Here is a 144,179-nt window from a genome sequence, read left to right as displayed (position 1 = left end):
ATGGACACGTGCAAAAAAAAAAATATCAGGGGACTTTCAGCCAACACTGCAGTAAAGGTGTGGTTGCAAGGTAAATAAGTGAAATGTGACGGCATTACGAAGACTATTTATGAACTTGCGCCGACACAACCTGCTCGTGCGAAACACGATTGATCAAAACAGCGTGCCAACCAATCACCCCAATAATAGAAACAACTTTAAGATACTTTGGTAAATGATTTGAACTTCATCTCATCGTCCGATCACTGATTAAAACACAAAAGCGATGTGAGTGAGATATGGTGTCCCGCAGGGCTCAGCACTCGGATCGTCACTCTTGTCACTTCACAGGGTTCCACTGGGGTCCCTCATTAGGAGACATCATGTTAACGTCCACTCGAACGCAGACGACATCCAGTTAAACCTTCTTCTAGATCAAATGAAGTTTCTCCGATGTTGTCTTTAATTAGTGGTGTTAGTGAATTAAAGGAGTGGAAGGATGAGAACGACTTGTCTTTAAACACCGATAAGTCAGAGATGTTAATTACTGGGGCCGGCGCGGTGCCGCATACTGCCTCGCAGGAAGGAGATCCGGGTTCGCCTTCCGGGTTCTTCCTGCGTGGAGCTTGCATGTCCTCCCCGTGTCTGCATGGCTTTCCTCTTACAGTCCAAAGACATGCAGGTGAGGTGCATTGGCGATCCTAAATTGTCCCTGGTGTGTGTGTGTGTGTGCCCTGTGGTGGGCTGGCACCCTGCCTGGGGTTTTTTTCCTGCCTTGCACCCTGTGCTTGCTGGGATTGGCTCCTGCAGACCCCTGGGACCTGGGAATGACTGACTGGCTGTTAATTATTGGAGGGAGTGACTCTGATCGCAACAATATTTAGTCATCATTGAACTCAGTTGGAATCGCCATTAATGTTACTGAATCAGCTCTTTGGTCTAAGAGTTCTCTTTGACTCTAGCATGACATTTAAAGCGCACATTACAAAGTTGTCCAAATCAGGTTTCTTCCATCTTAAAAATGTTGGGAAATTCAGGCATTTTGTGAGTGAACAGGATTCTGAGAATTTAATTCCTGCATTTATCTCTAGTAGGATTGACTACTGCAATGCGGTGTTCACTGGCTGTTCAAACTGTTCTTTATTCAGCCTCCAGTTACTCCAAATTGCGGCTGCAAGAATTATTACAAGAACAAGAAAATACGAACACATAACTCCAGTTCTTAAATCCTTACACTGGCTCCCAGTTAAGTTTAGGGCAGATTTCAAAATCCTCCTTTTAACATATAAAGCATTAAATGGCCGAGGTCTGACTTACTTGTTTGAACTTATCATGACTTACAAACCTGAGCGCACATTAAGATCTCAAGATGCCAGTCTGCTTAGGATTCCCAGAATTAATGAAGCAACAGGGCCCCTAAACCGTGGAGTGGTCTGCATGCTACTATAAGAGATGCCCCTTCAGTCTCAGCTTTTAAATCCCGGCTGAAGACTCACGACTTCAGTTTAGCATATCTTGACTAGAGCTGCTGATTAACTGTACCGACTGCATCTCTGTTGTTAGTCATTAGCACTAAAACATAAGTCACACGATCGCTATAATTTGTTACTCACCCTCACCTATTCTGTTTCTCTTCTCAGTACTCAAATGTGGCACTTGGTGCCACTGCCTACCTGCCAAGTTGTATTGCCTGCCCAAGGTAAAGTCATCTCTGACTCTGGAGGATCACAGGAATTGGAATAACTTGCAATGAGTCTTTACAGCGCTCTGGAGGAATTTTGGCCCACTCATCTTTGCAGAATTGTTGTAATTCAGCTTTATTTGAGGGTTTTCTAGCATGAACCGCCTTTTAAGGTCATGCAGGTCATAGCATCTCAATTGGATTCAGGTCAGGACTTTGACTAGGCCACTCCAAAGTCTTCATTTTGTTTTTCTTCAGCCATTCAGAGGTGGATTTGCTGGTGTGTTTTGGGTCATTGTCCTGTTGCAGCACCCAAGATCGCTTCAGCTTGAGTTGACGAACAGATGGCGGACATTCTCCTTCAGGATTTTTGGTAGACAGTAGAATTCATGGTTCCATCTATCACAGCAAGCCTTCCAGGTCCTGAAGCAGCAAAACAACCCCAGACCATCACACTACCACCACCATATTTTACTGTTGGTATGATGTTCTTTTCTGAAATGCTGTGTTCCTTTTATGCCAGATGACATTTGCCTTCCAAAAGTTCAACTTTTGTCTCATCAGTCCACAAGGTATTTTCCCAAAAGTCTTGGCAATCATTGAGATGTTTCTTAGCAAAATTGAGACGAGCCCTAATGTTCTTTTGCTTAACAGTGGTTTCGCGCTTTGGAAATCTGCCATGCAGGCCGCTTTTGCCCAGTCTCTTTCTTATGGTGGAGTCGTGAACACTGACCTTAATTGAGGCAAGTGAGGCCTGCAGTTCTTTAGACGTTGTCCTGGGGTCTTTGTGACCTCTCGGATGAGTCATCTCTGCGCCTTGGGGTAATTTTGGTCGGCCGCCACTCCTGGGAAGGTTCACCACTGTTCCATGTTTTTGCCATTTGTGGATAATGGCTCTCACTGTGGTTCGCTGGAGTCCCAAAGCTTTAGAAATGGCTTTATAACCTTTACCAGACTGATAGATCTCAATTACTTCTGTTCTCATTTGTTCCTGAATTTCTTTGGATCTTGGCATGATGTCTAGCTTTTGAGGTGCTTTTGGTCTACTTCTCTGTGTCAGGCAGCTCCTATTGAAGTGATTTCTTGAGTAATCAGGCCTGGGGTGGCTACGGAAATTGAACTCAGGTGTGATACACCACAGTTAGGTTATTTTTAACAAGGGGCAATTACTTTTTCACACAGGGCCATGTAGGTTTGGATTTTTTCTCCCTAAATAATAAAACCATCATTTAAAACTGCATTTTGTGTTTACTTGTGTTATATTTGACTAATGGTTAAATGTGTTTGATGATAGATAGATAGATAGATAGATATGATAAGATAAGATAGATAGATAGATAGATAGATGTAGATAGATAGATAGATACTTTATAAATTCCCATACTCCAGCAGCAGTATACTGATAATAAACAATATTAAATTAAAGAGTGATAACAATGTATGCATAACAGACAATAACTTTGTATAATGTTAACGTTTACCCCCCAGGTGGAATTGAACAGTCACATAGTGTGGGGTCTCCTCAGTCTGTCAGTGGAGCAGGACGGTGACAGCAGTCTGTCGCTGAAGCTGCTCCTCTGTCTGGAGATGATCCTGTTCAGTGGATGCAGTGGATTCTCCATGATTGACAGTTGCCTGATCAGTGCCCGTCGCTCTGCCACGGATGTCAAACTGTCCAGCACTGTGCTTACAATAGAGCCTGCCTTCCTCACCAGTTTGTCCCTCTTCTTTATGCTGCCTCCCCAGCACACCACTGCGTAGAAGAGGACGCTCGCCACAACTGTCTGATAGAACATCTGCAGCTTCTTATTGCAGATGTTGAAGGACGCCAGTCTTCTAATGAAGTCTAGTCGGCTCTGTCCTCTCTTACACAGATCATCAGTATTGGCAGTCCAGTCCAGTTTATCATCCAGCTGCACTCCCAGGTATTTATAGGTCTGTACCCTCAGCACAGTCACCTCTGATGATCATGGGGTCCATGAGGGGCCTGGTCCTCCTTGGTTTTGCTGGTGTTCAGTTGTAGGTGGTTTGAGTTGCACCATTTAACAAAGTCCTTGATTAGGTTCCTATACTCCTGCTCACTCCTGATGAAGCCCACCATAGCAGATAGGTAGGGGGTCCTTTCATCAGATTGGCCCAGCGCTGATTCAGCCAATAGGGGGAGGCAGCTTGATGGCCGTGGTCTCCAGGACTGTGAACTAACCTGAATTGTATTATGGGATATCATCTACTCTTGAATTCTGCTCTTCGGCTTCTTGTAATATTTCTATTGTACTGTTGTATTGTATTGAGGATTACGCGGGTTTCTCTTCTGTGTATTGTGTTGTATTGACCCCCGTTTTGTTTGATACCCACTGCCCACCCAAAGGGGTCTCCCATTGAACTGCCTTTCCCAAGATGTCTTCCATTTTTTCCCTACAAGGGATTTTTTGCCTTCTTAGAGAGTCAAGGCTGGGGGGCTGTCAAATGGCAGGGCCTGTTAAAGCCCATTGCGCCACTCCTTGTGTGATTTTGGGCTCTACAGAAATAAATTGCATTGTATTGAATTGTATGTGTGGTTAACTCCATCAGTTTGGTGGGATGACGTGATTTTTCTCCACACTCTTAAAAATGGGGTTTCCTTCACAGGTTTCTCTTGGGCTGTGCGGTTCCTCATTGAGCCCCCCACTTGATAAAAGGACCCTTTCATTCCTGGTGGGGCTCTTTGCATTTGAAGTTGCTTCTTTGGACTTTCAGAAGGCCCCTGATATGTGGACCCACCAGAAATGGTTCCTGTGTGGTGGGCGACCAAGCAGGATATGGACAGAGCGAGAGGGGTGTGAGCGAGAGCCCCCTACAGTCAGGGACCCCCAGGTGTCTCACAGATCTGTGACCATCTGTCCATGTGGTTATGTAGAGATGATCCAGATCATTTAAGATTCCTTCATGTGTTGTTCCCACATGGCCTACACGGTGTGTCCGTAGACTCTTTGGGGGTCACGCTGGAAATCAGCGAAGGGGCAGAAAGACCGAACTTGGACTTTTACTGCTGATAGCAACACTCAGATATTGACAGAGGAGAGGAGCAGAGTGGACCAGTGGTCACTCCATCAAGTTCACGTGATTAGCTAAACATAATGGCGCCTGCGTTCTTCCTCGTAGGGCCGTGGCTGGACAAGCAGACGTTTCGTTCCACAGCTTTACACGTGAAGTTGGTTCTTTGGGCCATGAAAAGCCTCCTAATTTGTGGACAAAACAGAAATTGTGATTAGGAGGACACAACAGACAAAGACCTAAAGGTGAGGTGAGCCTGTGGGTTCAACACACAACTTGGAGGAAAACGTGACCTGAAAAATTGATTTTGTGTAACGTCAGAGGTCAGTTCACCCAACACGGTTTTCAGAGTTTTGATGACTCGACTTGTGCTCAGATAGTGGGAGAGCACTGAGATCTTCAGGCTTTGCTCAACACTAAGGCACCTTCTATATTTTGGAACCGATTTGATTCTTAAGCTCTTTTCTCTACGTGTCTTCATAAACGTCACTGGACTGAAGCTATCAAGGCCACCTCTGACTTGAAAACACAAACCTTTAATGTTCTTCATGGTGACGATGACCGGCGCTGCCACACTCAGACAAAAGAAAGAACAAATGGGGAGGTTCACCTTATAATGTCATTTAAGGCAGCCTCAGCGGCATGACTTCCTACATTTGCATAAAATGTCACATTAGCATATAAAGACCCGCCCCTTTTTGTGCAGCTGGAGGAACACCGAAGCCTTTTATTAAAACGTGTCTTCACTCTTATGGTACGCCCTACATCAGTGACCCCCAAACTCGGCCCTGGGGACCCCCTGTGGCTTGCAGGTGTTTGTTTCAAGCAGATTCACAAATCATCGATCATAACTGGCCTCATGTGATCAGCTGGGCCTTTATTCTCTTGTCTTGTCTTCTTCTTCTTCTTCTGCGTTCTTTGATTTTTACATCTTGAAGACGATTACAAAGATTTCTGTTATTCCTGTAGCTTTCAACGCTTCACTCTTTCTTGTTGTTTTCCTGAAATTTGGCCCCATTTCTGTGTTGTTTGCTCCCTTTATTGTTCCCTAGCAATGACAATTAAAACAAGCAGAGCGGACACCGGGCAGATGACACGAATGACGAAAGGCGACAACTCCTTCAGCATCAGACCCCCTAATTAGTATATAAAGGGTTAAATAAGTAGAAGACCTGGAAAAGCAGAATGAAAATCAGGATGAAGATCTTCATAAAACGAACCCACAGACCAGATTGGTACACTTTAAGACACATTTACTGAACTTCGTTTGGTCACTTGATCTCAAAACACAGCAACTGGGAAACAACAGCTGACTTCACTGGGCTAGGAGTCTATTTGAAAACAGACATTAGGCACAGGGGGTCCCCAGCATTGAGTTTGGGAACCGCTGCATGTCGTCACAAAAGCATCCCTCCTCTTCTTCATCATCTTCACCAATGGGATGCAGGAGAGGAGGCAGCTGGAGGACTTGGAGAATGTTGAACATCAGCAAAACCAAGGAACTGCTAATTGACTGTCACCGCACCCAAGACCCTCGGCACCCAGTGCCGTCTTAACGCATGGGCACGCTGGGCGGTTACCCGGGCCCACGAGCATAGGGGCTCCATGTGTGTGTGTGTGACCTGCAGAGTGGTGGTGTAGGTAGGGGCCCCAGCGCACTGCTTTGTCAGGGGTCCTATAAGGCTGTTAAGACGGCCCTGTCTACACCCGGCCACCCTGGGGGTCCACATCAATGACAGCCTGGACTCGTCTCAGAACACAGAGGAACAACAGAACAGAGGGCAGAGTGGCATCTTCTTCCAAAGGAAACCATGTCACCTTACTGTGGGAAGTGACATTATTCACATCTTGTACAACCAGTGGGGTGTGCTGGGCTGGTAACATCACCTCAAGGGAGGACCACCGAATTAACAGGCTAATTAACAGGACAGGCTCAGCGATTGGATACACTCAGGACCCCCTAGAGGTCATAGTGGAGGAGAGGATGAAGACGAAACTGAGTGAAAATCTGAACAACGCTGCACAGCCCCTCTGTGACACATCAATACCGAAGACTTCCAGCCAAAGAATCACTCAGCAGACGTGGTCAAGAAATGCGACTGGGGGTCCTTCAAACCAACTTCATCCAGAGCCTCACTGAGACTCTCAAGTCAGGGGGGCTTTCTACCTCCATCGTCATTCTGGTGTGCGTTCAGAACAAAGTGTGTGCATCTCTTTATCTGTCTAAATACTCACTGCTGATGGTCTATTTTTTATATAGCGCCTTTCACATCTATCTACTCATTTTAAATTCTATCTATTATATAGTGCCTTTCCTCTGTCTATCTAATCCTACCTACTATACTAATATTAAATTCTATCTAATCCTACCTTCTAAAATTAAATTCTCGTTTACATAGCGCCTTTCACATCTATTTATCTATCTGTCATATAGTGCTTTTCATGCATCTGTCCATCTATCTCTCTCTTATATAGTGCCTTTCCTCTCTAATCATTTAAAGAGCTTCTGTAAAAGCCAAGGTCCCACCGGTGGCAGGTAAAGCTCTAGCCATCTTCAGCATGGCAGTTTCCTCTAAGAGTGCTCAGAAGGTGTTATCATTGAAGTTGATCCATTTATCTTACACCGCAGCACAAGCACCTTTGCACATCTTTACAGTGAATTGTGTAACCCGTACGACACACATGGTCACATTAAATGTGCGTATTTAATTTTCTCCATAGTTTTGTGGGCTCCACATTAAGCTCTTGGTAACTCCATTTGTTCAGCTCTCCGATTCTCTTAAACAAACTTCAAGTGTCGGTTGGACTTCAGCTCACCCTGATTAATTAGTATGGCGGAGCTGTAATGGTTTCATTGTTTAAATACGGCCAACACGTCATGTTTTTCAGTGAATGGAGAAGGGCAGTGGAGGAGAGAGGACTGAAGATAGCAATAGCAAGAACAAGAGAAAGAAGACAGAATGTCGACGGTTTAACAATGACCAGGATTCAGAAGTGAGCCTGCAGGGAGAGCCGATGAAAAGTGGAGTGGAGACGTTTAAATATGGAAGATCCCCAAAGTGGAGAATTAGAAGTAGAGATAACCCCACAGAGTCCAGTCTGAAAGGAACAATTGGAAGAAGGTATCAGGAGTGCTGGGTGATTGAAAAATTAAGGAAAATGTTAAAGGTGAGTTTTCTAAGACTAGGAGTGATGTACGGAGCTGAGACATGGGCAGCAAAAAGAGCAAAGTAGGAGAAACAATTGGATGGGGCAGAAATGAGAAGGTTGAGATGGATGTGTGGAGTTACAGAAAAAGACAGAATAAGAATTGAGACAATCAGAGGTATAACAAAAGTAGGAGAGAAAGGACAGGAACAGAAGCGGAGGTGGTAAGGACATGTGATGAGGAGAGACAATGAAGGTGTGATGGACATGAAAGTCCAGAGGAAGAGAAAGCGAGGGAGATCAAAGCAGAGGTGGACGGATAAAGTGAAAGAAGATCTGAAGGTAAAAGGACTCGACTGGTGAGGAGGTGCAGGACTCAGCGGAATGGAGAAGGTTGATCAAGAACAATATCAACTACACACAGAATTGGGAAAAGATGAAGAGGAAGACCACCTTTGTTTTCCTGAAGTCCAAAATGACCTCCTTGTCATCGATGACGTCCATTTAATTAAAATCAACTCCAAATGAGAATCGTGGCGCTCTTATCTGCGCTCTCCAGGACCAAATATCGAGCTACCTGCGTGTACGGCGAGTTGGGGTCTTGGGAGTTCAGGGCAAAGTCCTTCATTCAAAGACATGGATTTGCCACCCGCACGACAGTCTGGACGACTTGAACCCGTCGCCATTCGGAGCTCCGGCCCGTCACGTACACGCGCGTGAAGCCCTTTCAGGACTCGAAAGTTTGCACACGAGGACGGCTCACGTGTCGCGACATTTTCTTCAATGTTCGATGACTCGTATGCGACACACACGTGTCATAAATCTCTCTCTCTATCCACGAAGCTCCGTGCCGTCATTTCGTTTTCTCCCGATGCCCGTCACCGTAGCTCTCGTTCTATTCGATTCCTTTCCCGTTGCTCGCGGTTCTCCGTTAACACGTGACTTCCTGGTGTTTATTTCACGGTTTCTCGTAGGCTCGGCTCTCCAAAGGACCTTGTCGATGGTGCACGGCGTGAATGGCGCTGAAGAACTCGAAGCAACTCACTGCAGCTAATGTCAAGTAATTAAACACAACTGGAAGGAACGAAGACAACCGGGTGTATCCCCGTCCTAGGGCGCCAGCACGTGAAGGGTTATTCTAAGACCCTGGTCTTTATAAATTAAATTTATGGGATACGCACGCGCGTAAATACGGATGTTCAATATGCATTGTTTTATTAAGGCTGCCTTTACATCAATATTATTCAATAAGAACAATTTTCTGTATTTGAAAATCTAAACGGGCTCAACGTAGCGGCGAACTGGACGCGCGTCTTTAAAAGGCAGTCGGACCCCCCCACACATTCTCGAAATATTTTTGTTTAAAGAGTCGCTCCTTGATACTCGGCGCGCGTGCACTGCCAACAACGGAGGCGCGTCTTCCTCTTTCTTAACACGAACGAGCAGCACCACGTGATTAATTAGCTTTGGCCACGCCCATCGTGAAAACAAAAAAAATTGAAACATTTAAAGAGATGAGCGAAAAACTTGGACTGACTCCCCCCAGGTCAAAGGGGTCGGCCGTAGCTGCGAAAGCCACCGTGCAAGGAAATTACCGGAAAGCCAATCGGTAATACGAGGGGGGCAACGTGTTGAAGCTTTCTGTATCAACACCTCGATGGTGAGTTTAAGCCCAACCGAAAATGTTAACAAGTTTAGAAAGGACAAATCGTTTGTGTTAATACAATTTAAACCCCTTCATTTCCCGCCCGTGCTGGCGTACTGCCCGGGGTTTGTTTCCTGCCTTGCACCTTGTGTTGGCTGGGATTGGCTCCAGCAGACCCCCGTGACTCTGTAGTTAGGATATAGCGGGTTGGATGACAGATGGATGGATTCCCGCCCGTTTAAAGCAATCTGGAGCGCGGGGTCAGTCAGTAGTCACGTGTGAAGTTCGTATCTGAATTTTACAGGAGAACTCGTCACGGAGCTGCGCCCGGTCAATGGCCTTTCACAGTAACGTCGTGCCGTCCGTTTTTAGGCGACAAACTAGGACAAATCAAGACTCTCTATTATGTAGTGCCTTTCACATATCTATCTGTCTTTAGATGCTTCGTCGGGGACATGTATGCCGATCTCTTGTTTGGGATCCTGAAATACAAAATCGATTTTCCACGGTGGATTTTGTGCTGTTTGTATTTGTTAATCTCTGCCTTTTCATCTTCTAATGTTATTATGAAGAACAATTAGTCCGTTTTTTGATTAAATGTTTTGAGCTCGTGATACGCAAGTGCCGCCCTACACGTTAAATCAGTCCGAAGACCCAATAAAGAAAACAAAGTCCGTTATGTTACGGAGGAGACGCGTGTTCTTAACGACACCTGCTGTAATTCTTCAGAGTTCCCGCTCGTGATTGTTTTTTAAAATGTCATCCAGAGTGAAGCGCGCAAGGTGTTTGAATTTTGTTTTTATTTTACTTTGTGATCCTCGGGACCAAATTGTGTGGATTGATTCAAAAAATATATTTTTAAAACTTCACGTGTAAATATTCATGCAGTTTGGTTTAGTATTTTCAAAGTTTTTTTTTTTAAATACTTTTAAATGTAACTGTTTGAGCGGCACGGTGGTGCAGTGGTTAGCGCTGTGGTTAGGAGACACAGGTTTCGCTTCCCGGGTCCTCCCTGCGTGGAGTTTGTATGTTCTCTCCGTGTCTGTGTGGGTTTCCTCCCATAGTCCAAAGGCATGCAGGTTAGGTGCATTGGCGATCCTAACTTGCCCCTAGTGTGTGGTGGGTGTGTGTGCCCTGCGGTGGGCTGGCACCCTGCCCGGGGTTTGTTTCCTGCCTAGCGCCCTGTGTTGGCTGGGATTGGCTCCAGCAGAACCCCGTGACCCTGTAGTTAGGATATAGCGGGTTGGATGATGGATGAATGTAACTGTTTACTTTACAAAAGATCAATTTAATTGAAATATCTTCTAAATCTTGAATAATAACTCTTAGTAATTGATAAAGGGTATTCTGATTGACAATACTTATTTTAATTTACTCGGAAAGCAAAAAAAACAAAAAAAAAAAATTCAAGGATCAAGCATATTTTGGATGGATTAAATAATTTTTGCCTCCAGGCTGTCATGTCTGTGTTAGCAAATGCGTGCAAAAAAAATGTTTCCGAAACATCGCAGGTCCGCGGTGAGCACAGAGGAGTCCGGTCAGGTAGCGGCACTTCATGGAAAACTCGCAAGAGAGAATGCGCGCTAGGACGGCTTTATGAGCGCTCGATGTCCGCTGGAGCGCCCCCTAGGTGGTTCTGTCTTTTGCCATTAGGAATATACTCAACTGTAACTTTAATTTCAGTATTTCATTTTTTTAGCAGATCATTACAGAGTAGGAGTAATGTGTTGACATTTTTGTCGATTTATTTAAATTATTTTTATTTTCTACTGCTGTCACCGTCCTGCTCCACTGACAGACTGAGGAGACCCCACACTATGCGACTCTTCAATTCCACCCGGGGGGGTAAACGTTAACATTATATAAAGTTATTGTCTGTTATACCTGCATTGTTATCACTCATTAATTTAATGTTTTTTATCATTCTGCTGTTGCTGGAGTTGGGATTAATAAAGTATCTATCTAGCGGCTTTCATTTCAATAAAAAATACATTTGCATGGTTATTACGTTTTAATGTGTTTTGTCATAGCTCAAGCTACAAAAGAAATCGGCAATCCTTTAGTTTACGTACTTCACAAATTCCTTGATTACGCATTTACGGTTATGGAGGCCTCTTTGGGTCTTCATGAAACTCCCAAGGCATCGCTGAAGTGTTTCTTCATCTTTGTAAGGTGGCTGACCTTCACGTGGTGGGTGGTCTGAGGAGGACTGAGACACATTTTTCTTGAAGGCCTTCATATTCTTTTTTGCAGCATGTCAGTGTGCCACACAGCCCAGACATGAATGGCCCACCTGCCGATGTTTTAGATGTGTTATGAAGACCCCAAAGAAGCCTCCATGAAGGTCTTGTTGCTTAACAGTGAATAAGTAATCTGTGCATTTCTGTAGTACCTAAACTCTAAAGTGTCACCAGGGATTTGTATGAAATACGTGTGAACTGCTGGACTGCTACGCAGTAAAATGGATTTCAGGCATTGCTTACTTGAGCGATGGAGAGATGAAGCTTTCTTCATTTTTGTGTGCTAACCTCTCATTTAACTCCCCACATTTTCGTTCATTTCTGCTCTACTCCCCTAAACAAGCGGCTAACCCTTTGCATTGTGGGAAGGCCGGCTAGGTGTGCTGCGTGGACAGGCCTCACCCGCCTCTCCATTTGGATGTCCCTCCCTTCAGTCTCGGCTGCAGCTCGGCGCTACACACGTCACTTCAGGTGGCCTGGCCATATAAACTGTGTCACCTGCTGGAAAAGCCAAAGTCTGGAGTCCTTTACACTTCATATGAGTGAGGAAATCTCGACACCTTTAAAGCTGGTTGCCATTTTATGTAACAAGCGGCATAAATCATCAGGCCTTCAGTTTCTTACTTCGCAGATCAAATCACAATGATGTTTGAAATAGCATTTCACGTGGGGGTCTCCTTCCGCTGACAAACCTCGAGGTCTTTGTCTCTGTAGGTCCACGACTGCCAAAAAGTGGATAAAACTCGCCGAGCCCTCCAGCTCGCTAAGGGGGTTAGAAAACGTCATTCGATTCAGCAGACTCTCAATGTGGCACCAGACGCGGACCTCCGCTAATCATCATCTGCCCCGAATGTGTGTTAAGAGTTCAGGCTCAGTGTAGGAGTCCTCTTGATCAGGGGTCCACCTCACCTAAAATGAGGGTCTCAGGCACCGAGTCTGTCCTGCCGTTACTGGAAGTGACACAGAGACCTGAAGGGGGGACACACAAACACTCCTGGGGGGCCACTTGTCTCCAGCAGGGGGCATTTGCTCCTTTGGATTGTGCTCTTCATAGAAATGAACTTGAACCTGCAGGTGTGTTTCATGGATACCTTGGCAGAAATAATCAGATGAGAGAAAGACGATACCCATGGGTCTGTACGCACACTTGACTTCTTTGGCTGATGGTGGGTATCGTACAGTTGGTTACATTTCCTTTGGCATTTCCAATTGGACCACTGGCAGTGGTGTCAGAAGTGGGATTTGAACCCACAACGTCAGGGATTTGAAGGCCTACACCATTCTCTCTTAATAATGATAATATTATTTTATTTATCCTCTTTAATAAAACCCCTGTGTGCGTCCAGGTGTCCGTGTGTGTGTGTGTGTCTTTTGGTGAAGTGCGCATGCGCGAGGCTCGGTCGACTACGCACGACTGGCATCGTGGACGCACACACACTGGAAGCTGGGCACACAGTGAATGGCGTAGCCGCGGCCGCGCATGATAAGCAAATTAAGGACAGCATTGCTGGGGAGAGAGCTGATTGGGTAGTCGCGGCCGCACACATAAAATCCACTGCTGGGGAGACGCCACACCGACTGCCCCGTGCATGTTTACCAACTAACTATCTACTACCAACATGCCAACCAAACAAAAAAGGACACGTCAAGTAGGACAAAAGACACAGACACTCAAATCGTATTAAGCAACATCTCCTGGAAGAACAGTCAGCTCAGCAAGTAAACTTCAATTAAAGAAAGGCTGAAAGACAAAGAAAAATACGAACAAATAGATCGATTGTAAAAAAGAAAATGAGCGTCAGAATATTCCCCGTATTGATTTGGCTCCATCCTCTACTAATTGACCCTTTACCAATGTCCTGTTACATTAGCCTTGGCCATAACAATTAATAAAGCTCAGGGGCAAACCTTTTACTTGCCAGAGCCAGAATTCAGCCGCGGTCAGTTATACTGTATGAGGCATTATGAAGAGCTGGAAGTGTTACAGACATCGTAGATGATCCTGAACAAGAGTGGTTACAACAAGTGTTGTCTATAAGGAAATTGAATTGAAAGATCTCCTGAGGTAAAAAAAGAAAAACATCTTCTTCAGATATTGTGTCTTACAGATTGTTATAGACAGGGTGAGGAGCTCAGAGTAGAGCATCGAGAGGAGTCAGATGAGGTGGCTCGGGCATCTGATCAGGATGCCTCCTGGATGCCACCCTGGTGAGGTGTTCAGACACGTCCAACGGGAGGAGCCGCGAGAAAACCCAGGACACGCTGGAGGGACTATGTCTCCGGCTGGCCTGGGAACGCATGGGATTCTCCGGAAGAGCTGGAAGAAGTGGCGGGGAGGGAAGTCTGGGCATCTCTGCTTAAGCTGCTGCCCCTGCGACCCGACCTCGGATAAGCGGAAGAGGATGGATGGATGGATGGACAGATTGTTATAAAGTTTTACACTAAGGCAATATTAATGATACTTACTGTATTGTCATATACGTTTCTATTTTATTTTTAATATTATTTTACTTTAGGCTTCTTGCAAAAATATTTTTAAGAAAAAAATTAAGACAACAAACAGAATGAGATGAAGGTGCCTTGCCATTCAATATCGACTGTTCCTACTAATGTTTATGCACTACTGTTCTAGCGCCCGTTATTGTAACAGGCTTAATGTCTAGTATCTGTATATATTTAATATTATTTATATATATTAATAATAATAATCATTTAGAAATAAATAAATATTGTCACGCTTGGGTCACAGATTTGCACAGAGACACAGATGGTTGTAGAAAACCGGAATTTTATTCAAACACTGCAAACAAACATTTGTTTCTTTTTCAAAAGCATAAACGGGCTCCGTGACAAGTCAGATGACAGTTCCGCTAGGAGCAGGAAGAGATAAAAGCAAGCAAACAATTCTAAACGGCTTTTACGTTAGCAGAGCATCGCGCGAGGCTTGTATTACGCGTTATAGCGCAAGTGAGAAGGTAAGGAGCGATGTGAGGGTAGTCTGTGTTTCAGGGGTTGTGGTTTGCCCAGGGGCGTCAGAATCTTCATGGGGCGCGATCAGCCCTCCAGCTCACAATATATATATATATATATATATATATATATATATATATATATATATATATATATATATTACTTATATATGGACATAGGTGATGTGACAGAAGTATGTAGATGTTGTTCGGATTTTAACTATACGTCAGAGACTTGTAGATCGTCTAATTGGTGTTGCCTCACAATTAGAAGCGTATCCGTGAGAATTAAAACATTTGTTATTTGGTGAAAGTGAAATCCACATAAGCGAGCGGCAGAGACGCGAAGTGGTTGGGGCGCAGTGCAGGGAGCTAAGCCCCCTAGTATGTATATATGTATATTCTTTCACTGCCAGTATACAGTGCAGTTTAACTAATTATACGTACACATTCGGGCCGAAGAGAAGCCATTGGAGAAGTACAGTCATCGTCCAGTTCTTCAGTGGGAAGTGCTGAGGTCCAGGGCTCCAAAGGCATTGGGGTGCCCCTGGTGGTGACCATGGGCCCCTACAAGGTTGAGCTTCAAAGCTCTGTACCCGTGGCCCCCAAAGGCACCAGGGTGGGCACCCCCACATGGTCTGGGGGAGGCATAAGCCCTCCTCCGGCCCTCCTGGGCGACCCCAGCCATCTGTGACACTATCTATTTATCTATCTATCTGTGAGCTGTGAGGGGAGTTTGACACACAGGAGTCGAGAAGCTCAAACCACCAGCGAGGTTACAGTTAGGAGGACTTGGGTGAACAAAGAGCTGAATGTCAACAAGATGGAGACCCCCGGACTGCAATAAGAGGGAGTAACGACAAGCAGGAGGGGTCCGTTTGTTGCTCGTTTGTTTCGCTCATAGCTACGCTGGTGTAGTCCATTCACTAAGCCCAAAATGGAAATGTTTGGGTTTAGACATTTTATTTTCATATTTTAAGTCATCATATCGGGCATCACAGCCACCTGAATATTCTCGTTTTTTATATTAAATTTTATTTACCTAAATGTTCACCTTTCAAGGCCTTTGTCACTCTGGTCACCAAAAACAAAATCAAATGCCTAAACAACATCATAACCGTTTTTCATCTTCTAATTCCACGTCCTCTTTTTAAGTCCATACTGGACCAGCGCCCCCCTTTGCTCAGTCTACTCTGCTCAGATCCCCTCGGTCTTGTTTCTCCAGTTTCCCCAGGGCCTTCCATCTTTCCTTAGCACCTCTCCAGTACAGATTGACCACCTTAGGCCTGTCGTCCCCATGAGGAGGAAGGTCTGCTCGTGTGGAGGAGGGTGTGTGGTGGGACACAAAGCCACCGTCATGACCACACTGGCCTTTGTCACCTAAACTCCTGCTGTGCCCGGCCTCTCTCTTTCTCTCACCCTCTGTAAGCGGCAGCTCATTCCTGAAAGTCTGTAATGTTATCACAAAAAGGGGTGGGGCCTACATGGAAATCAACTACATTTATGCTAATATGGTGCTTTTTCCCACCAATAAAAACCCAAAGCAGCTCAAGTGTTTTGGAAAAATCTGCAGAAAAAAAAAAATCCCACCTGGCCCAATCCCCTACCCCCTCACTGCCCACTCCACCCCTCTGCCAAGAGAATATAAAAATAAATAAATCAGAGAAGTCACCTGATTTGGCGTGCATGGCACCCCAACACGACCGGTGATTCTGTGCCCATGAAATTCGTTTCATCTTTATAACCATAAATGAATCGAACAAAATGACGTCAATCGACGTGTGAAGCCACCTGAACCGCTCATTTTCGGCGAACTCGAGGCCGAGAAGGTGGGTAAGCAACACGTTTTTCTAAATCTTAACAGCATTTCTTTTTATGTGTAAAGTCAGTCTCAGGTAATTGGAAAATGGCACCGGAAACGATGTCTGTGCGTGGCACTGTAATCAGAATATCAGTTTAATGTCACTGTGCTCTGTGCAAATATTTTAAATCTGCTTTTCTCTTCTTTATACGGGCACAGCTGAGAGAGATTTAGTACAAAGGGGCTCAGCATTTAGAACTGCCAGGCCAATCAGAGGAGCAGATAGACAAAGGCAACTGGGTAACGTGAACTATTTCAGTGTGTTAGGGTCAGCTTGCCTCTCTTTGCCTTGTTTGGAATGGCATGATTTACCAAAGTGGGGGTCCTGCACATGGAGAAAGAGTATACAGCTTTGGCACATTGCCCGGCACACCTTTGAAGCCGACAGACGGATGGAAGACAACGTCACCCAATCCTGAAATGAAGTGACAAAAATGGCAGATTGTATACATCGAGCTCCCACTACCCGAAGGTCTTGTCATGGCTTCCTTCGTCTGTTATGCCGCGTAACCCGTCATTAAAGAAAGCCAAGTTATTTCTCATGTGATTTCTTACCGCCGCATCACTATGAGGGGGGTATTGCTTTTTTTATATCATATCTATATAGTTTCGGGTGATGTAACCTGCCGCAATTACAAAAGAACTCATTCCAACCAGTGAGCTAGCGCCCCCTAGAGGAAAACAGGCATGGAGAATGGCATCCATTCATGGTGCTGCTCTGTCAGTGAGACATTCTAATGGCACAGCCAATACCCACATGAGCCTGGCAGAGAAGAGGATGTGACACATGCCAGGTGTATTGTGACCAGAAAGGGAAAGTCAGGAGAGATGTGGCAAAGCATGAATGTGCAGCAGGCAGGGCCCTCTTAACATGTGGGCATGCTGGGCAGTTGCCCCCTCGGGCATAGGGGCCCCATGCTAATCTCTGTATGCTGTGACTTGTGGAGTGGTTGTGTGGGGTGGGGGGCCCAGTGCACTGCTTTGCCCCCCCTATTATGCTGCTAAGATTGCTCTGGCAGCAGCTAAGGGCTTCTGGGTATACCAGGCAATGGGCATCAGCTAGGAATTGTTCTTGAAACATAGAGGTGGGCAAGAAGAAAGAGGAGTTTGGTCAACTGTTTGGAGAAGATGAGTGAGTTATGGAAAAAGAATAAAGGAACACAAAGTTTTGGAAAAAGACCCGGAATGTCAGGTCTGATTGTTTGGTAGTGAAGGGGAGAGGGGTTTGAATGGGGGATGGTTTTGTGTGCTGGACCTTAAAAATAAATCTGTCTATTCTAGAAAAAAATCCTTCAACGTGGTGAGACTTTTTGGAAGAGAGATTCTCAAGTCACGCGAGATGAGACTTTGGCCATGAGATTTGTTCAAGTCCCGCCCTCCTCTCAAGCCACGCCCTCTCACTGCCCTCTCACCTCTCATTGGTGTGAATGCTTTTGTCATTACAGTTCATGAGCTCTCAGCTTTTATACATTTTAACGTTTTCCTCACTTTAAAGTTCCCAATTAAAGAAGACATTATCTCCAAATCTTATTAAAGACTTTCATCAACAGAAGAAATGAGTACACGGGCAGCGAGAAACGATGGAGTCAAACGAATTAACGTGAAATTGTTGATCGGTGACTCGTCAGATTAGTTAAATGCGTATACAATACAATACAATTTATTGTTGTATAGCCCAAAATCACACAAGAAGTGCCGCAATGGGCTTTAACAGACGTGCCTCTTGCCAGCCCCCCAGCCTCGACTCTCTAAGAAGACAAAGGAAAAATGGAAGAAACCTCAGGAAAGGCAATTCAGAGAGAGACCCCCTTATCAAGTAGGCTGGGTGTGCAGTGGGAATCAAAAGAAGGGGGTCCATACAATACAATACAATACAATACATAGAAAAGAACAAATCCTCAATACAGTATAAAAATAAAAATATTACAAGTGTGGAGCAGAATTTAACAGGAGATGATATCCCATAATATGATTTGGATTTGTTCAGAGTCCTGGAGACCTCATCCATCAAGCTGCCTCCCCTATTGGCCATTGCACAGCTGAAACAGCGCTGGGCCAGCCAATCCGATGAAAGGACCCCTTTACCTGACGATTCCAGTGGTCCTTCATCAGGGATGACTTTACCTTTGGCAGACAAAATAACTTGGCAGGTGGGTACCGAGTGGCACATTTGAGTACCGAGAAGAGAAACAGAATAGATGAGAGTGAGTAACAAATTCTAATTATCATATTACTTCTGTTTTAGTGCTAACGACAGTCTGCACAGTCAGTCAGCAGCTCTAGTCAGGGTGGGCTAAACTGAAGTCGTGAGACCGGAGGGGCGTCTCTCATTCTAGCAGGAAGACCACTCCACAGTTTAGGGGGTCGTGGAGCTAAAGGCTGAATAGACTCTGCTGAGACAGTTGGTGGTGATGGTGCGGGAGATGAAAACATCAACTTACAATATCACGAAGAATATCTACAACCGTTAACACCGTCTGGCCTTCCACCGCACGAATTACTGTTGACAGAAGGATGTATCGTAATGTAATTGTGTAATTGATGTCTGAGTGATGGGCTGTGCAATACGACAAGATTAGCTGGAATCGAACAATTCTGACATGGGCAGTTCTATGTTGTATTGATGTTTATGTAACAATTCCTGTGAAAATTAAAATCTGTTTAAATTGAATATCCGCATCCTCAATCACGAGCGGCAGAACCGCAAAGAGACTAATGGGTAGCGCTGGCACGGGGGTTGGCAAGCGAAGCGAGCAGGGGGCAAAGCCACCTAGTGTGTATGTTAAAGAAAAGAAAGAAAAAGAAAAGAGTTTACGAATGTATGTTAAACCTTAATACCTCATCACTTCGAGTTAAGCTAAGGCGACTTAGCAATGTATCCTGGGAATCATTTCTGACCAATAATACCTGACGTCCGTTGTACAAGAAATGGGCACTTGAAGCCCCAGACTCCGTTTAGCTATTTGGCCGACTCTTTAATCCAAAGCATCTTCTAACTTTTGAGACACAGCTGGTTCCACGTCCATTTTTCTGGATTCCCAGTGTCGCACGTTGGTGTCAGGAGTGGGATTTGAGTCCCCAGCCTCAGCGCAGGCACTTCAAAGCTTTAACCAGTAAGCCCCCCTGCTCACCTAAATGCCTGGTAAGTTTGAATCACACCCACATCACTTAGCTGGGTGACAGCAATGTACCCCCAAAATCAACTTCTAAGTGGTGAGGAGAACAAGAACAGAAACACAGCAAATGTAGAAGAACAAAAGAGACGAGTTTCAAAGAGATTGAGATATAATGAAATCATAAGAATGAAGCCCGGCCAGCAAGTGACCTTACAGAGCAAGGAGATGCACGGCCAAAAGTGACTGAACTGGACATGCGAAGGACGTCTTGGAGTGGCCACCGCAGCCAGACATTTCCATTAGTGCACAGTGTGGTGACGTCATTGCTGTCACTGTGGAGACTTCTGAAAGTCATTCATTAAGTCACAGCAGTTTGGTTTGGGTTGGAAGCCGATGACAGAGGGCCAGTGTGGTGTCTTAGGGGTTTCTGAGGGTCACGAGAGCAGTGAAGGTGACACTTCTTACCAGATGGCTTCCCCCACAATGATTGGTGACATCAGGATGTCCTTCTGCAGGTTCTGGAGGGCCACAGGTTTTTGTTCTGCCTCCTTCTTAATTAGACACCAATTACAGGAACAAAAACCTTTGGCTTCTTCAAATTCAAAACTCTTTGCTGCCTCATCGTTCCAAACCCACAATGAGTGCCGCACCTCAGGGGCCTCTCGTGATTGGTGCACATCTGTTTACTTGATGGTGGCTTGGTTAGGTTTTGTGATGAGCTGCCATTTTGTGGTTTTCTGCTCGTCACTTGTGATGGTCAGTTTTGTCACCTTGTCCTGTCACGATTGTCCCCACACAGTCCTTCAGACTGATGTTTACTCGATTATGATGGCCTTCTTTGGAAGTCACTTTGGATAAAAGCATCTGCAAGGCAAATAAATGCATGCTTCAAACGACCGCCATTGTCAGAGCAAACATATTCGTAATTGACAGGCAGGTCTGCTGTTCGTGTTGTCACCTTGTGGTGCCCTCATTCTGCCACTACACACATTTCCTAAGCCACCATGAAAACATTTTGTGGAGCAAAGCAGATCAAGTCTTTCTCAAGTCTTTTTTTTTTTCATTTTAAACATATAATTTGATTTCCATCTACTTTAATAACCTGTTTATTTTGAGGAAGGTGTCATGGAAGTTACAGGCCACCCCAGCAAGCATCGGGTGCAAAGCAGGAACAACTCTGGGCAGAATGCTAAAAAACATAACACTCTGGTAAGAGACTGGCATTGATAATAAAAACAGAGCATTTCTCACAAATCAAAGAGCTCTCCACCCTGGGGGGACCCGAACCCCTCATCTCCTTACTGTGAGGCCAAGTTACGTAGGCATCTGATGGCCTGCTTTGCATCTCGTTGATGTTTGGATGCTGGAAAGCAGAAACAAGTCAGGTTTGGAACTTTAAAAAGGACGTCCTGTAAAATGAAGACAAGTCAGGTCTGCTCCATCAGTAGCAGGAAAGGGTTAAGAATTAGGAAAGTGGCTGGAGGGGAAACTGCGGCCACCAAGGACCACCAGGACCTGACAGAAGGCAAGTAAAGCATTTGAAAAGGCTGAATCACTGGACCAGACTCCTGAAATTCAGGTGGGAAATGAGCCTCCATGGACAGGGGCAGCTCTGGCAAAAGTCGGACCCTTCAGGAAACTGCTGCTTGGTTTTGATGTCACTTAACATTACTTGAAATGTTTAAGGAAGACACGCAGCGTGCAGGGCTGAATACTGAGGGCTACGACAACTGAAGTATGGCGTGAAGAAAGGAGTCAGGAGACAAGTAGAGAGATAGATGTGAAAGGCACTGATAAATAGATAGATGTGTAAGGCACTATATGATAGATAGATAGATAGATAGATAGACTGACTGAAAGGCACTATATAATAGATAGATAGATAGATATGAAAGGCACTATATAATGATAGATGGAGTACTAAATGATAGATAGATAGACAGACAGATAGCGTAGTCAGCAGGATTAAATGATAGATAGATAGTTCAAAGGTTGCCTACTATGTTTTGAATGAAATACTCTCATTACAAAAATCACACAAAACCAAATGATTTTTTTTACTAAATTAGATATTTTTTCTATATATTTTATATTTATATGTTACATCATATGTTATAAATTCCACAAAATATCGGGAATATTTTGTAAAGAAAATACTTTAAATCAAAAAAGAAATCCCTCTTTTTACAAAAAAAGTTTACTATTATTTTATAAATATTACAGGGTAAATGCATTATTACTGCTGATTAATGAAAAAGAAAAAAAATAGGTATGGGGAAATTAAAAAGAAAAAAACTCAATTTTTACTATCTCAAATTCATATGTATTTTCTTCTTTTTCTTCTTAATAAAAAAATAATAATAACAACAATAATAATCTTAACAACAACAACAATAATAATGTTGTTATTGTTGTTGTTACAGAGACAGATTTCTGGGATATGCTAATCTAATATTCAGTGCCGCACTACCCACGCCAGACCTGCTGGGACCCAAAAGAGTAGGCAGCACTTTTCACTCTCACCGACAATGCCACAGATTTGTTTCCTTAATTTTTCTTTAATTTTTTAAATTGATTATTTATATTGTTATGTAAACGTTGTAGAATATCGTATGTAAAACTTTAGTGCTGAAATAAATTTAAAACAGCAACAACCCCACTAACAGCTTAGACGAAACTGACATGAATTGGCGACGTGAACGCGCATGGAAGCGCGCGAGTCCCGTCCAGGTTTGGTTCCCGGCGCGCTCCAGAGCTTCCCTGAAATTCGATGAAACAAACGCGTTAGAGTTCAGAATAATTAAAAATCGTTTATTGTATAACATGTTCCCATGAAGTATAGGAGTGGGCAGCAGGCAGGTATATTAACATCTCTCATACAAAAGGTAATGTTAATTATTCTTATCTTTTATAATTAGACATTTATACGGACATTTCACGATACCGCCCAAGCTTCATTTAATCTTCTGTGTGTTTTTATAATACTGTACTATCAGGCTGCAATATAAGGAGTACAGATTTTTTTATTTTGATGATGCTTTATTCATTATTACAAAACAATGCAATCATATAAATAATTAATATAAATTAAGCAATACATCTTATATTAAATATCAGACAAACGATCAAGTAAGGGGATTTTAACTAATTTACATAAACAATGTAACGTGTCAGTAATTCTTTTAGGTTTCTTCGTTTTAATATTTTGAATTGCTTTCACATAAGATTTCATTTTTATATTAAAATAGAATAATATTTAATGTGGAATGAATCAATTTCATTTTCTGGATCTGGCACCGCCCATATAAATATAAACCTCCAGTCCATATCTAAGAATGTAAATAACGAATCAAAAAGTCCTGAAAGACATCTCAATATTTAAAGAAATAAAAATGCTGCGGGTCCTCCAATCAAATCCTGTGCTGTGAACTCATCGATAAGACAAACGCGGCGTCGCCCACCTCATGCGATATCCCACCGGCGCGGTGGTCGGTCATATTGGCTTAACGGGGTGAGGAGTCTCGTGTGTCACGTCCTTGATTTTCATCTTCTTAGTAGGACTTGGCATTTTCTAAACATTTTGTCAACCTTCTTTTTATTTTGATCCCCAGTTTATCTGTGCCTGTTATAGGCTCTTCTTTTTATAAAAGTTATTTATTACTTTTGCCAGCCAAGATGATATGATGGATGTCAAATATTATTTGGAACAACAAACATGTGGAGAAGAACTGCGTTTACAATCGAAGTGTCCGAGACGTACAATTACAACTAAAGGTGCCAAAGCGGTTCTTCATGGCGATGCCACGGGAAAAACATCTTTGGCTCCCAAAAGGGCACCCATAGGAAGGTTCCAGAGAGATCCCTAATTTATTTTCTTTAGTTATTTATATTTTTTGGATCTCTAAGCGGTTCTATAAATAAGAATCAATAAATGGCGCCGGATCTGATTTTGAAAGGACTCTTACTGTAACACGCCGGCTAACTTGGAGTTCTCCTTATCTGTTATTATCCTGCCTACTACACTTTTTTGTCCACATTTTGAAAGCCCAAAGATTCGTTTTAAAAACGAGACGGTTATTTATCAAGCAATAGACAATTAGCCACATGTTCGTTAATGTTGAAAGATATCGAAATGAAAATGACAAAATCTGATATAAAACTGTCACTGAATGGAAGACGTAAAGTGGACCGAAAACAGAGAAAGTGAATCATTTGTAGCCGTCCGTATGTCGTTACTGCGGTGGACTGGCGCCCTGCCCGCGGTTTGTTTCCTGCCTTGCGCCCTGAGTTGTCTGGGATTGGCTCCAGCAGACCCCCGTGACCCTGCAGTTCGGATATAGCGGGTTGGATAATGGATGGATGGTTGCATGTCGTTAGAGTCGCGGTGTTCACACTCCCCGCGGCTAACTGGCCGCATTTACAAGCTCATCGAAATCCCCACGTTGCCGCCATTTGTTACTCGCTTCTTATCCGCTGCCCGCCGATTTACCAACAATAAATACACGAATAGAAAAGTAAAGCGCGACCCCGTCCGCCATATGCGGCCACTCGCTTCACTTGTAAGGGACAGTCCGACAGCGCAGATGTCACCGTCAGAGGAGCCTTCCGTGAAGTGTCCAGCCCGTGATGACAGCGGTGGTGACATGGAGAGCTGGTCGGGCACTGCTTGTTGTTTCAGCGCCGTTTGTCGTTTCGGAGGAGGAGGAGGAGGAGGCGGCGGGGCCACCGGGGGTCGAGCCTGCGCTCTCAGAGCCATCACGGGGAGGGGGAGGGTGACGTGAAGGGGACGCCCGTGGTGGGCGCGCATTTGTCGGTGTTCAGAGAGGTGCCGGTGTCTATTAACGGTCTGCATCACGGACTGAGTGAGTGTAAATGCGGATTGGCTCCTGTTTTCTGTTTGAGTTTATTTTTTTAATGCTTCGGCAGGCCTTGCTGTTATTATCGTCACGAGGGTTATTATCATTTTATGATTATAAACTCAGTGGCCATTTAGGACGCTACAGTCATTTTATGTCACAATCGAGCTTGTCAACGGTAAACGGATGCAAGCCACCATCGAGTTTTAGGAAGCCTGCTATTTCTGTATTTAAATACAGCTAAGTATTATATATAACGACTTCCTTTATTTTAAAATAAAAGGAATCTAATCGAAAAGAGCCTCCCATCAAGACACGTTCTCGAAGCCTTCACGATAATGAAGTTCCATTTTACGTGATGGGCTTGAACGGCCACACCGAATGGATGAGCCGAAGCCCCCCGTGTACTGCAGGCGGCCCCTTACCTGCTGAACGTCCTCAGCCCGTTACACCTTAAAGCTAAGAATTCCCGTTCTTGTTTCCATTTAACTGCTAACACGCAAATTCTTCTAAACGTCTCCCTTATTGAATGTTCTCCTCAACATAAACACAACGGCGAATAATTCGAAGGAAAGAAGAATGAATTCGGCACGAGAGCAGATAAAATACACCAATCGGCAGAGTTCCCTAAATGCGTATTAGGAAAACACGTGGCATCTGGGGACGCAATTCTTTCTAATGACCACAAATCGTCTTTCACTTTTGCTCTTTTCTTCCATTTCGGTTTAAACCGCTAACTGGTGTCCAGGAAGTCGCCGGCACTCAAATCCTCAACGCCTTCGTGGACGCGCCTGCCCGCCCGCCCGCGGCGCCGGTGGATTGTGGGATTTCGACGTCGGGGGTGCGAAGGTCGCCAGTGGAAAAAAATTAAAAATAAAAGTCCCCGATGAAGTCGCGTCTTCCGGGGGAGCGGAGCTCGTTGATACTTTCCACGTTTTGTCGTGATACGTGTGATTATTATAAAAGGCTTGTCCTCCTTTCACTCGAGTTTCAATCGTATTGCTAAAATATTTAATGACGCATTTTACCGTCTGAAAGGCTGCAGCTTCCACCATCCAGACAAACGAAATGCGCAGCACAAATAAAACAAACGCCGTCAAGTAATCGTCAGGTGTCAAAGAGACGCGGAAATCACCCGAAGGGCTCGGAGGACGTGACCGTTCGGCCTTAAATAAAACAGAATAGCCGTTCAAATAAAAACGTCGGTAATTATTATGGGACGAGTTTTGAAACGAATCTGACCGCATCTGGCTGCATGAAAAAAAAAAAAACAAACTAACGGTTCTACAGCCTGCCATGGAGGCCGGTGGGCTTCTACCAACGTCATGGTGGGCAAAGGAAGGCGCTGAAATGTGAAATGATGAAATTAATAAAGAGCAAGTGTGAATGGACTTTTTTAATAAAAAGAAAACGGAGCTTCCAGACATGTTTACATTTCACGTTTCTAGTTTAGTTTTGAAAAGATACACGCGAATTCTTATTGTTTATTTGCTGATTCGATTTTTATTCGTTTCACTTTTAATGCAAACGGAACTTATTTTAGATGCATTGACAACCCCTCTGCTCTCCTTCACACGGCGCTTACGGTGCTAGTCACGGTCTCACTTATATTACACACATTAAGTTAAAAACGAATTTGGAAATCTACAGGAGGATGCGAGGCCAGAGGACTGAGGAAAAAAAGAAAGAAAAAATTAAAGAAAAGAAAAACTGACATTGAGAGAAAAATAATAAATATAAAAACGACCACTTCGCGCGTATATGACGTCTGTTAACACGTGATATCAGCTACGCTAGAGTTGTGATGGGCGCTAAATAACAGAAACGTCAAAAATAAACTCAAAAAGCAGCAACCTGCCTGGCACCTCCTGTATGTGCGCAGAAAAATCCATTGTGCTTAAAGCGCAAGGCCATCTGGGTAGGCTGCCGCCACCTCCTTCGGATTTGAATTTTGAATTTCCAGTACATGTCGGCTCAGTAGCTTTCGATTACGAACAAAATCAGGGCTCGGGACCCGGTGTGCCGCGAGTAGTCTTAGAGATGACGAACAGCCACATAATCAGAGCACAGGTAATGTTCATGCCATGTATTCCTTCATGGTTGCACTTTTAATAGATTTGTATTTTTATTTGTTTCAATTATTTCATTTTCAACGTGAGTTTTATTTGTATTTTGTATTAGGACCAATATTAGGAGTCGTGTTTCACTGGTAATAGAAAAAAAAAATAGATTGATAGATGTGAAAGGCACTATATAATTTATCTATCTATGTTTACGGAGCATGGGAAAGGCGCTATATAAATTAAATGTATTATTAGTAGTAGTAGTATTTGAATAATAACAACATAATAAAACATAATAAATAATACATTTTTAAATAATAACAATAAATATAATAATAAAGAATACAAAATAATAATAACAGATACACATTGCACTTTGTCTCCATGTATCACATTTTAGAAAAACCTTTGGCCCCATCAGAGAGTTGTCTGTGTATGGCGTTATAAATCATTTTTATTTCAATGACCAGTCCCAAATTATGACATTTTCTGAGTTCATCTTCCATTTTGATTTCATAACAAAAAATATTTAGTTTTTTGAAACCACTGCCTCCAAACCTCCTCAGAACACCGTCAGCTTCAGCATATAAAACTGTTACATTTTTGCAATGTGCGGTAGTAAATGTGCATTGAGAGGGTGATTGTGAAAAAATACTTTAAATACTATAAATGGTATAAATCTAATTTATAATCTTTACAAATACAAACTAGGAATAGAGAGGGGAAGGCCATCGCACAAACACATCATGGAGCCTCGGTGTCTGCCAACATTCTTCAGAATATCTGACTCTTCAGTGGCGCTTTGCTGGGTTGTGTGGGTCCGTATTGCGTCACAAAGACCAATTTTATTCTCGGAGGGGTCTCTTTATATAAACTGTCGCTTCTTTGAGCTTCAGAAAGGTTCCCAACCTGTGGAAAAATCAGAAATCTTTAAAGTATAGTAGGCAGGACACTTACAGATCAAGAACATATAAAGACTCTTTTATACAATCAGGAACTCATTGGTATTTTTCAAATCCGTTATCTTCTAATTGTGTTTATTTTGAGACCTAAATAAATAAATTAAAATACTTAGGAACTTTCATGAGGATAGCTTTTTTTTTGGAGTCTAACATCATTCAACTATGGCACCTTTATTTTGAAGGGTCACGTGACGAACGTTTGGTAGATCATTGTGGTCTGCCATGAAATAAAGGACAATAATGGAGACCACCTAAACAGCTGCAAGTTGACATAGTGACGGGCGTACATAAGAACATAAAGCAAATGACAAACGAGAGGAGACCATTCAGTCCATCAAACCCGTTCGTTCAGCTGATTGCTGCGCACTCCCAAATAGCTCAACCAGATCTTTCGGAAAGGTTGTCGGTTTCTGCTTCAACGAGGCGATCGTGTTCGAGAAAAACTCTGTGGGTGGATTGAGTGCCATGCTGTGAAATGCGCACGTATTGTGGCTGCCAGTGTCCTACACGCTGCGGCACAGACAAATGGTCTCGGCGACTTTAAATCTTCTTCTTTATTTTCTGTTCTTTCGTGCGCTTATTTCTTTTATCGGAGTCCAGAAAGTTTATGTGCTCTCGACTTGATCCAATTCAGACTAATTATTTAGTGGAGGCACCGCCATTAGATCACACACCCCTTTACTTGTGCCCTTGTGCGACGTGACTCCAAGCTGGCCATGGACACGAACGAGTCAGCTGTAAAAAAGCCGACATGTCACTGGCAGTCACAATAATAATAATAATACATTTTAATTATGAAGGCGTTTAAGAAATACGGCTATTTTACTTCAATAATTAGACTACGTTTGCTTTAAATACACTGCAAACTTCTATTATTAAAATAAATACAACTTCACGTATTTAAAGTGCTATTAATTTTAGAATGACACAGAATATGCACGGAGTTACACGAATACATTTTGTAAAAATTCAATCATATTTTACATTTATTTGCTTAGCAGACATTTTTATCCAATTGCGATTTACAAAAGGGAGACTTTCTTGATTTCGAGAATTAGAACAGACCGCGGCAATGCAGTGCAGCAATAAACAAACAAACAAACAAATGAAAAACGTGCATTTACAGGTACACAGCAAGCGATTTTCACTTTTTTCCGTGTTTACATGTTTATTTCTTTTATTTATTCGTTTATTTCTTTGTTCGTCTCTCAAGAGCGTTTCTGCAAAGGCGGCACACAACTCTGACGTTTTATGTACGAACGTTTTATGAACAGCAGGTGTCTTCGGACGTTGTCGCTAATGTCTTATACGTTACTAGTACAACGAAATTAGCTTAAATTTAAATACTTGAACCTGCGACTCTGGGTGGCCTTCTCCAGAGGCTGTTGCAAATGTGTAGGAGACATGAAGGGTTGGGAGCAGGCGCTAATAGCGCACACCATGAAAATAAAAATTAATTGCAACGTGTATAAAGGAAAATAAATATCATCTTCAGCGTCACAGGCTTATAATAATAATAATAATAATAATAATAAACGTACTTAGACGTCCAGTACCCAGGTTTATTTTTTTGCCTTATTAGTTCCAGCAACTGTACTGAAAGCGGATTTGTAAAGTAACAGCAACAATAATAATAACTAACAATAATAATAATAATAATAATAATAAGCAACAACTTTAGCTACACGATCGAAAATCCTGCAAAAGCCCCGTCCGGGAAATCCCAGCACGTCAGAGATGGAAACAAACAAACCCCCGCTGTGTGACCAATCAGATCGAAAGCCTCTGCGGTGAGGGGCGGGGCTTGCCCAAGTTTCGTTCTGATGCCACGTTCGGCTCCATCTGAGATCTCCGGGTTCGTTTGCGTTGTCGGCTGTTGACTGAGAGGAATTGTGGACATCATCTGAAAAGGTGGGACTTGTTTGAAATGAAACTGACGCCGGCTTTTCGCGCACATTGGGTTGACATTTCTTATAAAAACCCATCGGCACATTGACGGTTATTCAAACCAACGTATCCCCCTGCATGTGGCTGCGGGTTTTTCGCGTTTTTTTTTTCTCATATTTGGACTAATGCCTTAATTAAGCAAGCCGTTATTTCCCATTTTCTGTGTTTTTCACAACCATCTAAATTACAAACTGGTTATGCTATGTTTTTACTAAATGAAGCGCATGAATGTATATGTGTTAGACAGTTAAGAATTCGTTATTTTTACTGTTTAAAATTTTTCTTCATATTCTGAGTATTTTGACAATAATTTCCCTAATAAGCACATAACAAATGTATTAAGACTGAAGTTGTTGCTCCTTTCAGAGCCATTTGTGCTGCTACCTGCACTGCTCAGCTTTAATAGTCGATTTTTAGATACAATCAGCAAAGCAAAATCCACAGAAAAACTGAATTAAAAGACAGTAAACATTTAAAGATGCAGAGAAAAATCCAAAAATGTCTTAATGTCTCTTAAGTGTAAATCTGACTCCAGTGCACTTTTCCAAAATGCAAAATAAAAGAAAAAACGGGCAGCTAATGTAACAATGAGATCAATTAAAGGTAACAACGACTGGCTGAATAAACCTGTTGAAACTCAAAGCTTCGGCCCCCCGGGGACACAACAGTGAGACCTTCTAATCCAAACGCTCATCATTTCCAGCTTCATTTATTAAACTCTACATTCAGTCCTGGCGTAGGCATTCGTGATTTCTGAAAACCGAGGACTCTTTGGTTCGATGAGGCTCAGTGGGGTTTGTGCCACAATCTCAATAATTAATCAGAAAAGGACAAGGACTGTATGGAGGGCTTTGAAGAACTACAGCAACGACCACCGATCGGATGAGAAAGAAAACAAAACAAAACAAATTATCAATCAATCAATAAACGTCATGTCTGCGTGCGTGTTAATTAAAACGAGTTGCGCCCCAATGTGTCTCGTGGTCTGCGCCATCGACACGCTCGCTCCAACCATAGACGGTGGTCCATGTGACGAATCTGCGTCAGGTCTGCACACTTTCATCTCGGTTATTTATTTATTTATTATTATTCAACCCAGTTTCATTCTCACCTCAAATTCAGATCGGTTAAACAGAGGCTTATAAACTGCTGCGCTGTGAGTTGTAGTTAAGTGTCAGCGTGCATCTGCGCGTGCGTACCACTGGGCTGCCGGTTACTTCACGTCTTACGTCAACACTCTTTAAAAAAAAGTGCTCGAGCTCCTTGACCTTTAGCTTGTGAGCCGCTCAACATGCACGCGCGCTGCCTTCAGTGCTTTGTGCTGTGCCCGCGGATGTGCGCGCCCACGACGGGCTTTTCCCCGCGTTCTGCTCGTCACCGCTCAGTTTACTCGATGATGCAAATGTGGCACTGCCACCGGCTGGTGTATTTGTAAACATGTCGCCTGCTAATATTTTATCTGCAAGCAGCGAAACTCTTTTTAGAGTAAAAACCATGTGACAAGTGGACGAGGCTTCGCCTTGCACATCTTTGTAAGCTGTAATAAGAATTGTTTTTTAATTCAGTCTTAGGGGTACTCCTGCGGTTGCTGGTGTTGCACACTTAAAAATAAAGGTGTCGGGATGGTTCTTCAGAGCCGTTTTTGGTTCCCATCCATATGTGAAGGTTCCAAACAGAACTTTTATGTGTTGATTTAGATCTGCGCATGCAGGTTCCACACAGCAAAAAGCCTTAAACAGATGGCAAGAGATTCGTGAAACTGCAATGGATCCGGATGCTTAAATGATTTTTAAAAGGTCCCCCGCTGCATCCCACCACACAGACCAGGCTAGGTAGCCTGCCATACATTAAATATTTCGTTTTTTCTCATCCCAAAGATCCTGTCCGAGACTGAAGTGGACCTTGAACAAGCACACGATGCAGGGCTGGCCCAATGTGGCCCTAAGAAGAAAACTATTATTGTCGGTGCTGATTATTCGCACACCTACTATAAATTTAACACACCCAGGAGAACTTTTATTAGTTGTTGTTACATTTTACCAACGTCAGCCTGGCATGTTTTCGTCCTTCTGTGGTTTTTAATTTTAAAAGGTATTAAACTCACTAAAGTGGTCTCGTGTTCAGGTGCGCTTTAGGTTTCCTAAGCCAGTCCTCAGGCTCCCCTTTGTGTCTTATCTTAACTCTCAGCCCACCTGCAGCAGCTCTTCAGTATTACTGATCGTAGAGGGGGCTCAGAGGGGAGCAAAAAGTTGGACACTCTGGGGGTCCCGACGGCTGGGGTGACAGTCCCCATTCAAAGAGACACGCGGCGCAGTGGTAAGCCGTAAACTGAGTGTGGCGTGCTGAGCAGCAACCAAATGAGCCGTCCATTTACTGTAAACGTGTTCACCACTTGAATTGCTTTTGATTAAAAAAAAAAAAATGTTCAACATGTAAAAGTGCAGAACAACTCAACTTCAAATGAAATCAAATAAGTTATTTTAAAAATAAAAAATGCAACCCAAAACAAAGACGGCATCAAATAAACTAAATAAATAACGATATAAAATGAAAAGATGAACCCGTAACAACATTACAATAACTGTTGAAGAATACAATATAAAGCCGAATAATTATGAAAACTGGGTACAGAAATTCGAAAGTAAAACTGAAGGCATTTACTTCTTTCCCATCCCATCGCCCCGCCATTCTTATTATTCCCCTCGATATTACACTTTCACCTTCGGAGCTCTGGTGGTAACGTCATTATGACGTCACTCTAAGAGCTCTGACGGCCAGCTTCATTGTTGGTGATGCAGCATAACATACAGCAGCGTTTCCCGAACTCGGCCCTGGTGGACCCCCTGTGGCTGCAGGTTTTTGTTCCAACCAGATTCTCAAACAGTGACAACACCTGATAGCACGGATCTCATTGAATTAGCTGGGATGTTGTTTTTCTTTTATTCGACATTCAGAAAAGCTTAGCAGCATGATTTTTACATTTACAAGATATTTAGAAATATTTCTGCTTTTGCTATAATGCTTAACTCTCTTTTGTTGATTTCATTATATTTTGCCCTTTCTCTGTGCAGTCCCCCTTCGTTGTATCTTATTAATGACAATTTAAAACGGGCAGATCAGACACCCAGGCAAACAGCACAGAATAATCAAAAGGCTGCAACTACTTTAGAGTCAGAGCCACTAATTAGTAAATAAAGGATCAATTAAACAGTTAGAAGACCTAGAAAAGTAGAATAAAATCAAGAGGAAAATACTGTTAAAAAGAAAGAAAAAAATACATTAGTCCTATATAACTGCTTGGTACATTTTAATATTTTTTTTTTAGCAACTTTAGTTTTCTAATTTTTATATTATTCCTTAAAATACAGAACTTGGGAAATATCAGTTTACTTAATTAGCCCAGGAGTTCAATTAAAAACACAATCTGGTTGGAAGAAAACCTGCAGCCACAGGGGGTCCCCAAGACCGAGTTTGGGAAACACTGATATAAAGAATAGAAAAATGAAAGACATAATTATAAAAAATAAATCAACATTAACATCGAATAAGAGTAAGGTTCAATGGCCAGGGGACAGAAAAACAAAAACTCCAGGCGGCTGGAGAAAAATAAAATCTGTAGGGATTCCAGACCATGAGACCCCCAGTCCCCTCTGGGCATTCTACCTAACATAAATGAAACAGTCCTCTTTGGATTTAGGGTTCTCACGGAAGGGCTTGATGATGATGATGGTCACGTAGACTTCTTCCTTTTAATCCGTCCATCATTGTTGGAGCATCATGAAGCTTTGAGTAGGTGGAGGTGGCGCAGGCCACCACCACAAAGAAACCGGAAAAAGAAACAGAAAGAGAGTAGGGGTCAGTACCGATTTTAGAGCCACCATGAATAGTTGTTATGATGAATTGAACATACAGAGTATCAGGATTAAGTTAAATTACGATTAAAATGAAGTTATTAAAAGGCCATGTTAAAGTAATGTGTTTTCAGCAGTGTTTTAAAGTGCTCTACTGTATCAGCCTGGGAATTCCTATTGGCAGGCTATTCCAGATTTTAGGTGCATAACAGCAGAAGGCCGCCTCACCACTTCTTTTAAGTTTTGTTCTTGGAATTCTAAGGAGACACTCATTTGAGGATCTGAGGTTACGATTTGGAATATAAGGTGTCAGACATTCCGATATATAAGATTATTTAAGGCTTTATAAACCATAAGCAGAATTTTAAAGTCAATTCTGAATGACACAGGTAACCAGTGTAGTGACATCAAAACTGGAGTGATGTGTTCGGATTTTCTTTTCCTAGTTAGGATTCTAGCAGCTGCATTCTGCACTAGTTGCAAGTGATTTATATCTTTTTTGGGTAGTCCTGAGAGGAGTGCGTTACAGTAATCTAGTCGACTGAAAACAAACGCGTGAACTAATTTCTCAGCATCTTTCAGTGATAAAGAGGTCTAACTTTACTTATGTTTCTTAAGTGAAAAATGCTGTCCTAATGATCTGATTAATATGTGATTTAAAATTCAGATTACAGTCAACAATCACCCCTAAGCTTTTTACCTCCGTCTTGACTTTTAATCCTAATGTATCCAGTTTATTTCTAATAGCCTCATTGTATCCATTATTGCTGATCACTAAAATTTCAGTTTTCTCTTTATTTAACTTGAGAAAATTACTATTCATCCATTCTGAGATACTAGTCAGACATTGTGTTAGTGAATCAATAGAATCGGGTCATCAGGTGCTATTGATAAGTACAGCTGTGTGTCATCAGCATAGCTGTGGTAGCTCACGTTGTGCCCTGAGATAATCTGACCTAACGGAAGCATGTAGATTGAGAATAACAGCGGACCCAGGATAGAGCCTTGTGGAACACCATATTGGATATCATGTGTCTTGAGTTGTAATTCCCACAACTAACAAAATATTTTCTCCCTGTCAGGTAGGATTCAAACCAATTTAAGACACTGCCAGAGAGGCCCACCCATTGACTAAGGCGATTTCTAAGAATGTTGTGATCAATGGTGTCAAATGCAGCACTCAGATCTAAGAGGATGAGAACAGATAAATGGCCTCTGTCTGCATTTACCCGCAAGTCATTTACTACTTTAACGAGTGCAGTTTCTGTGCTGTGATTTGTTCTAAAACCTGACTGAAATTTATCAAGAATAGCATGTTTATTTAGGTGGTCATTTAACTGCATAATGACTGCCTTCTCTAGAACTTTACTTAAGAAGGGCAGGTTAGAGATGGGTCTAAAATTTTCAAGAGCTGAGGGTCAAGATTATGTTTCTTAAGTAGGGGTTTAACTACAGCAGTCTTAAGACAGTCTGGGAAGACCCCAGTATCTAGTGACGAATTTACTATGTCAAGAACATTATCAATTAGCACGCCTGATACTTCTTTGAAAAACCTTGTTGGTATCGGGTCAAGGACGCAGGTGGAGGGTTTTAATTGAGATATTATTTTTGTAAATCAGGTAAATCTATCCTAGTGAAAGAGTTTAATTTGTTTATAACAGGATGTTGGGGTTTAGGGGATCCTTAGTGTTGGGGAGATATACTATGTTATTTCTAATATCATTAATTTTTGATTGAAAATACAGCGACAGCCTCACAGGTTTCACTGGAAGCACTTAGGAGGCATTCCTTTGAGCTACCTGGGTTTAGTAGGCGATCAATTGTTGAAAATAAGACTCTAGGATTACTAGCATTGTTATTTATAATATTAGAGAAATAGCAGCGTCTCTCAAGACGGACAGTGTTATTGTATTCTGTTATTTTGACTTTTAATATTTCATGGTGGATAGTAAGTTTAGTCTTCCTCCATTGACGCTCAGCTCTACGGCATGTTCTCTTTAAATCAGACACTCTTTGGGTCTTCCATGGTATACCAATGCTAGAAGATTTTTTCACTGTCTTTTCAGGTGCAACTATGTCAACAGCAGCTCTCACTTTAGAATTAAATCTTTCCACCTTACTATTTACATTGTCCTCGCTATTATAGCTGGCACTATAAACGGACTGATTGCTTAAAATGTTTGTAAGTTTTAAAGCTGCTGCGAATCAAAGAAGCGTTTTTAACAATATGCTTCTCATGAGTGTTTTTATCATTATTTCTATATTAAAAGTAGAAGAAAATGGTCTGATAGACCAATATCAATGATCTGTTTTATATCAACTTTCAGTCCTTTAGTAATCACTAAGTCTAATGTATGACCTGCTTTATGTGTAGGCTGATTTATGAGTTGTCTCAAATCAAAAGAATCCAGGAGGTTCATAAATTCTTTTACTTTTAGATCACACTGATTATCTATATGAAAATTAAAGTCGCCAACTATTAGGAGTGTGTCATAATTAGTAATTAAAATTGACATTAAGTCAGAGAATTCCTCAAAAAACGACGCGTTATATTTAGGAGGTCTATACACGGATAGTATTAGAACTTGAGAATCTCCATGAATAACAACGGCGAGATACTCAAAGGACTTGAACTTACCAAAACTGACATCTTTACTACAGCATACAGCATATGTTAAGAAACACTTATAATTCATATACGTTTATATTTGAATGTATTAATTGATGAACATTTCACACACGATGATTTTTCTGACGGTTTAGTGCCTTTTCAGATTTACTCCCATGGCTTTCCGCACCGCAGCAGCAGCACATTAAGCGCGTTGTTGCTGTTGCTATTTTTTCAGTGACGTGCGATTCCACTTGTCTCACACTTTACTGTATTAAAAATCAAATAGATCTTCATTGTACGCGGAATAGTATCTCTCTGAATGGATTAGTCTGAAGCTGGAATACTTCATAAATGCTACAGCATGTTTCTATTCACTCGATCACAATGTGACCCAAACCGAGCGAGTGTCTTGTCGCGTATCGTTACACCCCGAGTAGTGGCAGGGCCGCTGCCCCGGTTAGTTGACATGCCGTTCAAAACCGACGTATCTTTTGTAACATAATACAGATTTCAAAAATGATTTGAAACAAACTAAGACAGAAACACATTCCGAAATCACTGGAAAGTTGAAAAGCTCACCTAAAAGTATCACCAGTGAATGCCACCGGCTGTTTCTCGTTTATAGTGTAGTAGCATAGTAGCATGGTGAACACCACCATTCCAGAGGTGGACAGCAGGATCTTGCGCATCGTCAATGGCCTCCCAGGTCTCCAGACCTTACACCGCCTGCGATTTTTATCTATGGGGTACATTAAAGAAAGAGTGTTTGGTCCACCTATGCCTGCTAATCTTCCAGATCTGCGACATCGAATTGAGGAAACTGGGGATTCAGTAACTGGGGACCAGTTGACTTGTGTGGGACAAGAGATGTTCTACCGTTCTGATGTTTGTCACCCCACACATGGTGCCCATGTTGAGTGCACGCGACCTCAAACTTTCTCTATCCGGTGATGTGCAGAATGTGTATCTGGCTTACAGTTTGTTTGAAATAAATGTTTGAAATCTGCTCTTTGAATGGCCCCGCATATATAAACATACCTTTTGTTTTTGACTGAGCTGAATGGCGCCCTTTAGCAAGTGTTTACGGTGAAATGCTGACATTCGTCGTGTCACTTACCTTTATCTTGCTTCTTTTCTCATCTTCAGTTTTTTTCTTCTTCTTTCATTTCGTCCTTTTCTGTGACATCACTTTTTTTGCAGCTTTTCGACGCGGGGAGGACTGCAACCTTATAGTCTGACTGATCGCCATAATGTCATTTACAATGCGCGCTCACCATGGCCGGATTAAGACGAAATTGGGCCTGATGCTGCAGTGCAAAAAAAAGGCCTATTTTCTCTCGGCATTGGTGCATTCGACGCTCACCGTACATGCGCACTCAGACCGACCAAGGAGCCAATTGCTTGCAACACAACCAGCCAGCCTTTACTGAACATGATTAATAATAAGGACGTAGTATCGTAAGAACTCGAGACGAACATCAAACTATGTAACATCAACATTCAATAGCAATTGTCTGAAAAGTGCACATAATGCAGAACATCTAACAATAAAATACACAAAGTTTCGCAATTCTCTCACGAAACAGAGTAAGAAAAATGAATTTGCAGGGACATTGGGTCAAAATGACTCAGTTCAGGCTCTTGAGGGTAAAAATTTGCCCACGATTTCAATTTCATAATAGACCAGAATCCAGTCGAGGATTTTAAAAATTCTAAACATCCATGCCGGGCCCGCGGGCCGCCTTTTAGTTTTACCTTCACCGATAATCATTTAAATAGCCATCGATTTTTACTGTACAACTAACTTTCATGGTAAAACATTTACTACATGACACTTACCGAACAATAATAAAGTGGCACGATATTGCAAAAAACGCAGGTAAAACTGTTTAAAGTAAAATTGATAGCATTAACTTGAAATCTTCGGCTAACAATAAACACAACGACGTTATAGTTACGTCACAGCGCAAAGAACAATAGCAACTGTATAATAAGTAACGCTGTGTCTATAGGTGTCCGAAAGTCGGACTCCAAATTTCATTCTAAGAATTATTTTGAGGTTAATTTAGCAAAGGAAAACTGCTCAGCTTCCGGAAAATTCTGGTCTGTTTTCATCTGAGCCTATTTCAGGAATGAATGGGCCTAACGCTGCAGCATCAATGGCGCCCACCTTAATGCGGCCCTGGCGCTCACGCACACGATTCGTGACACCAGTTTAACATAACGTTGTGTTGTTTGTGTGATTACTGTAGACATACCACAAAATATTAACATGTCCCCTTAAGATTATAAAGTTCAATCTGTCATTATTCCCATTTCTTTGTCATACGGCCACACTGCTTCACTGCGGGGCGTAACACCGATTCGGATAAATCTCGCACGTTAAATCCGAGTGACACGGATCCATGCCAAGTACATGTCAAGATTTCTACATCACAGTTTATGTCGGACACCATGCAGAATTTCTATCTATTTAACATTTAAAATTCAGCTATTTTCCTATATATTCCGTGCATTGCATCATATACACTCTAAAAAGCAATTCAAGGGACCTCTAACCACCACTTAATCTAATGCATTATATTAGGTTAAAAATTCAAGTTCAATTAAACATTATTCAATATTTTAATTTGTAAACATTATTTAGTGAGTTGACGTGAAAGAATTATATTAGTACATACTTTAGCTTAGACTTGTAATCTAAACTCAAATTCCTTTTTTCATTTACTGAAAAGCAAAATTCAAGTTCGTCTAACCTAATATAACGTTATGGCTACTTCATTTCTCTGTTTCATGACTGGGCACGAAACTCCTCCCTCTTAACATGCTGTGACAAACCGTAACGCCATAGTGCTAGTGAAACAACACAGAGCAGATATCTGAATTACTGTCAAAGGTGAATACAGTAGTACTTAATTCCTCCTTCAGTAATCCTCCATTATTATTTGCGCAATGCTGACAGGACTAGTAACGTTACTTTACGTCTGTAGAGGTTAAGCTATGGAGTCAGGCAGGCTAACGTGATGGATGTCTAACTAACAATATGCAGATGAGCAGGTAAAAGCTAAGAGATAGAGGAGCCATTTCAAGCTAATCATTATTTACATTGCTCTAAGACAGCGGTTCTCAAACTTTCGTATTTCGTGCCCCTTTTCTACCTGAATAATTCTGCGCCCCCTGCATAATAAGACAGATGTGAATAACCCACGATACAACTAACAAAGGTATGACACTCGTGCGGTGTCGCGGTATCCTATCATTTTTACTTCCATAAGACTTGCTGCATGTGTTTAGCTAACGTCGATGAAATATTTGCAATTTATTTTTTTAAGTGCTTTAATAACTGTTTAAAATGCCTTGTGTGGTTTTTGGTACTAATTCTAATCCCAAAAACAAATAATAAATTATTTATTCGTATTTAATTATTTTTTTATGTAAAAATAATCTTTAAAAATCTCGTAATCTCGCGAGGACGCCGATGAAGTCAATCTGTGCAGATGAACGTATTTTCGTCCTACAAATATTATACCGCTGTTAGTTGTATCATGAAAATAACCCAAAAGGCAGTCAATTATTGAACTCAATTTTCCAGTATTGACTACGCCGCCAATGTGGTGCAGTACGTCGCGCCGCATTATCACCTGATCGATCTACTGGGACCCGAATGTTCACGACAGATACCGACCGATACGTGCCGAACTTTCTGGATTGAAAATACGCGACTATAACAGCAGCAGCAGCGGCGCCGCTCGTCATAGAAACAAACTTGAAATAGAAAAGGAGCTCCGAGTGTCTCGATATCTCGAATATCAAACCAGACCTGGACAGGCTGAGTACTTCAAAGCAGTCACATATTAGCCATTAGATAAATGTTTGATTTTAATTTGACTTATAATGCATTCGTTGTGATTATATGCTTGCAAATTTAAATTTGAAATAAAAATGTAAAAAATTAATTTTGATGTCTTGTTCATTTATTCGACGCCCCCCAGCTTTGCCCCTCACAGTTTGAGAACCGCTGCTCTAAGATATCATTTACTTATTTTGCATAACCGGCGGAAAGATCTTTAGTGCCGTCCATTTCACCCTCGTTTTCTCAACATTACTTTTTTCTGTTTGTGCCGCTAATGATTTCTCACGTGCGTTTAAGGATTTTAGACGAAATATTCCCTTACTGCATGTAAGCCTGATGGCATATTGAGAAGATACTTCATTAATTGTAATAATCTTTCTTTGACTTTACTTATTTTCCAGTTGTTAAGTTTAGTGTATACTCCGAAGATGTACAGCCATTTTTTTTTTAAATTGCTGTTTGTTATTTGAATTTTTGTGCCTTTTTTGCAACAATTCAAAGTAGCCATTTTAACCAGGATGCATGTAAAACTCACCGCCATCATCATATGTGTGTGCTTTGTCTCAACTGCATTGTAAAGTGCAATTCCTTTGCTTATAAAATCTGCAGGGGGGAAGGAATCAGTGCGATATTATAAATTGAGACCCATCAAGTTTGTCAGGGGGTTCGCAACGTCGCTCCTGGGGACCCCCTGTGGCTGCAGGTTTTTGTTCCCACCAGATTGAGTTTTTAATTGAACTCCTGGGCTGATTAAGTGAACTGATATTTCCCAAGTTCTGTGTTTAGGGAAGAAAATATTAATTAGAAAACTAAGTTTCATATATATATATATTATATATATATATATATATATATATATCTGCAGTGGGTTGGCACCCTGCCCAGGATTGGTTCCTGCCTTGTGCACTCTGTTGGCTGGGATTGGCTCCAGAAGACCCCCGTGACCCTGTGTTCAGATTCAGTGGGTTAGAAAATGGATGGATGGATATGTATATATATATACTATATATATATATATATATATATATATGTATATATATATATAAATGTACCAAGCAGTTATATAGGATGTAATAATGTATTTTGTTCTTTCTTTTTAACAGTATTTTCCTCTTGATTTTATTCTACTTTTCTAGGTCTTCTAACTGTTTAATTGATCCTTTATTTACTAATCAGTGGCTCTGACTCTAAAGTAGTTGCAGCCTTTGGATTATTCTGTGTTGTGTGCCAGCGCGTCTGATCTGCTCGTTTTAAGTTGTCATTATTAAGATACAATGAAGGGGGAAGAACTGCACAGAGAATGAAATCAACAAAAGAGAGATAAGCATTTAAATCTACAGCAAAAGTAGAAATATTTCTAAATGTCTTATAAATGTAAGAATCACGCGGCTGTGCTTTTCTGAATGTTGAATAAAAAAAAAACAAAATCCCAGCTAATTAAATGAGCTGAGTGCTATGAGGTGTTGTCACTGATTAGGCCACCGGGGGTCCCCAGGACCGAGTCTGACACCCCTGTTTAAAGGCTGAATTGCATAGAGCAGGCGTGTCGAAGTCCAGGCCTGGAGGGCTGCAATGGCGGCAGGTTTTCATTCTAACCATCGTCTTCATTAGTGACCAGTTTTTGCTGCTAATTAACTTCTTTTGCTTTCGTTTTAATTAACTTGTCTCAGGCCCCCTTAGTTGTCTCTTTTTTAATTAGCAGCCAAGCAATAATGAGACACAAAACGAGCCGCCACACGACCAGCTCACCTGTGCCCATCGCACAATATCTGAAAATAAAGAAAGTTGAAGGTCTCGGTAAAGTTGATCTCTCAGGTCGCCAAAACATTTTGACGAACAGAAAAATCCAACAGTTTTGGAAATGTCTGCTGTGGCAGAATGAGAGCGGCGACAGGCCACAAAATTAAATTAATTAATTAACAGCAAGAATCGGCTTCTCATTAATAGATTGGTTGGAGTTTGAAATCCCAGTTTAGCTGCTCATCACGTCTCATTTCTGTTTGACTGCCATTTCTTGAAGAAACGAATCAGTAATAGAGGGCTGAATCCTTAAAAACGGGGCTATTAAAATGAAGGGAAAAGGAGTCAATTAGGAGTGACAACTGATTAGGAAAAGGGTCCGAATGCAAAGCTGCAGCCACTGCGGCCCACCAGGCCCGGAGTTTGACCCCCCTGGCCGAGAGCTCTTTCTGTTTGTCCAGACCAGCGTTTCCCAGACTCAGTCCTGTGGCTGCAGATTGAGTTTTTAATTGAACTCCTGGGCTAATTAAGTGATGTGTTATTTCCCAAGTTCTGTGTTTAGGGAACAATACAGAAATTAGAAAACTAAGTTTGCTAAAAATATATATATATATATTAAAATGTAATGGCTCTAGTGTGTGCTTGGTGTGTTTGTGTGTGCCCTGCGGTGGGTTGGCACCCTGCCCGGGATTGGTTCCTGCCTTGTGCCCTGTGTTGGCTGGGATTGGCTCCAGCAGACCCCCGTGACCCTGAGTTCGGATTCAGCGGGTTGGAAAATGGATGGGTGGAGGTACCAAGCAGTTATATAGGAATGACGTATTGTTGTTCTTTTTAACAATATTTTCTTGATTTTCATTCTACGTTCTTGGTGTTCTGATTATTTAATTTACTAATCATTGGATGCTAAAGTACTTGCAGCCTTTGATTATTTATTTTGTGTTGTTTGCCAGCGTGTCTGCTCTACTCATTTTTAATTCTCATTAATAAGATACAACGAAGGGGAGAAAGGGCAAAGTAGAATGAAATCAACACAAGAGAGTTAAGCATTTAAATCAAATAGCAAAAGCAGAAATATTTCTAAATGTAAAAATCATGCGGCTGGACTTCTGAATGTAGAATAAAAGAAAAAAAAAATAGAATGCCAGCTAATTAAATGAGACGAGTGCTATGAGGTGTTGTCACCGATTAGGCCACCGGGGGTCCCCAGGACCGAGTTTGACACCCCTGGCCGAGAGGATTGCATATCTCAAAGTCATCAACAGAGAGAATAAGAGATTCTCACCAGAAAAGAACTCCTTTGTTTTATAATACATGCCATCAGAACGGTGTTTCATGAGTACTTTGAAGGTCTCCCTTACACAAGATTTAAATCATTTCCTACTCAGAAGATGAAGTAATGTCTTCCGAATGGGAACCTACTGGAAGCTGTCGCCTTCTTCCCTACTAAGCAGATATTCAATCGGCTCCACCACAGTAAAGTGTGCCTTAAAATACGCAGGCAGAAGATGGAGGGGTTGGTGTCACAAATCTCTGTCACTATGTCTGACATAATAGGCCAGGGGTCCTCAATCCCAGTCCTGGAGGGCCGCAGTGGCTGCAGGTTTTTGTTCTAACCTGGTTGCTTAATCAGACAGCCATTCTTGCCAATCATTTCATTTCATGGCCTTGTTAGTTGCTTTAACTCTGCCATGTCAGGTCATTCTCATATCCGAGATTTTCATCCCCTTTCTAATGATATCATCCAGATGAACTGAAGGCTAAAATGGACGAGTAATTCTCAGCACTTCCCTTTCTCTCTTCAGTTTCCTTCCAAGTATTTCAATAAGCCCAAAAGTGCATGATAAATACACACAGAGGTGGAAATGGTAACGCGCTAAATGGAGACATGCTGGTCTCTTTTGTCATTTGCATGTTATTGCTAATTAGGAGCAAATTAAAAACTGTTGTTTAAAACTAAAATATGCAACAAGGGTTCAAAATCTTAATGAGTGAGACACCGAAAGTGTTAATTGGCAATAAGTGCTTCTTATTTAGCAACTGAGTTGGAGCAAAAACCTGCAGTCACTGCGGCCCTCCAGGACCCCTGTAATTGACTCATCAATCTTACAATTGTGCCGCTTTGTGCCGCTCAGACAATGTCTTTAATGATACGACCTGATGCTGACTGAGAAATTAAATGGAATTCTTCAACAACCTCATCAGCACGTCTGCTGGATACGTTCAAAGTGCGAACCCTAACTACAGAGACGACTGTTTCATTTATGTGAGGTAGACTGGCCAGAGGGGACTGGGGGGTCTCAACAATAACAACATTTTTATTTTTTATTAATTTTATTACAATCCATGCATAGTAATCAAGTTTTTACAAAAGAAGAATTATGATAAGAACAGATCGATCTCCACCCCTGAGAGAGAGAACAAGCCAGAGCGTGTAAAATGTAAGGCTTGTAAACATACCTAAATTAATAAATTCTCTGTGCTTTATAAACTTATTTTAAAATATTACTGATGAGATCCTGCCATGTTTTGAAAAAGTCTGCACAGATCCTCTAACTGAGTATTTGATTTTTTCCAATTTTAAATAATATAACACATCAGTTTCCCACTGACTTAAGAGAGGAGAGTTTGGGTTCTTCCAGTTTATCAGAATAAGTCTGCGTGCCAACAGTGTAGTGAATGCAATCCCAGTTTGTTTGTCTTTCTCCACTTTAAGCCCCTCTGGAAGACCCCCAGACACAGCTGTTAGCGAGTTAGGAGGGATTGTGAGTCCAAGGCTGTCTGAGAGGTCATTAAGAATTTTTGTCCAACAACATTTATTTCTGTCGCACATTTTCATACACACAGTAACTCAAAGTGCTTTACATAATGAAGAAAAGAAAAATAAAAGACAAAATAAGAAATTAAAATAAATCAACATTAATAACATCGAATAAGAGTAAGGTCCAATGGTCAGGGGACAGAAAAACAAAAACTCCAGACGGCTGGAGAAAAAAAAATCTGCAGGGGTCCAGACCACGAGACCACCTGACCAGTCCCCTCTGGCCATTCTACCTCACATCAATGAAACAGTCCTCTTTGGATTTAGGGGTCTCACGGAAGGACTTGATGATGATGATGGTCACGTGGACTTCTGCCTTTTAATCCATCCATCATTGTTGGAGCCTCATGAAGCTTTGAGTCGGTGGAGGTGGCGCAGAAAAAGAAACAGAAGAGAGAGTTGGGGTGGTCTCGTGGTCTGGACCCCCTGCAGATTTTATTTTTTTCTCCAGCCGTCTGGAGTTTTTTTCTGTCCCCCCTGGCCATCAGACCTTACTCTATACTATGTTCATTAATGTTGACTTATTTTAATTTCTTATTTTGTCTTTTATTTTTCTTTTCTTCATTATGTAAAGCACTTTGAGCCACTGCGTGTATGAAAATGTGTTCTAGAAATAAATGTTGTTGTAGTTGTAGTTTTAGCAACAACAAAGCCCAATTTCTTTCAATCGGGTTTGGCAATTCTTTCACATTATCAGCTTGAAAATCTCCATTATCTGTGGTGGGCTGGCACCCTGTGTTGGCTCCAGCAGACCCCCGTGACCCTGTAGTTAGGATATAGCAGGCTGGATGATGGATGGCTGGACACTCACCCTTATCAGAATGTTCACCATCTTGATCAACAGAGTCCCTGTAATCCTCTGTATTAGCAGAACTTCCATTCTTTGAAGTCGTGCCGCGAGTGACGACTTCTGTGAGAGGGAAATGGCCCATCAAGGTTAGTTCTGAAATTGCAGTTTTTGGAAACACAGGTAACAGTCTCATGTTTTTTTTTAGATGTTCGTCAAGGCAGTGGTTCTCAATCTGTCGGGTGGACCCCCTAAACAAAAAGGGGGGCACGAAGATGTGAAAAAAAGAAAACAAGAATCAAAAATATGAACAAACATCTGTTGAAACCAAAAAAAATGATCTTCAATGACATTCTGATACTAGAACAATAAATCTAGAGTTAGATAAACGTCGATAAAAGGTAAGTAGGCATAATAAAACATCCATCTACATTTTAAAAAACTGTTAGGGGGGCACAAATAAAACTGTTATGAAAACTCGGGTGGCAAATACTTAAGGGTTGAGAGACGCTGGACCAGGGTGTTCACACAAACAAGTCTCTCTCTGTGAAGATTGTCTGGTTGTTGTAGGACAGGCAGGTGAAGGAGACATTTCCCTCACATTTAATCGTTTCCTGATTTGAATGATTTCTTGATAAACGTGACCTGAGACTTTTAAAGGAACAGAAACGACCAAAGTGAAGACGAGGCAGAGGTCGAGCGCTGTGATTAATTAGGGTGCCGCCGGTAATGTTTTGGAGGTTCCACATTTTGCAGTCCCACTGCATTAGCCAGCTTCAGAGGACTGAGAAATCACTTTACTGCACGTCACCTGATTTAAGTAGGAAAATAAAAACAGGAGGTTGACAAAGCAACACGTGACTTTAGGTGTTGATACTACAATATTTTTGCTAAACACTTTGGATGCTATGGTCTATACCAGCGTTCCTCAAACTCGCTCCTGGGGACCCCTGTGGCTGCAGCTTTTGTGCCAAGCCCAGATTCCTTAATCGGTGCACTTACACCTAAAGTAACACTTGTGCTTCACTTTAGTGATTTTGAGCCCTTATTGCTTCATTTTAATTTTAATTTAATTTTATTGCTTTTATTTGAATTGCTCCTTATTATCAATACCATGCAAATGACAAGAGAGAGCAGCATTTCTCCATTTAGCTTCTTTACATTTACGCCTGTGTGTATTTATCTGCACTATTGGGTTTAATGAAATACTTGGAAGGAAACTGAAGAGAGAAAGGGAAGTGCTGAGAATTACTCGTCCATTTTAGCCTTCAGTTCATCTGGATGATATCATTAGAAAGGGGATGAAAATCTCGGATATGAGAATGACCTGACATGGCAGAGTTAAAGCAACTAACAAGGCCATGAAATGAAGAGAAAAAAGTGAAGGACTGAGAATTACTCGTCCATTTTAGCCTTCAAATCATTTGCATGATAGAAAGGGAAAGAAAATCTAGGATATGGGGATGACCTGACATAGCAGAGTTCATTTAATTTCATAGCGTGTTAGTGCTTTATTGGCAAGAATTGCTTTCTAATTAAGCAACCAGGTCAGAACAAAAACCTGCAGCCACTGCGGCCCTCCAGGACTGGGATTGAGGACCCCTGGTGTATACCAGCGTTTCCCAAACTCGGTCCTGGGACCCCCTGTGGCTGCAGCTTTTTGTTCCAAGCAGATTCCCAATCGGTGCCAACACCTGATAGCACTGAGCTCACTTTTGCATTTATAAGACATTTAGAAATATTTCTGCTTTTGCTATAAATTGAAATGCTTATCTTTCTTTTCTTGATTTCATTCTCTGTGCAGTTCTTCCCCCTTCGTTGTATCTTATTAATGACAATTTAAAACGAGCAGAGCAGACGCGCTGGCACACAGCACAGAATAATCCAAAGGCTGCAACTACTTTAGAGTCAGAGCCACTGATTAGTAAATGAGGGATCAATTAAACAATTAGAAGACCTAGAAAAGTAGAATAAAATCAAGAGGAAAATACTGTTAAAAAGAAAGAACAAAATACATTATTACATCCTATATAACTGCTTGGTACATTTCAATATTTTTTTTTTTCAGTTTTTAAAATATTTTGTTCCCCAAACACAGAACTTGACAAATATCAGTTCACTTAATTAGCCCAGGAGTTCAATTAAAAACAGAAGCTGGTGGGAACAAAAACCTGCAGCCACAGGGGGTCCCCAGGAGCGACGTTGAGAGCCCCCTGTTCTAGAGCCAGGGCGTCAAACCCCAGACCTGGATGGCCGCAGTGGCGGCAGGTTTTCATTCTAACCCTCTTCTTAATTAGCGGCCAGTTTTTGCTGCTAATTAACTTCTTTTGCCTTCATTTTAATTGATGTGACTCAATCCTCTTAGTCGTCTCTTTTTTCTTAATTAGCAGCCCACCAATAATGAGACACAAAAGAAGTCGCCACCCGACCAGCTCACCGGTGCCCATCAGACAATATCTGAACATAAGGACAGGTGAAGGTGCCCCCAGTAAGGCTGAGGTCTCAGGTCACCAAAACATTTTCACAACATTCTTAGAAAAATCAACAGTTTTGAAAACCTCGGCCGTGGCACAATGAGAGCAGCGATGAGCCACGGAATCAAATAACGAGTTTCGTTAACAGCAAGAATTGGCTTCTCATTAACAGATTGGCTGGAGTGAAATCATCACATCACATCTCTGTTTGGCTGCCATTTAATGAAGAAACAAATCAATTCAGAGCACTGAATCTTGGAAAATAAGGCCATTAAAGTGAAGGGAAAAAAGGTAACTAGCAGTGACAACTGGTCAGTGATTAGGAAAAGGGCGAGAATGAAAACCTGCAGCCACTGCGGCCCACCAGGTCTGGGGTTCGACGCCCCTGCTCTAGAACTAGCAAGATGTGGTTTAGCTCACTGCCTGCTAACTTTAATTATGTGACAACTTGTTTGTGTAAAATTCAGATAAATGAAGAATTCACAAAAAAAAGAATAACCGCTGCAAGTCTTGAATCTACATTTATGGCCAGACTTGATGCTTGCACCTCCAAATGAATGGAAGTAGTCTCATCGAGGGGAGCAACTTCAGGATTAAGGATAAGGCACTGTGGTACCCAGCCGGGATGCCCCAGAAGACAGGAGGAGGGCGAGGGGGCGACCGCGGGTAAAGAGCTGGGAAGCTCGACCCTGTAGGGATCCGGGGTTACTGCCGGGGGACCCCAATACCTGGAAGACCCTGGACCTCAGCACTTCCGCCACACCAGGAAGTGCTGGGGAAGAGGCACAGGGACACCCGAGTGCTGGGGCACTTCCGCCACACTGGGGCGTGTCTGTGGGAGATTGCCGGGAACACACCTGGGCACACCTGGGTGCTTATTTAAAGAGGTGGACAAGAGTCGGGTGGAAGAAGAAAGAGAAGAAGCATTGTGTTGGCCTGGACTGAGGGGTATTGGGGCTCGTGAGCATTGACTTTTGTGAAAAGTAATGAAAAATAAACTGGGTGTGCTGGGTGACATGAGTGTGTCTGCCTGTCTGTACCCGGGGCAATGTTCACAGCACATTAAGAATCGGCGTCTAGAGGTATGAACACTAATCAGACTTGTCTGTCTTTGAAATTCAGCTTGCTGACTTGTCACCCTTTTGGATTAGTCATATTGGAATTTAATTTTATTCTTTTTACTCAATTAGAACAATGCAATTGAAGTACGGCGAGAGGTGGCCATTCGTTACCTGGTTGTCTGCCTTGGAGAAAAGGAGCAGGACCTCTTCAAGGAGTTTAATGTAAGTCATTTATCAGAGTGGAATCTACACTTGAATACACCGGGAACGAACCTGCTGTAGACGACTGTAATGGTTACTGAAAACCTGTGGCTATTAAAAAGAAAAAAAAGTTTGTTGTTTTCATACCTTTTGCTGTGATGAGCCTAAAGTAAGAGATGAGATTTTAAAAAGGAAATTGTTCTCTGTAGACCTCAACCAAAGGATTGAAAGTTGAAAGGAAGTTCTACTGTGGCACAAATAGTTGAAACATTCTCACTTTCCTAAGGAATGACACATTATAATGCTAGCGGAAAACTTAACACAATAGATGCAAGAAGACTTCATTAAATAATAAAAATAACCACAACAGCATTTTGCTAAATCCTGGCAATCGATCTGACCTTCTTTGTAACTGAGAAAAAAAAAATCTGAATGTATTGACTTAATGCTCAGTCCACACATAGTCAGGATTCTGATTGGGCTGCCAAACGACGTCTCTTCTTGTTGGTGGATTAATACCTGGCCGACTTTACCACTATGAAGATTCTAGTAAGCTTTACTGCTCTTGTAATCCTTCAGATTGGCACTTTGGACCCCAACAAACAACAAAAGCGAGTTACATTTGTCTCCATAGCTACTGTGTGATGGCAATGCTGCTCACTGCTCATGTAAGTAGATGTGTGTGGCTGTGTGTTGGGATGGTTAAATACCGTCAGCAGTAATAACACAATTCTGCTTTACTAAACCTCTTAATATACTTTTGCATTTGTTCTGTCAGATTATGGAAGAGTTTGAAGCAAACCTTGACAGCCAAGTATTGAACATCACCATCATCAAAGACCAGGATCTGAACACTGGAACCGTTGTGATCGAGGGAGACGAAATCCTGGATGGTATTGACGTCCCAAGGTGCTGTGCTGTGCTCTCAATCTGAGCTTCTCAAGGATCTCAAATGTTTCTTTGAACGAGATGCACTAAAAACAAGTGGAAAAGTAATGAATCTCGAGCACAGCATTTTCTAAGAAGACTTTTCTTTCAAACCACTGCCAAATCTTTTTAACCCGTGTTATTATTTAATCCATAATCAGCTGTTTCAATGGTCAACATTTTCAGGTTTTGTTTTAAATTTGTGTTGATTATGGCTTTGTAAGACTGTGTTCAGAGAATGCTGCTCTGTTGTCCAAGAATATTCTTAGATCAGAGTGTTGTGTGTCTGTACCTCAGGATCTTTGGAAGCACTTGGTATTTTGGTACATTTGTGAATTTCCCCTTGGGATTAATAAAGTATCTATCTATCTATTATATAGTGCCTTTCACTCTATCTATCTATCTATCTATCTAATTTTGCCAACTACTCTATCTATCTATCTATCTATCTATCTATCTATAATATAATATAGTATCTATCTATCTATCTATCTATTATATAGTGCCTTTCACATCTATCTATCTATCTATCTATAATATAATATAGTGCCTTTCTATCTATCTATCATTATATAGTGCCTTTCACATCTATCTGTCTATCTATCATTATATAGTGCCTTTCATATCTATCTATCTATCTATCTATCTATCTATCTATCTATCTATCTGTTAGACTAGGCTTACCCGCCTTTTAAGTTGACCACTTCTTAAGGCAATTCAATATGTAGATCAATTTGATATTTTATACAAACTCATTAATTTGGCTATATTGCATTTGAGCGGTATTACTTTAATACTCGTAGTTTCTGTTATTTTTGTGTTGAAATTTAAACTTTTTTTTTCTATATTGAGGTCGCCCTTTTGAACCCCCCTGATATTTACTACGCGGTGAGGCATTTGAACTCCATCAACATTAATTATTTCCAGAGACATCATTTTGTCTATTTTTCAAGCACATCGCGCACAAAAGCAAGGGAACGAAGGGAGCACCAGAACTCTGCTCACATCATGTCGCTTCGTACCGCAAACTGCAAGTAGTAAGTCTGTGATAAGCGAAATATCGCTACGCTTTCCACTCACGGGACAGAAGGACAATCCCGACCGCTTTTATATAGTAAGAAAGAAGAAGAAGATATCGCACAGTCTGGAGTAGAAAATCATCTTTTACCTGGAAAAACGAAACTACAAATCCCATCGTGCATTGCAAAATGGACGGGGCGTGTGTGAAACTCCGCGCCTGCGTAGCACTCACGGAACGGAAGGACAATCCTGACTGCTTTTATATAGAAGGATAGATAGATAGATGAAAGGCTCTATCTATCTATCTATCTATCTATCTATCTATCTATCTATCCTCATAGTGATGCTGTTATATTTTTCAAAATGTTTTTGCATCTTGCAATAGACGTCAGGTTTGACAAATCTGGCAATTGAATATTACATTGAGGCCTATATTTTTGCTGCTGTAGTCTGGCTATTTGTTAGTCAATGTTTTTGAACGACGTTGAAAAATGTAAAAATGCAACATTATATTTCCAATAAAGTAAATTTTGCAACACTTTCATTCTTTAAGTGGCTGTAGTTTTAATAATTTAATAAATAATTAAGCTTGATAAAGCTGAAAATTATAGGCTAAAAACACTAATTACACCAACTTCATTTTTTACATCATCACACCTTTAAAATATATTCATAATTAAGTATGAAGAGTCTTTAAAAATGTAACGTAAATTAGTTGGGGCAACTTAATTGTTATGTACAGTGAATTTAAAAAGTCCCGTGTATCCTATAACTTTTTAAGGTGATGGTGCTTAAAAGCAATTTAACATCTGAAGGAAAGACCTTTTCCAAACCTTTCCAGTGTTCTGGGTTGGTTCTACGTAATTTTAACCAGAAGGTGTAGTAACTTAAAAAGCTCGATGCAGAGCGTTGCATTCATTTTTTTTGTTGGCCTAAAACAGTTGTTTTTAGAGTGATAGGGGAATCGTGTTCGTCTGTGCCCTCCAAACTGTTTCCTCATTTTCTTTGATTCATTTTATTGCAATCATTCCATACAAATCAATCAGTTTTTACAAAAAGTAGGATCAAAAACAAGTTGACCTCTTAAGTAAAACTTAAGGCTTGTAAAGATACCTAAATTGATGAGTTTGATAAGCCAATAGAGATGAACGGAGAAGAAAAAGAACTACAGAAATAACTGCTTCCTCTGTGCTTTAAGAGCTTATTCTAAAATATTACTGATTAGATCCTGCCACGTTTTGAAAAAAGTCTGTACGGATCCTCTAACTGAGTATTTGATTTTTTCCAATTTCAAACAGTATAACACATCGGTTTGTCCTTCTCCACTTTAAACCCCTCTGGAAGACCCCCAAACACAGCTGTTAGTGGGTTAGGAGGGATGATTGTGAGTCCAAGGCTGTCTGAGAGGTCATTCAAAATGTTGGTCCAGAATGACGTTAATTTGGTGCCAGCCCAGAACGTGTGACCCAGTGAGGCTGGCACTAGTTTGCAGCGTTCGCAGGTTGGCTCTCGCCCTGGAAACATTTTAAAGAGTTTTAGTCGAGACAGATGTGCTCGATGTATAATTTTAAGTTGTATAATTGTATGCTTTGTGCATATGGAGCTCGAGTGAAGTCTCTGCATTGCTACTTTCCACTCCTTTTCTGATATATTGATTGAGAGATCTTTGAAAGGGAGGGATTGTAAAATGATTTTATATATTGTAGAGATGGAGTCTAAGTCCTTGAGATTGAGCAATATTTTTTTTCCAGCATGGACGAGGGTGCAAGATGAGGAAAATCTGGAAGGTTCTATTTAACAAAGTTCCTAATTTGAAGATAGTGAAAGAAATGTGCAGCTGGAATGTTAAAGTTGGAGCGTAATTGTTCATAACATGCAAAGATGTTGTCTATATAAAGATCTCTAAGTAATTTAATCCCAAATCTTTTCCACATATTAAAACTGCGTATGTTTGTGAGGGTTGAAAGAGGTCGTTCTCATGCAGAGGTGCCACAGATAGAAGTTTCTCCGTCTTAAAATGTTTCCTACATTGGTTCATATTCTGAGCGAGTGAAGCACAGTTGGGTTGTCAGTATATTGATGATAACGCGTGTTTATTGGAGCACAGAGCAGGGAATATAAAGAAGTTCTGCACGATTTGATTTCTATTGCATGCCAGGCCGGTGTCTGTTCATCTACTTGTGTTCAGGTTTTTATAGTTTGTATGTCTGCTGCCCAGTAATAAAACTGAAAGTCAGGTCAGCGTTTCTCAACCTTTAAGGATTTGCACCCCGAGTTTTCATAACAGTTTTAATTGCGCCCCACTAAGGTTTTTTGAAAGGAGCCCACTAATACCAATGTGTTCTTTTTTAATTAATGATATATGATAGATGCATATTTTATTATACCTACTTGACTTCTATCGACATTTATCTAACTCTATATTTATTTTTCTAGTATCAGAATGTAATTTAAGTTACGCGTCCTTCTCGCTCGCAGCTCTGTATCCCTCTGTGTGACCACCAAGTCATCCCCCCCGCCTGTGCTCCATAATGGAAAAACAAAAGAGAAAAGAAAGCTAACGAGTTGTGACTCAAATATTGTAATCCGCCTTTGATAAAGGGCTCGGCTAAATAACCGAATGGAAGAAACAAACGCTGCAGGTCAAAAAATGGACTCGACGCATTTTAATGCATGCATGAAGTGAAGTAGCTTTTCCATATAAAACTCTTTTAATTACCAATTACACTGCACAATAATATGTTCACAGTTACCGTACCGTTTTATTAGTTTGCAGGATTTTAAACGCAGTTCATTCTTGGAAATAATTGGAGCTACGAGCGTTTACAGTAAACCTCTCGAGGGGGAGCAATGCATCCTGGGAGCTCTGCAGCAAATACCCCAATTTAAAGGCCGACGTCCGTCACGGGGCAGCTCACCGGCAGGTCGGGTAACGCGCCCCTCGTCATACGTACACTGGTCGGCACTTTTCAGGACGTTTTCTACATTTTTGGCTGATTTTTGTATTTATATTTAAACAGTAGTGCAGGCTTTACATGTGACAAAGCCCCCTTTAGGACAAAGGGACAAATGGTGCATTGCCACCGCTGGAGGAGAAACTTCAAGTTGGCCCGTGAAAGTGACGGAGGTTTGGTGTGATTGTAGAAGATGATTTACAGAGACTTGTTTTTAATAAATTGACGGCCAGCCGACATCACAAACGAATTCTTCTTCCCAAGACACGAAAAAAATGTCAATTGGAAATCACAGAGCACGTCTGAGAGACAACACCTGGAAAGAAAGAAAGAAAGAAAGAAAGAAAGAAAGAAAGAAAGAAAGAAAGAAAGAAAGAAAGACAGGATCTTTACGTGCATTGATTTGTTTTTACAAACGGGATGAATTAAATTATTCGTGCTGTATTTGTCAGCGTACAGTATGCGAGTTTATTGCAGTCTTATACATTACAGGCTGTTCATCTGATTGTATTCAATTTAATTATTAAAAGCTCTTACACTGTGAGTGATTATTAAGACTTTAGTTCAGGTGCTGCCTCTGTTGCTCATTTCCTCCCAGACCGTAACAAAGGCGCCTTTTGATGGCCATGCCGCTTACAAAACATCAGTAATGCGACAATTCATCTCTGCTGGCTGCCATTTGACACGCTGCTCTGACGACTTACGGGTATGAAAGGTTCACAAGTGTCACCAAAGACACCTCTGACTGTTCCCAAGTGACTTCGTCTGTAGGCCGCACTGCTTTCCTGATGTGCCGTTAGTGTCACTTGTCATGAACATTAAAAGACACCAGCTCTGTTAAGGTCTTGGTAGATTCGAGCGAATGAGTGTCACGTACGTGAACCCAAGGTGTTGCCGTTTATTTCACACTACGTTACTGGTCCTATACTGGTGTGTACAGTGGCGTACTGTACTAAGTTACTCGTATTCTATTTGCACGTTCTTACTGCTCTTATTATACTTACTGGCGTGCACTTCTGCTGCGTTTAACTTACAGTAAACCCCACAGGTTCATTTTTACAGCATATTAGTAAGATAAATACAGTTGACTACACCAAAGATTAAGCTGTTCCTGAATGCATTGCTGGGACACTAACTCCGCTTTGGTCGTTGGAGACACCGCCCTGCCCTGCCCTGCCTGCCAGCTCTAAAATGTGTAGTTATTTATAGTGAGTACGCGTAGCGATGTACGTTTTGAAGCTGACAACATTTCACACATCTACGTTGCTCCAGACAGATTTGTCTCAACATTTGTTAAGATAAAATAAACCTGATGCGTTCTATCACGAGCCAAAGCCGGCAGACAGACAGCCCTGTGATCTTAACTGTACCTTCCTCCTCCTCCTCCTCCTCCTCCAACTAAGCGGCCACACGCGGGCACGTGACACGTGACCTGGAGCAGCCGGGCTAAGTGGGCGGAGACTTGGACTGAGATCGCGTCAGCCAACCAACTCGGTGAACTCACCACGACGTCATCCATCCAGCCATTGATTATCCAACCCGCTATATCCTAACTACAGGGTCACGGGGGTCTGCCGGAGCCAATCCCAGCCAACACTGGGCGCAAGGCAGGAAACAAACCCCGGCCAGGGCACCAGCCCACCGCAGGGCACACACACCAGGGACAATTTAGAAACCACAACGACATTTCTTTTTTAAATCAACGCGTTAATGAAGTGGAGTTCAAGTTGCTTACAGCAGTATATTGACGTTAAATTATTATTATTATTATTTTCATCACTACGTCACACAACTTTTTTAAATACTGTTTGCAATTCGGAAAGTTGAACAAAATGATTACATTTGTATTTTTGTACTCTGCACATCATGAATTTATTGAAATTGTGGCTAAACGTCCCTTATTTTTGTATTTATTTTTGATCTAATATTCTTGATCATTTTGTAAACATGTCTATGGTTTAACGTAGCACTGAATGATTACGTTTCGTTTAATGTTTTCATTCCTCTTCTCTGTGAGGAGTTTGCTCCGTTAATTGTGTGCTGACGATTACCAATGAGCAGTAGAGACACGGGTGCAGGCAACACACCGAATGCTAAAGCGACTTCACGGAGTGTCTGCTCGTTGAGTCAAAGTGACACTGACGCCCCTAAAAAAAAAACTGCCAAAGTGGTCTTTTACAGCGGAGCCACAGCAGGGGGGCCGTTTTGGGTCTTTAAAGAACCATCCACATGAAGGTTCCAGAAAGATCCTTTATAGAGATCATGAATATCCATGAATAGCACGTTTGTCAAACACCAATGGCCTTCTGAGTGTAAAAAACGTGCAGACAAGAGGAGTGTCCTCAACATTAAAAAAATCTTCTTTATTTCCCACATTTTAAGAGCCTTTTCAATGCCCAAAACACCAAATTTCATATACAATATAAAGCCCCCGTCCCAGAATGAAATGGTGCTTTGTCAGATGTCAAGGAGCCACACAACCCAGTAAAGCGACACTTTAGAACCATTAAGAGTGGAGGCCATCGCTTCAACTCAGAGCTCAGTGTGGCAGGCGTGGAGGAAAAATTAAAGGAATAAACTCTGGAAACGGGCGACTTAAACAGGCTATGGCAGAGGAAAGGTAAGCTTGTAATGTTTTTGAATAAATAAATAAATAAATACATACAAAAATATTTCAGGATTCACGGTACAAAAAGGGACAATTAAGGACAGCTCACTAAATAATGACGTCAACTTAAAGAAAAAAATGACGTACTGACTCATTGACTGAAAATGTGCAACCATGCTGGTCAGTCAAGAAAAGACGTTGGAACTAATCTAATCTAATTTAGAATATTTCATTCTCAAAATGTGCTCAAAGCAGGGAAAACCCCAGGATGGGGTGCCAGTCCATCTCACCACAGGAAAACCCACCAAACACGCGAGGAGAATGTGCAATCTAATATAATATACAATACAATACAATACAATGTATTTTTGTGTCGCCCAAAATCACACCGGAAGTGCCGCAATGGGCTTTAACAGACCCTGCCTCTTGACAGCCCCCTGACTCTCTAAGAAGACAAAGAAAAACTCGCAAAAAACCCTTGTAGGGAAAAAATGGAAGAAACCTCAGGAAAGAAGTTCAAAGAGAGAGACCCCTTTACCAGGTAGGTCGGGCGTGCAGTGGGTGTCAAAAGAAGGGGGGTCCAAACAATACAATACAACACACAGAACAGAACAAATCCTCAATACAGTATAAAAATGAAAACTTTACAAGTACGGAGCAGAATTTAACAGTAGCTGATATCCCATAATATGATTTGGATTTGTTTATAGAGTCCTGGAGACCTCAGCCATCAAGCTGCCTCTCCCTATTGGCCATTCCACAGCTGAAACAGCGCTGGGTCAGCCAATCCGACGAAAGGACCCTTCTACCCGATGATTCCCGCGATCCTCCGTCAGAGATGACTTTAACTTTGGCAGGCTGAACAACTTGGCAGGTGGGCTGTGGCACATTTGAGTACTGAAAAGATATATAATATAATATAATATAATAATAGGGCGGCACGGTGGCGCAGTGGTAGCGCTGCTGCCTCGCAGTTAGGAGACCCGGTTCCCCTCCTCCCTGCATGTTCTCCCCGTGTCTGCGTGGGTTTCCTCCGGGCACTCCGGTTTCCTCCCACAATCCAAAGACATGCAGGTCAGGTGGATTGGCGATTCTAAATTGGCCCTAGTGTGTGCTTGGTGTGTGGGTGTGTTTGTGTGTGTCCTGCGGTGGGTTGGCACCCTGCCCAGGATTGGTTCCTGCCTTGTGCCCTGTGTTGGCTGGGATTGGCTCCAGCAGACCCCCGTGACCCTATTCGGATTCAGCGGGTTAGAAAATGGATGGATATAATATAATATAAACCTTGAAGACCAAGTCACGCGTATTCCCCTTTGCTGAACGTGACAGGTTGGCAGATCAAAACTCAAATCAGAAAGCAGCGCCACTGCTGCACTAACATTATCGTCGTCTCTAATTAATTATTTAAACGATTTTCTCTCTTTCGAGATCACGAACTTCAGTATTTCATGACGTTTACAAAATCCATTTCACGATCCCGCTGTTCCTATTACCGGACGCCGGGGTCCTGCCCAGAAGCGCGGCTCGCAAGGCAGGACTGGGAGAAATCCCTGCAGACAATCAGACTCGGAGAAGTGACACCAGTGTCATGTTTTAAACGTCTGATGCCCTTATGTGCAGAGAACACCGGCTGGAAATGATAAAAAGTGAAATGTTGGAAGTGTGAAGATGAGGCCTTTTTAAGCCATTGGTTAAATTTCTTTCAGTCAGCACCGCACGAGGGCCACGAACACAAGCGAGAACTGCAAATGCCGACCGCTCTCCATGTCCGAAGCCCCCCGTGTTAAGGGGGCGCCTCTGGCTATGGCAGCGGTGTTCTCTGAACGGAATGCCGAATTTCAAGATACAATTAAAATCAGCGAGTCCTTCAGTGAGACTACACACAATGGCAGTGCATTACGACAACAACGAATTATTCTTTTGATATCGGAATTGCTAGAATAACGTTTTTGGAGGAATATTAAACGGTGTCATTTCCATGCATTCTTTCTCTAAACCCGCAAACCCACCATATGTGCTTATGTCTATTTAATATTTTATTTTTATTTCCATTTCGCATTAGCGGACTAATCTGCCATGGTAAGTTACAATACTCCATCTTCTTGGTCAAAGGGGTGAGTCCCTAAGTTGCTCCGCGGGTACGTCTGTCTGACGCTTTCTCGTTTCATTTCCATGGCCTTTTGTCAAAGTGGCAGCTTACGCGGTGCTGCCCGGCCGAGGACTTGACGACCCCATTGTCCGACTTTGCTGACCGGCTCGGTGACCCCAGCAGACGCGTGTCCTCCTCCGGTTGAACTCTCGTTGCTTTTCGAATTCTGAGTTCACATTTTGACCCAATGTTCTCCCCGTGTCTGCGTGGGTTTCCTCCCACAATCCAAAGACACGCAGGTTAGGTGGATTGGCGATTCTAAATTGGCCCCAGTGTGTGTGTCCTGTGGTGGGTTGGCACCCTGCCCAGGATTGGTTCCTGCCTTGTGTCCTGTGTTGGCTGGGATTGGCCCCAGCAGACCCCCGTGACCCTGTGTTCGGATTCAGCGGGTTAGAAGATGGATGGATGGATATTGACCCAAAGTCCGTGTGGCCCCCTAGTGGCTAATGCGTTATGAGAACACGCAGGCAGCAGCTTGAATTGGAGAGTACAGCACATAGAAATAGAACAGAAAAGCAGGAATAAAAGATTACAAGACAGAAATGGCCGAAGCTTAATTGCTGACCCAGAGCTTAAAAAAACAAAAAAAAGCAAACCAACTTCTTCTAAACCTCATCACGTCTCAGTGTGAATTACTAATACTCACCGTGAGTCTGCATGTGTATGGAATAAAAACGACGAGACCACCAAACGACACTGTACATTAGGATTAGCACGGGGGCTGGAGGTGACCCCCCTAAAGAAAATGTCACGGCGACATTGCCTCTTTGTCTGCCCACAAAATACAAACAGCATGGCTGAATAAAAGCATCCCAAATGAACAAAAAGACATAAAAAGAGCACAACACAGGAGGGTCCTTTGGAACTGTCCGAGGCAGCAGGAGGACGGCACTCGGTTGCTTTGTGTTAACATCTCATGAAAGGAGCGAAAGAAAATGGTGTCAAGGCCAGGTGTTGGAGATTGTAGCCCACTCATCGAAGCGCACACGAGGCACTCCTGATCAACTTGTAATTGTTTGAAAAATTCTTTTTCTAATTATTGCATGGCATTTTTCCTACTTTTGGTAGGTAGGACATGTAAAACTTACTTTTAATAAAAGTTACATCTAATGGTGTGTAAGAGCAGGACAACGTGATACACTAAAGATGTCTGAACTCTGGCAGTCTGAGAACTGAGACTGAACATTAGAACAACGTGGACGAGAACATTCAGCCCAACAAAGCTCACCAGTCCCATCCACGTAATTCTTACAAAACAACAGTACTGGAATACTCAGCAGTCGAGGTCCCAAAAGTTTTACAGCCCACCACACTCCTTGGTCGCTCATTCCAAGTGTCTGTGCTTCTTTGTGTAAAGAAAAATCTCCTAATGTGTGTGTGTGAAATTTCCCCTTCAGAAGTTATCATGATGTGTCCCCGTGTTCTTGAGGACCTCGTTTTAAAGTCACCATCTTGATTCACTTCATCATTTTAAACACTTCACTCAGGTCTCCTCCACTTCATCTCCTTAAGGCGCAGCTCTTTTAATCTTTCCTCATAACTCATCACCTGTAGCCCCCCATAACCAGCCTAGTCTCTCTTTTCTGGACCTTCTCTAGTGCTGTTATGTCTTTATGGAGACTAAAACTTCACCAGGACTCCAGATGAGGCCTCACCAGTGTGTTATAAAGCTGAGCAGAGCCTCCTGTGACTTGCACTCCACACATCAAGGCGCTATATAACCTGACAGTCTGTTAGCCTTCATGGATTCTGAACACCATTTGGCACTTGATAGTGACAAGTCCACTTTGACTCATAAATTCTTATAAGGCGGTGTGGCAGACGGCTGGGGATCCTATCCAACTGGGACGCCTAGACAGTCCACGAGACGGACAATACCTTCCCTGGGCCACGAGAGGGCAGCCACCCTGGTCTGCTTGGGGGCCACTGGAACAGAGCTGAGAAGCTCATCCCTATGGGAGGACATAGCCACCACCAGGGGGTGCCCGGACGTTGCTGGAACCCTGGATGGCAGCACTTCCGCCACACCAGGAAGTGCTGCCGGAAGAAATCCCAGGGGCACCCACACCACACCAGGAAGTGTCATTGGACACAGCACCTGGAGCCCTTCCGGGTAATTATAAAAGGCGCTATATAACCTGACATCCTGTTAGCCTTCTTAATGGCTTCTGAACACTGTCTGCCAGTTGATAGTCCACCATGATTCCTAAATCCTCCTCATAAGGTGGACTCTCGATTTTCCGACCGCCCATTGTGTTTTCAAACCTCACATTTACTTCTAACATGTAACTCTTTACATTTACTGACATTAACAAATCTGCCCAAGCCTGTCTGCCCTCCAAGTCCTTCTATAATGGATTACAAATGATCTGCCAATCCACTTATCTTGGTATCATCTGCAGACTTCACCAGCTTGTTCCTTATATTCCTATCTAAATCATTTATATTTATTAAAAATAGCAACGGCCCCAGCACTGCCCCCTGCTGGTCACCGTTTAATACCAGCCAGTTCTGATGAGGTTCCTCAAACCATCACCCTCTGCTTCCTGTGCCAGTTCTGCCCCCGTTTACACCCCACACCCTGACCTGCCACTTCTCTATGTTTGATGCCCACCCTCTCGTGTGGCACCTCATCAAATGCTTTCTGAAAGTCCAGATCAATAATCTCATCTGCTCCTCTCTGGTCGTCTCCTTTTGTATCTCCTCATAGAATTCCAGCCTGTTAGTAAAACACGACCTCCCTCTTCTGAGCCCACGCTGACTGTCCTGTCCTTGCCAGGTGTTGCTCCATCTTTTCCTTTAATAATTCCTTCCATTAATGTTCCTGTGATGCATGTCAGGCTTACTGGCCTGTACTTTACTTGCATCAGTTTGATCATCATTTTTATACAACACAATAATATTTGTCAGTTGACTTTTTAAAAATGTGTATCAAGGTTTTTTTTTAATCTGCACTCACTAACATCCATACCAGACCTCATCTGGCCCTGGTGATTTGTTAGACTTCAGCCTATTTAATCCTCACAGCTCTTCTCCCGCTACAGTTTCCAGATCATTCAGTACGTCCTTAGTAAACTCTTACAAATGAAGTTTCCGTAATGGCACTTTACGGCTCTTTACTGGATTGTGGGGCTCCTCGTAGACCCATCGCTTGACAAAGCACAGATTTATTCCGGGAAGGGTCTTTGCATATGAAGTTGGTTCTTTGTACTTTGAAAAACTTCCTGTAGAAAAATAAAACCTTTAATGTTTGGTAGGTAGATTACCCGGAAGGAGACTAACAAATTAAGAAGTCCTGAACTTAGTCTACGTTATTGTAGGCAGCAAGAGTCCTTTTAAAATCAGGAGCCAATGGTTTTTCACAAATCTGTTAACATCTGTTCATGGTTATGTACTGAATGGAGCCTTTTACAAAACTAAATAAATGAAGGGTCTTTCTGGGAACTTCATGTGGTGGGAACCAAAAATGATTTGCCTATAGCAGGGGTCCTCAATCACGGTTCTGCAGGTTTTTGCTCCAGCCCAAAATTTAATAAGAAGCTCTTATTGTTCCAGTTACACTTCTGCTTCACTTTAGTGGTCTCGCTCGTTAAGATTTTGAACCCTTATTCCTTATTTTAGTCTTAAACAGCCTTATCCTTGGTTTTTAATTGCTCCTAATTAGCCATAACATGCATATGACAAAAGAGACCAGCATGTCTCCATTTAGCTTATTTCCATTTACACCTGTGAGTATTTATCAAGCACTGTTTGGTTTAATTAAATACTTGGAAGGAAAGTGAAGAGAAAAAAAGTGAAGGATTGAGAACGACTCCTTCGTTTGAGCCTTCAAATCATTTGGATGATATCCTTAGAAAAGGGAAGAAAATCTAGGATTTGAGAATGACCTGACATGGCAGAGTTAAAGCACAAATATCCATCCATCCATTATCCAACCTGCTATATCCTAAATACAGGGTCACGGGGGTCTGCTAGAGCCAGTCCCAGCCAACACAGGGCGCAAGGCAGGAAACAAACCCCGGGCAGGATGCCAGCCCACCACAGGGCACACACACACACCCACACACTAGGGACAATGTAGGATCGCCAATGCACCTGACCTGCATGTCTTTGGACTGTGGGAGGAAACCCATGCAGACAATATGCAAACTCCACGCAGGGAGGAAACGGGAAGCGAACCCGGGCACTACCCATGCACCACATCTCCATGCCGTCCATCAAAAACAAGCCATGAAATGAAATTATTGGCAAGATTTCCTTTCTAATTAAGCAACTGGGTTAGAACAAAAACCTGCAGCCACTGTGGCCCTCCAGGACTCTGATTAAGTACCCCTGACCTATGGCAGGGCTCTGAAGAAGGACTCTGCCACCTTTATTTTGCAGAGTGCCATCCCTTTAGCCGCTAGGAGATTATCTACTTCTTCAGTAAAGTGCAAGTTTAGCTCATCTGCTCTTTCACTGTCTGTATTTTTAATCCCCCTTTACTGTTCATGGTGCACATCACCTCCCCCTTGTCTGCTCTTTATTAAACTATTGTAAGGTGCTCTTTGGCTCATCTTTTGCCTTGTCTGCTATATTCCTCTCCTTGATGGTTGCTCGCATACTCCCTACAGTCTTAATACGGCTCTTGTTCTTTTGTTTTCTTCCCATTGGGACAGGGTGGTCCCTGAACCAACGCGGTGTAGTAAATGCCAGCTATGCCTTCGGGAAGGTTCTTTGCAGGAGGGTCGAGCAAACCCATCTGAGATTTAAACAAGAGAGTCAGACAAGAGGACTGAGAGACGGTGTCGGGGGTCTCAGGGGGTCGGCTTGTCTTGAATTAACAAGATGGGGACGCTTGAGGAGAGCGCTCACTTGCGTCGGCTGCCAGTTTTACTTTTTGCGGCCGTTCACTTCAGCAGCAGCGGAGGAGGTGACGTGGAGAGCCGGTGGTGGTGCTGCTGCTGCCCATTTGCTTGTTCTCATTAACACAACGAGGCACTGCGTCGATGCTCGTTACAACAGGACTTTTTAAATTCTTAAAGCGCAGCGCTTTTAAATTTGTACCTGCAGTCCACAAAGTGACAAGACCGAAAACGACACATCTCGGTGAGTCGCCGATTCGGAAAGAAATGGAAAAAGTGCGGCAAAGACTGCAAGCCGCTGTCAGAATATACCACGTCAAAAACTGCAGGGGCGACAGGCACTACGTGATAAAGCAGAATAAAGAAGTCTGGAGTTAAAATGATATTTGTATAATAAAGTATCAGATGATTTAATATTGAAACTATTCGATGAATCAAATGTCTTTCAGCTCTGCTTCGCGTCTACGTTTTTGGTTCCAAAAGAAACTGAAGCCCCCACGAAAGTTGGAACAGTCCCGGAAAAAAAAAGTTAGAAAAATCTATAGCCGCCAGAAAGTCCTCACATTCGATACGCGAGAGTGACATGTGTCCGCTTCTGTCTCCCTGTTTTGATGGAGTGAGAGGCAAATCGCGTCTTCTCTCCGGGGCAGCACCTTACGCGCCGTGTTTACCAACAAGCCGCTGTTGCTGCGGCGCCAGGCGCGCAGACTTCACTTCCGGGTCGTTGTCAAGGCGACGGTCCAAACTCAGAAGGGTTACCATTAGCAAAGCAAGACAGAGCAGAGCAGGAGAGCTGAGCAGGAGAGCAGCGGGCGGCAGGGCAGGCGCGCGTTTGGGACTCTTCAGGACCTCCGTACCAGCCGACAGAAACGATGAGCCAGCGACAAGTACTTCAAGGTACCGCCGGCCGAGCCGCGTTCATCCCTCAGTTCATCAGTTCAGGTTCCAGCCGAGTTCGAGCTGATGGGCGCTGAGCTGATGGCTTACGAGCGTTGCCAGGCAGCGCTGCTGTTACACAAACCTGCGCGTGGAATTAGAACAGTACTGTACTGTATAACTGTACTGCACTAGAATAAGGTGTGAAGGTAGAGATGTAACAAGTTAAGCGAGCCGGATTACTCTTTGTCTATATAAAGATAAAAGCAGTGCTCGTTAAGAGACTCGAGACAGCATCAAATATTGGTGCGTCCAGACTGTAACATGGGAGACTTTTACAAAGGGACTGCGGTATAAAGGAGCAGGTGAATGGACAGTAAAGGAGGAGGGTAAAACGTAGAAAAACACTTTTAAAAAATGCAACCCCTCACGTATGAGTGTTGAAGCCACACTTCGTTTTAATTTAGGGAGTTCATCTCCTTTAATGACCTCTTGGGCACGGCCATCAGCAGTGTGTCTGTCTGCAGAGAGAGTGTCGACCTTGTTGAGAGGTTTACTTACCTCGGCAGTGACATTCATGTGACTCTTCCTATGAAGTCAGAAGACGGATTGGGAGAGCATGGCAGGGTCATAAAGGGGTGTGTGGCGCTCCTGATATCTCTGCAGACAGACGAAGGTCCAAGTCTTTAGAGTCCTGGTGCTTCCTGCCTTGCTATATGGTTGTGAGACATGGACGCTGGACTGGAAGACTGGACTCCTTTGGTATTGTGGCTCTCTGGAAAATCCCGCTGGTTTGACTTCGTGTTGCTCACGGGGTCCTGAATGAGGCACATGACCTGCATTGTGAGGGAACATCAGTTAACAGAACAGCACCTGTGTGGCGCGTTTCCCCGAGGGTGATCTGGCTCATAAGATCGTCATTGTTGGGGACCCAAGTGGCAGGACCAGGCCAAGGGGTCGCTCACATAACACCTGGCTGTGGCAGATACAGGGTCATTTCCAGAGGGTGGGACTGCCTGGGGGGGTTGCAAACTGGGATCCCGAGTTGTTTCGTCATGTAGTGAGTGCGGCACCTCACTGTACCAGTGCAGGCTCCCCAACTTAACTTGACTTGATCTCCTTAAAGCACAGAAACTATCAAGCTGGGTGAGGTTGTAGATGACACTACACTCGGAACAGTTGAGAGCCCAGCACCACCACACTCATGGCAGAGGGATTTATTGTAAGTAAGTAGAAAACATGTTTGATTTGAATACACAATGGGGGGGTCTGAAACTTGAAAAGACCCCTTAGGAGGAGGACCTGGGAGTCACAGTGGACTGGTCACTCAACACCTCTAGGCAGTGATTGGAAGCCATTGAGAAATCTAATAGTGTGTTAGGTTGTGCAGCGGCCCCCAGTGTTGGAGTACAAGTCATGGGTGGTTATGCTTAAACTGTGTAACACACTAAGGAGGCCTCACCAGGAGTGCTACGTACAGTTTTGGTCTCCATGTTATGTAGTTGTCACACGTGAGGAAATGGATAACTTCCCAGCAGTTCGGGACAACTAAGGAGATGCTAAGTGACTTGGAAAATTCTAGTGGGAGAAGTGCTGCTGGGATTAGATAGGCTAAAATCTACCAAATTCTCCAACACCGCATAACATTTAACAAAGAGTCCTTAAGGAGGTGAGTGAGTGTGGATATCAACCCTTGACTTGCATTTTTTGAACGTCACTTAACACTAGAGAAATGGGCAGAGGAGGAAAGTCAAAGTGACTATCAGAGTCCAGCACAGGGCCATCTTACCAGCATCACGAGCCCCTGGGCAAAGCAGTGCGCTGGGGCCCAAAACAGAAACATTCCTAGGCATCAGAAACATTGTGAGCCCCTATGTTCCTGGGGACCCCTGGCTAGTGCCCATTGTGCCAGTACATTAAGATGTCCTGGTCCAGCAGGATCACAAAATAAAATCAATAAATACAGGAGGAAGTGACCTAAAATAACTCGAGACTGAGATATTAAAAGCCTCGGTAGGAAGATCTGGAGATGCACATCAGCCGAGTGAAACCCAACGTGACCTTAGAACAGACCGTAAGCCATCTGGCTGGCATTTCACAGGTTGGCACTGTTTGTTTAAAACTGAGTGTTGTGTAGTTTCACACCTTGTGCTGTGGGGAATGGACGTGTGCAAATACATAGAGACGCAACACCGGCATCATCGAAGTATATAAATGATTTCTCTCTGTCTGGCTCTATTGGGAGCATTTGGTGTTCACGTTTACGATGTGCCGTCTGTTGGAATATTTCTTGTAAAAATACATTGCACTTTTCATTCCAACGGATGGTGCATTACAGACATTGCCACTGTGACTCTGATCATAAATGACATGTAACTGAGGCAACAGACCAGCTGGCACTGTAACTTCAGGAAGGAAAGTAAAAAGAGAAAAAAGTGTAGGATTTAAACAAGAAGGAGTGCTAATTTAACCTTCTGGTGATCTGCCCTCATTAACGTATCAAAGTGAGAACAGAAGTACAGGAAGTCCAATTCCATTAACACACATTGGGGCTCTCCCAGGACCCGAGTTTGAGACTCCCGTAGTCTGACTGTGTGAGAGCCAATGGGATTCCTGCTTCTTCTTTCAGCCATTTTTTATGTCCTATCATTTTTTTTTTCATTTTTAATTTCCTTCATTAAGCTATAGGACCGTTTATGCGCCATCTGCTGGAATGAACAACATTGTATGTTTTGTATCAGTAACTGTGAGAGACGCGAGACGCCTTGCAAATGCAACCCTGAGTGAGCTTGTGATGAGTGGCATTGCAGGCACAGCGGGGTGCAGTTGCACTTTGTTGAATTCCAGTGAGTTGGATGTTGATTCTGCGCTTCGATTTAAGCGTTAGACCAGTCGCTCATGGTTTATTTCTGCCAGGGGGTGTGCCATAATGTACAATATAAAAAAGTTTTAATACAATATACTGTCATTTCATATTGTGATGTATTCATTTTTATATTATGATGTGATAATCTACACTCTCAAACATGCTTGATAGTGCTGGACTACTCACACCATTAACTCTTAATTGAGTACAGAGGACCACGGTGGGATGGCAGCCACTTCAACATGGTGGCGTCAGCAGGCGCCATGAGTTGGAGCACAAGCTGCTCTCATTTTGAAGCCAGGCAATGGTGGTGTTTTATGTTTAAAAGTTAGAAAAGTAGTTTAGAAGAACAGGCGATTGAGCCCACCGCTCAGCATCGCCATGTGCACCCAACATGATGCGCCTACTCGAGTACCTACTTCAGTGTGTCTTCTAACCTGGTCCACGTGGGTTTCACCCCGTTGCAGTTGTGTTCTTATAATTTTCTCTGCCGTCTCTTTTACAGTGTTTGAACAGTACCAGAAGGCCAGAACTCAGTTTGTGCAGACCATTGCTGAACTCGCTACACGGCCGCAAAACATCGAAACTCTACAAAATGCAGGTAAGAAGCTACTGGTCATTAAACACCCGCCTGGTCCTTCACAGGTTCTGGAAGCATTGGTTTGTTGACGGAGAGGAGAACTGCTACTGTGTCGGCTTCCATTGGTTGGCTTGCAGATGTTCAGTCCAGTTGAGTCCATTTTAGTCCTTTGTGGTCTCCTAGCCAAAGACTGTCACTCGGCCGCCATTCAGCAGGGTGCCTCTTCCTGGTGTGTTTATTTGACTGATTGGCAATCTGTGTGACGTACACATTGAGACACTTCAGGTGCTGCCTAACAAAATTGGGTTGCCATCGAGGGTGGGAGACATTTTGATGCCCTTTTAGTAGTAAATCATATTTCTTCAATGCAGGGGTCTCAGCTCCTCTCACTTAAGTCCTTCTGTTGATTCAGAACCATCATCCACCTCTCCTTTACTTCCTTCTTCACCTCCAAAGTCCCCAGGCTCCAAACGTTACCTTTGACCCCTCTTTCATCCTTCTTTCCTGTAAACTCCATTGACATTCCTGACTCCCCACCTGTACACTGGACCTGTTCCTTCATATCTCCTCCAGTCCATCTCTCCCTCCTTGATCTTCTATTTGTCTTTTCTTTTTAGTGCCTCGCTGACCTCTCGTATCTTCCCTACTGACTTCAAGAAGTCTCATTGATCACAGTTCTTGAGAAAGCCTCTCCCAGTCTTCTCAATCTGCCACTGAGAATGACCATCCTGTCCCAGACACTTGAATAGTCGCTTTTCCACTGCATAGTACGGCACAGCACGGTTCAGTACAGCTCACCTTGGTTCGGCTCAGTTCGGCTCGGTTTGCGTTTCCACCGCAGTTTAGTACCGCTTTAGAGTGGGCGGGATTATTCACGTGTCGTTAGAGTTGCGCCGCCACTACTGCCGTGACACCGTGGAACTTTTACAACAACACGCAGACAACGACAACACTTTAGCTCGACGACGCGCAAGGGTAAGCATCTAAAAAAAGCACATCACTTATCCTTCTTGACCTTTTTTCAGCTTTTGACTACCTGCTTATCTCTTCCCTCGATAAACTCAGAATCTGTGGTTCTGTTTTGGACTTGTCCAGGTCCTACCCTTCCTGACCACACATTTTGTCGCTTCTGGCCTTGTACTCTCCACAGGTGTGCCTTGAGGATCGGTGTTGGGTCTACTACTCTTTTCTCTCTACTTCTGTTCTTTAGGTAATGTTATTTCCTCTCACGGCTCCTTCTCCTGTCTCCTCTATGGTGATAATGCAGAGATCTTCCTCCCATTTCCCTCTTACAACCCACAGGTATCCGCCCAGATCTCCAGCTGTCTCATCATGGATGGACGATCATCACCTTAAACCTCACCTTTCACATTTCCTTTACTTGTCTTGTGATTCTCCTTCCTCAAATTTTTCTCTAAGCATTTCAATTGAAGATGCCACCCTTTCGCCATTAGTCATGGTCAGGAATCATGACTTCACTCTGGACTCCCCACTTTCATTCATCATACGTATTTTTTCAATAACCCAATCCTGTTTTTTGTTTCTTCATAACGTTCAGTTGATTTGACCCTTCGTCACTTATTATGCCACACAACCCCTTATCCAGGCATTGGTTCTTCTTCTGCTCGACTATTGCAACTCTCCCCTGGTGACACTTCCTTCAGCTGACATCAGACCTCTTCAGCTCGTCCTGCCTGACTGCTCTTCTCTGTTGCTCATTTCACTCTTACTACTCTTCTTCCTCAGTCTCCCTAACTGGCTTCCTGTTGCTTCATGGATCCAGTTCAAAATGCTTGACTTGACTGGCCGGTCTCTGAACGGCTCTGCTCCTCAGTATCTCCAGTCTTTGGTCTCTTCGTAGGTCCCTTCAAGTAGTGTCTGCACTGCCTCTACCTGTCTAATGGTCGTTCCTGCTCTTGCCAGATGTGCCACGAATGGACAGAGCTTCTCCATTCCTGATCCAAAGCTGTTGGGTGATCAGCCTTTGGGACTGGGTGGTCTCGTGGTCTGGAATCCCTGCAGATTTTATTTTTTTTCCTCCAGCCTTTGGAGTTTTTTTTTTGTTTTTTCTGTCCACCCTGGCCATCGGACCTTACTTATTCTGTGTTAATTAATGTTGACTTATGTTTATTTTTTATTGTGTCTTCTATTTTTCTATTCTTCATTTTGTAAAGCACTTTGAGCTACATTTTTTTGTATGAATATGTGCTATATAAATAAATGTTGTTGTTGTTCAAACTGCACCCACTTTACTCCTGTCATCAAAATGCACCTTTTCAATAAATATTTTGGAGATGCTTAGTGTTTCTTCAACAGGATAGCTGCTGTTGTACTGACAGAGAATTGAGGGCTCTGATTTTGGTCATAAGCCCCTGTTTATACCTGTGAAGCAGGAAGCAGACACACAGTCAGCGACCAAAAGGTATTTCAGCCGGCGTATCGATATTCTCCTAGTCACTGAGTGGCAGGGTTTGGTGTGCGTCACAGCAGAGCAAGTGAATTGTTTGCATGATTGTTCAGTGATTGATGGCCACGCTTGATGATTTTTTAGATTAATTCCTACGTGGACTTCAATGATCAATGCGTCTAATTTGGGCTCAAGGATTTTGGCTTTCACATTCCCTTTTTATTTTCTCGTAAAGTACTGGAATCATCCAAAGATTGGATGTTGAGATTTCAACGAATCTCGACATTTTAGACCTCCCTGACTTTCTCGTATACAAAGTTTAGGGAAAGTATTGGAATCCTTCAAAAATTCAGTTTTCGAGATTTTGCTGAATCTTGACATTTAAGACCTCCCTGAGTCAGAAAATACCATTTTTGGGATTCTGTCTGTCTGTCTGTCTGTCTGCGTGTGTAAACACGATAACTTGAGCATGCTTTCACTTCGGTCAACCAAGTTTTGCATACAAGCATTAGGTACAAAACACAGATTTCTATCAACCTTTGCGCAATTTCCGCTAACCGGGAGTGGAAGTTTACCTTTGTATTCATGCAGCTGCAGAGTCCGATTTATTCAACTACCAGTAAATCCCCAATTCTCTAAAGAATCGCAAATCCAAGAATGGCAATCACTTTCTGTTCCCTCCGATCTTTGGAGGGATGAAAAATCATGGAGGGTGGGAGCCTCCTGGGAAAGGTTTTATTTAATGAAATAAATAAATTGGTTAATTTTAGTACAAATATATTAAAACTAAAATTGACATTTAATTGTTAAATCATTGAAGTCCAAAATGTGTTTGAGTTGCTGCACTCATAAGTAAAAAAAATATCGGAGTGCAAAGGTTTAAATGAAGTAAATTGGAAATAAAAAAATCATGTTAGGAATCATAATTGAACTTACTTTTAACACTGAATTACCGCAATGTGATTCAAATAAGCCACACTGACAGCTGCCACACTGACTGCTGGCACAGTGGATTAGAGCACACTGACTGCTGGCATTGTGTAGTGGAGTAGCTGTTGGCACTGCGGAGTCGAGAACACTGACTGCTGGCACTGCGAAGTGGAGTGGAGTGGAGTGACTTCGGGGCGCGGAGGCGCTGTGCGTGTGTGCTTTCGGCACGACTTGCTTCTGGCATTCGGCATCCATGCATATATACAACCTTAGGTGTGTTGTGTTGTTCGGGTGCCACCTACTGACTCTGGGAAGCCGCTAGGTTTGATTCTGGGGCTCTAAGGCGCTATGCGTGTGCGCTTTCGGTGTGGCTTGCTTCTGGCCTCTGGCATCCGTGCATATATACAACCTTCGTTTACTGATGTAGATACTTTTATAATAATAGTTCAATATATTATTAATTTGATTAGATTTTTTGTTGATGGTTCTTTAATGTACATCTGTCTATTATAAAAAAATCTTGGGAAGAGAGACAAGACGTGACTTTCTCAGAGAGACACTTCTACATCTTGTGGGACGAGTCCACGCCCAGGCCTGCAAATAAAAGACAAAGAGTAGATGACAAAGTAGAACGTCTTAAAAATTCAAAAACGTCAGCGCGGTGCACATGCAGAGCAGATTAGAGATAACGTGAGTACGAAAACTCGAAAGTCTCAAAAAAATGATAGTAAAGATCGCATTAGCGCTCACAAATGGAAAATATTACTCGGTGAAATAACAGAACAGCGAAAAGAGATCGAAGTTATTGTTGGGATTTAAACTTTAAGTCGGAGACTTGTAGATCATCTAATTTGTGTTGCCATCAGGGAAAAGTCATGTTTCTACCCAATGAAGCAGCGTATCCGAGAGAATGAAAAGATTTGTTGTTTGGTGAAAGTGAAATCGACACACGTGAGCGGCAGAGACACGAACGCAGGCTGGGGGGTTGAAGAGCGAAGCCCACTAGTGATATAAAAATATAATCCTTGTCTTTTAGTTTCCTCCTCAAATATCCATCCCCATATCTAAGTATACGAGAAAGGCTAGGGGAGAGCACTCCTGATTTTTATTTAGAAGCTTCTTGACAAAATTGAAAGTCTGTAATATTTTTCCATGATGGCATCTTTTTTTTTTTCTTATGGGTGCCGCCATTTCAATATATATGTGTCTGTCTTATCCATGCTAATCTTTCCCAGAATTCCTCCGGTTGCGATTCACTTGTGACTTCATACTTGCAATGGTATAACAGTGGAGTATCTGAAATCCTTTGCCACTGGCGCTCTTTGGTTTGCCTTTGTGTTCTTTCTTCCCGTTTCAGATTTTTTTTTTATTGCTCAGTTTGTGGTTTTTGATTTTCGGCTTGTGAGTTGAACTCGATGAACGATCGGTTTGACTTTAGCTTGGTTTTTGGTCATTTTAATATCTCATGCTGTCTCTTCTGATTCCTCTGCCTCTGAACTCTCTTTTTGATTTTTGGATTTCAGACTTTTTTTCTTTTGATGTTTGTGCTCTTCTGAATATTTTACTCTTTAATTGTTAGTGAACGCTGTTTATGTTCTGTGGGCCAGGTTTATTTATGCTTCCCCTCTCCCTTTTCAAACTTACTTACTTACTGTGGCCTGTCTGACATTTTTGATGTTGAGGTTTGTGAGCCCCTGAGATCAAAGCAAACCGGGCATGATGCCACCTGGTCTGGCACTGAACTGGCAGACACTTTGAAATGCACCGTCACACGGTAGCGGGGTCTGCCCCTTTAATCCTGTGGCTTAGTCTTCCACTCGATGACCACTTGGGGACACATTACTGACCTTTCTACTCGCCCTGACAAGCTGTGTGTTTGTGTTTTGAGTGCCCCTCTCAAATGGAGGTCCTTGATGCTCTCTCTTTTGTTTCTTTTTTCCTCTCTTTGCTCCAGGTGTAATGTCCCTGCTGAGGCCTCTTCTCCTGGATGTGGTCCCAACGATCCAGCAGACAGCGGCTTTGGCTCTGGGGAGGCTGGCCAATTACAACGATGACCTGGCAGAGGCCGTTGTTCAAGGAGACATTCTTCCTCAGCTGGTGTACTCCCTGTCTGATCAAAATGTAAGTCTTGTCCCTGAGCCCCTCTGCCGGTTTCCTTTGTGGCACCCGGTCGCTGAAGGCCAGGACCCTTAGACAGATGGCCACCTGACGCTTGTGACGCCATGCACCGAGCTGCCCATACTCGGCTAGTTGGGATTTACTTTGCAGCCAAGGGGGAGTGCTTAAATGAAAGAGCAAGTGGGCCGAGACCACCGGGGGCGTCGTCCCATGGAGATAAGTGAAATGAAACTAATGAGGTGGTGGAGGGAGAGCTTGAGTGGCACATGCAACCAATCTGATGCCTCCCTCGAGCAAGAAAGGTCTTTTGATTTTAGATTCTCAAGATGAGACGCTCTGGGGACTGCAGGAAATGATTTGTCTGGCCAGAGTGTTTTTGGGACGTGTGCTGGACGGCCGCCCAGCGCTGTCACTTTACATACTGACGGCCATGCGTGTTCCTGTAGCTGGTGGATCGGCACTTGGCTGGGCATTTCGGGGCTGAAGTGGTGTCTCCTTTCCATTGACTGAGAATGGCCTTCTGAAACTAAGGAGGGGAGGCTTCTGATTTGGAGATCACAGCAGTGCCCCCTTTCTCTCGCACCCTGAGCCTTCATACCAATCCTGCCCTGTTGGCTGAGTGCCCACCTCAGTTGTGCACACGCTCTGCTCTGAGAGGTCTGGTTAACATCTGCAGCATGTCACTTCTCACTTTTTTTTGCTGCATTAATCCACAGATTTATTTTTATGCCAGTTCACCGCTCACTGGCAGAGTGGGTCACGAGAATGACAAGCAGGGCTGCTGATGACAGAGTGACAGTGGGCAGAATTTGGCTGCCTAGTCATTGTCAGGTGATGGGCATAGAGCTGGTGAGGACCCTTAGAGATTACATGGAACTCCTTTATCAACTGATCCTTCACTCCCTTGAGTCCTCTTCTGATGGCGACTGTTGTTTGGACCTCATGATGCCAAGCAGGCTGTGAATTTTATGTCTATAAGCTGCCATGCGAGTGGCTGTTTCATCTGCGTATTGTGACTTGAGGGCAGTGAATTGGAGCCATTAAGGTCCAGACTGAACTGGTCAGCCAATAGCAGTAAAGCAGTACCCCAGGTTCACAGCATATAGCTCCTTTCCTGCAATACATTTCATCATCCTGAGGCCATTTCCTTATTCTTCTCCTTATGTGATAGGGGGCCGTAGTGCTGTATTTGGACTTGGCCACTGGGAGGGGGGCTACACCACCTTCTGGAGCAATGAGCCCTCGGAGGCTAGCGAAGGAAGGGCGTGTGGCTGAAGGACACTTCACTAACCAAAGGCCTTCTGTCCTTTCAGAGGTTTTACAAGAAGGCGGCCGCCTTTGTGCTGAGAGCCGTGGCCAAGCATTCGCCCGAACTCGCTCAGGCAGTGGTGGACTGCGGGGCGCTGGAGGCCCTGGTGATCTGCCTGGAAGAGTTTGACCCAGGGGTGAAGGAGGCAGCGGCCTGGGCACTTGGATACATTGCAAGGCACAACGCAGGTAAGAACATGACAAGTTTAAACTCATTGGGTTAGCGAGGGTCTCCATTGTCTCAGTCGGGGAAAAAGCAAAAGTCCAAATCTGGAAGACCTAAAACTAACTGTTGATTGAATTTTCTAACTAGTTCTGGCGATTGATTTAGCCGAGGGAATGTCTGACACATTTTATAGTTGAAGCCACACTGCAGTACTTTGGCTCACGGGGTCAAAACAAAATGCTGACCTCCATTAGAGCCAAAATGGCGAACAAACATGACACTGCAAATGTAATAAACACCCAGAAACAACACAAAATGAGTCAAAATTATTAAAGCAAGGAAGTTATAAAACATATAACAACTAGAAATGTGCCTCGTTAGTATACACAAAATGGCGGAGCTTTTACAAACAAAATGGCGGTGACATCGTGGCGCTGCCACATAAACAGACGGGATGTGTTTTTTCTGCGGTCTGTCAGGTTTGCTTGTGTGGATGGCCCACACGGACTGTGATTGACAGCGGCGCCCCGGAAGGTGGGACATCCCATTTCCTTTTTTTTTTTTCTGGGGGAAATATGCATAAAAATGCATCGTTTTTCCAAAGGAGGGGGGAACAGCAAAGGAAAAGACGGAAAAATCAAACTAAACCGATCAGCATCTGCCCAGGCCATGAGAAGAGAGAGGTCCTGTAGCTCGTAGAGACCGGAGTGTTAGGTGGGAGTCGCGTTGTGAATTTGGTGTCCCGTTATTTCCAGGAGACTCAGGTGAGCTCATGAAGACCTTATTGTTCTTTATCGCGGCGCAGACGGACTGTAGAACATTTTACAGTTCAGACTTTCACTCTTTGGGCTCAGCCTCCAGTTCTGCATTTCATTTCACCCGCTGACAACAGTTGGGCTGGAACTTTGGAGTCGTGTGTGAACTTCGGAAGAGGAACCGGAGGAGTGACATTTCCGCTGTGGATATACAGTACATAATTTTTGTATTTGCACGTGTAAAGGCTCGGTTATACTTCACGCTCGGAACACGGACGTGCCCGCATCATGGCTGCCACGCGCTCCCAGCTTTCATTTGACGCGTCCCTTGAGCAGCTCCTCAGAAATTAACACGACGCGTGTGTGACTTGCAGTGATAAAAGTCGGAATGTGACGTCTTTCAGCACCTTCACAACACCATCAGAATGTATGGCAGCATATTTGACTATTTGAGCCACTAAGAAAAAAAATAAGGATGCAGTGAAAACGTGTATTTTGTGATTAAAGGGGAAATTTCAGCTTTAATCTCATACTTGATCATTAAAGTAGACCGTCGTAAACGTCATCTTGACTCCGACCCAGTTGTGAATCGCTACGTGCCTATGTATGGAAAGCCGTTCTAATGTTGAATCCTTTTAATTTGATATCATGAGTTTTAAATTTGATGTCAGCACTTTGAAATTTGACATCGGACTTATAAAATTTGATATCACGCTTTTGAAATTCGATATCAACATTTTAAAATTTGATATTGTCCATCCATCCATTTTCCAACCCGTTGAATCCGAACACAGGGTCACGGGGGTCTGCTGGAGCCAATCCCAGCCATCACAGGGCGCAAGGCAGGAACCAATCCCGGGCAGGGCGCCAACCCACCGCAGGACACACACACACACACTCACACACCAAGCACACACTGCGGACAATTCAGAATCGCCAATCCTCCTAACCTGCATGTCTTTGGACTGTGGGAGGAAACCAGAGTGCCCAGAGGAAACCCACATAGACACGGGGAGAACATGCAAACTCCACGCAGGGAGGACCCGGGAAGCGAACCCAGACGGGTCTCCTAACTGCGAGGCAAATTTGATATTGTGCTTTTGAAAATTGATATCATATCAATTGACATGACAGCTGAAATGTGAATATATATATATATACATTTTAAACTCTCACACCATATTTTCATTTTGATATCACATTTATAACATTTAATATCGCGCTTTAAAAATTTGATATCGCAGGTTTGATAGTTGGTATCAAGTTTATCAAATTTGATTTTGCACTTTTAAAAGTTATCAAGTTTTTAAAATTTGATATTGAGCTTTTGAAATTTGTTATCAAGTTTGAGAATATTGATATCAAATTTGAAAAGAGTGATAGTAAATTTTATAAAAAGATTAAATGTTAAAACGGCCTGCTATACCTATGGGGCTTCCTCCTGACCTGGCAGCAGTGATCGCCACACAGAACACATCACAATTCTGACATTCCAGCTCTCTGTACATTTAGAATTCTAAGATTTATACTTGGTTTCACTTTCAGGATGGAATGCATTTAAATATGTATGTTACATTTTACAGATACATTGTTAACTTCATTTAAATAATGAATATTGATAATAATTACACATATGGGGGCAGCACAGTGGCACCTTGTGTTCCCTGCCTGGAGTTTGCGTGTTTTCCTGGTGAGTTTCCACAGTGGGCTCCGGTTTGGAGATTTATCCATCCATCCTTCTATTATCCAACCCACAATATCCTAACTACAGGGCCACGGGGGTCTGCTGGAGCCAATCCCAGCCAACACAGGGCGCAAGGCAGGAAACAAACCCCGGGCAGGGCGCCAGGCCCACCGCAGGGTTTGGGGATTTAGTGACACTAAAATGACGCCAGTGTGTGTGTGTGCTGATGTCCCGTCCTGGGATTTTGTTGGAATGGGCACATCCCTGGATTGATGGATTTAATCCTTAAACATCTGTCCTTTTCAGAGATTTTGTGCCAAGGTTTCCTCGGAATTTTTTGGATGTTTCAGGCAATTGACAACACAGCGAAGCCGAACCTGTTCTCACCGCGCTGATATCTCACACTGCCACCTGGTGGAATCTTCCAGATTTACGTAAAGTACGCGCGCAGTATGAACAGCAGCAGTGTGGCGTCCGCTGGAGCAGGCGTCACATCACGTCCTGTCCCGTGAAGTGTAAACCCGGCCTGAGGGTTATTTTGGGTTGGCGGATGAAAGGGATTCTTGTTGTTCTTTCCCCTCCTGTACATTACATTTCTTGCCGCTTATGGATATTGTCCTCTAGCTATTTTTTTTTCTCTCTGCTGTATATTTTCAGTCGTCGGTTTGAGCTGAACATTTTAAAAAGGGGGTACGTGTGGTGCGCTGCAGGGTGTGATATTGGCCCATCCTTTTTAAAGTAGGAGTGGTGAGCGGTAACAATCGACCCATTTCACTGTGGCTGAGCAGGTTTGTTACAACGTGACATCACAAACGTAATGTGAAAATAAATAAGTAATAGGAAAACTATGAATGCATTTCAAGAATAACGTATGTAAAGTATAGAACATAACCAAAAACAAGAGAGCAAGTAGTGATCATAAGAATAGTAAAATGCTAATACAGTAATACAATCTGTCTTTATATTGAGCCATTCTCAGGCTTAACTCTTTTAGGGCGGATGTCGACTTTTGTCGACAGGAGGGGTTGAGGGCGCATGTCGACTAAAGTCGACATCCAGAGATAGAGGGCGATAATCAGCTGTTAATGGCGACAAATCTCACTGTCATGTCACAGGCATTCCCTCTGTGCTTGGAGGAATGCTAGACTCGTTGACTCGGCAACTAATCCTAGCGTGTGCGTGAGTTGCAAAATGTAAACAATGGCAAGATGGCATCGACATGTGACAAGGAAGTGAAGTGAGTGCAGAAAAGAAAACACTCGGCAGACAATGTTTTGCGCATTATCGCGGAGTCGGACTCTGATTTTTCAGAATCGGATTTTATTGACAGTGATCAGGAGATCGAGCAAGAGAGTGAGAAGCCGGCATCAGCTGATCAAACACCAGCCGATGCGCGCCAGCGGATCTGCTGCCAGTTGAGCGCCTTGCGCAGCCGATGCATCTACGGCAAGGTTCACGTGGGATAAATACACAGACATTGATCCGTTGAGAGCCGATCTGGCTGCTGGACTTCACAAGACGGCATGGCTTGCTGTTGGACACGACAGATCACCAGCTGCTGTACTTCAGGCTGCTCTCTCCTGATGCTGCTTTTCAGCTACCGTCAGACGAGATAAACAGGTAGGCAGAGAAATTTTTGAATCGCGGGCTGCGTTTGCATCGCATTCTCGTTTTTCAAAGTGTAAACCCACAACAAAAGACGAGATGAAGCGTGCTGTGGTATTACAAATAGAGATGGGACAGAACTGGTGATATAACTTCAGGGAGCATTGGTCCAAACGTGCTTTGTCCCCTGGTGGCTTTGGACAGGTTATGCAGCATGGTGATAGGTACGTGCTGCTGCAAAGTTTTATTCACTTCTGTAATAAACAGAAGCAAATCCCATGGGGTGAGCCAGGCTATAATGCCATGCATAAAGTTCATAAAGTTTCAGAAGATGAAAAGAGGTGACAATACGGTTTTCATGCGGGCAGAAAACTTGGTGGCAGTGGAATGGCACGATGGCAAAAGGGTGACTTGTCTCTACAGTACACACTAACAATATATGTGAGAAAGTGCAGCAACAGACAATTGAAAAGTAGGCACCAAAGCAACACGTATTGTAAGCAGTGCAATGTGGCAATGACTGAAATTGGCTGCTTTGAGCGACATCAGACTTTGCTGTGTAAAATGTATGTGATATGTATGTGAAATCATAGAGTATGCAGGCTCATACAACATGCAAGACAAGTAACATTTATTAAATATTTTTGTTGATTTGATATGTTAAACAATTGCTTTGTGTTCTTTTTTAAAAAATGTTAGTTTTTGGAAAAATATTCAGCCCAGGGAGATAAGAAACAAAAAAAAAATTAGCCCTAAAAGAGTTAAGGGGCACGCGCTGTGCTGGTGGGCAGTGCCACAAGCTGATCTGCTTTACACTGCTAGGATTTTTGGAAATTTCAAGATGTTTTTGCTGCTGTACTTCATTTTTCCATCTGTGCAGTGCGCGCTTTTCAAGGCTTTTGAGGAGTATTAGAATTTGTACTTATTTTTTAATAATACGAGGGATGTTCAAATATTTTTCCTATTTAACTCTATTAAGAATTTCAAAAACAAATGACATCGCTTTTGTACATCGTCACCTTCGTTTTGAGATGCAATTTTCCCGGCGTCGTACCAACTTTTTAATGCCCACTTACTGTCCCTCCAATGAAAATATAAAACTTTTTGAACGTCCCTCATATATTCTTTCTCTGTTATTGTCATCGTTGCCTTTTCTGCAAGGTCATTGTGGGTAACAGTCGCCAGGTTTTGCTCCCTGGAAATGTTATCACTTGGCACAACTTGAGCGCTGCTGGGTAAGCCAGCATCACGCCAGTCTCGGTGTCCGAGATTGTGGACAGTCCTTGGAAGTCTTTGCATGCAATGTTTTTGTTGTTTTTGATATTCCTGGACTCTTATCTGTCTTAAAATGTGTGATATATATTCAAGAAAGCCGAGCAAGAATATAGCAGGGAATGATTTCATAATGTGACCGTTAGAAGGCAAACAAACTCAAGCAAAATCCACTCCATCCACAATCCAAAAGTCCAAAATTCTTAAACACAGCAAAAAGTCCAAAAAACAGAAAATAAAAATAAACAGGAGCGTACGTGAAATCCACACAAACCCGGACAAGAACCCGAGTCTGAGTAGCCACTTTATGGCCTGTGAGTCCCTCAAATGGAGATGTGGGCGGAGCCACAGCTGCAGTGTCGGTGGACTCCGCCCCCTCGGCCTTAGTCAGGAAAGCATTGGGCACACAGCAGAAAGAATAAGCAGATGAACAGCCATTAATAGGCCAAACGTTAACTAAGGCAGACAATCATTTAAGCAAAATGTTCACTAAGAAAATCTCTACAGAATTGAAAAAAATAGTCATTTTTAACAAATAAATTCAAATATTGAAATCGGATTAAGATAAAAGAGCCACACCTAAACCATAAGAGCTGGAGCTACCGCACTGAACCACAAATAAGAGTCGAATTGGCACACAAGGAGTGACACTAGTAGAGTGGAGTGGGATCTGGGAAATGTGAAGGCAGAGATGAGCGTTGAATCGGGGGGCTGTAATGTGGGGCTTTGTGCTGCCCGATGACACGTCTTAATCGAGGAGACCCTTTTCTATGGATCTCTCTTTGCAGTTTTTCCCTTCTTTAATCAACTGAACTTGTTCCTACTTCTTCTCACTCGCCGTGCCCATTGCAGCTCAGAACAGAAGCGTTTGTGCCAGTGTTGAGAAAGGGCATCATCAGGGCAGTGTCCTGGCTACACATTTTAGGTTCTTTTTCCAAGGCTTGGCTCCCCCAGCTGGTACTCTGAAGACTTTGAAATCTAGTGTGAATATCTCATATAGCGCCTTTCATAGTGGGCACTCTAATGAGCAACTTGTGATTGTGTTAAACCGGAGAGTCAGCTGATGTGTGAAAGGTGCTATAGTAAATGAGCCCCGATTGACTGTGCATGTCTTCAGCTGGGTTTGAATGGGCAGCGTGCTCGGCTTGTCCGTGTCTGGACTGACCTACTTCTGAGCCTATAAAAGCCGCTAACCAGACAAACTTTTAGAACAGGAAATTGTCGGGCTGCATGTGCCGGGGGGCTGCTGGGGGCTTTGTTACAATTACACGCAGCTGCTGCACTTTCAGGAAGAGTTGATTAACTGCGAAAGTGGACGATCACATCGACCTCGCTTTTCGTGGCCTTGGTCCGTTGGCTGCCTTTAGCCGTGGGAGGTCATGACATTTCGTGTGTGTGTGTGTGTGTGTGTGTGTGTGCACCGGGTGGTGACTTAATATGAGGACCAGTGAATCAGTGAAGACTGGCATTGACAAGAAATAATTCATTATGCCATGGCAGAAAACACAGATTCAAAATCTGAGACAAAAAGTGTCTGTAGGCTGCCATCTTCTGGCCTCGCCACACATGTTCTATGAGGTTAAAGTCTGGAGAACTCAAGGACAGTTAGAGACTTGTCCCGAATCTACTTGAGCATCGTCTTGGCTGTATGCCGCAGGTCATTCCTGTGTTGAAAGGTGACATGCGCTCTGAGTTGTTGTTTTTTTTCAAGGACCTCTCTGTGTATGGCTGCATTCATCCTTCCTACATCCTGTCGAGTCTCCCTGTCCCCATATCATGATGCCAGCACCACTGCCATGCTTCAGTGTAGGTGATGAGCAGTGACTGGTCTTTGCCAGTCATAGTGCTTTGAGTTCTGCCCAAAAATTCAACTGTTGTCTCATCAGACCTGAGACTCGTATCCCTCATACTCTGAGTGGTTTGAATGCCTTTTACTGATTGGAGCCAATAGACGGCCATCTTGCCGCCTGACTGGTAGAACGCCGGTAGCTGCTTATCTTTCTGGAAGGTTCTCCCATCTCAGCAGAACATTTCTGAGGCTCTGTGGTAGTGACCATTGGGTTCTTGGTCAGCTCTGTGACCAATGGGTTGGTCCTCCTTTGGCCTGGTTACTCAGTTTTGTCAGACGGACGACTCCAGAGACAGTCCTGGTGGTCACAGACGTCGTCTGTTTCATAACTACTGAGGGCACTGTGCCCTTTAATAAATTCTAAAGGAACTTTGTGTTTGTCTATAATGTGACCACATGCTTTATGTTTTTTGATTCCTGTTTTTGACAAACATTTGAATTTTGGGGTATTTAAAAGCCCTTTACACCATTTTTGGGGTGAGGCGGCCAGGAGGGAGGCCTGCTTCATGGGCCCAGAGGAGTAAAGAGGCCACATCTGGCTTTTTGTGTTTGATGTTTGTAAAAGGTTCAACTGTAATGGACGCCTTTAAGTCTTTATGGCTCTGTGTCTTGTACACCCTACTGTGTTAAAGATAAAACACACTTGCGGTCACTCGGGAAACAGTAGAGGAGCCATTGGTCATCTAAGAAGATATGGATGGGTTCATTGAGTTCTTGGTCTACTCTGTGACCATTGGGTTGGTCCTCCTTTGGCCTGGTTACTCAGTTTTGTCAGACGGACGACTCCAGAGACAGTCCTGGTGGTTACAAACGTCTTCTGTTTCATAACTACTGAGGGCACTGTGCCCTTTAATGAATTCTGAAGGAGCTTTGAGTTTGTTTGTAATGTGACCACATGCTTTATGGTTTTCATTCCTGTTTTTGATAAACATTTGAAGTTTGGGGGCTTTCAAAGCCTTTTGCAGCATTTTTAGGGTGAGGCAGCCAGGAGGGAGGCCTTCTTAGTGGGCCCAGACATGTAAAGAAGCCAGGCCTGGCTTTTTGTGTTTCATATTTGTAAAAGGTTCAACTGTAATGGACGCCTTGAAGTCTTCATGGCTCCGTCTCTTGTACACCCTACTGCACTAAAGATGAAACACACTGGCAGTCACTCGAAAAATGGGAGTGGAGCTGGTGGTCATCCAAGAAGATATGGGTGGGTTCATTGATCCATCCGCTGCCAACGTTAGCCTTTGGGCCACTGAGCCCAGATACATCCACCTAACCCTAACCATTAACCTCTCTCCACACACCGTTTCTCAGTCAGGTCTCCCACCCTCATACGTGTCCCTATTTCTTTTGTGCTTTCCAGAACTTTCCCAGGCTGTCGTAGACGCTGGCGCTGTGCCTCTTCTGGTGTTGTGTGTCCAGGAGCCGGAGGTGGCCTTGAAGAGGATCGCCGCCTCGGCCCTCAGTGACATATCCAAGCATTCTCCGGAGCTGGCACAGACAGTGGTGGACGCGGGGGCCATCGCTCATTTAGCGCAGATGATCCTCAACCCTGATGCAAAACTGAAGGTACGCCTCTCCATCAGCAGCGCGCTCTCCGACAGTCTACGGCGGACGGCGTCACAAACATTTTCCCATTTTCACTTTTGTGCCATTGCAGCGTCAGGTGTTCTCGGCGCTCAGTCAGATAGCGAAGCACTCCGTGGATCTGGCCGAGATGGTGGTCGAGGCAGAAATCTTTCCAGCGGTTCTCACCGGCTTGAAGGATTCAGATGAATACGTGAAGAAGAACGTCGCAACGTTAATCAGAGAAATTGCCAAACACACCCCTGAGGTAAGAGCCTGTCCTGTGTCTGCTACACTCGGCCTCCATGTCTGATGGACTGCGGGGGGCCGCCTGCTCTCTTGATGTTTTATCTGATTAGTTTTCCGGGGTGTTTTACGTTTTTCAATATTTTATTTGTTTTGAATATGCTCCAGCAGACCCCCGTGACCCTGTAGTTAGGATACAGCGGGTTGGATAATGGATGGATAGATGAGGTGTTGAATTTGTTTTGTGGTTCTCCTATAGCCTCAAATCGGAGTTGACCATTAGTTTGGTGATTGGTTGCCTCGTTTTGATTCCCGTTTTCATCATCTATTTGTTTGTTTGTCATTTTGTGTTTCTGTTGCTAGGGAGACATCCTGTGGCATTAGGGGCGTGTCATCAGGGGTCAGGGCAGGTTTAAAAGGTCATTAGAAGGTTCACTTCCTCTCCGAGTTTGTGGTCTTTTTGTGCCTTACAATTCTGTGCTCATTTTAACTCCTGCCGTTCGACTCGTACTCTTAATTTTTCAAATCGCTGTTTGTTTCGCGGTTTGGCTTTGGTAACCGTATTTGGTTTCCTTCCCGACTTTGACTATTTCTTTTGGTTTTTGACTTTACGCATCTTCTTCCGGTTACTTATCGAATATTCTTGCTTGTCTCCTAGCATGGCATTGGTATTTCCATTATGAATCTGAGTTATCCATCCATCCATTATCCAACCTGCTATATCCTAACACAGGGTCATGGAGCCAATCCCAGCAAACACAGGGCGCAAGGCAGGAACAAATCCCCGGGCAGGGCGCCAGCGAGCCTGAGTTATGGTGCAGCAAAAATGAATTATTGTTTGTTGCCAACCTACTGGGTTTTTTTTTTTTTGTTAGTTTTCTCATACCCCTTGGGGTCAAATAGCAGGGTCAGGCATTGTATGGCGCTCCCCCCGGAGCAACTGCAAGTTAAGGGCCTCCTTAGTCAAGGGCCCAGCAGAGTAAGACCCCCTTTGGCAGTAACGGGGATTTGAAGCGGATACCTCCACAGATCCTTAGCCGCAGAGCCACCGCTTCTTTTGTTACAGGTGCCACCATTTTGAGTATAGATGTGACTGTGGGTCACTAGGTGACAATCCCCGGAAGTCAAATTGAGTGACTTTGTTAGGGGAACTCTTTATGGGCCGGTGATTTGGTCCATTCAGTGTCCAAGTCTGACAATTTTACAGTTGTGTCCCAAAGTTTGGAGGATGACACAGATCTGACTTTTCACAAAGTCTGCTGCCTCAGTTTTTATGATGGCAATTTGCATCGACTCCAGAACGTTCTGACGAGTCATCAGACGAATTGTAAAGTCCCTCTCTGCCATTAAAATGAACTTCATTCCAAAAAAAAACACTGCATGTCAGCCATAAAATGACCTCCTGGTGTCATTTCAGTGGTCCTCTCGTTAACTCAGGTGAGAGTGTCGATGGGGACAAGGCCTGAGGTGACTCTGTCAAGTTGATTAAGTTACAATAGAGGGGTGTAGAAGGCGTCAGGGCACCCAAGAGAGTCCAGTGAGTGCCAGGAGCGTCTCCTAATGGTGATTCAGCTGTGGGCACCATCAGGGCAGAGCTCACACAGAAATGGCAGCAGGCAGGAGGGAGTGAGGTGAAGACTTTTGGAGGATGGCCTGGTGGGTGTCAAGAAGGGCAGCAAAGAAAAACATCAGGGACAGACTGACATTCTGGGATTGGACTGCTGGGTGAAAGTCATTGTCTCTGATGAACTGAGAAAAAGAAAAGATGGGTGGCGCTACCATCAGTCCTGTGTCACTGTGTCAACAGTAAAAGCATCCTGAGACCATTCATGTCACACGTGAGGTTGCTTCTCATTCACAATCTAGCCTAAGAACACAGCCATGAATAAAGAATGGGACCAAAACATCAACCGACAGCAACTTCTGCTAACCATCCAAGAACAGTTTGGTGGCCAACATGATGGAGCACCGGGCCATAAGGCCAAAGTGAGAACTAAGTGGCTCGGGGAACAAAACATCAACATTTGGGGTCCATGGTCAGGAAACTCCCCAGACCTTTAATCCCATTGAGAAGGTAGGTGGACAAACAAAAACTCCCAAATTCTGATTCTGCAAGAATGGACGGCTGCCATCAGTCAGGATTGGGCCCAGAAGTTGATGGACAGACAGCCTGCCAGGGCGAATTGCAGAGGTTTTGAAAAAGTAGGAAGAGCCAGCACTGCCAATATGGACTCTTTGTATGAACTTCATGTCATTGTCAGTAAAAGCCTTGGAAACTTCTGAGCTGCTTGTCATTCTACTTCAGGACACGACAGAAACATCTGACAGAAAGATCTGAAAACACTGAAGCAGCAGACTTGGTGAACACCAACACTTGGGTCCTTCTCCACACTTTGGGCCGCGGCTGTACCTGCAATTAAAACTGTTTTGGTTAAAGCGTTTTTTTTATCAATGAACTTATTATGCCTGTATTCAGACTTTGATTTTGATCACATTTGGAGTTTAGACATCTCTGTGTCTTGATTTTTGTGGTTTTGATGACATCTGCTGTTTTCCACAGTGACTGAGCGCTGTCTGGCCGAGGTAGCAGATCCTCAAATCCACCATCTTGCTTGTCAGGTCAGAAGGTTGACATCGTGATGAGGTTCTTGTTATAAGACACAAGTGCAGCGGCGTACTAATCGCTTCTCTTGATGGGCGTCCATTTTGAGTCTTTTGGGCTCTTACTTTGCCTCTTCTCTTGGCATCCCGCAGTGGTCAGATTGCTGCTTCTGTCATGGTGATGTGATGCCAGCAAACCAGGAGGTACTGTAGGATGACCAGTTAGATGAAGAGATCAGCCATTTGGGACTGAGCCAATGCCAGTGGGTGATTAACTGGCCCACTGTGGTCACACATCCCATATTTATGCTGTAATAACGTAGAAGATCAACATGACAAGAGCTGGGGTGCCAGACGTGAAATTCCTCATCTACTGTCATTGTCATTTTAGTGATTGTCGTAAAAGCCAGTGAGTAACAGAACGGGATACCCAGAGATGTGCGGGTGGTCACATGACAACGACTTCCTGTTCCTGTCTCGGTCTTCTTGAATGGCGTCCAGAGCAGAAGGGGTGGAGTGTAGGAGTGTTGCAGGTGGGATACCATCTGGAGACTGTTGTCTTCTGGTCCCTCATTCACATTGGTACAAACAAGGCCAGCAAGCTTTGCAGCCATGATGTCAGTAAGCCTAATAGCTCAGGTATGCTGCCCAGGTAGGGTGGCAGCAGATTTTTTAATTAGAAGACGAATCCAGGATAACGAAACAGGGAAGGGTCGACACCGGAAAGACAAAGATACAAATAACAGAAGTTAGAGTGTGAAACAAAATGTGCACTTTGAGAACATTGCAAGGGAGCAGATAACTAAAGTAAGTCCTAAAATCCGAGCTGGATCAAAGAGCAATGGCCAGTCCTAACGGGGTCTAATCGTGCAGATGTGACGGTGCGTACTGGACGACTGTCTCCATTGCCACATGTGACCTGTGATTTCTTCTTCATTTCAGCTGTCACAGCTCATCGCAAACACAGGAGGAATCGCAGCAGTCGTCGACTACATCGGTGAATGCAATGGCAACGTCCGACTGCCTGGCATTATGATGCTTGGCTATGTGGCAGCTCACTCGGACACTCTGGCCATGGCAGTGATCGTGTCGAAGGTAAGCGGAGACCTTGTGGTGCCGTGTGCTTGTTTGTTCTGCTGTGCATGAACTCCAGTGAGTGCTGGACGCGTACGAGACGCGGGCGGGATATCGAAACAGGACTTCGGGGCTTCAAGTCACTTCCTGTGGGTGTCCTTGGCAAAGAACAGGCCCAGTGAGGATGGGTAAGTGAAGTGATGAACTGAGTGGGTGAACAGATGAGTGGGCAGACAGAACACTGTGACAACCGCCTAGCAGCTGTGGGGGTCCAAAAAAGCCAAAGGACTCTCAAAGTCAGCGTTTCGTGGGATGGAAAGCTGCTTTAAATTCTTAAAATGAGAACATCTGTGACAAGGAGCAGGTCATCCCGTGGACGAATGGTGCATTTGTTTTAACTCTAAACCCCTGAAGTAGTGCCATGCTGTGCCCAGTGATTTGACTCTCTGTGCCTGCAGCTCCTTCGCGAGACTAATGTGTCTACACTGAAACTCTACAGGGGGTACCACAGCTGGCCATCTGCCTGTCAGAGGAGAAGGAGGACCACATTAAGGCAGCCACCGCCTGGGCATTGGGGCAGATTGGCAGGCACACTCCGGAGCACGCTCGTGCTGTCACCGCAGCCAACATCCTGCCCAAACTTCTGTCTCTCTACATGGACACAGAGAGCTCCGAGGATCTGCAGCTGAAGGTAAGGCCCCCTAAGGCTCCCTTTGTCTTGTCAGCTCACTCACATGGCATTTAGCTGGGCAGGTGCAAGTGTGGAGATCTGAGGGCGGCAGGGAATCTCACCAATGAGGTGCCATCCTGCATATAGATGGTGAGTGAACCTGGCATAGGGGGATCTGGTGAAGATTTGGTTGATACCACAGGCCAGCTCAAGGAGTGGAGAAGCAGCCGACAGAGCCATAGGTCAGCCAGGGTTAGGATTGGTGGGCACGATTCTACAATGGTAGACCAGTCTCATCGTGTTTAGGCTGTGATCTTAGCCAATGATTACTGGTCCAGCAGAAAAACACTCATCATATAGGGTTGGCTGGATGGAGCTCTGCACAGCTTCCCTGTTCGCCATGGCTGGTGGACACAACAGAGGTGGGCAGAGAAATGTACCCACCTGAGAACAGAATGACGTCTACCGCGGGTTTAATGAGTTACTTTTGGTGATGCATGTGCTGCAGTTGCCCACTAGCTGGCAGTGTTGTGCCTCCCCTCCTTGCTCGAAGGCTAATATGCCGAGTATAACTGGTGGCTTCACCAACTCCAAAGTGTGCCACGTTAAAGTCACGCCCGATGAGTAGATGACTGGGTAAATAAAGGCCTAGAATGGGGTGACAAAATGAAGAAGAGCAGCTTTGTGGGGCGGAAAGGCCAATCAAAATGAGGTGCGCTGACCAGAAATCACAAGGGCTTCACCAGCACCCATAAAATCACACCTGATGGTTTCCGAGTGAATGTGTCAGACTCAGAACATTCCAGAAAGTGAAGTTCATGTTCACCTCAGCACAGGCCGACTGCTAAACCCAAAACTGTTCAGGTGTCCAAAGCAGAAACACAGCCTTGTGGGCTCACCTCGGGTATCAAAAGTCGGTCACCACACACCTGATCCTCTTGTGTCTTCCTGACTGTTATTAACCCGGAGGGCTAAGCGCTGGTCACTGGCCACACGCAGGTGCCAAGAATAGCCCCCTGGCACTTGGTTTAGAGCCCTCAAGTCCCTTCTGCTGACGTTTTGCTTTTCTCATGTAAAATTGGAGTACTCGACAGCTGGGAGTTCTCGATGGCGTGAGGCTCAGGTTAATTGACAGCCTCGAGACCAAGCAGGGCTCAGCGGTGGCCATTTTGACTTCATGCTAAACAGCTGAGCTGACATGGATGTGGAGACACCAAGGCGTCTGAAACATCGAGTCTGCTCACCTTCAGCTTTAGGACGGCGGAGTGCAGTGTGCAGTAAACCCTTGTTGTTGTTTTAAATGAACGCCTAACAGCATCCATCGATTCTTCTCCCTCCTGTAGGCGAAAAAGGCCCTGAAGAACATCCTGCAGAAGTGCACCCACCTGCCCGCCCTGGAGACCTTACTACATGACGCACCCACCAGCATCCTCAAGCACGTCGTGGGGCAGTTCAGCAAGGTACGGACGGACAGACGGACAGACGGGTGGTCGCCACTGGACCCTGACGCGAGCGTACAAGCGACATCCCATACTTGACCTTCTCTCTGTTTGTTGTCCCTTTTGAAGGTTCTTCCCCATGACAGCAAAGCCAGGCGTCTGTTTGTCACCAGTGGTGGCCTCAAGAAAATCCAGGAGATTAAGGCTGAGCCCGGCTCCTCGTTACAAGAGTACATCAACACCATCAATAACTGCTACCCCGAGGAAATTGTCCGGTAAGGATCTTCTAGGGGAGTCCATTCCTCGTCGTCCTCCTCGTCATCGTCCTTTTTTGTTTTAGCCTTTCAAGTTGCTGTCTTCTGGCGTCCGGCGTACATGCGTGTGAGCTTCAGTGTCGTTTGGAGTTTGGGCTTCCATTTCTAAACATCGTTTTCTGGTTCTCTTTGGTCTTTGTAAATCTGTGTTTATTTTGATGTCATTCTTCTGTGTGGCCATTTTGCCCCTCCAGTTTGTGATTGGTCGATGCGGTGTGTGGAAGTTCAGCCCGTTCTCACAATGTAGAGAATCACCACGAGTATGGCTCACAATCCTTTCTTTCTCTTTCTTTTTTTCTGCCGCTTCCACTCCTCCTCTCCCACAAACTCTGTCCTCTGCCTCCCTAGTGAGGCGGCCCCTTTTAGAGTTCACCCGGATGTGCTTCCTGATGACAATACAATACAATAAAATACAATACAATACAATTTATTTTTCTGCATAGCCCAAAATCACACAAGAAGTGCCGCTTTAACAGGCCCTGCCTCATGACAGCCCCCCAGCCTTGACTCTCTAAGAAGACAAGGAAAAACTCCCAAAAAACCTCAGAAAAGGCAGTTCAAAGAGAGACCCCTTTCTGGGTAGGCTGGGCGTGCAGTGGGTGTCAACAAGAAGGGGGATCCATACAATACAATACAATACACAGAACAGAACAAATCCTCAATACAGTATACAAATAAAAATATTACAAGTCCGGAGCAGAATTGAACAGTAGATGACATCGAACAGTAGATGACATCCCATAATAGAGTCCTGGAGACCTCATCCATCAAGCTGCCTCCCTGTATTGGCCATTGCACAGCTGAAATAGCGCCAATCCGATGAAAGGACCCCTCTTTCCCACAATTCCTGCGATCCTCCATCAGAGATGACTTTACTTTAGGCAGGCAAAACAACTTGGCAGGTGGGCCGTGGCACCAAGTGGCACATTTGAGTACCGACCGGAGAAACAGAATAGGTGAGGGTTAGTGACAGATTCTAATTATCATGTGACTTCTGTTTTAGTGCTAATGACAGTCTGTACAGTTAATCAGCAGCTCTAGTCAGGGTGTGCTAAACTGAAGTTCTGAGTCTAAAAGCTGAGACCGTCCTGATAGTAGCAGGCAGACCAGTCCACAGTTTAGGGGTCCTCTTATAGTAGCAGGCAGACCAGTCCACGGGTTGGTGTGGCAGAAGTGCTGCAGTCCATTGCTCCGTAGCCATCTGGGCGCCCCCTGGTGGTGACCGTGGGCCCCAACAGGGATGAGTTTCTAAGCTCCAATGCCGTGGGCCCGATGCAAACCAGGGGGGCTGCCCTCTTGTGTCCCAGGGGAGATATTGTCCCTCTCCCGGTCCTTCCATCCTCCAGGTGTCCCGGCTGGACAGGAGCCCCATGTGGTAGCCATATTGTTTGTAGACATGGCAGCCTTGCTAGCTTGTGATTGGCCACGTGTGATGTCATTTATTGGATGGGATGTTGTGGCTTTTGGCATAAAAACCGTTGTGTGTTTCACATTTGTGGAGCCAAAGAGATAGAAACCTTCTTTCATTAGGACGCGTCTGATTGCCTCGCGTTTGATCCACGCGTCGAATTCTTGACCTAAAATCTTTCCTTTTTGTTTTGAACTTGTCACCTGCTGTGGACCCTGCAGGTCCAATGCCGGTGGTTTGCCTGTAAATCAGCGTGTGCTCCCAACCTTTTTCGGGCAGGACTGTCGACTGCCAGTACCCCGTTTACGTGTGAACTTCTGGTCGTTGTTTCATTTCTTGCTGTGATTTGCCGTCTTTCAGATGAGGTAGCATGTCCTGCCTTGGCCTTCCTCCCCAGCAGCCCCCGTCCTCGTTGTCCCTGTCCCTGTCCCATCCAGTTTTGTGGACGCCTTCTCACTTCTTCCAACACGCAGTCCTTTCCGCCACTTCTTTGTTAGATGATTGATCCTCTCCATCTTTGTCTGTCTTTCTGCTCCATAGAATGCAACACTCCAGGTTACCATTTTTCCACGTCTTCTTGTTTTTTGGTGTTCTACTAACTTGCTTTGCGTTTTTTAGTACCTTGGCGGAATTAACAAGTCTTTGATCCCCCGCTGAATTGGTCAGTGAAGTGAACAGCCCCTGGCTCTCACCAATTGACTGTGTGCCCATCAATCAATCAATCAATCAACTGCAGACACTCCTGACCTCAAGTCGTGACGTTGTAAATGTGTGGACACCTGAGGTTGCCATTGCCCCTTTTACCCCAACAGACAGACGCAGGTTCAAAACACCAAGAAGTTATTTCATTTCTTCTTTTCCATCTGTGAGGTGCCCACAAGCACCACAGCCACAAATAAGCAGGCGAGAGAAGCGCCAAGTACAATAAGAAATTCTGCACACCTCCTGACTCCGGCTCACGTTGCTGGGTTCCCAACAGTCCTTTAAGTAGTCCTTGACCTGGAAGTGCTTCCATTCTTCCGCCCACGTGACTTGCCAGCACTTCCGGGTCAGCCGGAGAACCCCAAGTTCTTTTAATCAGCCCGGAAGTTCTTCGAGGCGTCTGTCTTCATGATGGGCTTTACGGAAATCAGGACTCCCCAGGTCCTTCGACAGCTCCCCCTGGCAGCACCCAACAGGGCTGAGAAACCGAACTCCAAGTCCCAGGATGCCCTGCAGGAATCTGGGGCACCGCTACAGTCCTGGGGAGCTGCCATGTAGCCTTTTGGGGGGAGGCAGTGTTGACGAGGAGCTTCTTTCCCCAATCCTTCTATTTTTGGGCGTCCTGGCCGGCCGTCTCCAACAACGTGTATGAAGCCCACCTGTCCACAGAATCAATGTCTTCCATTCCAACCTCTCCACCACCATCAGCTGTCAAAGGATGTCAGGGCCAAGGCTGGAGTGGGCTACAAGACCACCAGCAAGAAGCCTGAGAAGGTGACACTGGTTGGTGCGATTATTCGGAGATGGAAGAAATATAAAATGGCCTTCAATCGCCCTCAGCCTGGTCTGGAGCTCCATACCAGATCTCACTTCATGGAGTGAGCAGTAAAACGGCCCCAGAGTGTGATGTGTCCACCTCCGTGCTCGACTGTGGGGATGGTGAGGAGTTCTTTGGGTCCTACTCAACATTTCTCTTCCTCCAAACACGGAGGGTCGAGTTGATGCCAAAGAGCTTGAGTTTTGGTTTCATTGGACCACAGCACTTTCTCCAGAGCCTTCCATCCATTATCCAATCCGCTATATCCTAACTGCAGGGTCACGGGGGTCTGCTGGAGCCAATCCCAGCCAACACAGCAGGGTGCAAGACAGGGCAAAACAAACCCCGGGCAGGGCGCCAGCCCACCGCAGGGCACACACCCTAACCCTAACCCAATTTAGAAAGCACAACGTCGTTTCTTTTTTAAATCAACGTGGTAATCAAGTGGAGTTCAAGTTATTATTATTATGATGTTAAATTATTATTATCATCATCATCACTACGTCACACAACTTACTAAATACTGTCTGCAATTCGGAAAGTTGAACAAAATGATTACATTTGGATTTCTGTACTCTGCACATCATGAATTGATTGAAATTGTGGCTAAACGTCCCTTATTATTTGTATTTATTTTTGATCTAATGTTCTTGATAATTTTGTATACATGTCTAGGTTTAACGTGGCACTGAATGATTACGTTGTTTTAGGAAACAGGAAACACATCCCTGGCAGAGCGGCAGCCCACCGCAGGGCACACACACACACACACACACACACACACACTAGGGATTGCCGATGCACCTGACCTGCATGTCTTTGGACTGTGGGAGGAAAGCCACGCAGACACGGGGAGGACATGCAAACTCCACCACGCAGGGAGGACTCGGGAAGCGAACCCAGACGGGTCTCCTAACTGCGAGGCAGCAGCGCTACCCACTGTGCCACCTCTCCCGAGCCTTCTCTGACTCATTTAGATGTTTACTGGCAAACTTAAGACCCCGGCCTATACATGTGTCTTCTTCAGAAGGGACCTTGCGGGCACCATGATGGTGTAGTGTGTTACCAGTGGTGTTCTTTAGTGACTGTGGTGGTGCCAACTGCCTTCAGATCATTAACGAGCTCCTCCTGTGTTGTTCTGGGCTGATCCCTCACCTTTCTCATCATCATCATCCTCACCCCATGAGCTACAGACCGAGGGCGATTGATGGCCATTTTATATTTCTTCCATCTCTGAATAATCACACCAACCGTTGTCACCTCCTCACTGAGCTTCTTGCTGGTGGTCTTGTCGTCCACTCCAGCCTTGTCCCTGGCATCCTTTGGCAGCTGACGGCGGTGGAGAGGTTGGAATGGAAGACATGGATTCTGTGGACAGGTGGGCTTTATACACACAACGAGTTAAGATCAGGAGGATCTGTTATTGATTGATTTAATGTAATGTGTGTGCCACGTGGGCGCTCTGCCAATCTGTCCGAGCCAGAATTCTCTGCAAATCAATGTATCCCTTTGAAGCGACCATAGCAACGAGAGGCTGTTCACGTCATCGTAAAGGGAGCAAACTTCCCAATTCAGCAGGGGGTCAAAGACTTGTCACTTCCCCCAGGGTACTCAGAACAACGGCAAAGCAAAGTTAGTACAACAATGACATAATTGTTATTCCCCCTCCATATTTGTATTTCTTTTCCACTTGTGATGAGATTATGAGGTCCACTCGTGCCTTTTATGGATGTGCGTTCAGGGCCCCGTGGAGCTCTTTGTGCAGGCGTAGGGGTTTGCAGGGTCCTGAGTGGCACAGCCCGGTGGTGACATTCTCACTTGCCACACGCCCTGACGAGTGAGTAGAACGTCTGCCTCCCTGTCATGTCTGCCTCCCTGTCATGAAGTGAGCTCCTCACCCTGGCGACATCGCCCTCTAGTGCCTGAGCTCTGTTACAGGTTTATGGGGTCCTGATTGCCACATGTGCTAATCGTCACCGTCATCGGTCATCCTGACCTGAACTGACCCCCTCAGCCTGAACTGAAGTCACACATCGCCCTCTAGTGGCCTAACTGTGTTTATAGGGTCCTGACTTCACGCTCGCTCTCCAATGTCGGGTGCCTTCCTCACCAGTAACACCAGTAATTGTGTCATCCAGCAGGGGACGTCCGCACCCTGGCATTGTGTCCTGTCAGACTCGTGGCGTCAATGCCACCGAGAGTCAAAGTCCTGAGCGGTGCGCTCAGACTGTGAGGTTTCATCCTCTGCCACCCTTGTGAGTCGACCCTAAGATTTCAAAGGATTTAATGAGGTGTGAAATACGTCAGTCTGTGGCCCTCTCCGGGCTCGGGCGGCATGAACGACGCTTTTTATTGGGTCCTAAAAACATTAGCACAGTGCAGTTGGCCAGTTGTCACATGCCCTTGTGCGTGTGCCAGTCCTTGAGGACGAGGGTGGCTCCTTCCCTGCTTTTATTTGGCTCATGATGCACTGCTGAAGCCTGGCACAGTGGCCCTGGGTGCCAGCCCGGTGAGCCAGTCCAGCACAGATCCACACCAAGTCAGTGCCAACAGGTCTGGGATGAGGGGGTCACCAGAATACCTGCCTGGTCACCTGCCTGGTCCTGAAAAAAACAACACTCTGCCCAACTTCAAATACTGTGTGCCAAGTTTGGTGTGAAGGCGGCTTCACGCTCGTCTAATGCTGGCCTGCCGCACCATCACCTCCTTGGCATCACCTGCCCTCACTAAACAAAATCTGTTTCTTCCCGAGGAAACGCAGAAAGGCGGCTGTGTGTGTGTGTGTAATTCATGGAGTTTAATCGCTGGCATACAGTCACGGGTGGCCCAGTCTGCACCAGGAGCCAAGTGTGATGTGCCTGGCGGGACTCGCCCGATGATGCCATCTTATTAAATGTCTTCTGGTTTCAGGTATTATTCCCCCGGTTACTCTGAGACCCTCTTGGAGAGAGTGGATCAGTACCAGCCAGCCTTGTAGATGGGACCCAGCTTGGCGTCCATTACAGGAGACACAGAGGACAAGCTGGACAAGCAGCTGGACGAGCTGCCAGGGCTTTGGGGTGAATCTCGACCTTGGCTGGTCTTCATCGACTGGCCCTTTTATACAAATGTATGTGAAACAATAAATCTGGGTGCCTTTTGTAATCTTGATGCTGTCTTGTGTGCTTCACTCCACTTCAGACTGGCACACTGGTGCCCTTACATCCCTGCCTGGTTGTGTTCATCCATGCCTGGGTGGCTTTTTCTTCACCTTTCTTTAGGTTAAAGTAGTGAGCACAAGTCTGTGTGTCTTAAGGTGGGTTTTGGAGGACTGGAACTCCATCCAGGGTTGGTTGGCATCTGCCTTGTGCCCAAAAAGTATTAGGTGAGTCCTAACCTGGGGGAATAGATGGAAAGTGTCACTGAGGTGACAATGCCAGGCTGTGCCAAACGTCTGACTTTCAGTGTCTTTATCAGAGCTACTGGTGAAAGGCATGTGAGCATCAAGGTGGGCAGAACCCACAGGCCTAGCAGGTCATGGCACCGGCAGCAGCACTAACTCTAAATTCAGCTTTGATAAAGAAGAAGTTTACAGGTACAGCGAGATCATTCAGCCCTTCACAGTCATTTGATCACACGTTGCTTTATGTCTTCACGTAACCACATTGGCCAATCAGAATCTGAGGTTAACTGTGACAGCCAATCAGATGCCTCTTGAAAGTCTGTGCGTATGTCAGCCAATAACTCTGCACATAAGCACAAACAAGAAACTGTGCATAAGCTTATCATCCATAAGAATGTCAGCCAATCAGAGTCTGCTTATTAGCACATCAGCCAATCAGAGGCCAGTTATGAGTCTGTCAGCCAATAACTCTGCACATAAGCACAAATTAAGAATCTGTGCATAAGCTGGTTATCCAATTAAGATCTACACATGAAAATGTCAGCCAATCAGAAATTGTGTGTAAGCGTGTTGGCCAATCAGAGTCTGCTTGTACACATGCCAACCAATCAGAATCTGCATGCAGGCACATCAGCCAGTCAGACTCTTGTGTGAATGTAGAAACACAAAGCTCTGTGTAAGCACATTAGCCAATCAGGAGCTGTATAGGTGTATCAGCCAATCAGAGTCTGGCCCATCCCTCCACTTTACTTTTTGGTTGTCCATCACACGCCATCTTTTGATACCCGCCACCCCATGAAGCGCCTGGCCTGTGACAGGTGATTGTCATTTCTGACCCTAACAATGTTTAGCTGTCACCTTATTGTTTCAGACCAATAGCAGAAAATGGCAGCTTGGCATGTCGCTTCTGTCCTGCTCGGCTTGCCAGGGCTCTCTGCTGCTGACCCCTCCATGTATTCTGCTATTTTAGTGATTGACGTCTCTAAAGTGGACAGCCAGGCATTTCATTTTTAGTGTCTTCCCCTCTTGCCCCCCTACATTAGAAAGTGAAAATTTAAAAAGGTCACATCAGATTTAAAAACGACCACATAAAAGAAATGCCAGGCATTGGGGCATCACAAGAAGTGATGCCAGCCACCTGTCAGTCTCCCACAAATAGCCAAGGAGCTGACTGTGACATGTGGCTCCATCATTGTCACTCTCTTCAAATCCATTACTCGCCTCTTTGGCCCACCACTGTGCTTTGTGCCATTGCCATTTACCTTTGGGTCAGAGGACTTCAGATGTGCCAGAGTGACACGTGCCCCATGTCACAAAAAAAAAAGCCACCAGTAACATTGACATCCAGGCCTTGACATTACTGCTGGTTGTATCTTATGTGAACGATGGCCAGGCTGACCTCAGTGTTGCTCTCTGTGAGGGTCTCTTTAACTGTCCCCCGTGTCACCCATCTATCTGTCCTCATCTTTGCCTTGATGGTTGGCCCACTGACTGACTGAACTGCTCGTCTCCTTTTGATTCAAGGCACACGTGTCACAGTAGGTGACAGTCTCATCCATTTTCAGAGGGACATTTGCTGACCTGATGGTCTTTAAAATTGAGCTTTGAGGCCACAGCCCGGGTACCCCCCTATGCCACCACCAGTATAGGGCCGCGTCCAAAGTGGTAACCACATCACAGTGTATGGTCAACACTGCACCCATGGAGCTGGACAAACGGTCAACACTGATGGAAATATCACACCCGGGGGGCTCTGGAGGGACACGCCGATCCTCTGACGGACCTGCTGTGTGACCTGCTTAAGGGACAACCCAACAAAGCCAAGCGAGGACCACAAACTTAGTCATGTGAGGACTCAGCTGTCACTTACCTGCCACGCTGGAATGAGTTAGAAGAGCGCCCCCGGTGGCTGATTGAGAAGTTGTCCACTTAAAGGACAACCCATAAACAGCCAGCAAAGACCACCGGCTTACAAACGTGAGCTCAGGCCAGATTGGAACCTGCCCCTTATCTACCATTTCTCATCTGCCCAACACTGACTGGCAACTGAGGGCACCTGACGTGTCTCTGACTGCTCAGCACTTCTCAGGTGGGTACCTCTCGCTCATGGCATCAGGGTCTCCAACATCACAGCCTGTGAAGATGACCCACTTGGTCATCGCAAGTCCCGAGGACACTAATGGTCTGACCGCTTGATTGGTTAAAAGAAGATGTGACTGCCCTTCCTATACCTTCGGCCTGAGAGGCTATGAGATGTCACAGGTGTCATTGATGCCAAGCTGGGGTGTCAGACCAGCGCGGTGCCCACTCAAATTCGAGGGTCCTCATTGTCCCAGGTCAGTGTCTCATCCCGACCCCTGCTTCTCTTTTCAGGCACCTTACTGGCCACTTTATGTCCCCAAGGCCATTCTTCTGGGCGCTCTGTCCCTGAAGCTCATGTCACCAGGGTTACCCAAAAGGCTGGCCATTCCCTCCCTCCACTAACTGCCCCCTAAGCTTGGGCAGCGAGGGACATGATGTGCTGGACAGACCACACTAGAGCCTTGCAGGAGAAATGGGAAACGCTTTATTACATAAAGCAAGGCGCGGCGGTTTGAGGACAGACATGGCGTGGTGGTCTCACCCTAAACGGCCGACTCACCGACACGGACGGACAGCACAGAAAGGTTCAGACAAGCGGCTACAAGCATTTAATGGCGCGGCGTCACCGTCCGCCCGCTTATCTTCCCCACCCCTGCCACTGGTGATGGGTGGGAGTCGAACACAGAGAATGGAGCGAGTTGCCATGTCCATTGCGGAGCAGACCTGCCCGGACCGAGGAGCCCACCATCCCGAGCTCACGCCGCTCACGGCAGGTCACCAAGCAGGAAGGCACAGCTGACGCACAGTGTAGACATGAGTCTGGAAGCAGCCCGGACGATAAGGGGGGCACCTTCCGAACCTGGGACCCCCGGACACCTGCCAGGGGGGCTGCTAAAAGTCACTTGGCGCAGAGGAAGAGAGATAGAGGAGCAGGAGGAGGAGGAGGAGGAGGAAGAGGAAGAGTTCTTCTGGCACCGTGCCACCCTCGCTCTTCCCGGTGGTCCCCATGGCTGCGATTTCCATTTTATTTGCACCAAGAAATAAAAATTCAAAGTAAACTCAACACTAGCAGGTAGAATGCTGGGAGATCATGAAGCCGTTGAAAGCCGTTTCCCTCTGCCGTGCACCTTTTCCAGAAGACGAGTCTGAGGGTCTGCCTTGAGCTGGTCATCGAGGTCTGGCGTGGTGGTGGCTCCCCCGGTCCGCGTGTCGAGTCCACCACTCGGGCTATGTGAGGATGTTGGCGATGAAGTCATAGAACCGCTTGGAGTACTGCTCTGGATTGACGGTGGAGATCTCGGCGCCAGCCTGCAAGACACAGAGACGTGGAGGGTTACCCGTCAGAGGTGCCAATGCCCTGCACCATGTAAAAAAAAACATCAGTGGTGACCAGTGGCCGAGCATCGGTGACATCAAAGAGGCAATGGGAATGGGCAGAACAGTAGCCCAGCCTGAAGGTGGTGCCAAATGGGTACGGTGCCCCCTGTGGGTGGAGGGGCACAATCCTTACCTAGAACTGGCACCTCCTGCAAGATGGAATGGCATGCAGCTTAGCTCATGATGGTGCCCCCCACTAGACTAATGAGATTTTATTTAGTTAGCTGGCATATTACCTCAGTATGACCGGTACCCTCTGCGGGTGCAATGACATATTACTTATCCAGGAATGGCAAATAACACCCCACGCAGAAATGATGGGATGTAACTTAGGATGGTGACCCTTGAAGACAGAATGGTGGCAAAGGTGCCTTCTAAAGGTGGAATGATGAATGAGATGTTACTTAGCTTGGGATGGCACCCCCTGCAGGCTGGAGCACAGGAAACATTGACAACACATATCTGTGCCATTTAAAGATGGCACATGGCAAACCAAAGGCCCGTCACGGCTCATATCCAACAACTCTGTGAGTGACCCGCACACTTCACGCCTCATTCGTCTTTAAAATCAAAAGAAGCCCCCGGGCAGGGTGGCACCTGGAGTGGTTAAGGACACCAAGGATGACATAGAAAACCTCCATGCATTTTTAACGGTGGGCAAAATCCTGAAGGCACCAAAGGTTGTCCCTTTAAATAAAAGGTGGTTTGTGCCAGCATGAGCTCCTACTGGTCACGTAGTGTAATTACATCTCAGGTGGATTCACGGAAAATACGGAGAACCGCAAGACGAGGACAGGCACATCAGTGAACAGCCACCGTGGTTTGATTGTGTGAAGTTCTGTCAAGATGGGCACAAGGAGTTCAACAAAGAAACACGAGAGGTCAGAGAACCAAAGAACAAAATAAATTCAAGGAGAAGCGGAAACACAAAACGTGCAAAACGGACCGAATGATGGGAAGGAACACGTGGGGCACACGGGTAATTAATATAAAAACATAAGAAACAAGCTGGTCACGCCTGAAGTCGGCCAAACCATCAGGGCAGAGGACGGGCGCGGACAGAATGATGGACAATTACAGAGGAAATAAAACTGTGAGGTCGGCGGTACACAACATGGGGGTCTGAATCCTGAAAGTACCCCTTATGGGACGGACCAGTCCACTATGTACCCACCATCCAATCAAGTTGGTGCCACCTTCTGCTACCAGACTTTAGATTTCCTAACCCACAGACCTCAGCATGACATCCTCCAGCAGAGTGTGTGGAGCCCCCGACATGACTGTGCGACCCGGGCACAGCGCCACTCCACCATTAAATTGGCAGTGGACGCTATAAATGGTACCAAAGCAGAAGACCAACTTCTTTCAGAACGTCCTCAACTGTGCACCTCCTATGAGCCCACCAGACGGTGGAGATTAGAAGGTTTAACGCACGGCTCAGATTGTGATGCAGGGTGGAAGGGTCGTATGTTGATATTACAGCAATAATGGACACCTGGCCAAATAACAAAGATGGTGGTGGGCAGAACAGAGAGGGGTACACATTTAATAGGCAGGATGGACAGAACAGGAAAGGAGGAGGTGGGGTTGCTGTTTCTGTCAAACAGAATTTAAATTCACGTCCTCTTCAGTTAGACGATGAGCCCGTCTTAGTGAGGACGTCTGGCTTCACCTGGACAGCATTATGGAAAGAGGTCTTATTGTAGGAGTGTGTTAAAGACCACCCAATGCAGACAGTCACTTCAAGACACACCCTGTTAGTGATATTAAAGAGGGTTAGGGGGGGGACATTATAGTCATGGGGGGCGTTAACTACCTGAATATTACCTGAGGTGACCTCACAGGTGGAGGAGCACAAGAGCAGGAGTCTGTAGACGTGATCAGAGACTGTTTGTTAGCTCGGCATGTTAAAGAGCCAACGCCGGGTGACGCCTTTCTGGATTTAGTGTTCTGTCATGATGAGGAGGAACTGAGGGGGTCAAGGTGATTGGACCACTAGGGTCACGTGACCAGAATATAATACAGTTCTCAGCGTTTTATAAGAGTGTGGATGCAAAGATTAAAATTGTTAAGTCGAACTTTGCTGGGGCAAATTTGAGGAAATGCGGCAAAGTCGAAGGAGGATGGACAGGGAGAAGCTGTTGAGCGTGGAGACAATCGAGGAGCAGTGGAGCAGATTGTAAAATATCTGACATGTCATGCAGGACAGGGACAAACATCTGGAATTAACAGGAAATGTGAAAATAAACATCTAGTGGGTAAATAAAGAGTTAAAAAAGAAGAGCTGCAAAGGAAAAAACAGACGAATAAAACGAATAACTGCAAAGTAATCATGGGGCGTATGAGAAGAGGAGGGCAACCATTAAGAAGGACATCAAGGAGGATAAAAGACAGTTGGAGAGGAACAGCAGATGAGGAGAAGGACGACTGAAGAGACCCTGAAAATAGGAAGAGAAGAGTCAAGGAGGAGGTGAAGAGCATCAGGAGTAGTAAAGGGGGATTAAAAGATACAGACAGTGAGATAGCGGACCCCCTAAAGTCACATTTTAATGAGGTCTTCACAAGTGGATAACCTCAGAGCAGTAACAGGGACTACTAAGGAGGTGCCGAGGGATTTAGAGAAGAGCTGCTGAGATGAAAGAGGCTGGCATCACACAAATCACCAGGAGCAGATCAGATTCACCACCGAGGTCTTAAGGAGGCCAGCGAGTGAAGACAGAAACCCTGACACAGATTTATAGGACGTCACTGAGCACTGGAGAGACTCTGAAGGACTGGAAAATGTTATATAAAAAAGGGTGACGGGCAGAGCCAATCAGCTACAGGCCAGTAAGCTTAACGGGCATCACAGGAAAATGAAGGAAGGAATTATTAAGGACAAGATGGAGCAACACCTGGCAAGGACAGGACAGTCAGTGTGGGGTCAGAAGAGGGAGGTCGTGTTTTACTAACAGGCTGGAATTCTATGAGGAGAAACAAAGGAGACGACCAGAGAGGAGCAGATGAGATGATTGATGTGGACTTTCAGAAAGCATTTGATGAGGTGCCACATGAGAGGGTGGGCATCAAACTAAAAGAAGTGGCAGGTCAGGGTGTGGGGTGTCAGACATAGGAAGCAGACGGTGATGGTGTGAGAAACCTCATCAGAATTGGGTGAAGTTAAGAGTGGTGACCAGCAGGGGGCAGTGTTAGGGTCGCTGCTATTTTTAATATCTATAAATGATTTAGATAGGAATATAAGGAACAAGCTGGTGAAGTTTGCAGATGATACCAAGATAAGTGGATTGGCAGATAATTTGGAATCCATTAAATCATCACAGAGGGACTGCCAGGCTTGGCAGATTTGTGGACGATGAAATTTTATGTCAGTAAATGTAAAGAATTACACATAGGAAGTAAAAATATTAGGTTTGAATACACAATGGGCGGTCAGAAAATCGAGAGTCCACCTTATGAGAAGGAATTAGGAGGTGTAGTGGACTCGACACTATCAAGCGCCAGGCCAGACAGTGTTCAGAAGTCATTAAGATGGCTAACAGACTGTCAGGTTATATAGCGCCTTGACGTGTGGAGTACAAGTCACAGGAGGTGACGCTCAGCTTTATAACTCACTGGTGAGTCCTCATCTGGAGTCCTGGGTGCAGTTTGGGTCTCCATAAAGACACAGTAGCACAAGATAAGGTCCAGAGAAGAGCGACCAGGCTGATTGAGGGCTACAGGGGGTGAGTTATGAGTGAAGATTCAAAGAGCTGAGCCTTAAGGAGATGAAGAGGAGACCTGACTAAGTTTAAAATGGTGAAGTGAATCAGTCCAGTGGGTCGAGACGGTGGCTTTAAAATGAGGTCCTCAAGAACACGGGGCCACAGTTGGAAACTTGTGAAGGGTAAATTTCACACAAACATCAGGAGGCTTATCTTCACACAGAGAACCACAGACATGTTGACTAAGTGACCAAGTAGTGTGGTGGACATTAGGACATCAGGGGCCTTCAGAGCATAGAAGAGTTAAGTGGGCAGGACTGGCGAGTTTTGGTGGGTTGAGTTGTCTGCCCTCGCCCCGATTGTTCTGCTGTGTTCTTCTTCAGTTGCTCTCCGTGGTGCTGATTCGGATCTTTTCCTCTCCTCCGGCCGCCGTTTGTCTTTTTTTGGTACCACGGAGACTAAAGCCGCACGCAGAGCTCCATCTGAGGAGGCCTCAGTAGTGTGTGTGTTATCAGCATAAGCACCATGGACTTGTTCTTCCCACATGTCACCCATCATCCTGTTAGCCCTCCTGATCAGGTCTGCCCGCTGTGTGCCTGTACATGGTGACCAGTCCACTGTGACTCCTTCTCATAAGGTGGACCTTCAAGTTTCAGAGCTCCCATTGTGTATCCAAGCCTGACTTTTCAGATCTGCCCGCTCCTGTGGGCTGTGAAGACCCCTCTGCCCTTACCTGTAGTTGGGGGTCACCCTCATACCTGGCCAGCTCGTTATTTACATTCTTTTTAGGTTTGTCACTAATTAGATGTGATGCCGGTCTAAGTCCTTAGAGGAGAAGTCGGGTCTAAACCTCAAAACGCCTCCAGGTGGGTGAGATGCGGTGGTCTCGGGTGAAAGCAAACATCAACCTAACGCCATTTGTCCTGAAGAGAGGGGACATTTTAAAATGCTGAAGTGCAGGAATCCCCAGAGGTGGAATGTGACGAGACCGCATGGGCACCAATTGGCAGAGGGGTACAGTGCAGTCCACTGCGATGGGCAGTAATGGCCCACTTACCCCATGCTTGACTGTCTTGGCGGCATGGGCGGCCTTCTTTTTTGCATCGTAATGAGTGAGGATGTCGATTATTGCCATGAAGTAGACTTCCTTCCTCGGGGCATCTGTTAAAAAAAAAAAAGTACAACATGCCACTTTAGTGCCCTCAGTCATCATTCAATTCCAGAGGTGTGCCCCCCACAGGACTGCTCCCCTGTCACCCACTCTACTTACTCTCGTGACTCTTAATGGCGTAGACGTCAATGGTGGGGTCAAACTCGCCAGGAAGCAGGGGCTTGGAGCTGCTCAGAGTGTTACCGGGACTGTCGGGTGGCGTGCCAACGGGGTGGGTGCCATCACTCTCGGCATCTTCCTCTCCGTCGTTATCCTCCGATTCCACCTCCTCTTGCTCAGCTTTCTCCACGTCATGAATGCCAACGAGCAGACTGTAGTCCATCAGCTTCATCTGGGCCAAGAACTGGTAGAGGTGGGAGGACATCAACATAAAACAACAAAGGAAAGGGGGGGGGGGAGACGGGGGGGGGGGCAGACGGGACCCCCAGAGTCCTTCTTTAAAACAGCCAGACCTCACTGCCATGGCACATACCCACTGCCCAGGATGTGATCTCAACATTATTGAGCACGCTGAACACTTCAGATGGCACCACTCACTCCTGTTCATCTGCCAGCGTCTGCACAAGTCTTGGCTCACGTGTATTATGGTGCCACGTGTGCCACCTCTTGTGTCACATGTGTCAAATAACTCACTCAGGACAGCCAGCCATTTTCTGAGCACTGGCTGTTGAAATGACTTTTAGGAAGGAGGGTGCCAGTCTGTGCCAGCCAAGGTCCAACCTGAAGTGTAAAGAAGAGCCATTATAGCGCCTTTGGGGTATCGACGCCTGCTCTTGTGGCCTTTCATATATTCACATCTGAAAGTGACCACGACGGAGACCTCCTTGAATGGGATATGTGAGGCTGTTAAAGAGGCAAAAGGCGGCACCAGCGGCTGAGGTGAGCCAGTCACGTGTCTGCCACCTTTTGGGGTGAAGTGTTAGGTGAATGGCACCGAGTCTTGGACTTCTGGTCATTCTGATGGCCATCTTAGACTTACAGGGGCCCGTGTGTTCAGTTTCTGTCAGGGCGCGAGTTGCATTCCTCTCAACGGCCAAAGTCACTTCTGTCATTGAAAGGCGCTATACAAAAATAAGCTGAACTGAATGTGGCAGTGGTGGGTGGCCAAAGCTGGTCCATGCTAGGGGCACCAACTCTCAGAACAGATGGGAGAAAGGCAGAGGTCACCGAAATGGGGTGGCATACAAACGGATTTCAATGAGGGACTTCTCACCTCCACGTCCTTTCTTAATTTCTCACAGAACATCTTCTTGTTGTTCTCGTCGATGTAAATCTTCTGCCCGTCGTTTATGAAGTCATTGTCCTTGAACGTTGGCAACTCTTTGGCCTGTTGGGGGCAAAAAAACAAAAAAAAAAACAAAAACAAACACAGATGGTCAAACCGTTGAAGAACACAGGATGGGACCCTGTGAGCGTGAAGAGCAGGTGACAGGCCACCACTGCACACCACCTACGATGGGGACGGCCACACACAGACGAGACACAAAGCATGATGGGAACCCGGCAGGGCAGGTCACTCCATGGCCGCCAATGAGACGTCCAGTCGCAGGTGATTGAATGGATGACTCAGTGGCGCCCCCTAGCGTCCCAGGAGGCAATGAGAGACCTGGACAAGCACAAGGGTGACCCGGGTGGCCGGATGAGGCTGGCACTTACTGTTTGTTCCTTACGCCCGTTTATTGTTTTTCAAAATTATTTTGTTGTTGTTTATTTCATATTTTCTAATCATGTGGACGTTTGTTTCTGTTTCATATGCTAATTTAGTATGTCACATGTCTGGCGGGCGGGGCTGATGGGCCGTCCCTCCCCACTGAGGCCTTCACTTTCTCGACTGTGCGTTCGGAGGTCAGTCGGCCGCTGGATGGTCACAAGTCCCCGCTTTGCTACTCATTATTGGCTTTGGATTCTGAATTTAATTGGCCAGCATTTGTGACTCCTTTCTTGACTCCTGGTTTTTTATTTTCTGTATTTTTGAAACGAAACCCTCAAATTATTTTAAGCAACGCTGATCTGTTATTTGGGATTTTTTTTTTTTTTAGTTTCCCTCTCCCTCCCTTGAATTTTGGCCTGTGCAGGCCGTGAAGCCTGCGCCTCTGGTTTGGGACCGGGCCTCGTAACAAGTGGACTAAACGAAACCACCACACACACACGGCCATACTGTATATGAACACATGAAAACTGTCACATATGCCAATGCAGTGAGACTCGGGTCACATCGTGGCAGACATCAGCCGACATTGTACGTGGTGCTTCCCAGCACCGCGCTCACCGACGGCTCCAAATTCTCTTTTTGCCAACTCCATGCCATAAGCTCTCCAATTCTATTAAGCACCGCTGTTTGGTTATTTGGGGGCAGGCGGTTTCTCCTCGTCCTCCTCTCCCGCTGAACTGCTCAAGTTTGGGATCAGGTCATCGTTGTTACCAGGCCGAGATTTTGGGTTTTGATCTGCGGAAAGTCAGTCAACGTAAAGCTACCAGATCTGATGGCGTTAACCCTGAGCTACTGAAGGAGTGCGCTGAGCAAATGGCATTAGAGCAGGTGATGCCAACAGATGGATAACAAAAAAGAAAGACTCGTGGGAGTCGGGCAGAACAGACGGCCAACTCGGCGAAGTGCGCACTCTGCAGGACGACGACACCAAGGAGCACCTCCAGTGACCACCCGAGACAACGGCGTTACTCCAAGAAGGCCATCAGCCTCTAGAAGGAGTTATCCATTGGCCAAGGTGGTCTTGTGCCCCACGCGTTTTGAATGGTACTGAGCAAGCCGGGCAGACATCTTAACAGAGGACGCTCGGTGCCAAAGTGATGTGCCAATGCCTGACACTCTGCACTGTGAAATGCTCACTGAGGACGATGTGCATTGTGGGCGACTCCTCACGTAGTAAATCATTACACTCGGTGATCGGCAAGCACATCGGCCTTCGTGTGGGCGCATCTGAGCCTTTGGGTCGGCAGCCCTGCAATTTGCTTTTACCAGTTTATCAATCTCTGTATTATATAGCGCCTTTCATTTCAATCTATCTGTAATATAGTGCCTTTCACTCTATTATAGTGTGCCTGTAATTCTATCTATGTATTATATGGTGTCTTACACTCTATTATAGTGCCTTTCTTTTCTATTATATAATACCTTTCATTTCTATCAATCTATGTATTATATAGTGTCTTTCACTCTATTATATAGTATCTTTCATTTCTATTTCATAATACCTTTCATTTCTATCTGTTATATATCACCTTTCACTCTATTATATAGCCCTTTCTTTTCTATCTATCTGTTATATAGCGCCTTTCACTCTATTATATACTGTCTTTTACATTTCTATCTGTTATATAGTGCCTTTCACTCTATTATAGTGTGCCTGTAATTCTATCTATGTATTATATGGTGTCTTACACTCTATTATAGTGTCTTTCATTTCTGTTTTATAATACCTTTCATTTCTATCTATGTATTATATAGTGTCTTTCACTCTATTATATAGTATCTTTCATTTCTGTTTTATAATACCTTTCTTTTCTATCTGTTATATAGCGCCTTTCACTCTATTATATAGCGTCTTTCATTTCTATCTATCTGTTATATATTACCTTTCACTCTATTATAGAGTGCCTATAATTCTATCTATGTATTATATAGCCTTTCACTCTATGATATAGCCCTTTCTTTTCTATCTATCTGTTATATAGCGCCTTTCACTCTATTATATACTGTCTTTTACATTTCTATCTGTTATATAGTGCCTTTCATTTTCATCACACACGTACGCGGCCACGCTCCCTGACGCTACTCTCCAAGAACACAAAGACAGAGGGACTCTGAGTCACATCCCATACAAAGACAAGTGACATTCCAACACAGCAGTGACAAAGCCCACAGGCTGCCCTCATCCGACGTGCTTTAGAATTTTTTCCGAGGTCTTCCGAGAGGTTCATTTTAGATTCACTTTGGGGTTTCCTTGCAAGGGGAGGATTCCGCTCTTTTTCATTTAAATTCAGCCTCACGTTATTATGCTTGAAATGATTTCACGTCTTTCGCCGGCGCCATTTTGTTTTCTCAGGCCTGGCGTGCCCATTTCTGGATGCTTCATTTTCGGTTCCTTTAGCGTAACGGAGTAAACGCGCCGCCATATTTGGAGTCGACCAATGCGTCTTCAACGGCTCGGAAGGAACATGAAAGTCAAGGGCAGCCCATCCAGCCGTCACAAGATGGCCTCCTCCTTCCCAGTCCTGCCGACAACACTTGCTACAAAACGACAGATGACTGCGGCCCACCAGTCGCTCACGATGCACTCCTATTAAGCGAGTCCGTTCTGCTGTTTGGGGGCAGAGGCCCGGCCCACCCCCTCACCACAGCCTGGCCTGTGTAGGCCCTGAAGCCTGCTTCTCGAGTTTGGGGCCAGGCCGATTGTGTAGCTTTCAGGCCGAGTTTTGCGCACGACTACCAAGAGTGTAAGAAGCTGCCTGGCGATGTGACAACTGCAGCCCCCAAAGCCACATATGAGAGGCTGAAGTGGCTTCCCATGGGGCACAGTAATCCCGAAACGAGTGGAGCGACAACCCAGCGATGCCAAACCAGCGGTCCTGCTTTAGAATTGCTTCCCAGAGTCCAAGAGGGGTGCGTTACAGCAGATTCCTTTAGGGCTTTTCATGTAATGGAGGATTGTGTTCTTTCATGAGAATTCACTTCTACTGTTGATTGAAATGATTTCACGTCTTTGTGTGCCACCATTTTGTTTTGGATGGGCACGCCATCATGAGGATGCTTTATTCAACTGAAAGCTGGTTGGTGAATGCACACGATGGCGGCCTCCTTCCCGATCCTACCGACGCCACGGCCCATCAGTCCCACACAACCCCAAAGAGCAGACAACGAGAACGACAGGCATGTTCAAGTGAGGCAAAAAGAAACAAAGGGCGCCCCCACTGTGCAATGAGCCATCCGTGGGCACCTCGTTCCTTACATTTTTGATGGAGCTGTAAAAGCGGGTTGCCGTCTTGACCGTTTGAAGGCGATGGCGCAACTTGGAGCTCTCATCTTGGAAACGGTGCTGCCAAAACAGTGAAGAAGCCTAACTGGTGAAAGAAGAAGAAGAAGAAGAGAAAAAGACGGCACACGGCGCACATGCCAGAGTGGACTGGGCACGGGAAGGGTGACCAATGCTGGAAGGAAGAGAATGAAGTGCCCACCCTGCTATAGAGGAAGACGAGTCGCTGAATGCTGCAGCTCGGCTTCCTGTGGTCACTCTGTGGTCACCAGCCAGTTTGGACTCATCTGAGATGAAAGACTGGCACCCCAACAAGCCCTGGCTGGCAGCAGAGAGGACCACAGATGGCCTCGTCATGGTTTGTCCCCTCTCTGGATGCCCAATGGCGGGCACGGCGATGTTATCAGGTCCCGTCCCTCATTCTCTCCCTTTGAGCTTCACCACATGTGTCATGCTGCTTATGGGGGGGGGGGCTTTTGCAATGTGTGCCACACACAGATGTGTACTGCCAAGCGGCCGGCTGGCTAGTGAGGGGCCTTCTTTCCATGTCTGCTGTCCGTCCCCCAATCAGGGATCCTCCTGACCCCGCCCACCTAATCAGGTTGCTAGGTAACACTAAGCCCTAAGACAGTCATGTGACTGGAAGGCCTTAGGATTGCTTGGCCGGCCAATTTCTTTGGAGACGTCTTTGGACCTCTTGTTGGTCACTCACAGCTGTTTTCCTTTGAAATCGCTCCCTGGCTTCATCTTTCTACTGCCACCTGTGTCACTCTGGTCACCTTAAAGTGCGTCATGAAGCTCCGGCAGAGCTGAGTTGGTGACATATTCACAGTGTCCACAGGGGGCAGTAGTTCTAAACAAAAACAACCAAAGTATTTATGCAGGGCAGGATGGCTGCCACGATGGGGACGGACATGGTGCCATGCAGGACAGCTAGGAAAGAAGACATTGTTGATGGGCAGTGTCTGGGCATAATAGAGACCCAAAGCAGCGTAGAAGGTCAGGCATGAGGACACGGCAGCAAATGACAGGGGACGATGGGGGACGGAAGCAGATGTTGGTGGGGATCAGACGGTGAAAGGAGCACTTGGCACCACACGGGACACCAGAGAAGGGCAGCGGCCACAAATCAACTAAAAGAAAATTCAATCCAATAATTAAAGGACAATAAAATCCAACAGCAGCCCCCAGCAGAAAACCACGAACCGGAGAAATGACAGAATGACGTGCCCACCGTACGCATCACGCTGCTCAGGGCGCCGCCTCCTGGAGTCTGGAGAAGAAAGTCAGAAATGGGAGGAGCAAACGAGCAGCAGGATGGCCAATGAGAAGTCAGGTGTGCAGATAGGAGGAGACGACAGTGGGAGGAGCAAAGGAAAGACTCGACGTCGGCAAGAAGACGCTCACAGGAGGGAATAAAAAGGAAGAACCGTAACCGGGACAGACGAAGTGGACATTTGTCACGAGCGGATCGTGTCACACACTGAAAGCCCATCTGATGTGCGGAGGGAACAGCAGCGGGCAGAGTCTGGCAGTTCAGGATACCCAAATGGCAGAAAACACGAGGTGGCTCAGAAAGTAAAAGCAAGCATGTGGGAGGAGTCCACCTGAGGGCGTGGCGGAGGTGGAGAGTCAAACCCACGCGATTGGACGACAAGACTGAAATGAGACCACCCAGAGTGGATGGTGCCGCTCTCCATAGTGAGAAATGCAAGGAACGCCCAAAGGAGACAAACAGGCGACACTGAGGTGAAGGAGTCGGGTGGGAGTCTTCAACAAGGACACAGCTGGAAACTGGTTGAGGGCGGACTTCACACAAATGTCAGGAAGTTTACTGTAACACAGAGAACCACGGACACCTGGAATAAGCAACCAAGCAGCGTGGTGGAGCGTCGGACATCAGAGACCTTCAGAACCTGACGTCGTTGGGCAGAAATTAAGTTGGTCTAATTGATTAGAACAAGTTGTATTAATGTGCCAATCTGACAAAGTGGCAAAGCCCCTTCTGGAGCACAAAGCTTAAAAAGTCGGGAGAGGAGCCACTCGGTGGAATCAGGAGAGCAACCAAAGAGCAGCGAAGTCTTTCCAGTTTGAGCCTTTGGGCCGAGGATGGCATACAGAAGTGATTAAGAGGACATACAGCGCCCCCTAAGTGCAAATCATACTGAAGCTCTACAGCCATTAGGGAGGCCTCCTCTGAACTACAACAAACCAGACATGGGAATACACGAGAAAATGAAGAGTCGGATTGAGCACCATGGAGAGTAACCAAGTAGGAAATCTTCAGGACCATAGAGAGCGAGAGAGAGAAGGAGGAAGAAGGACTGAAGAAGAGGAACCTTGTCTAAGATGAAGAGGTGACAGGAGTGAAGCAGTCGAAATTATGAGGGAAATTAGGAAAGTAGATGCCGACTGTTGCTAACCAAGAAATTCTTCAACAAGAACACAGGGGGCGCCAAAGGGAGACTTGTTAGGAAAGTAAATTTCACAGAAACGTTCAAGTTTGTTATGGCACAGAGACCCCCAGACACACATAAAAAGTGGTCCGTTGGACCTTGGGGACTCGACTCCATGCCATTGGGATAGGACTGGCCAGCTTCTTGGGCTGAATGGCCGTTCTTGTCAAAGGGCCCTTTGTAGAGCTCAGTTAGGCCACGAGCAGCTGCCCTCTTGTGGGGTGGCATCAGATGCTGACGTTCGCTGCCCATGAGGAGGCGTGATGTCGAAGTGCAGTCGTAGGGTCACTAAGTCTTAGCAGATTTAGACTGTTGTCATTATTTCTGATGTGATCAGTACATGATGGAGTGAATTGGAACAAACTGATTGGGAAACAACCGGAAAAAGTTAAAGGAAGAACTGATGGGCAGCAAGAAGCAGACAACGGAACTGGCGTCACACCTCGATAAGCTGAAGGCGGCACAAGTGCAGTGCCCATATTTCATCAGGGACCTGGGAGTCGAGTTCTGCACGTTGTTTGCATCATTCCTGTCACCAGGGCCATCTTAAATGCATGGGCATGCTGGGCAGTTGCCTGGGGAACCCCACAAGTATAGGGGTGCACGTTTTTTTCTGATGCCCATGTACGTTTCTGTTTTGCTATCAAAACATGGGGCCCAGTGCTTTACTGTGCCCAGGGGCTTATGATGCTGTTAAAATGGCCCTGCCTGTCACTTCTTAAGCTTGGCCAGAGTGCGTGTGGCACTGATGTGCCAGGACCCTGCCCAACTAGAGATCTGTGGGCTTATGATGCCACGCCCTTTGGCATAAGGGGCTCGTTGTGAAGCGTTAACGCAGGGCTGCTTGTACGCCATCAGTGGACCCCATGATGCATTTCTTTGCATCCCGTGAGCTGCCATTATCTTCATGTGGCCCCCCACGCTTACGCTCCCCTTCTTTCGCTCATTGATAAAAAAGCACAATTTGGTAGTTGGCAGCTCTGTGACAAGGACAAAGAGGCCACCACTGCCCATTTCCTGTGTTCGAGTGACCTCTCACCAGGCCAGGCGTGTCTACGATTGTCCCCTAAAGATGGACATTCCTGGTATCCCGTATTGCTGCCCCCCCGTTACAGACATCTGCTCCACTGGGCTCTGTGAAGGGAGTTTGAAAAAGTCCCACCAAAATTGGGTGAACTGGGGAGTCAGCGGTCACTTCACAGACCCCCAAAGTCCCCGGAATGTCCCCTGTGCCTCAAGGTTGGCTGAACTTTGGCCTTGTGGTGGGGACTCCGATAAAGCACCCTGCACATATAATAGACAGGACAAGTCACGTCACGGCTGCCCCCAAGACAGGAGAAGAGCACCGGCCAGGCAGAAGGAGAAGAGAAATAGAGGACCAAGTTGGGTGGGCCGGGTGGGCGAGGCGAGAAGAGGTGTGGGGAGACAAAGAAAGGACGAAGCCCCTCCAGCTCTTCGGTGTCTGCAGTCCCAACAAGAGCAGCCGAGCAGACGGGCGCCGCGCTCTTACCTTTTCTTTATCACTGGCCTCTCGAGCCACCGTGGAGCCCTGAAACACACAAAAGCAAAAAGACAGGAGTTGAGTAGAGCGCCACCTTGAGGTCGATGACACACACGGCCCTGTGACAGTGAGGACGCCCTCACAAATGACGACATGAAGAATTTCTAAATCTTAAACAAGCAGTCAAAATTAAAGTGGATCCATGTTGGGTGTGCCCACCTGTCACCATTCAAACACGGGTCCGTGATGTGCCGTTTGTCACCTTTTGTCACGCCATGATGTGGCGTTTGTCTCGTTTGCTGCGGTCATCCCCCACAGCATCCATGATGAGGAGATCTGGGCTCTGGGAAGGAGATACACAGCCAGCAGGGGGCGCCCTTAAAAAGTGCAGCCACACTGGAGCCCACATGGTATCTTTGGCATGCAGTCAGACCCTCCACTTCGCCATCTTCACATGTGCCAGCCTTCAATTCAGTTTTTCCCCCTCATCAAGCAGCACTCGGAATGAAAGCAGGAATTTTTACAAAGATAAAAATAAACTGGAATCTCCCATTGACACCAGTAATTCTAGCCTGGGGTCTTCTTGGCCCAGTGAGACCACCCCGGAAGTGTGGATTTTCTCTGCTCTTCTTCACTGCAGATCCTCTCAGGCTCTGCCAGGTTGGATGGAGACCACCGGTGTTCAGCTGTTTTCAGGTGTCCCTCCAGATTTGGCTCAAGTCCGGGCCACTCAAGGACATCCCCAGAGTTGAGAGTTGTCCCTAAAGCCAATTTGGAGGACCAGGGCACTCTGAGCAGGTTTTCATTAAGGAGGTCTTCATGTTTTGCTCCTTTCAGCTTTCCCTTGACCCTACTAGTCTCCCAATCCCCCCCACAGCATGATGCTGTCACCACCAAGTTTCACCGTGGCACAAGGGGTGAGTGGTGCCTGGTTTCCTCCACACAGGACACTTAGTCATGGCATCATCACACCACAGGATATTCTATCTCACAGTCTGAGGGTCCTTTAGGTGTTTCCATGCATTTCTTGGCCGCTCTACCACGAAGCTCAGATTAGTGGAGTGTTGCAGTGGCGGTTTGTCCTTCTGGAAGTTTCTCCCATCTCCACGTGTTCTTTGGAGTGATCATCAGGTTCTTGGTCACCTTCTCTCCTGATTGTTCATTTTAGCTGGGTGGAGTTGTGCTTGGCCCAGTCTTCTTTCATTTAAGAATGATGGAGACCAGTAAGCTCATGGGAACCCTTCAGTGAAGCAGCCGTCCTCAGACCTGAGCCTTGACACCAGGCAGGTCCTTCAACCTCATGGTCATGGCTTGATTTCTGGTCACCTGTGGACCTTCTATAGACAGTTGGGAAAGGTGCTCTATAAATAAAGTATTATTATTAGGTGCGTGCCTTTCCTAATCTGTCTGGACAATTGAATGGACCACAGGGGGACTCCAAACAAGGTGCAGAAACATCTCGATGATGACAAAAGACAAGGACACACCTGAGGCAAAGCAAAGGGTCAGGACACTCACGTCATTTCAGCTTTGGTTTTGTCATACCAAGTGTTGCTTGATGAGGGGAAAAAAATGAACTGAAATGATGTGAGCGCAAAGAAGGGAAAGTGAAGGGTCTGAGAACTTGGGAGTCTGCTGTGTGTCCCACCCCGAGGCTGAGACACGAGGACAACTTACTGAGGGGCTGAGGACACAACTCGCTTGAATGGCGGCCTTCAAACAGCATAGTCTTCGGTGACTGGGGGGGAACTGGAGATGTCTGTCCATTTCAGCAGGCTTGGCTTACTTAAAGCTGTGACCTGGCATTGCCCACTTTGCTGTGTTTTGGCGCTGCCAGGCCGTCTCTTTCATGTCCCTTCATGCCTTCTCAAGTGTCCGTTCTTCTCGTTGGGCCACTGCAGGTCCTGAGTGACCCCGTTGTAACAGATTTTTTTGTCACTTGTGCCAATTTGCCCAGTTCCTTGTAAGCAGGTCTTGGATCAAACCAGAAATCCAACCTCTTGAAGGACAATCACTACCTTACCAGTCTTAAACAGGCTCCTACACCTCTAATGAACCAACGTAGTACACCAAGTGACATGGGAAATTAGCACAGATGACAATATTTAGGTGGCAGTGCCACATAATTCCAACCCCCCAATTGTAGACATAAGGTTTAACATCAGCCACACGGACCACCTGGCACTCCTTTGGGTCTGCTCCTGTTCCCCTGGTGGCCCTTCATGAGCTTCTTAACAAGTGTCACTGCTCAAATCCAGAGAGATGGCAGGCTATGACCTGAGCAGGTCGCCCATCCTCGATGTCACACCTGGCACATCTGGATGTGGAGTCCCCCAGACTCTTCAGCACCTCTGGTCTCACCTGATCCCGCGTGTGTATTGTAGGCTTTAGGAAAGATGCCATGGTGGGGTCAGTGCAATCCAAGTAAGCGTCCCTCCGGTAGCTCCATGCACCACTGTGAGCTCTGGAAGCCATCTGTGCCAAATTCAGACAGCAATGATGATGATTATGACCATCATCATCATCTCCAAATGGGACCCCCCCCACACACAAAGCCTGCAGGTTGATGGCACCCTCAAAGTCTTAACATCAAACAAAGGAAATAACTCCAGCCTCACAGTCATCACAAGGGTGGTGATCTACGCCTAACACCTCCCTGGGTCCTTTATGATGGCAGACTGGAGATATCCAGAAGGATGGCCAGGTGGGCTTTTCAGGGCCTGACATATGTGCCATCCTTTCTGTCGCTCCATACATGGGATGTCACCAAATCTGCACCCAGAATCTTCACAGGGTTCTTGATTCTCCCAAAGTGCTCAGCAAAGGAGCTGTCATGATCATAACAGATGAATTCTGGGACCTCATTTTTTTAGGACCACCAACTGAACCGCGATGGAAGGAAGCAGCACAGAATTCTCAGAATGGATGTGACTGGTCATGGATCATCCCCAAACCTCGGACATTACAGGGCTGGTGGTCTGGGGTTGAGTATGTCCAGCAAGTTCACAGCCACAGCATCTGTGGACAATCCGTAAGGATCTCAGAGCCAGGAAAACGTATCACTACGCCACTTTCCTGCCCATCAGGTTTGGGCTCACCAGACGTCATTGATCAGCCACCTGCCCTTGGGAGTCTCCTGCCTTTGCTTGCAATTTCCATGAAGACGACTTCTGATGAGACCTCCCTGTATTTTGGGGACTCAGAGCTGACAGCATCTGCTGGGCTTCTTCTGATCTGGAGGGGACATCTCAGCTCTCGGGGGTTTTGTTGTTCTCCTTATGTTTTGTGCCCTCCTGCTTTAAATCTGCACATGTCTCAAGTTGTCTGTGGGCGGAGCCCCAGGAGGTGGGGCTATTGTGACATCACTGCCCCCGAGTCCGCCCTCTAGCTATTTAAGGTGGAGCAGCAGGAGTTCAGGTGGCTCGTCATTGAAGTCATTTGGAGTTTTGGGGCGAGTTCTGCCGTTTCGTTGCTTTTTCCGATTTCTTTACTCCTCTCACTTCTTTTCTGGATTTGTTCATCTTAGGACTGCCACTCGTTCTTTTCTCGTTCTTTCTTCATTAATAAATGTTTCACGTTTATAAAAGGATTCTTATTACCTTTTGGGCACAAGTGCCAGTTTTGCTTTGTCACTTTCTCCTGTAAAGCATTTTGGAAAAATAAACCATAGCTTTGGATCTTTAAACCAGTTTTCCTATTTTTGGACCCCTACTGGTGTGACTAGGAGTAAGCTGGTCATGAGAAGTAAAGTGAAGGGTCTTTGGGAGGCCTCGCCCAGTTTCTGCCATGTTTGAGACTCCTTTCATGACAGCGTCACTTTGGTGTCCATCTCATCAGCTGCACTTCACTTCGGTGGCCTTCCTGGTTGCCCCCCATACCAGGGGTTTATCTTACTCTGTCTGCTTGGTAAGGCCTTGGTGATGCGGATGGCTGCTCTGCTGACTCATCAAGTGACAATATGAACCTGCCCTGCACCCCCTCCCTCAGCCTTGGCTGCGGTGGTCCTTTGTTCTGCTTCTTTCATTTCTGTTTCAGCTCATCACTTTGGTTCCACCAACCACAGAACATTAGCTGCTCTTTATTACCCTGCACTGGGCTGGAGGCCCACAAAGCCATCACGTTTTCACCCATTACGTCATATGTCACTTTTCTTTAATGAATTATAAACATTTCCCGGAAACTTAAATTTTTTTGGAAATTGAGTGTTTTGGAGAGGGCGGCACGGTGGCGCAGTGGGTAGCGCTGCTGCCTCGCAGTTAGGAGACCTGTCTGGGTTCACTTCCTGCGTGTCTGCGTGGGTTTCCTCCCACAGTCCAAAGGCATGCAGGTCAGGTGCATTGGTGACTCTAAATTGTCCCTAGTGTGTGTGCTTGGTGTGTGTGGGTATATGTGCCCTGTGGTGGGCTGGCGCCCTGCCCAGGGTTTGTTACCTGCCTTGCGCCCTGTATTCGCTGGGATTGGCTCCAGCAGACCCCTGTGACCCTGTAGTTAGGATATAGCGGGTTGGATAATGGATGGATGTTTTGGAGATCTACTGTCTCCTCTTTTCTACTGATGCATTAATGAAGCAGATGAACAGTAAACGTCTGGGACCAAAAAAAGATAAGAAGCTGGGGGGCAAAGACTTTTGCACAGTACAGAAACCACAGAGTGCCACCAAGCTCCGCGTTAAGGAGTGTCCCGTGAACACACACGTCATAGGCTGCTCACTTACCTTCAGGTCGTACTTCCGGCACACCGACAGCCGGTGGCTGAAGACGTTTCTCGTTACAATCATGTAGGTCTCCACGCCGTCCACGGTGAGCCGGTACATTCCCAGGAATTGCGGTAAAAGCGTGTTTCCGTGGCACTCGACGATGAACTGCAAAGAGAAGGAGCAATGAGAGAGAGAGGCCACAAGAGGGCTTACTGCTCAGCCCACCAGTCAGCGGTCACTTCACAGACCCCCAAAGTCCCCTGAATGTCTCCTGTGCCCCAAGGTTTCAGGAAGCTCAAGAATGGGAGGGGCAGAGCACATCAGGGCGGGGCTTGGCAAATTTATTTTCAATTACATTTACACTGATTTGCTCAGCAGATACTTTTATCCAAAGCGACTTCCAAAAGAGGTCAACATAAGCAGATAATCTGTTTAGAAATTCATACATCAGGGGGGTCTCCAAACACTTCTTACACACAGTGAGGAAGTCAGCAGATCAAATGGAGGTGGCAGCTCTGAGATTTGATGGCACGCTGAGGTGGCGTCACCTGCAGACCCTGAGTGAGGCTGGAAGGGCCCAAGGACCTCACTAAACGTTGACTACCCGGTAGGCACTCATCACGTGTGCTGCTCCTGGGAGCCGATGTGGTGACCCACCTTGGCTAACACAACACCAGACACTGAGATTTTGAATGTGGCTTAGAGACCCACGCCAGTGCCCCCGCCAGCTGAGAACTGCAGTGGTCCTGACGTGAGAAGGCCAAAGCCGGGACCAGGTGTGGTGCTGCAGACTCCATCAGATGTTGTATAGAGTAGAGTGAGTCTGCACGGTCAGTGAAGGCCACCTGGTCATTGATCACCACCCCAAGGGTGGGTACAGAGTTGGGGTGGGGGATCGGGTTTAGTCATAGTGAGCCAAGCCGAACAGCGGAGATGGTGGGCTGAGTGGACAGAAAGGTCTGTCTTTGTCAGGTCGAGTTGGAGATGTTGCTCCATCATCCAGGTCGTGATAGCAGTGAGACATGCAGAGATCCTAACTGATGCCAAGTGGGCATTTCAAAAGAACACCAGCACTGCACTGATGGAAGGAACCATAGAACCTGATGGTAAGGTCCAGGCATATAAAGAGAAGGAGAAGAGAGGACAGACCCTCGAGGCACCTCAGTGCTCATCTGGGGCACTGATAACATCTCCCCATGCCAGGGCACGTGGCAGGCTCTGCCCAAGAGGTGGCTCTCAAACCACCTGAGGGCAGTCACAGTGATGCCAAGGGCAGAGAGGGTGGCGAGGAGGTTCAAAGACAGAGGAATGATCTAGCAGGGTGAGGGCATCCTAAGCCAATCCCTGCCTTGCCCATCTGGCAGTTCCACACTGTTGGGCGTATTCAGCCTAAATGTTTGTGATGCGCCTTCTGTTGGAGTGCATACAGTAATAAGATGCAATGCAGTTTTCATTCCTACAGATGGCGCACAGCAATCACTGCTGTTGAGAATCTGATATCAAATGACGCAACCAGCAAACTGACAGTAAGTTAACAAAGGAAAACTTAAAAAGATTATATATATATATATTATATTTATTAAAAAATGACTGGGTGATATTTTAAACAATCGGGTTTAAATTAATTTAGCAAAATAAGTGCAGCCAGAAATTGTGTGAATGAATAACAAACTCACTAAGTGGTTACAAAGAGGACACTTTAGCCTCCCAGGACCCGAGTTTGAGCCCCCCATGGTCAAAGTGTCAGGGTGACAGTCAGTGGGCTCCAATGGGGTTTGCACTTCCTCTGTCACTTTTGATTTCCTATCATTTCATTTTTTGGGTTACAGACGTGGCTGCCTGCACCATCTGTTGGAATGAAAAATGCAGTGCCTTGAATGCATTCCATGAGTTCACATCAAGGATGGCACCCTTGATGTGGTGGGGATTGTGGACGGCACCTCCGCTGTCTTGAATTCAATTGGTCGGCACTTCTGCACTTCACTTTAGCCAGAAGACCAACAGGCCACAATTTATCGAGGCCTTGGCCAGCGACATCCTTATCCTTATTAACACCCGACCTCTCGTGTTTAATGTACAGGCTGCCCTACATGCTTCCATTTGTCTTCTCCCCCCCAGGCCAAGGAAAAGCACTTTATTCTCAGACCTCGACTCTCTCTGCCAGACCTCAGATGTGCCCGCTGGGTCCTTCTTGTGAAAGCAGCCTGCAGGAAGCTGTGGCGACCAGCAGGGGTCAGCAGCACCCACCTGGTGGTACTTCTTCAGGATGTTGTGCATTTCAGCGACATCTTCACTCGTGATGGTCTTGATGACGTATCTTTTGTCGTAGGTTGTGTGGAAGCGGGCACCGCTGCGTCCCTGCGAGTCGTTTGTGAAGGGCGCGCTTCTGGTCAGGGAGTTCTGGAAGGAAAAGAAAAATGGAAAGAGTAAATGAGCAAGCGGGGGGGAGCATCAACAGCCGAAGTGACAGTGGGCACCACAACAGGTGGTCCAAGCTCCATATGTCGCAGAGGACTTGAAGAAACGCCAGCCTGAAGCCACTTTCTGCCATCACCCTGAGGACTGTGCCAGTGCACTGCAGGGATTTGGCTGCCCATAGCAAACATCTCTGCGCTCCTGGTGTCTCTCACGACCGTCAGAAACATCCAGAGGAGCTCGACTTCAAACGGCACACCAGTCCTTATGGGCCTCAATCAAGCCTGGCAGTACCCTTTTACCTGGTAGTCCTGGTCATCGATGGCGAATCGCTCTCGCAGGTTGCGGAAGACCGTAGGGCAATACTCCTTGAACTTAAAATGGCTTGGCATGTTTTCTCTAAAAAAAAACAAACAAAAATGAAAAGTGTGAGCAGCTGTGAGAGGAGCAGGCCTTTCACCCCAAGTTCACCAAGATGGTCCAAAATAACACCAAGCCAGGTCTCTGAGTGTCCGCCACTCATTCCACGGGTCTGCGGATCTCAATGGGAAAAACAACTGAAGCGTTTGTGCAGAATCCACACCTCGTGTCCCATAACTCTTACTGAATGGACTTTAACGTCAGAGCCGTGAAGATCCCCTGGACTAACACTTGGATGAGGTCTCCTCGTCATCGTCGTTTCCACTCTCCGTGGTCCTGAATCAGCCTGTTCTCTGCTCTGCTCTCCTCTCCTCTGCCATTTTCTTTGTAGACCTGAGACTAAAACGGCGCACGCAGGACTTCAGGTGTGAGCCCCACCAGTGTGTTATGAAGATCCTCCATTATTGCTTGTGGTATTCATAAGTAACAAGTGGAGTCCTTCCTCAAGCGGGTCGCCTCTTCCTCTCCATTTATAAACTGAAGTGGTGTGGCACAGCCCGGGGTTGCTTGGCTCAAATGTATTTCCTTTTTTTTATTTAACTTGTGATCTTGGAATAGGACCCTGTGATGAGAAAGGCGCTTTATAAAATAAAGACCCCTGTGTGCGGTCTGCTGCATATAGCGCCTTTACACCACTGCAGAGCCAGAAGGAGCCCCTGCCAATCACATGGTGAATGGCATCAAAGGCGTCATGTCAAGGGGGACACCTAGTGGAGACTACGTGAAGTGTGTTCAAGGCGCTTCCTCGTACAAAGAGAGTAAAGCAGCAAAGTGGAGACCCCCGCCGATGACGTGAAATTCCTTTTCTTGCCAAATCCTGTCTCTTGAATTCTGAGGGGCTCCTGAATGACTCCTAGAATCACCCTGCTGGCATTTGGACTGGTGGGGGGTCAGTGTGGGCAGTGTGCCCCTGTGTGCAGCTGGCACTCTCTCTTTGTATTCACATGGGTGTTTGCAGATATGCCATCCTGGGTGGTCAGCACATCTGGACAGGACTGAGTCTGTGTGCCAACAGAGATGGACAGATGGATTGCGAGTCTGTCCATCTGCCTGTCTGTCTGTCTGTCCGTCCACCCACTCAGTAAGATTTCCCCTTCCATTACCTGCCAGTTTGTCTTTGTGTTCCTGTACTGTTGTGGCTTTTCTGAACACGGCGCTGCTGGTCACTTCCCTCGTCTCGGCCTTGTCTTGTATTAAGAATACGCACGTCGCTCTTCTTTGTCTCCTGTCCTGTCCCCTTACAGTGGGGTGGGGCCACCTGATGACTCCGCCCCCAATCTGTATTAACGGGCACTTTTGTCTTTGGCACTTTGCTAGATGGGCTCCGGACTGAGGGCTGTTGTCTGGTTCACTGGGCTGTACATTTGCCCGCTTTGGGCCGAGCTTATATTACTCTGCTTGAAGGGACTTGACCCGCTGTGTCTCTTTTTTGAAGCATCTTGAATTAATCTTTTAAAAAATTAAAGGAACGCTGCTTAGCTTCAGTAGATCAGAGACTTTAAAGGCCTAAGTTCTATTTTTGGAAAAGCCCACCCCATAGAGTAGTTAAGGTGCCATTCCAGTGGGCTCACGCTCACACTACGGGCACATCTGGGCAGTTTGTGGTGGCACTTGTCTTATTTGTGCTTCATTTGTGGCAGGAGTCCCATCAAAATGCATTTGAATACCCCCCCCTTTAGACCTCCGGCACATCATCAGGGGGTCCTGCCCAGTGAGACTCCACCTTAAGGGGGCAGGGCAGGAGACGAACATCACCGATGTGTCCTATTAATCAAAGTCCCACGGGCACAACATTTAAATAATAACATCCAAAAGACTAAAGGAAGCAAGTTATAGACGTGAGCCAAGGCGACCCCCTGGGCTGTGCCACACCAGTTTATGCTCAGTGATAGCAAATGGAGGTTAAGAGGTGACCCGCTACGACCGGGAGGAGGTGAGGTCTCACCTGAAGACTCACAAAACAAAAGACACAGCAGCACCAGAGGAAGTCCAGAGGAGAGTGACGGGGACGGCACCACGGAGAGCAACTGAGACCACAGACAGCGAGAGTGGCAGAAGGTCTGAAGGTGGCGAATGTTCTCAGTTTAAAGCAGCACTTCGGGATTTTTCTTCACAAACGTGGTCTACTGTATAGACGTTGAGGTGGGCACGCAGGTCCCTTACCTGGATGGGACGCCCTGATTATGGAAGGACCAGGGGAGAGAGAGGACTTCCAGGACAGTTTCTCCCCAGGACCGACTGAGGGCAGCCCCCTTGGTTTCTAGTGGAGCCACGGGTCATAAGCATAAAAGCTCAACCCTGTTGGGCACCACAGGATGGCACATGGATGTTAGCAGGGCCCTGTTTGGCAACTGGAGGAAGAAGCTCATTGGGCACCTTCCTGGTGCCCCATACAAAGGGGCCAGTTGGTGCCACTCAATGGCCAGAGGCAGAAGGAAGAGGACAAAGCCTGTGTGAGGGCCTGGAGAAGGCGATGAAGGGACTGCGGAAATAAAAGGGGGTGCTGTGTGCTAAACCTGCGTCCTGCCTGTCTGTGTCTATGTACCCACTTGGGCATCACAATGTTTACGACACAAAGTTGTGTTCGGAAGTTAAGCGTTTTCTAAACATTTTTTAAAAACACACAGCCTGTCCTGGCATTTTCTAATGGACCCCGAAGAGGCGTCTAAAACAGACTGAACACGTCCCATGTTCAAGCCAACACAGAGGTCAAGTACTGATCTGCATCTTGCAAGCACACACTCTAAGTGCCACATGGGTTAGATGGGCATCCCGACCAGGAAGGGGACGGGAGGCCTCAGCAGGTCAGTCAAGCATCCCAACCAAAGAAGAGAAAGGGGTCGTACCCACGGACCCAAACGGGACTTCCCAAGGGGATGGATGGATGGACAGCCAGGACAGAGGAGGAGATTCCTTACCCGGATGGGAGGCCCCGGGCAAATGGACAGGTGTCCCCACCGGACATGGCTCCAGTAAGTGTCCCCTGTTCAGGAAAGGACCGTGTCTGACGGCTGTTTATTCCCCCCAGGTGCTAGATGGCAGCAGCCCACCATATTGGCACCCGTTTGGGTACCAGCAGGGAATGCTGGGAAATGTAGTCCAGCACAGCAGCCCTGATTGGGCCCATGGGTGCCACAAGAGGGCACTGCAGGGAGATGTACTTCTTTTTTATACGGGACTTCCATGTAACTTGGAAGTACTTCCAATGGGCATCGGCCCTGGCACCAGAAGTACTTGATAAAAGGGTCAGGCGAGTCGGAGCTGAGAGACGAGAACCTGTTCTTAGAGCTCCGTTACATCTGGACGTACTGACACTCTGTCATTTGAACCGGGACTGGCGCCGCAGGTCCATCACAACACATTCGTGATAAAATAGTTGATATGTGTCGTGTCTGAGCCAAAAACAAAAGTTCTCTTCTTCCACAGCGACGTCTCACCACCTGGCACTGTGGTTTCCACCCGAAAGACAAAAATCACATAAACGGTTTGTGCCCGTTCTTGGTATCGTGTTCATCCTTTACTTTCCTATTTATGAAAATCACACAAACAAACAAACAAACAAACAGGAAACACATCTGGAAAGGCACTATATAGAGCCAGAGTGACACGTCTTACGTGTGACAATGAGGTGACAACTGAAATGGGGGCCCACTGACCGGCCTAAGTAAAAGGACATGAGATGGAGGAAGATGAGGAGAAATCTTAAAGTGATGAAGAGGGGACCCAAGAGCACCACTTAAAGCATTGAAAGATGCCATGGACAGGCTTGGCACCTGGAGGTGGACACTACGGGGGGCCCAATGAAGTGCCTGTGAGGCTCCTGGACACTTTTAGGTGGGATGCTGACCCCGTGGCCAGCGAAGGCAGTTGTCACACCTTTATGTCCTCGAGAAGGTGATCCCAGTGAGCACAGTCACAGCACACGGCCCACTTGGACAACCCCATCCGGACCACCTCCTCATCTAAGTGGGCTCAGCTGATTTGCTCCTGCCCTGTGCCCCTGATCTGGATAAGTGGGTTTGGATGGATGGATGGATGGAAGGAAGTCAGCCACTTACTTATTGAAGAGGTGATTGTCCACCTTGATCTTGGAGTAGGCCTTGAAGTCGTCTGGCATGAGCATCACTGGCACCTGCACGTGGCTCAGCTCATTGATCTGACGAGAGAAAAGCAGAAAAGTCCAATTAGATAGAGTGGCGCGCAGTGAACCTGGGCACTGGGCTGCCACCTGCACACCCCTGCCCTCAGTGGTCACTAATATTGGAGGGCTCAACTGGGCACAGCATCTGCTTCAGCCCACCTGGTGGTGTCCTGCTGTTCTGTTCGAATATGAAGCGTGAGAGGAGATTGACTAAGAAAGATGACCAGACGCCAGGGTACGTAGCGCCCTGTGCTACCTTGAGGAGGCAGTGGTCTCAGGAGGGGGGACTTCAGGTGCGCTGTCCCTTTAAATATAGTTTATACACGTATACATAAGTGAAGATGGACCCCCACTCCCGCCCTCTCCACATGAATGCTTAAATTCCAAGGGGGACCACCACCTCCTCCTACCCTGCCATCATATGTAGGGCAGTGAATTTGAACCCACCAGGCTCTTCTCGCAGGACGCTGGGCTAAGCAGCTACACGGCATTTAAAAAAAACACCACAAGGGGATCCAAAAAACCCCCTCATGACCCCCCCACCCCACCCCTGCAAACCCAGGGCCACTTTGAGGTCTGCGCATTACAAGGTGGACACAGCAGAATGACCAGGCCGTGGCCAGAGCCACAGGGTGTGAGGAGACTGAAGACACCCAAATGGACATGAAAGGCGCTATATATCCGTTCACCCAAACACTACAGACATACAAAGCAGGCCTTGGCCCCCCAAACTCTCCAAGTGGCCTGCAGACCAAGAAGACGAGCTTACAAAAAATGGAAAAGGGAGAGGAGAACTACAAAACCCCCGGCCCACCTAACAAGGCTCCATTGTGTTTAACGGTGAACTTCTCAAAAACTCAAAGATAAGAAGAAACAGAAGGAAAGTGCAAAGAAAACCTGAAGGTGGAGCAGGAAAGCAACCAACAGCATGGTGGGAGTCCAGCAGCAAAGACCACCAGCCGAAGATCAAAAACACGTAACCCCAAAAAAAAGGGGGCCCAAACAACACAAGATGAACAAAGTGAATGGCACTTGTGCCAGAAGTGAACAAGTAAAATGGCACATGTGAAGTGCCTGCCCACCTGAAAGGCTGCGGTGGTCTACCTATGGGCTGCATGAAATGTTAAGGTCCATCCATCCGTTAAACCCACTGGAGCCAGACCCTCCATCTCAGTCTTCATCGAAAGCTTACGACGTGATAAATGCTGGGGGGGCTAAGGGGCTTAGAGCTGTGGAATATGTGAACCCAGAAACAGAATTCCAGCAAAAAGGCCACAAAGAAGCACAAAACCGATGGGGGCGCACCTGAAAGGGCCAGGGGGAGGCGTGACGGGTCGAGCGAGTGCTGAACCTCAGATTACGTTAACGACGGCGGCTTTCACGCCTCAGTACCAAACCAAATCACCTCCCCCAGCTCCCAGCTGTTTCGACCCCCTTGGCCACCCACCGATGTCACCTGAGGTCAGGTGCTACCCGACTGCCACACCAGGGTTTGTCAGAGACCCTCAGTTTCTTAATTGAGTAGACCGTCCCCCCCCCCGAAGTTCTGAGTGCGCCAATATCTGCAGGGAGCTTGGGGGTCCCAGCGTGAGGTGTTGGTACAATGCTGGCATAGAATGCTAATCCTTTAGTTTAGTTCTGTGATGTCAGGGTGGCCCCGCCTCCTGGGGCTCCACCCACAAAACACAAGTGACACAGGAGATCATCGCACAACACGTAGAAACACAAAATGTATCCGGGAAATAATGAAAGAAATTACGAGGAGTGAAAACGCAACGGACACCACGTAAGAGACAGCGGACTAAGCCTGTCAATCAAGCCCTTGGCTCCACCCACAAGTTAGCCCAAGGTCTCCTCACATTCTTATAAATCAAGAAACGCCCCACAAAGTGAGAACTCGAACAGAAGACACTTCAGTGGCCGTCATGTCTGGTGTGCCCACCTCCTGCCCGTCATGCACTTCCTGGAGGTTCCTCGCCAGACCACCATGACGGCATTGAGATCGGGGCTCTGGGGTGGCAGTACCATCTGGCACAGGCTGCATGTCCTTCTTTTTACCATTTTGATTGTTTTGTTGGGGGTCATGAAGTTGGGACCCTTCAGACTCCTCCCTGATGGCATTTATAATGGACAGTGACATTTAGCTTTTTGTTTTTATTATTATTATTATTTTTTATTGATGTCTTACAAGATCTAATCTTAAAAGTTTAACCCGGCAGGGAAGCTGGGTGTGCCCGTTCTTGTCACAATGGGTCACAATGGCAGATCAAATCGATAAGATGGCTTCTGTGAAAGACCACAGACCAGGCCAGGTAGAATTTAGATGCACAAGCACAACTTCACCTTCCAGGAAGATAGCCTGGTGGAACACAGGGGGCCGAGATGGCAGGAATGGATTCATTCACCTTCACCTTCACCACCGCAGATCAGGAGTTCCACGACTCTGTGAGTTTCCATCTTTCAGGGCATTTGTGTACCTTTCTTGTGTAGCCTCACGTCTCCAGTCTGCACTTTGTTTTACTTTGTTTTCTATCCAGGAGACGTGCAATGGCCACCTTCAAAGGTCTGAAGCGCCCCAGACTTCTGCACAGACTTTTTCATCCCTCCATCAATCCATCTTCCAAACCCGCTTACCCAGAGTAGGGTCACAGGGCAGCTGGTGCCTGGCACGAGGCAGGAAGGACACCTGGCCAGGGTGCCAGTCCCCGCACGAGTTCTTAAATGGCACGCCATACGCAGCCAGTCACAGCCTGCAACTGAGGCCATAAACAGGACTGGGGGTGGAGTCACACAACTGACATCACTAGACTCCGCCCCTTAGACTCATAAGAAATGTCCAAAATAAAGAAGAAGAAATGGCAGCACAACACAATAAAACGTAACTGAGAAAGCGAGTGGGACGAGCAGCAGGAAGGAAACGACCCTCAGCAGAATGAATCAAATTCCAGCCAGCAATAGGGATGGAGACCCTCAGACTGTCCACTTTGGCCACACATCAGTCATCAGCTCGGACCACACTCTCCAGCCAGCCCACGAGCTCACGCTGCCATCACTGCTCTGGTCCCACTGGTTGAGTCTGACATCGGATGCCATGCAACGGATGCCATGAAACCCCAGACCCTTAGGCCTCTGACTAATCCAGCCGGTGTGGTCTTCTCGGGCCACATTCCACTCACACCACAGACCCCCCTCGACTGGCCAGTCTGCTCATTCTGGGCTAGTTAGTGTTGACCGTTTCCATGGCTTTTTAGGGTTGAAGGTTTTTTGACCATAACCAAGCTGACCCCATTCATCATTTTGGACAAGCTAAAGGTTGGCATCACATCAGCAGCACAAGGTTAGTTAAAGACCACTGTGTGCCCTACATGGGCAACTCACTGCAATTTCTTTTAGGAACGCTTGGCCCGTCTGCTCCATGCCAACACTGCTGTGCCTTTTCTCTTTGTTTGGCGAGAGTTGGAATCATGACTGGTACCATATTGACCAGCTGGCACTTTCCACCCAAGATATCAGACACTGGCATGGCCATCGTCATATCGCATCCCACACAGCAGCTCCAAATGACCCCCAACACAACAGTGTGTCCTTGAACCCCTGCCAACCGGACCACATTAGGAGGAGAAGCTCATGGCCACAGGTTTATTGGTGGCCTCATTTCACTTTAGTTATGGCAGCTAAGGAACTGAACTGTCTGTCTGCCCGTCTGTCTGTCCACCAGCGAGTCTTGAGATCAAAACAAAACAAAAAGAAAAAGCAACGTACCCACTAGGGGTCACCAATGTGGCACTCTGGAGATCCATAAAGAGCTCACCACATGACCCAAACACACAACACACACTCTGTCCCAGTAGGCTGGCATGTCCACATGTCTAAACCCACTGGCATGTGCCTGGTATGGTCTGGCATGAGAGAGACACCGGGCATCACTGGACTTGTGTGGTAGAGTATGGCAGGCTCAGGAAGTGGGCAAATGACAACTGAGTCAATGCTTTGCAAAAGCCCTGTTCCGCCTGTGCCAATGGGTGTGCCCATTGTGTGTGAGTGTGTGTATGTAGGCATATCCTGCACTTCATCTTGCATTTCTACATGACTGTGCCCTCTCTTCTTTGGGTGAGCCCTGCCCATCTCTGCCTTCCGCATGCCACCCAGTGCCCACACTTTCAGAAGTGAGTGCCCACAGCGCTCTGTAGCTAACAGCAAGTTAAAGTGACACCAACTTCCTGTTCTGCATATCGGCTCTTTCTTCTTCTTCTTCTTCTTTCTTCTTCCTTTGGCTCTCACTGGCAGAAGTGCGGCCGGAAAAGACAGAAGGAGGGCGGTGAACTCAGCAGCCTAACACCCTGAAGCCCTGGGCCTGAAAGCAAACTGGTGGCGCCGCCCAGCTGGCACACCCCCAGGCACAGATAGATAGCATGCATAAGTGGCCACAGCAAGTCGTTTAGAGTGGAGGTCGGGCACTTCATTGTCATTGTCCTCCACACAGGCGTGGCACTTACAGTAAGACCAGGCAGGACAGACAAGGGGCATGACAACCCTGGACTTGGCACTGTGGTACGCTCAGACCGGGCCACTATCAGGGTCCTCAGGGTCACAGTCAGCTTTGACAGTCACGGGTAACGAAACTGAAGGTATGTCTGCTTTTAGAGACTGGCATAGAGTGGCATCTTGAGATTCACTGGCACATGAACTGGCAGGTGTGGAGGGACATTCCATAAAGGCAGTGCTGAGGGCCCTGAGCACGTATATAGCGCCTTTCTAAGTCTCCTTACAAGTAGATGTGCTGTGACAGAAGGGGCCGTTGAGGTGCTGAGGACAGCTGTAGCCACTCGGGGGCGCCACTACCTGGCAGACTCCCTGTCGGTGCCACTTGAGATTGGGGAGAAGGCGCTATAAAAACTCATCCCACTGGCTCAGGGGTTCAAATCCCATACTTATTCACAGTCTTTGTTGGGCCTGCATGCACTTCTGGGGTCCGGGTGGTCTTACTGTTGCTGCTAAATTGGGGTGAGTGTGAATGCAGGCGTGATCAGGGTGGTCTCTGCTCCTTGTCCCATTGCGGCTGAGTTTTTGAACCCCAGTGACCCTGAACTTAATTAAGCAGGTTTGAGAAACATATCCGGGCACTTGGTTCACTGAGGAAAGTCACAAGGACGTCACTGACTGCCAGTCATATAGTGCCTTACAGATCCAGGAGGAGCAAAACAGACGGTGGGACGACACAGGAAATTCAGGAGCGACCAACGAGCCAAAAACACAGGGCCACCACTAGGGGTCACTCTAACCAGAGATGAAAAGCCAAATGCAGGGCATCAGAGGAGCTGCAAGTGAAGGGAGGATCACAGGGAGAACACAAAGTGACAAACAAGCAGAAACAAGGACCAAACCCCCGATGCCCTATGAACCCACCCCAGTGCCCCAAACCTCTGCCTGTGGCCTCCTCACATCCGAGGTATGTGCACCGTTTGATCCCCCCAAAGACCCTCAACATAATTAAACAGGTCTGAGAAACTTATGCGGGGATGGTGTCTGCTAAGGAAGGGCATTATACGAAGTCACAAGGATGTCACAGCCTCTCGGTCACTTCCCTGCATTAGAGACACGGCCCCCTGGGTTCAAATCCCACATTCATTCTCTGACTATGTGGAGTCTACGTGTTCTCCTGGTGCCATCTTGGGTTGGGGGTTTGACTGACTGGCATAGGAGGGCGGGTTTGTGCAGGTGATGAGTGCCACTAGGGGGCGTGTGACGTACTGAAACAGAGGAGCACAAGATGGCTGGTATGGACCACCTGGTGGACTTGCAGGATGCCAGGTGAGGAACGACGACACAGACGGGTGCTGCCCACGAATCAGTGTGTGAAGCACATCAGTGAGGTGCACCACTAGGGGGCACTCTGACCTGAAGTGACAAGCCAAGCAGAGGTGAGGGGTGTGACATAAAACTAATAGGGAGGGAGGGAGGATCACAGGGAGACCACAAAGAGTCAAACAGACAGTCATGGAGGTGGTGCCCTACCTATAGAGCCAAACACACCTAACACTTGGGACCCCCAAATTGGAGTAAGCGAGCGTGAGAATGTTAATCCTGGAAGGTAAGGCACTATATGGTCTCACAGCGATGTCCCCCTGCCCACTGACTTTTGGTCACTTACAGATCTTAGGGTCCCACTCAGTTACTCTCGGCATGTTCTCCCGGTGTCCCCCAAAAGAAGCAAACGGCTTTAACTGGGTGGGAAGTGTGCTGGGTGGTCCCTGCTCCTTGGGCCCAGTTGATCCCCAATGACTCGGAACTCGATTAAACACATGTCACAAACGTATAAAGTTATGTGGGTACGGGAAGGCACTATAGAAGCTCACCGGGGCGTCACTTTCCTCAGTGACTGGATAGTCTTTGGCATGCAATGGCGCTATATAAGACAAGAAGGTTCCCCGCGCACACACATCTGCTGCATGGCGCCCCTCGGTAGTCACCCAGAAGGCGCAGCCCTGAAGTCACGTGGCAGAGACACCCACCCATTCGCCCACACACAAAGCGTGCGGTCGGGCGGCGGCCGGCGGCCCTCTGCACATTCAAATGAGCCTTTTGCTTAGCAAAGCGAGCAGCGGAGCTTCTCCTTTATCTGATCGGCCCGCCGTCACCGTCACCGCAGCTTCCTGTCAGTTTCTATGGCGTCCGTGTCAGGCAAGCAAACAGACGGAGAAGCCGCACCAGGGCTGAAGTGTCGAAGCGGAGGGCAGCTGTTTGAGCATTTAGCGCCTTAACACACAGTACGGGAGAGGACCGCCACATCAAGACATCATCTGACCTGCTCAGGTGCCCCTCGAGATGAAGGGCACAAATGACCACCCTTAGTGGGCGCAAAGCCTTCAGGCCACTGGCACGTGAACCTCGCTGCTAATCAGCCGTTGACCTCTGTGCCAAACAAAGCGGGTGCCAGCTGAGTGTTCTGGGGGGCACCTCGGGGTGATGATCACTGTGGGGGTCCCCAAAGTGTTTAAAAGTTCAGATTCTCCTCCTGCTGTGCACATGGGGGAGATGTCAAGGCGCTATATCAGTGAGTGACCCACATGAGCCCCGCGATCTCAAAGAAAGCAACGGGTCTGGACCTGGTGACGGCAGAGTAAGAGGAATGACCCAAGGGTACAAAATGGAGGGGCCACAGGCTGGACCACCCGGTGGGCAGCACAGCATCATTTTGTGTTTGCCAGTGGCGGACGGGTGAGGAGCAAAGAGACGGCAAGGGACGACACAAGGGATGCTCTTCACTAATCTGGGAATTCAGGAAAAGGGGGCTCCTAAACTAGGGGGTCCCTCTAACCTGCAATGAAAACCCAAGCAGAGCAGATCATCGGCAGAATTAAGTAACGTAAAGCAAAAGGGAGGGATGATCACAGGGACAGAAAAACAGACAAGACGAGCCCCCCCTTCCTGACAGATGGCTACCCCCTCACTTCTTTGTCACTTACTGTCACCGCCCTGTTGGCACTGGACATGCACAAACACGATTTGATCGGTTGGCCTGATAATTCAAATTCTTTAATGGCCGGGGGTCACACAGCACGGGGCACTTCAGTCCTTCTGAAACCTGCGGTGTGTAAAGGCGCTATAAAAGACAAAACTCTCACGTCACGCCACTGTCCGGCCGTAAAGTGTGGCGTGTGCTACGAATTGGGCAGGGGGGCCGCGTCAATCTACGGACACTTTGAACCCGACCACCATCTGGTGGCACCTCTCGGCCATCCCAACTCTCCGGGGCCTAAATGTGTTTACTCTGCTGCCACATGCTGGCTTGGAGGGGCTGTGCTGGCCTGCCATCAGCACTCTGCCATATGCAAACATCGTGATGCCATCCAGCATGGGCACAGGTGCAAGGCTGACCAGTGTGGGTGTTTAAGTCCTTGAAGGCTGTGAAGGGGACATAATGAGTACAATGGCGGTCTGCAGCCACCTGCCTCTAGCCAGCCCAGTGATGGGAGGCTATGAAGACAAGCAAGACCTCCATTGAAGACTTCACCAGATGTTCAGCCCCCATTCATCTTGCGTCCGATCAGCAATGGCCAGGGTGTCCCACTCCAGCCCCCCGACCTCGGAGGAGCTCACTTGGCTTCATTTTATAGCGCCTTTTCAAACACCCATGTGGCAGTAATCGAGTTGAGTTACAGGTGACAGCGAGGAGTCACCACAGTGACATCCATCAAGGGGCTAGAAGGGGCCGGCCAGCGACTCCTCAGATCATCAGGCCCCCGAGTGCCAGACGGCTTCCTGGTTTTCATCTCCAGCATTTCCTGTTTTTCTCCATCAGGTATCCACACGAGCAGGAAGAATGTGGAGGATCCCGGTAAAGATCAAGCAACTCGGAGACAAAGAGAGATGAAGGAGGGCAAAGTGAAAGGGGTGAAGAAAGGGCACCGCGAAGGGACCGACGACTTGGATTGGCATCCTCTAGGCCTGCCGTGTTTGGGGGGAAACACCTTAATGGATCGGAGATCTTTGTGTTAGAGGAGGACTATCAAAGGCAGGCATTCCCCCACATGTGCCCCCCACTTCTAATCTGCTGTCACATTACACACAGTAAGCAGTGCCCCTCAGACACACCTGGGCATCTCTCTGCACCTAACAACCTGGGCAAGTGGCAGCAGGGACGTACCCGCTCTGCTCTGGGTGGCACTGCCACAATCTGGGGGCGGGATCTGGGGGAGGGTGTCTGGCATCTCACTGCTCAGCCCACCACAGGAACTGAAAGGCACACCATTACTCTTTAACCAAAATCGACTCGTGCCCGCTTACTCTTTAAGCCCAAACTTCCGACGCCCTCTTTGGCAGGACAAAGGTCTCTGGGGATGCTCAGCACGTCCACCCAGCCGTGACCACCGAGCGGCGTCCCCGTGCAGCCCCTCTTGTCAGGGCACGTTAAACGGATGAAAAGCTTGGGGGGGCGGCCACACGTCTGCCCACTCGGAGCCGCACTGGCGAAGGAAGTGAAGGCGGGCATCACACGGCAGGGCGCTATACGCCGTCTCTAGCGAAGCCACACGTGCAGCACGGCGAACGGATGCCACGTCGAGTCCAAGAGACGGGAACCCCCAAAAACCGAGCGGCGACAGGAAGCGCGCCAGGCAAGGCGCTATATGGCCTCTACTCACCGAGTGATTGACTCCCCACATGAGGACGCTGATCAGCGGGTCGCTCGCTCGAAACAGCTTCACCTTCTGCGCCACGAAGTGCTTCTTCTTGGTCTTGGTTTTGCTCGCCAGCGAGGCGGCGATGCTGCTGGCAGTGGCCATGTTTCGTCGCTTCGGCCGGCACTCCGCCTGCCTGCCCCGTCCGTCCGCCCGCCCGATCTCTCCCTCTCTCGCTCCCTTACTCGCTGGCTGGCTTCTCTAGTGACGGACGGCGCGCGAGGCGGTTCTCTGGCCTCCGATCGCCGCCGTTTCCTCCTTGCACGCTGTCGCCGGCCGCCACGGGTCACGCCTGGCGCAGCTTGCAGCTCCGTAAGACCGCCGCGGCGATGCCTACACGGGCTCCATTTGAAATCTCTCCACCCGCGGCTTCCCTGCGCTTCCGGCCCGGGTACTGCTGCGGAGGTGAGTGACAGCGCCGAGGGGCGGGGCCGGACGTGATGGGCAGCCGGAGGGGCGGGGCTCTGCGGCGGCGACACGCACACACATTGGCAGCTGGGTTCACGGGCTTGGCTGGGCGCGGGCGTGCAGTAACAGACGGTAGAAATGGAGCTCTGCTCTTTTTAACTTGAATTCAATTATTCGATGGAAACAAAAGAGTTCAAAGCGCCCACTCGAGCTGCTAAATTCATTTGACAGAAGCCGAGGGGTTGAAGTACAACCCTGGCGCTTCGACGAGCAATTAAAAAGCTGAACAGGGTTATATAGCGCCCAGCTCTCCGGAGAATTAGAAGACGCCTGACAGCGCCCTCGTGTGGTCACGTCTGGAATACTCCGTCTAATTGTGGACGGGCTGCTAAGAAGAGTGAAGGAGTCGAGCGTGAAAGTCAGTAGAGCGCATGGCAGCGGCTGCTTTTAGTGCTTTAAAGAGGACAACAGGGGGCGCCAGTGGTGGGTTTCCATCTAATGCTAGCTTTACTTACGTGGCTGACGTCTTTATCCAAGGTGACTTTCAACATTTTACATGCCATTGGTTCCATTTCTTTTGTTTTTCCAATCAGAGAGCAGGCAGGTGAAGTGACCTGGGACTTGAACTGGGATTTGAGGGTCTGAGGCCCAAGGCCTTACCCTCACTACACCACACTCTTCATGGAGCAGGTCTGAGGTGACTCAGAGCTGACAAGTGACGGTTGTCTTCTGGCTTAGTATTGTCATTGTCACATAATTCAAGGAAAACCTGCACACATTTGTGATGATTACAAAGTGTGTTGTGGCTTCGTGAAAGGCGCTATATTAGAAAGGTGTTGGTCTGATTTACATTCTCTCTTAAACCTATGAGAGGAGACATTCAGTTTGACAATGGTGGCCTCTGAATGCGGGGGCGCTATATTAACCAGTCTTGTGGCCTGATTCCAGTCTCTGTCTCTTAACTCCACAAGATGAGCCAAATGTTTGTCTTTAAAGTGGAGAATAAGGGGGTCTCTGAATGCAGATGCATGGGTGACAGCAGAACAGAACCTGCAGGAACTTCCAGTAAGAAGATCAATTAAAGAATCACAATGGTGTGAGGACGTGGAGGAGCCACTGGAGCCACAGGGACAAAGCCCAAGGCTGGAAAGAAGGAGGAGAACTGTGGAAGGTTGGCACCCATGTGCCAGTCAAGTCTGTGAGTGGTGATGGCCGACGAGCTGCCTGAATGAGAATAAAAGAAAAAAAAACGAGTCCTCGTCATACGTTCAAAGATGGCCCCCAAATGACGCACGTCATGGTCAGTCTGGCTAAGGGGTCGTGTGGAATGAAATTGGACACAATCAGAGGAGGGGCAGAGCACACTAGGAAGAGCCGTACCTCATGTTTATATAGCGCCTTGTTCATCATGCCATCTGGCTCACTCAGTGGTTCAGATTGCTCAGGGCTGATTTGTATAGTGCCTTTCATGACAAACGTCACCCTAGGGTTACTAACAGAAGGTGACAGGCTCAGCTCAGGGCCTAAAGTGGCCATCTTGTGATTTGCAGTAGAAGCCCTTGGCCACTGGGTGGCACTCAGCCTGTGCCCAATGAGTTGAGCTCTGGGGACTTTACGGCGTCCCCCAAGGGCATCTGGAGTGATGGCATGTAGGGACATTTTGGGCTCACAGTGTCCTTTGCACCTTCATATCTTGTAGCTGTCAGCTTTTCTCTTCCCTTTCTTATTCTGTCACCATCCACACTTTTTGATGCTCACTTCTGTGGCGCCCCTTCAAGGGTCTTCTCCCATGGGACCTCTCTAGTCTTCCTTGTGTGATGATTATTCCATACAAGAATGGAAGAGAAAGAAAGAAAGAAAGACGTGAATGATTAACTGAACAAGGAAAGTCCCGACAGGAACCTGAAGTCCATCCAATTCGGGGCCATCAGTCACTCATTGGCACTGCAGGAGAACTGCCAAAGCCAGCGTCTGGAGCCCTCGAGGGGGCACTGAGGCCAAACTCGCTTCTCATTTGACCGAGTGACTCCTTTCATATTTTCCTGTCATCTTCCAGGTTCCAAGGGGTTTGCAGATGAGCCACCCTTGGGTTTTTGGTACGTTTACTGTTCCCTTACTCACTCTTTTGCGTTGCATTGGCAGTGCCATCTTGTGGCTTTGCCCCCCGTGTATTTACCCATTGTGATTATTGTCTCATCCTTCTCTCCTTCCTTTACTTCCCGCCCGTCTTACTTGTTTTCCAGGAAGTCACAGTCTCGACTTGGCTGTCTCCTCCTTGGCTCTTGTGAGGCTCTGCCTGTTGGTTGGCCTTGTCGATGAAGACTCTGTTGGAGTCCCTGACTCTTCCTCTCGTCCTTAATCATTTCTCTTAACTCTTCTTCAGTCACACAAGCTGAGTCACATTTTTGGGATGCGGATGTAAACCAGGGTGCCCCGAAGAAGCCCTGCAGAGACACAAAGAGAACGTGGACACTCCTGGTGATATCTGACTCTGAGATGTTGGATTGGTGAGGCTGCACTGACACCTTCCACCCCACCACGCCACCCACCTTCTCCAGAGGCCATCAGATCCATGAATTGCACTTCCATGCTGTCTGGCAGCTCCGTCACTTCTGTTTTTCTGCTTTAAGGACTCAGAACCTCCACCAGATGGCACTGTTGTGCTCACTTCCCTCATTAATTTTGGAACAAGCTATTTGTGCCCATGTCCTTGTCACTGTCCTGTACCCCCGTAATGTTCTCATTATTTCTGAACACAGTTCAGCCTCCTTAATGGCAATTTACAGAAATACTCCAGTGTGACCAGCAGGGGTCTCAACCTCCAAATGAGGGGCTTCTACCAAAAGTGAGGCCTAAAGACGCAAACCAAAGCCCCAAAAATCAAGAAGCAGGCTTATGTCCTGCATGGGCCTAACAGAAAAGTGGCGAAGGCTTTTATACAAAAACTCTTGCGCTGGGAAGAAGGGAACCACAGAAGCCCTGGCTCAGGTGACAAAAACAGAAGACAAACAACCAGCTGGCCAATCAGAGCGAAAACAAGCAGCCTTCAGTCCAGGAACCCGACACCTCAAAGCCGGAAAGACCAGAACTGCAGAAGTCCAAGAGCGAGGAGACATCGGAGAGGCCAACTCTCTGAAGGTCACGGCCCAAATATGAAGGCGGAGGTCAGGGTGGCCACACCCCCTCGCATGATCTGCCAATCGCCTTCGAAAAGAGTTTATGGTAACCAGCTTCCTATTAGTAGTCAAAAAGGAGAACAGAGAAAGATCTAGAAGTGGATAAGCTGTGGACCGAAAGGGAGGAGAAGAAACGTCCAAAGCAAGCGAGACGGAAGTGCAAATGGAGGACCACCAAAAAGGAGGAGGACATGTGAATAAAGGAGTTGGAAACTTTAAAGGAATCAGAGTTAGAAACTGGGTCTCCCACCTCCTGGGGGGGTCATGCCAATTCTACCAACAATTTGATATGAAGAACTTGGGGTTTGAAGAACACAATTCTGAATGCCAGCTCATGGTGGAGGAAGATGCCTGATGTGAGTCCCACTTTAGTGAGGGTCATGGAGACAAGCCCACCACACACAGACACAGGACCGGATTGGACAGTGGGAAAGACAATGAAAGGAGGATGAGATGAAATAGAAGAGGACAGCGAGATGCCACCTGCTGTGAGGATGACCATAGCTGAAGGCAGAAGAAAGAAGAGGAAGGCACCAAGAATTTGAAGCAAAAGTTTCCCCCAAAAAGGCAAAGGAAGACACTGAAAATATATGGGCAAAGTCAAAAAGATGGGTGATAGCGTGAATACCGGGGTAGGGGGTCCGGCATGGGATGTCCACCAATATTAAGGAGAAAGGAGTTTGCAAAGACCACCTGTAAACCAAAGCCAATCTTTCCTGAAGTTCACCTGAGATGTCAAGACCAGTTCATCTATTTGTGTCACTCAAGGGGGGCACACAGCACGTATAGAGGGCATGCCACCCCCTGGCAGACCCTGCTTTCCTACTCTGGCATGACAAGACCCCCTAAACACTACACAAAAGAGGAGAGCAAGCAGGTGCTAATCAGGACTTGGGGACGTGTCCTTCTGTGACGGACTCGAGGGTCAAGCAGAGGGGACTGCGTGGGGACCTCATCCGGGTTCAGACACCCAGCAGAATTCGTTCAGCTAAAAGGTGAATCACATCCTCGGGGGCACCAGTGGGATTTAATGGGAAGACTGAAGCCAGGAAGCTCTTTGGGACTCCTGAACAAACCACCGAGACGTGGAGCTGAAGAAGAAACGCCGAGAGCTTTTAAGAAGAATCAGAAGGTGATGTCAGGACAGCGGAGCTGCTGGCTAATCAGACTAACGACCCACGAGCTGAATGGCCTCCTCTCGTCTGCCACACACAGTGGGCACCAAGCCTGCCAAGCTGTGACCCACTTCTCCTTACTTGGTAGTCTTCAGTCCCCCAAACCCAGAATATCAGGAGTCCAGTCTGTGTTTCTGCTCATACAGAAGGGGTTGTCCCCCACGTCATGGGTGCACTCTTTGTCACTTTAGAGGGGCTCTTTACTAGAGAGGAGGTTTGCTGAGTGCCTCCTTATGTTTCTTTCTCCATCTCCGTACTTGTGGTCGGCCGTCTCATAGCCAATGGCCAGTCAATGGCCACGTCCCTCAACACGTGCTGTGAGAGATGCTGCAGAGGTCAGGGGTCAGGGGTGAGAGGGCCGCTGCCTTGAGCCTGAGAAGGCGCTATATACTGTAAATACAATGTATTATGGCTGCGTGCTTTTCGTCCCCTTTATGAATGCAGTGTCAGTTGTCCCAAGTAGTTGGCGCAAGTCGAATTTGTTCAGTGTGGGCGTCAACTGTTTGGTCTTTATGTCACCACTCTGGGCAGCACATGAGGGTGGGTGTCCACTTGAGGAGGGCCAGAGGTAGCAGCGCCACTTTATGTGATGATGTCGTCCTCTGTGCCTCCTCGGGCTGTGACCTTCAGCACGTACTCGCTGCTGGGATGAGGATCAGCACCTCCACGTTCACCAGCAGAAGAGAGTGGACGGCTCTCCCCAGGTGTCCTTAGTGGATGACCCGAGTACCTCAGGACCCTGTTCATGGGTGACGGAAAAAGAGAATGTGAGACTGGCAGGTGGGGCTCTGCACCAGTCTGTGGTTGGGAGTCTAAAAGCGAAGATCGTGGTTTACCAGTTGACCCACATCCTGGTCCTCACCTCTGGCCATGCGCTGTGGGTACTAACTGAAAAAAAAAATGAGATCACAAGCACAAGTGGCAGGGTGGCACGGCTGGCACTCTGAGATTGGGTGAGAAGCTCAGCGATTTGGGAGGCCCTCAGAATAGAGTCTCTGGCCCAAGAAGACCCTGTGGAGGTGGTCTGGACATGTCATAAAGATGCTACCTGGATGGCTCCCCCTGCCATTGTTATGGGCACATCCTACTGGGCAGAGACACTGTGGCAGCCCTGGGACACTCTAGGAACCCCCCAGCAAGAGCTGGAATCTGCAGCTGGGGACATGGAGGTCTGGGCTGACCTGCTTGGCCTGCTGAAAATGTGTTTTTGGAAGACGATGAGATGAGAGATGAGATGTCCTTGTCCTCCATATGTTCTTTGATTTCCAGAAGTCTAATTTAGCAGAAGTGATTAGAACTTGTGCTGCAAAGATCCAAGACACTGACTGGGTGAGGCACCTCTACTCAGGTGGGCACGGCGCCCAGGGCTGTTTTGGACCGGAGTGTTCTTCATGCCTGGATAAGCTCTGGTGATTGAAGAGCATGAGTGAGGCCATTCAATGAAGATTGGACCCCTTAGGGCGTTCATTATGCTGGTTTTAAGGGGCACTGGTTTATTTTAGGCTGATTTCTCAGACGGAGCCATATCCCTGTAAGATGATTGACATCTTTGTCAGAGTTCGACTAAATATTGGCAGTCAAGAATCCTGTAGCGCCTCTTGAGGGGTCTCCAGCAGAAACTGAGACCCCCATGGAGGGCTGCACTTTATCAGAACATCACATGACCTTCTTGCTCCACACACCTGGAGTTCTAGTTGTGCGCCTGTGTTACTCTTCAAACTTCAAGTGTGCCCGCCATGCCCCTCCTCGTCCTTCTTTACAGTGCCCTCATGACTTCACTTCACTCTTCTTGGTGACAATTGTGATAAAAAGAGGCTGACCTGGATGGTCCGGACCACCCTGCACTCGTTGGCTCTGTTCAACCATCTTGATCTGTCAGTTGACTCTAAGAAATTCAAAGTGCAGCCACCAGAGTGGAGACTCCTGCCAGCCGCATCAATCACTTGGCCTGCTGGTTCAGAACCACCAACATCCCAGAATCCTCCGCTGTCTCTCTGGGTGATCGAGAGGCCTCTAGCTGCAGTGGGGGCTTCACAGCGCACGTTCTCTCTCACAGCCCCAGGATGTCATTTAGGAGCAAACATCACCTCGTGGGATGATCACATGACTCAGCCCCCAGTTGTCACTCAGGCTGTTGGTGACAGTTCATGCTGGTTTGGGGCCCCTCTGTCATTTCTTACATTTACGTGGAGGCTGAAGCTCTTCATCTTTTCTCCCACGTGTAATCAGTTTGATTTCTTTCAGTCCCTGGCACACAGTGGTGCCAATCTTGATGGCTGGTCACTCTAACCCTCTGCTAATGCCAGTCCGCCTTGCACTGGTAAGAAGAAGTGAGGGGGACCTTTTGGAACTCACTGTATTGACCCCCAACTTGCCACCTGACTGCACTAATGACCCACAAACGGCTCTGCCCTTCATGTCTCTCGTAAGCAGGTTTGATAATCCCTGACGGTGCAGGCGTGAAAAAGTAAGTGACCCCCCGCGAGTGTGACTTGTGGTCAGAGGTCACTCAATGAAGGAGATGAGACTGAAGGTGGGGGTCACACAAAGCCTGGCGCCTGGCACCTGGCACATCTGTGCTCCTCACGAGTGACCGGTGAGTGTGGACCGACAGTCGATCCAAACAATTGTCACCTGACCTTAGGAGACGCGTCATCGAGAGGCTGTAAGAGGCTACAAGAGCACTGGGAAAGACCAGGGGTCTCGTTTACAAAGCTCTGTGTGCAAATATGCGTGAAAAGGAAAATTCACCTGGCAAAAAAGAAAATATCGTATTTATAAATGCTGTCATAAGTACAACTCTCGCCTTTCCACACTCCTTCCGTGCAGTCATCAGTGATGTCACCCGGGGTCATCAGGTGTTTCGGGTCTTCTGAACGTCACACACCCTCACCCAGGTGACCCAGCTGGCATTGACCAATCTCCAGCTAGTGTCCAGGTGACCTGTGTGCTCCATGGACCCCCCACCCCTTAATCCAAAGCCATCGTGATTCTCTCTCACCATCTTCTGTGATGTTCTTGACGGCCTTCCTGTTGTCCCAAGGATTGTGAAGGCCCGGTATGGAGACTGGCCTGCATGACCTCTAAGGCCTACTTCGGTGGGCTCACATCCACAACTCCAACACTTGCCCACCAGCCCTTCATACTTGGCCTTCTTCCTCTTCCATCTGATCTTCTCAAGGAAAGGTCCACTTTAGCAGGAACCCTTGTTTTGCTGACCACAGGACCACATCTGGCCTGAGAGTGGTTGCTGTGATGTTGTTTGGACGCGTTAGTTGGCTCTCTGGGTTGACCTTCATCTGCCAGTCCCGTGCTGATGCCAGCGGCCCACCTGAGGTGTGACGTCTCCCCTGCCTTAAAGATGTGCTTCTTGCTGCTGTAGTCCCTGAGCTGATGGACTCTGCTACTGCCTTCATCATCTGGTTGTGTCACCAGCACAACTGGGCTTCTCCCAGGGCCTTTGGACAGCAGCTCAAAATGTGCTCCAGAGATTCCCTCTTGTGGTTCATCGGGGGTGTTGGCGTATCTGTCAGACCCCAGCAGCAGAGGTTTGATGTACCAATTGAATCAGGAACCCAATCTGAGATGGCTCGGCCCCCCAGAGCTCTGACCGTGAGACCCTGTAACTCATCGCTTCATCCCCTCTGGTCCACGTGCCCTGCTGTCGCATTCCCACCAGCCCACCCGTGCCCTCGTCTTCCGCCTCTACTCGCACCTCCTCCTGGATCAGCTGATGTCTCTCCATGCCTTGTGTTTCATCGCAGTGTGGATTTAGGATTATGCCAGGCGCCACTTGTCCAGATGCCCTAGGGAAGTACTGGCATATTTCACAAATCATGATGTAAAAGTGTCTGAAGCCCCGCCCAGTTATCACTCTGAAACAACCATATATGGACTATGCAAATGAACCCCATTCATATGCAAAGGCCATGCAGCAGATGCTCACTGGCTGGTGGCACAGCCATCTTCCTGACACATCCAATCCTATGAGCCCACCAACATCAAGTGGGCATTATGGGGCCTCTCCTCTGCGTTCTGGAGGTCTGGGAAAGGCGTATGTTGGGAAGTCGCTGTCACCTGGCACATGTGATGACGTGACCGCACAGGCCATATGGGACAGTGAGGGCTCAGCCACTTACCAGAACAACAAGCCAGGCAGCCTTAACAGTATTATAGGCCCCCGGGCAAAGCAATGCACTGGTGCCCGCTACCTACTCCACCACTCAGCAAGTCACTACACATAGAGATTAGCATGGGGCCCCCGGGCAGCTGCCCAGCGTGCCCGTGTGTTAAGATGTCCCTGCATATGGCCAAAGCTACAGTGCCTCAAAATAAATGAAGTACAAGTCGACTCAGGCCAGCGGGGCTCATGCTGGCATCACTGATGACTTGTGCTTTAACAGAATGTCACTCCCTGCTTGTGGTTAACAAAAGTTGCGAAAGCCTCGCTAGGCGTCCTTATTACGATGCGAGTGACGTCGATCACTCTGGACAAATTGAAAATGGGTTCTGTTTTACGTGTGGGCGCCCGCACCGTACGACACCTGGGCGTGGCACCTCAGCAGTCTGTCAATGGCTTCCAGCAGCACAGCGGGCTTCATTGAGTGACACTCGCCTGTGATGTTCCCGGTGCCCTGAGAAGTGACAGCAAACAGACAAAAAAAAACCAGAAAAGTTCTTCAGTGCAAAAGCGCAGCCCTGGCCCTCTTAAACGAGGACTACAATGGCGTCGTATTCATCACTTTTAAGGTGTCATGCGTTTGTCTCATCAACACACACGTGATTTGAATTACTAAACACGTCACACGTCATTCAGCGAGTTGGCCGGCCGAGGGTGTCGCCATTTCAGATGTTGTGCACAGACTGGTCAGAGTTTTCTTAAACAGACAGCACTGTGGCGGGCAGCTGGTGCCTTACCCAGCCATATCCAGAGCCATGAGGAGCACTAGGTGGCAGCCCCGGGTTAGAGCAGCATCTCAGACTCCCATTAGGCTCCATGGGAGTTGGAGTTGGGTGCAGCCCTGTTGGGTTCCATGGGTGCCACCCAGGGGGTGCTGCAGGTACTGATGGGCTCTGTGTGGCAGCACTTCCATCACACCCAGAAGTATTGCCAGAAGAAGGTCGCCGGACCCCCAGAGCACTACTCTAGAAAAGGCACTACTGCAGGAGCCAGAGTTGGGAGGTGAAGGTGGGCAGGGGGCACATTGCGGACCACTTTACGAGAGTACACAAGCTTTAAGAATCTGAATCCTGCACATTCATTAATCCACAGT

At 46.3% G+C, this 144,179-nt stretch overlaps 2 protein-coding genes and 1 long non-coding RNA gene across 8 annotated transcripts; 2 read left to right on the top strand and 1 right to left on the bottom strand.

Annotated features, from left to right (window-relative positions):
* Positions 1–24,120: 24,120 nt before the first annotated feature.
* LOC120530092 lies at positions 24,121–50,224 on the top strand. Of its 4 annotated transcripts, none has more exons than XR_005633904.1 (4): positions 24,121–24,533; positions 48,824–48,916; positions 49,475–49,563; positions 49,674–50,224. It is a non-coding gene; the product is annotated as an uncharacterized LOC120530092 (long non-coding RNA). The 4 variants fall into 4 exon arrangements; XR_005633905.1 differs by lacking the exon at positions 24,121–24,533 and adding an exon at positions 25,317–26,597; XR_005633903.1 differs by lacking the exon at positions 24,121–24,533 and adding an exon at positions 29,191–29,463.
* Positions 50,225–63,369: 13,145 nt separating this feature from the next.
* Positions 63,370–95,785, top strand: spag6 (sperm associated antigen 6). Of its 2 annotated transcripts, none has more exons than XM_039754247.1 (11): positions 63,370–63,638; positions 67,642–67,737; positions 73,008–73,174; positions 74,485–74,668; positions 83,162–83,367; positions 83,459–83,632; positions 87,154–87,306; positions 87,785–87,976; positions 89,299–89,415; positions 89,524–89,669; positions 95,546–95,785. In XM_039754247.1, the coding sequence occupies exons 1-11, from the start codon at positions 63,539–63,541 to the stop codon at positions 95,610–95,612; spliced, it is 1,602 nt and encodes a 533-aa protein (XP_039610181.1). In that variant the 5' UTR covers positions 63,370–63,538; the 3' UTR covers positions 95,613–95,785. The 2 variants fall into 2 exon arrangements, with proteins under 2 accessions (XP_039610181.1, XP_039610183.1); XM_039754249.1 differs by lacking the exon at positions 63,370–63,638 and adding an exon at positions 64,108–64,291.
* A 2,775-nt stretch (positions 95,786–98,560) lies between these two features.
* LOC120530090 (phosphatidylinositol 5-phosphate 4-kinase type-2 alpha) lies at positions 98,561–134,560 on the bottom strand. 2 transcript variants are annotated; one of them, XM_039754245.1, is made up of 11 exons: positions 134,112–134,560; positions 124,886–124,983; positions 120,710–120,806; positions 120,240–120,392; positions 118,011–118,157; positions 113,306–113,344; positions 109,316–109,402; positions 105,562–105,675; positions 104,448–104,691; positions 104,235–104,338; positions 98,561–99,407 (listed from the first exon to the last, which is right to left on the bottom strand). In XM_039754245.1, the coding sequence occupies exons 1-11, from the start codon at positions 134,250–134,252 to the stop codon at positions 99,327–99,329; spliced, it is 1,305 nt and encodes a 434-aa protein (XP_039610179.1). In that variant the 5' UTR covers positions 134,253–134,560; the 3' UTR covers positions 98,561–99,326. The 2 variants fall into 2 exon arrangements, with proteins under 2 accessions (XP_039610179.1, XP_039610180.1); XM_039754246.1 differs by lacking the exon at positions 109,316–109,402 and having other exon boundaries at positions 134,112–134,559.
* Between the last annotated feature and the right edge of the window lie 9,619 nt (positions 134,561–144,179).

Source organism: Polypterus senegalus, chromosome 5 (assembly GCF_016835505.1).
Source record: "Polypterus senegalus isolate Bchr_013 chromosome 5, ASM1683550v1, whole genome shotgun sequence".
NCBI lineage: Eukaryota > Metazoa > Chordata > Cladistia > Polypteriformes > Polypteridae > Polypterus > Polypterus senegalus.
The sequence above is the reverse complement of the archived record's forward strand: the minus strand, read 5'-3'. Positions and strand labels throughout refer to the sequence as shown.

Excerpts from the sequence above, each read along its gene's own strand:
- spag6 (XM_039754247.1), top strand. The coding sequence starts at position 63,539 with ATGCTCGTTACAACAGGACTTTTTAAATTCTTAAAGCGCAGCGCTTTT. Across the intron at positions 73,175-74,484 it reads ACTCCCTGTCTGATCAAAAT|AGGTTTTACAAGAAGGCGGC; the intron begins GTAAGTCTTGTC and ends CTGTCCTTTCAG. Across the intron at positions 83,368-83,458 it reads ACCCTGATGCAAAACTGAAG|CGTCAGGTGTTCTCGGCGCT; the intron begins GTACGCCTCTCC and ends GTGCCATTGCAG.
- LOC120530090 (XM_039754245.1), bottom strand. The coding sequence starts at position 134,252 with ATGGCCACTGCCAGCAGCATCGCCGCCTCGCTGGCGAGCAAAACCAAG. Across the intron at positions 105,676-109,315 it reads TTTACAGCTCCATCAAAAAT|GCCAAAGAGTTGCCAACGTT; the intron begins GTAAGGAACGAG and ends TGCCCCCAACAG. Across the intron at positions 104,692-105,561 it reads AATTAAGAAAGGACGTGGAG|TTCTTGGCCCAGATGAAGCT; the intron begins GTGAGAAGTCCC and ends CACCTCTACCAG.